The 109303-nt window shown below is 35.6% G+C and overlaps 12 protein-coding genes, 1 long non-coding RNA gene and 1 pseudogene across 15 annotated transcripts in view; 8 read left to right on the top strand and 6 right to left on the bottom strand.

The window, feature by feature from the left end:
* Positions 1 to 5967: 5967 nt before the first annotated feature.
* Positions 5968 to 7392, top strand: LOC147568910 (uncharacterized). Its single transcript, XM_086661266.1, has one exon. It carries the CDS (start codon positions 5968 to 5970, stop codon positions 7390 to 7392), a length of 1425 nt encoding a protein of 474 aa, XP_086517392.1.
* Positions 7393 to 10767: 3375 nt separating this feature from the next.
* Positions 10768 to 16869, top strand: LOC147568909 (uncharacterized). The gene is made up of 11 exons (XM_086655340.1): positions 10768 to 11182; positions 11283 to 11377; positions 12868 to 12925; positions 13479 to 13673; positions 13950 to 14026; positions 14280 to 14362; positions 14579 to 14630; positions 15097 to 15165; positions 15646 to 15732; positions 15813 to 15874; positions 16406 to 16869. Exons 1-11 carry the CDS (start codon positions 11065 to 11067, stop codon positions 16542 to 16544), a joined length of 1035 nt encoding a protein of 344 aa, XP_086511466.1. The 5' UTR covers positions 10768 to 11064; the 3' UTR covers positions 16545 to 16869.
* An 809-nt stretch (positions 16870 to 17678) lies between these two features.
* On the top strand, positions 17679 to 22601 carry LOC147568908 (uncharacterized). Its single transcript, XM_086655338.1, has 4 exons — positions 17679 to 18960; positions 20700 to 20955; positions 21136 to 21313; positions 22058 to 22601. Exons 1-4 carry the CDS (start codon positions 17760 to 17762, stop codon positions 22442 to 22444), a joined length of 2022 nt encoding a protein of 673 aa, XP_086511464.1. The 5' UTR covers positions 17679 to 17759; the 3' UTR covers positions 22445 to 22601.
* Positions 22602 to 23454: 853 nt separating this feature from the next.
* Positions 23455 to 28415, bottom strand: LOC147568907 (phosphoribosylformylglycinamidine synthase). The gene is made up of 7 exons (XM_086655339.1): positions 27342 to 28415; positions 26459 to 26514; positions 25630 to 25739; positions 25367 to 25526; positions 24997 to 25089; positions 24225 to 24356; positions 23455 to 23646 (listed from the first exon to the last, which is right to left on the bottom strand). The coding sequence occupies exons 1-7, from the start codon at positions 28213 to 28215 to the stop codon at positions 23617 to 23619; spliced, it is 1455 nt and encodes a 484-aa protein (XP_086511465.1). The 5' UTR covers positions 28216 to 28415; the 3' UTR covers positions 23455 to 23616.
* Positions 28416 to 32309: 3894 nt separating this feature from the next.
* On the top strand, positions 32310 to 34762 carry LOC147568906 (uncharacterized). The gene has a single exon (XM_086655337.1). It carries the CDS (start codon positions 32672 to 32674, stop codon positions 34574 to 34576), a length of 1905 nt encoding a protein of 634 aa, XP_086511463.1. The 5' UTR covers positions 32310 to 32671; the 3' UTR covers positions 34577 to 34762.
* A 1093-nt stretch (positions 34763 to 35855) lies between these two features.
* Positions 35856 to 38513, top strand: LOC147568905 (uncharacterized). Its single transcript, XM_086661254.1, has 4 exons — positions 35856 to 37010; positions 37178 to 37312; positions 37538 to 38347; positions 38508 to 38513. The coding sequence occupies exons 1-4, from the start codon at positions 35856 to 35858 to the stop codon at positions 38511 to 38513; spliced, it is 2106 nt and encodes a 701-aa protein (XP_086517380.1).
* An 8759-nt stretch (positions 38514 to 47272) lies between these two features.
* On the bottom strand, positions 47273 to 52259 carry LOC147568904 (uncharacterized). The gene is made up of 6 exons (XR_015231139.1): positions 52131 to 52259; positions 49223 to 49259; positions 48774 to 48844; positions 48538 to 48650; positions 47900 to 47970; positions 47273 to 47422 (listed from the first exon to the last, which is right to left on the bottom strand). It is a non-coding gene; the product is annotated as an uncharacterized LOC147568904 (long non-coding RNA).
* A 4145-nt stretch (positions 52260 to 56404) lies between these two features.
* LOC147568903 (RAN GTPase-activating protein 2-like) lies at positions 56405 to 60190 on the bottom strand. 2 transcript variants are annotated; one of them, XM_086655335.1, is made up of 3 exons: positions 59853 to 60039; positions 57109 to 58760; positions 56405 to 56773 (listed from the first exon to the last, which is right to left on the bottom strand). In XM_086655335.1, the coding sequence occupies exon 2, from the start codon at positions 58752 to 58754 to the stop codon at positions 57129 to 57131; it is 1626 nt and encodes a 541-aa protein (XP_086511461.1). In that variant the 5' UTR covers positions 58755 to 58760; positions 59853 to 60039; the 3' UTR covers positions 56405 to 56773; positions 57109 to 57128. The 2 variants fall into 2 exon arrangements, with proteins under 2 accessions (XP_086511461.1, XP_086511460.1); XM_086655334.1 differs by lacking the exon at positions 56405 to 56773 and adding an exon at positions 56866 to 57017 and having other exon boundaries at positions 59853 to 60190.
* A 7738-nt stretch (positions 60191 to 67928) lies between these two features.
* LOC147568902 (putative E3 ubiquitin-protein ligase ARI8) lies at positions 67929 to 76066 on the bottom strand. The gene is made up of 15 exons (XM_086655333.1): positions 75370 to 76066; positions 73093 to 73217; positions 72404 to 72509; positions 72221 to 72311; positions 71866 to 72038; positions 71092 to 71196; positions 70880 to 70968; positions 70681 to 70788; positions 70387 to 70477; positions 70181 to 70270; positions 69395 to 69442; positions 69169 to 69240; positions 68983 to 69082; positions 68743 to 68863; positions 67929 to 68624 (listed from the first exon to the last, which is right to left on the bottom strand). Exons 1-15 carry the CDS (start codon positions 75529 to 75531, stop codon positions 68351 to 68353), a joined length of 1755 nt encoding a protein of 584 aa, XP_086511459.1. The 5' UTR covers positions 75532 to 76066; the 3' UTR covers positions 67929 to 68350.
* Positions 76067 to 77214: 1148 nt separating this feature from the next.
* On the top strand, positions 77215 to 77910 carry LOC147568901 (uncharacterized). Its single transcript, XM_086661241.1, has one exon. It carries the CDS (start codon positions 77215 to 77217, stop codon positions 77908 to 77910), a length of 696 nt encoding a protein of 231 aa, XP_086517367.1.
* Positions 77911 to 82256: 4346 nt separating this feature from the next.
* Positions 82257 to 86005, bottom strand: LOC147568900 (protein FAR1-RELATED SEQUENCE 5-like; annotated as a pseudogene). Its single transcript, XR_015238488.1, has 3 exons — positions 85934 to 86005; positions 84886 to 84941; positions 82257 to 84513 (listed from the first exon to the last, which is right to left on the bottom strand). The product of XR_015238488.1 is annotated as a protein FAR1-RELATED SEQUENCE 5-like (transcript).
* Positions 86006 to 100832: 14827 nt separating this feature from the next.
* On the top strand, positions 100833 to 102155 carry LOC147568899 (uncharacterized). Its single transcript, XM_086655332.1, has 2 exons — positions 100833 to 101460; positions 101671 to 102155. Exons 1-2 carry the CDS (start codon positions 100980 to 100982, stop codon positions 101748 to 101750), a joined length of 561 nt encoding a protein of 186 aa, XP_086511458.1. The 5' UTR covers positions 100833 to 100979; the 3' UTR covers positions 101751 to 102155.
* A 3347-nt stretch (positions 102156 to 105502) lies between these two features.
* On the top strand, positions 105503 to 108582 carry LOC147568898 (protein NRT1/ PTR FAMILY 4.5-like). The gene is made up of 5 exons (XM_086655330.1): positions 105503 to 105943; positions 106178 to 106395; positions 106916 to 107350; positions 107437 to 107558; positions 107643 to 108582. Exons 1-5 carry the CDS (start codon positions 105850 to 105852, stop codon positions 108460 to 108462), a joined length of 1689 nt encoding a protein of 562 aa, XP_086511456.1. The 5' UTR covers positions 105503 to 105849; the 3' UTR covers positions 108463 to 108582.
* A 156-nt stretch (positions 108583 to 108738) lies between these two features.
* BIO2 (Radical SAM superfamily protein) overlaps positions 108739 to 109303 on the bottom strand; it is a 6240-nt gene continuing 5675 nt past the window's right edge. The window contains exon 6 of the mRNA XM_086655331.1: positions 108739 to 109273. Coding sequence (XP_086511457.1) covers positions 108983 to 109273 — 291 coding nt within the window. The 3' untranslated portion in view covers positions 108739 to 108982. The remainder of the gene's footprint in view (positions 109274 to 109303) is intronic.

The raw sequence follows: 109303 nt of genomic DNA, 5'->3' as shown, positions 1-109303 counted from the left end.
GGAGGGAAAGGGCGCCGTCGAAGATCGGACTTTGTATGGTTCCGGTCGATGGATTGAATCTCAAGTTTGCCAAAGGTGGGGGAGTTTGGATTCATCCTTGTTGTGGTAGACAGATTTTCAAACATTAACCACCATCTTCGTTCCATCTTCACCATCTTCCTCTCCTCTCATTTTCATCTTCTTCCACACCATTTCGATCTACTCTCGAGATCTACTCTCGAACTCTCTATCTTACGTTCTCTTTCTCCTTTCCCTCTTGTTTCTCCTTCTCCTTTCCCATTTTTACCACATTGCTCATAAAAGAAGATAAAAAAAGAATATAAAGAAAATAAAATCACAGTCCAAAGGAAATACCTGAGGGTATAATAGTCCTACATTTGATGATCCTAATAGTCAATATGAGGCAACTGTTAGTTTGGGTTTGTCTTATGGATAAAAACCTGGGCCCAATACCTAGGGAAATATTCAAGCACTCTGTGAGGGAAGGTCTATAAGCGCCACTAAAATTGCTAAAAAAAATTCTATAGGCATCATAATTTCTTGAAACATATATCTTGAGGGCATGTCGAAATGGGTATGTTTAATAAAAATAAAGTGCCTTGACCTCACTTTTAGAAACCTTGTAACCAAACCTTCTCGTCTTGGTCCACTCACTTGAACCAAGCTTGTGCTCAATCCATCCACCCCATGCAGACGAAGCTAAGGGCATGTGGGTGGCTGAGAGAAGAAGGAAATAATTGGGTTGGGTTGTAAAACCTGTTTTCGCAACCATTGAACTTAGGGGTTTGTATTCCAAAAGAAAAATTAAGGGTTTGAAACACTACAATACAAAGAGAAAAAAAGGGAGAGAAGACAAAGAGAGAGAAATGGAGGTTTGCTCGCCGTGGTTGGAAGTTGTCGTAGTGAAAATGAAAATAAAAAAGAGGGGGTAAAACATAAATATGACACTTTTTTAATCTTAAAATTAGAGAGGGTATCTTTGAAAAGTTTCACCAAGTAGTTTAATATTGTTGCTACTTGCTTTTAGATTAAAAGTCCACCATCAGTTTATATTATTATTAGTACAAGAAAGTTTAAAATTGAACGTTGAATATGGAAGTTTTTTTCTTTTTTCAAATGATTAGCTTTTGAGCCAAAATTAATTGGAAAAAGATTTTATTTGTCTCTCCAGCTAATAGCACCCACTTAGACAAAAGTTCAAGATTAATTAGGATATTAGCTTAAAAGCAAATAAGTTTTATATTGTGGAATTACAATTTCGTAGGGCTTTTTTTTTTTACAAGCAAAATTAGTTTTAATGTATCTAATCTTTAACTAATAACCCCCTAATTCTGATGATTCTACCTTCGATAAACTAATATATCTTAGTTCAAATCCCTTACCTGACCTATGGAAAATTTTTTATGGGATTGCTTATGTTTGTATCTTTATTATTGGGGGAAAAAATATGCTTATCTCATGCTTCGGTGTCATATATAAGATATGATAAATAAAACCATTTTTATTCTTAATTTCGATCAAACCATCAGACATTTGTGTTCATTAAGTAACTGAGATAAATCTCATCACTTTGTTTTGGATTCTAAATCCACTTCTTTCACTAGAGATAAGGAGTCTATGTCATTCTTCTAGTAACTGCAAAAGATTATCGTAATGATTTTTTCTTTTTGAAAATTAGAATAGAACACTATTGAAAAATTATTCTAACATCGATATGAAATGTCATAAACCATACAATAATATTCAATTTTTGAGTGTTTATATATAAAGTTGTTATTAACTTTTTGATGATAAAGAAGTATATATTCATATACTATAACCTAAATTTTTCAATGTAATTTCGTTTTCCACCATTTTTTTAGGCATAATAATGTGCCTAATGGATGGGGCATTTGTTAAGTCATTGCTTGTATTTGTACTCAATATATATTGAAAAAAAATTCATCTAATGTCCGGACTAATTGTAGACTGATTCAAGATATGACAACATAAAGATTATTTTACGCAATAATTCAAAATTTTGTACGGTAAGGTTCTTTTAAAAAGTACTCACTTTGAATTGTATTTGTGTGAAAGTTCATGTTAGTTGATAGAATAGAAGATATAAACTAAAATAAATAACACAATAGTTTACGTGGTTCAGTCGGAGGATCACGACCTACATCCACGGAGAAAGCCAATTATCTCCACAATCGTGAGATTTATTGATTACAGACTCGAAGACTCAATGCAACTCAATGAATAAAATACATAGAGGTCACTTCTATTTATAGAGTGACTTGGGTATCTTAGTTTCCTAAGACTTTATCTAGAAAATACAAATAATATCTTCATATATCTTGGACGGTTGATATTGATATCTTCGGATCTCGATTCATCTCAATCCTCATACTCTAATAATTTGAATAATAAATATTGCTATTAATCATATTTAAATTTTGGATCTTTATCATTTTTGACATTTTTCTGAAAATGTTTTGAGTAATAAATTTGAACAAAAAGTGGAAAGGTTTCTCCATGTCTCTAACATAATACCTAGCCACAATTTAACCATAATTTAGGAAAGCTCATTGTGGGACTATTCATTTTCTTGCCACATAATTATATTCTAGCATTTGTTTAAAGTTTATCTACAATCTACTTGAAATTTTATGTATTACATCTAGGATTTATTGGAATTAATTAATTGGCTACTTACCTGCTCTTGGTTCAGGGTCTAAATACCATGCTAGGTGAGAATTTTGATTGCTATTTTGTCTTTCCCATGGAGATAGGTGGATAAAGTTCGATTGCCCTATTAATTTCCTTAGCCTCTGCTAGTAATTTCTATTAGCTTCTTTTCTTTAATTTTTAGTTATTACTGTTATCTCTTTTATTATCTTGGGAGTTAGATTATCTGCTGCAGCTGGTGAGCTCTTAGGTTGTGCTCCTACTTAGTTTCTTATTAGTGTGTTAATTTTATTTTGCTTTTCGATGAACTTGTTATCTTAGTTTGTTGTTTTCCTGTTGGTGATGTTTTGTTAAGATAATTATCTTTTGTTGATTAGAAGGCTGCTATTAGGTAGTCTTTAAGACTGTTAATTACTTCTTAATTACATCGTTATATTTTGTTGTTCTTCCTGCTTAATAGAATATATTTAATTATATTAGTGGTTTTTTTCTAATTAAGAGTGAGATCTTAGGTTAATTTTGTGTGTTAGTGCCCTCCTTTCGATTGCTTGAGAGTGAACAAGATTCGGCCCATAGGCCATTTAGATTCTCTCTCGTTAGCGTGGGGAGGGTGCTGTTAGGGTCAATTTGGGTTTTGTCTCCTTCAGGAGAGGGTTAGACACTCGGCCGATCTCCTTTTTATCCCTTTGTAATAGGCTGCCCAACTTCCTTCTGGCTATGGACACCCCTAACACCTGCCCTTCGATCCTGAGTTGGAACGTAAGGGGAATAGGTAATTTCATTACTAAGAAGCATCTCTTTAGACTTATTAATAAGCACAATCCTGATATTATCTTTCTAGCAGAAACTAAAAATAAAGCTCACATCATTAACAAGAACATTAAAATTCATAAGCATTATAATAGTCATTTTGTCGACCCTCAGGGTAAATCGGGAGGGCTAGTAATGTATTGGAAGCACCACTTAAACACTAATATTCTTTACTCGGATAATAATATTATACACGCTAAAATCTTAGATCATCACAATAACAGACACACTTTAATTACGGGCTTCTATGGCTGCCCCTATAGTAAAAATAAACTGAAACCTTGGAAAACGTTGAAAAACTTGAATATAGATAATGACATCCCCTGGTCTGTCATCGGAGATCTTAATTCTATTCTAGACATGAACGACAAGTTTGGGGGATCCTATGTATCCACTTCCCACATGTCCAGTCTTCTCTCTATCATCAATAACCTTGAGCTCATGGACATGGGTTTTAAAGGTTGTCCCTATACGTGGAGTAATAAACAATATGGGGATCATCTTATTCAAGAGAGATTAGACAGAGCGCTTGTCAACATTCATTGGTTGACAAAATTTAAGAACTCTAGCTTATCTCACCTTGAAATGGTTGGGTCTGATCATCTCCCTATCCTTCTTGAGGATAACAATGAAATGATTCAGAAGCCTAAACCGTTCAAATTCCTTCGAACTTGGATGTCCCATCCGGAATGTCATGATTTCATTGCCGGTAAATGGAACACCAATAACAATATTCAACATGAACTTAAAAACTTAAGTAAGCATCTCACTAAATGGAATAAAAATGTTTTTGGGAACATAGAGAGAAATATTAACGATATTACTAATAGGCTACATGTTAGTAGCAATAGAGCGGAAATAGCTAGGCTAAATGATCAACTTAATAATTTGTATCTTTATCAAAAGAGTCTGTGGAAAGAGAAATCTAGAAATGACTTTCTTTCAGTAGGAGACAAGAACACTAAATACTTTCACTCGCAAGCTATTCAACGGAACCGGAACAACAAGATCAGGGCTATTAAGGATAATAATGGTGATTGGCACGAAGATCCTATTAGCATTCAGTCGGTCTTCACTGATCACCTCCTTAGTATTAACACCTCTGAAAATACTATTACGTCACCCAACATCCTTAATCTTTTTAACCAATCCATTACACCCCAACAGAATGAGCTTTTAACAGCTTTTCTTGATGAGGAGGAAATAAATAATGCCATCAAGAATCTTAAGAAAGAGGCGGCCCCAGGTCCAGATGGCTACCCCCCTTTTTTCTTCCAGACTAACTGGGACACTGTTAGGTCATATATTAATCAGCTGGTTCATAATTTTTTCCTCTCGTCCACTTTACCCCCCGAATCGAATCATACTCACATTTGGCTTATCCCGAAAACTTCGACCCCCCAGACTCCAGCGGATTATAGACCTATTAGCCTCCTTAATACTACCTATAAAATTATTACGAAGATCTTAGCGGATAGATTTAAAGTCACCCTTAATGATATCATTAATCCCCTCCAAACAGCTTATGTCCCGGGTAAGCAGATTTCAGACAACATAGTCATAGGTCAGGAGATAATTCACTCCATGAAGAAAATGAAGGGAGCGACAGGTTACTTTGATTTAAAGCTAGATATGTCCAAAGCCTTTGATAGGATATAATGGAATTTCCTTATAGACATCATGAGAAAGCTAGGTTATGCCGAGCATTGGATAAATATGATTCATAGTTGCATCTCTACTGCTTCCATGTCAGTGCTCATTAATGGTCGCCCTGGACCTATTTTCTACCCTTCCAGGGGCATCAGGCAGGGTGATCCCCTCTCCCCTTTCCTCTTCACTCTCGCCATGGAGGGTCTTAGTAGACTGATCATAGCAGACGTCGGAGCAGATACCTTTATGGGTTTTCCGGCTAACAATTCTAGCTTTATGATTTCGCATCTCCTCTTTGCGGATGACTGTATTATTTTCGGTCGTAACTCTATAGATAATATTCATATCCTCAAACAAATTCTTAAAACTTTTAGCGAGTCTTCTGGCCAAATGATCAATTATAAGAAATCCAATATTTTCTACTCAAAAAATTCTCATCCGAAATTTAAGCGTCTTATCATGCGCTCGCTGAAAGTTAAAAATGCTTCTGCGTCGGATAAATACTTAGGGGCGCAGTTGTTCATTGGCGCAAATAAGACTAGAGCGTTCAATGACATTCTTATTCAGATCAAAACCAAATTAGAGAAGTGGAATCACTCATTCCTTTCTCAAGCTGGACGCACGATTGTTATCTCAACAATCGTGGCGGTCGTACCCCGATACCAAATGCAATGCTTTGCCATTCCTAAAGGCATATGTAAAAGCATTTCGACTTTGCAAAAGTCGTTCTGGTGGGGTAAGTCCAAAGGAATTTGTACGAAATCATGGTCCTCCATTTGTAAGCCAAAAGCTCTGGGAGGTTTGGGTATACATATTCCGGAACTCGACAATAAAGCTATGCTTAGTAAGCTCGCTTGGAGGATGAAAGCGGAGCCCGATGCTTTTTGGGTAAGATTCCTTAAAGCCAAATATTTCCCTAATAATGAGAACCCAGGTCCAGTTAAGCCACATCACTCTTGGATGTGGAAGAATATCAGGAAGCAATTACTTCAGATTGAAAATTATATTGCTTGGGAGGTTCACAATGGAGAGAAAATCAATATTTGGACTGATAGATGGATTCCAGACATCCATACTCCTCCTACTCAGAGTTTTGACCCTTCGGTGTCTAAGGTCGCCCAATTGATTAGTAATAATGAGTGGAATGAAGAAGCTCTAAACAACTACTTTGATACTAACACTAAAAACCTTATTAAATCCATCCCCATTGATGTGTCGGGGATGGACCAAAGAATTTGGACGCTTACAAAATCAGGAAAATTTACAGTTAAATCCATGTATAAATACCTTTGCACTAGTATGAATTCCCCCCATCCACTAAACCCTAATTGGAAATTTATCTGGTCTCTCCCAACTATTCCCAGAATCAAAAACTTCATTTGGAAAATCTGTACGAAATCTCTTCTAGTGAGAGATAGAATCGGTGAATATATTAATAATATTTTGATCTATCCAAACTGCATTGAAATTGAAACTATCGAGCATGCCCTTCTCCACTGTACTCTTGCTAGGAATATCTGGTTCTACTTCAATATTATATCTGAGAATATTATGAATGTTGCAGAATGGATTTTCTCATGGGAGAACACCCCCTCTTTCAAAGAACCGTCGTATCAAAATCTGCTTGCCACTATTCTGTGGATAATCTGGAAAATTAGATGTGATCACTGTTTTCAATATGAAATTAATTCTCTTCCTATTATTATCAATATGATTTTAGCTTTTCCGAAAAATACTTATACCACTCCTAGCATCAAAAACCAATTGCAAGGAAAATGGAACCCGCCTGAACCAAATTGGCTGAAAATTAATGTTGATGCTTCATTTACCAATGTGAATGAAATTACAGGTTATAGTCTTATTATCCATGACTCTGATTCTAAATTTTTAGAAGCTCATACGAACGTTACGAGAAGTAGAAATAGTGAAGAAGGAGAGGCTTTGGCTATCCTAGCCGACCTGGAATGGGCGGTAGAACATGATTATAATTACATTATTATTGAAAGTGATAATATCAATATCATTCAGAATATTCAGAACCCGAAGCATGAAGTTCAATGGCAGTCCAGAATTCATTTGCGGAAAATTAAAGAGATTAAACGTCATATCCATAAGGTGAAATTCAGTTACACTTGCCGTAGATTCAACACCCCAGCGGATAAACTTGCTAAATGGGCCAGAAAGAAGAAAAAATCGAAGACTTGGAGCAGAATTCCTTACTTTATGTTTTCCTTGTATTGTAATGACACTTTATTAGCTTAATAAAGTTGTATCTCTTAACAAAAAAAAAAAAAAAAGACAAAATAAAATTAGATGTTGTTACATTAGTATGCTATTCTTTTTTGATAAAATTCAAAGGAACAAGATAAGATTTAACTTCAAGGAGAAGAAAGCATGACGAGTATAACTATGTCTTAATTATTTTTATGCCGAGGAATCTGTTCTGAGATAGTTCGCACTCCTAAATCTTACTAGGGGCAAAAAAAAAAAAAAACTTTTTTTTTTTTTTTTGATGAAGAAAAAAGAAACTTGTATAGAGAAGAATTGACTTGAAAAGATTATTCCAATAAATGATTGAGCTCATATTAGACTAACTACCTGTAGGCTGACCCACCATATGCCGATCCTAAATTATTTATACAATCTTTATTCTTTAGACTTATTACTCTGACTTCGACCTTGAGTGATGAGGGTATCGTTAAAAAGTAATCACTTATCATTTACTTTGTGGTTTTAATATATAGTATTGTTTTTGGAATAATGATACACAATTGGTTTATTTATAGCTATAATTAGTAAAAGTTAAAGTTAATAAGCTCAAAATGGAGTTGTCATTTTTAGATGATAAAGCTATGGAACCAAATCTCTTGAAGGTCCTTCTTGTCTCTACAGCTAATAGCCCAACCAAAAGGTTCATTTTTTATTAAAAAGGGGATTTACTCTATAGTGGACTGAGCAAAGGGGATTAACAAACAGGTTTTAGTTCTTTTCTTTCTGCTACGGACTAAATCGAGTAGCTAATTAGCCAATATTTGCTACAGAATTGCAGAAATCGTAGCAAAGGTCGTTCCAGTCGTCATCAATAGCTGCAAACGTCGTGTGGAGTCCTCATCCGTCTGTTTTCTCAACTACTATACTTTCAGAAATTACAAAGCAAGTATTTGTTGTCGGCTCATCATTGTAGCAAACGGTAGGCATTTGCTACACTAGCTGTGTAGATAGTGAGCAAAATCCGCATCGAAAAGAAAATCTATAGCTTAAACGGAAGGTAGGGGCGCATCGCCCATACTGGTCTGCCGTTGTAGTAAAATATGTATTGATTGCTACTGCCTTCATTCGTAATTAGGGCCCGCTAACTTTGTAGTGAATTAAATTGACCAAGAAAAAGTCCTTTCATAAAATAAGGAATGTTTTAGTTTGAATGGTATATATATAAATGATAAAAGTTTAAAAATCTATGTAAATTGTAATTATATTGTCAATCACAATCATATGTGCACATGAAATTTTTAAAATTTGAAATTACAATTATTAAATGAAAAAGAATGATAACATGATGCATCTCTTTAATAATTATCATACCTTATGTAAATTACTAGATAAATCTTGTATTATTGTATAGATTACTATTGTATAGATAAATCTTATATTGTCGCCAAGAAACATAATGAAAACCATCTTGTATTATTGTATAGATTACTATTTTTTTATTCAAATATTATATAGGAGCACTAGGTATAGCCTATATTTTTACCATGACAAAATTACAATTTTAATATGTAATGAAATTTAGTTACCAAAATAAAATCAATATGTTCAACAGCAAAAAAAAATTCAATTAAAATTAAATTTCAAACATGTATTTAATTTTGATTAATAATGGACATAATTACGGTAATCTATGTTCTTGCAGCTTAAGACGGTAGGCCCTTACAAATCTTGACAATGATAAAAAAAATAAAAAGACAAATGTTGAGTTGTTCTTTTTTAACTTTTTTTTTTGTTGAAACAATTGTTCTTTTTTAACTAGTGGGAGAGTACCTAGATCGTATTAAATTTATCCTAACATCTTAACTCGTAACTTTTCATTTTTAATGAGAGTGGAAACGGGGACTTCGGGATATTCAATCACTACACCAAGTAATATTGGAGAAACTGTCTCTTAGTTGTTGGCTACTTGGCTTAAGAAAGAAAGTCAAGGTTCTCAATCTTTTGTGTTATTGGGAGTTGTTTGTTAGTAGGGTCCGACTAAAGATGCCTATCAAAATTGCTATTCGCGCCCCTTGCAGACCTGGAAAAGGCAACTGAAGCACCCTTTCCCCCTTTCTACCCTGATATCGTTGTCGTATCAATGTCATCACACATTCATGGAAAAAATTTTGATTCCAAATCTGTCATCATCGATCTGCAATGAAGAGTTAGAGAGACAAAGAGCTTTGTTTTAAAAAGAGAAATATAGTAAAACCATCATGGGAGATCGAGAAGGTTCCGTAACATATGCTTCGAGGATTAGGAGGCCAGAGAATGCTCATCTTGTTGTATTGGGAAATCAGGGCGTGCCAACCACTTTCCTTCTCCCCTCGAAATCTTTTCTTTTAATTCTAATACCACCATTAAAATACCCTCGAACTAGTTGGCCAAAACAAACTCTCAAACTAGCTCGAGTCTGAGGCTTTACTTTGATTCTCAAACTAGTCCGTCCAAAAAGGGCGCCTATATATGTCAGAGTAGGGGTGGGAATTTTGCCCATGATCCCGCACCCGTCCACGGGCACCCGAGTCCAACGAGGACCATGGACGCCCGTGCCCGTCTCGGGCATAACCCGCCCAGCCCGCCAAGTTTTGGTGCACGGGCATGGGTTAAAACCTCTACCCGCACACCCGCCCATGCCCGCACCCACTTAACGTCGCCCAATGATAAAAAACCAAATTACATCAACTTTTTGGGTTGATGAAGCCTAACATTTCATGTTGCTAGGTCTAGTTAAGATGGTAAACAATATATTTAAGGGCAACCATACGAACCAATACATTGTTTTGCAATGACCCAAGAGAATTCCTAGTAGGTTACTGAAGTAGTGTTTGGTTTTGAAGGAGCAAGGAGAGGGATAAGTTTATATTATATCTCATAAAAATTCTTCATTAGTTATTAATGTGAGATTAAATTTCTAAAAAGAACGACAGAAATAATGTCTAATTTTAATCCCAAATTGCCTCTTTAGAATTAGGAAAGGTGTTTGGAGACTTTACAAAAGGAGAAGAAAAAGTGAAAATTTTCAAGTAATGAGCTTACCCACTACCCGCCCGCCCATACCCGAACTTCTTAATGGGTTTGGGCGGGTAATGAGCAAGGCGAATTTCAAAATTGCCCGCCCGATTAACCCGCTTATCTTAATAGCCATTGAAATTTCGTGCCCGACCCGTCCGGCCCGATGCTTCAAGTGCCCATGGACGCCCATACCCGTCCAATTCCCACCCTATGTCAGAGGTCAAACGAGATTGAGCAGAGTCAGCCCCTTTTCTGGCACATTTAGCCCCCTCTCTTGTTAGTATTCCCCTGGAAAGAAATATTTCAAACACCTTAGAGCCGTCCGTTTTAAGTTGATTAAGATATATTTGTTGGTGGGTCCAACTCACTGTTGCGCGAGACTATGAGTAGTTGTTTTGCCGTTTTGGCGTCCCTTTCCTCCCAACTCCGAAAGTCTCTGTTTGTTTGTTATCCTCTCTCTCTCTCTCTCTCTCTCTCCCTCTCTAAATTGAGTTTCAAGCTAGTAGTATAAAATACAACAATGACCACCATTATTATGATTATCTCACACGAGTAGAGTAGAGTAGCTTCTTTTCTCCGCTCTCTTTTTCTTTTCCTAGGGTTTCCTTTCCCGGAGACTCCGCCGATATTAACTTATCGAAAGAGAAAAAGAAGAAGAGATAAAGAATGGTGAGTTTTAAGCAATTTTGGACCAAAAAGACTCTGATTAGTCTTCTTTTAGGTCAGTTTGTATCTCTTTTAATCACTTCCACTGGTTTTTCATCATCAGAGCTTGCCAGAAGAGGTAAAATTTGATATTCAAAATTTTACTTATCTTTACTCATCTTTTATATTTGGATAGAGAATTTGATGAACATAATCTCTTTATTTTTCATTTTATATAGGTGTCAATGCACCAACGTCGCAATCTTTCTCTAATTACGTTCTTTTGGCGATTATCTATGGAAGCATTGTGATCTATCGTCGGAAAAAACTTAAGGTTATATCGTTACTAGTATTAATTTTTCTCTTAGAACTTATTTTTTCTTACTTTCATTGGATTCACTGTGCGAAAATTAGTGGTTCATCACTTATTGTAGGTGATTATTTAGGGCATATAGTTCTAAGTTGTACAATAAAAAGGGAAGTCAATAAGTTAAGAAAAATTTGGATTTAGGATTTCAACAAAAAAGAAAATTTGGATTTTTATGTTTATTTTACTATTGTTTGACTGATTGATTTATTGTTTATATATTGATAACCAAAAGAATGGAGGATTTTGATATCAATAAAACTACTTAATGACTAGTGCTAATTTTTGTTTTAAGTTTTCCCCCTTTTGCCTCAAACTTTGTGCAAAATTTCAATTTTTTTAGAACTTAAGTCTAAAAGTGTGGTACTTATGGATGCATGTTTTTCTGGGAGGATTGATTACAAACCCCATGTTGAATATGGGGATCTGGGGTAGAGGATTAATATATTTGAAGAGAGAGAGAAGAGATTGTTGTTGGATACATAATAATAAAAAGGAAATTACAGCGCAGTCGAACAAGTGTTTTGGATTCTTATATTTTGAGATTCTTGGAAGTTTAATTGTTTATGCCTTTGTTTTTTGGGGTTTTATATCCTCAAAAGGTATGATTAGTTGGTCTCTTATTTTTCTGAGTAAAACAACCCAGACGTACTTTCATCCGAACAGGGTGGACTTGGTGACAATTATTGAAGTATACACAGGTCAAAAAATTTCTCAGAGATTTACATAAATGAAAAGTTATATTCTTGAGAAATCTCTCTAAAAAAGATGAACCATTATAATTTGATTTTCATTTCGGCGTGAGGCCCTTCTCTTTCAGGAGAACAAGCCCTGCATACCGTGCTTGCAATCTAAGATAATTATGGAAGTAATAATGACTATCTACATTAATTAGAAGGCAAATAACGAATAAAGGTAGGACTCTTTGGGTGTAATGTCAGTTTGGCCATGACACGTGACTTCGGCTCGAGTGTTGATTCATGTTGGTTACTCTTCAAAGAGTAACATAGAGAATGATACTGGATCATTATTCACTTATTGACTGGCTATAATGAATTTAGGATGATATGACTTATTTATGAAGGAAAATGAAATGATTGAAATTACTTAACTTTGTCGGCGTTTAAACAAATAAGTAAATAACCATGAAATTATTGGGTAATTGAAACAAAAAGATTGTGCTTGTTTGGGAAGTCCCAATGTCAAAGCCACGTCTTTAGGTAAGTAATTTCAATCATTGAATGAACAGAAAATGAGGTAAATAGCCAACATATAATGTGAAGATGACTTCATCCTTCATTGACTCATTCACATGAAACATTTTTTTTTGTAGTTTCAGTTTATAGAGTATCTCCTTTCTTCTGGTAAATATACCCATCATGGAAACTAATCGAGCACCTAGAGATCGCCCGATATAATTTAAGATACTGAATATCCTTTCTCTGGGTTTCATGCAGGCGAAATGGTATTACTATTTACTGCTTGCTTTAGTCGATGTGGAGGCCAATTTTCTCGGTATGGAGTTGTAAAGAACTTATGTTGTGTTACCACCATTTTTATTTTTTACATTGCCTTTTGTTGATTTGGTAGGCCTACTTGATATATTGAGTTGGTCGACTTAGATGCTCATCATACTGATCGTTTGGATATCTTTAGAGCGTCATCATTGTCCAGTTATCTTGAAGCAAGCTCGTTTTCTTCTAGAAATTTGTCATCTAAATTAATGTCATTTTTTTTAACAAGTTCGGTTTTCTTGTTCTGGTAATGATTGTATGTATATTGTATTAAAAAAATATGTAAATTATCGGCATACACAATACATAATATCAGTATACAGTGCAAGAAGAAACAAGTTGGCGCAATTTCTTGATCTTGGTCCTTAGTTTCATTCTGCCCAGGAATATCATGGTGGAAATTGGCATGTCTTTAAGGTTACGGAATCATAAACCTGAGATGTGTTTCTTTTTTCTCTATCAGTTATCTCGATTTTTCGTATTTAACTTAGTATTCATCATCGTTGAGAAATGTACTTCGCAGAAACTAATTTAGTCATCCTTTTTTCTTTCAGTGGTGAAAGCCTATCAGTACACATCCCTGACAAGTGTAATGCTGCTCGATTGCTGGGCAATCCCATGCGTCATACTCCTTACTTGGTTATTCTTGAAGACGAAATACAGAATCCAGAAGTTTCTTGGTGCATTTATATGTATAGCAGGGATTGTTTTGGTTATTTTCTCAGATGTTCATGCAAGTGATCGAGCAGGTAGTGTTCTATGCTTGATTGTTGCCCTTATCTTGATACCCCGTTCTTTGTCTCTTTTCGCTGTTTGTTTTACCGAGCGCCTATGATTTGTCTTATTTCTCACTTATCATGCTGTGTAAATTCTTGCTGTATTTAGCAATAATCATGGTTCTAAGTAGCAAAATGTATCAGTTTAATTTAGATAAGAAGAGTTTGCTTGTTGCATTTAATCTTGCAGACACTAGTACATATTGCTCTCCGACTTAATCCTACTTTTAATGATATAATGCCTTGTAGGAGGAAGCAGCCCTGTTAAAGGAGATTTACTTGTTATAGCCGGGGCCACCCTTTATGCAGTTACCAATACTAGTGAGGTACTAGTTTTTATCAAATTTCAAATTTCACATGATTTATATTGGTTCGGTAAAAAATTCATTTGGATTACCTACGAATTAGAACATCACTATTAGAATGGAAGGTGGAAAATGTCAACATTACTGAATGAGACTTTTCTTTTTTCCTTGATGAGTTACTATTGCTACCAGCAATCAGTGTTGACATGACTCACTCCACTTGAAGGATTCCTAAATCTTTTTTTTTTTTATCTAATCTGGTGTCTTTATTCAGGAGTATTTGGTGAAAAATGCTGACATGGTTGAGATCATGGCAATGTTGGGCCTGTTTGGAGCTGTTGTTAGTGGCATTCAAATGTATCCTTTAAACTAGTGATATTGTCTTTCAGTTTGCAATAGAACCTTTCATTTACAGGAATAAAGTAGCTAACTTCTTATAAGATCGGTGGAGTTCATTGCTTTTGTGCTTTTGATTTTGTCAACGACTAAAACTGCAGAAGCACATATATGTGGCTACTCTTTTTTGCATTATGTAATCTATTTCAAAGATGCAATCTTTAATTACTTCCCCAGATCCATACTTGAGCGTCAGGAGCTCCGGGCTATTAACTGGTCAGCTGGTGCGGTAAGTTACTTACATTTCGTTTTTCTTCTCTAGTTACTCCATAGAAAGTACGTCTTGTACCAGGTGGTAGGGAGAGATATCCTTTGTTTAAGAGCCTTGTGGTGTTAAACACGTGGAAAATCAATTTGAACTCAACTACTAAGCAGAGAAAAGAGCCAACGAAATAACAATACCTTGAAGCTACGTCAAGTATAGAAGTAATGCCTTCGGTGACAAAATATAATCTAGGCGATCAACCGCCTTTCAAAACTTCTCTTGTGGTACCGTTCATGCATGTATTGTGTGTAAGGGAAAACCATACTTTTTGTGTACAGAGAAGGTTAATATATGATTACAGTAATAAAGATGCATGGGGTGATACATCTGTACTCTATCTCTCTGTAGTCTCATGAAGAGTATAATTTACAAATAAGATGAGAAGTTTTTAGTCTTGGTCTCTAATTCTGATTGTTTTATTGTTCTCCAGTTGCTTCCCTTTATTGGATTTGCAGCAGCGATGTTTCTGTTTTACTCTACAGTCCCATATGTGCTTAAGGTATGTGTCTAACGTCATTTTAAGTCATGATGGTTACTGGCAAGTAATTATGATTTATGCCTACTCTTAATCCTGTAGAAACAAATAGAATTGAAGTTACCATAAAATAACCTTTAACCAAGGCGTTCGTTCATCGGAATTACGTCCTGTTATTTCTTCTCAATACCACTTTCATCTAATCAGTGGCTAACAGTATTAATGGTATGGTAGTCGCTAGATAGGTGAAATGTAATGTAGTGCTTTCTAAATTAACTTAACTTTACGAAGTAGATTTTACTAGAAACTTCAAGAAAAATCCCTAATGGATCTGTCTTGCAACTTGAGGTATAAAACATTGAACTACAGGAAAATATGAGCTATATTGGAAAAAAAATTGGCTTAACTGAAACAAAATTTTGAATGGAATCGCACGATAGATTGAGAGTTTGTGAACCTGTTTCCTGGTACAGATAAATTGAACTCCCTTATCCTTATTTGCAGATAAGTGGGGCAACCATGTTAAATCTCTCTCTGTTAACATCAGACATGTGGGCTGTCTTGATTCGTATATTTGCATATCATCAGAAGGTTTGGAAGCTTACTTCATTGCTAAATTATCTCAATTTGTCATTGCTTGGTGTTTTTCTTCTAAAATATAGTTCCTTCAGGTTGATTGGATGTATTTCATAGCATTTGCTGCCGTTGCTGTTGGGCTAGTCATTTATTCTCGGTATACATTTCTTATTCCATGATCTCCTCCTTTACTTTCATATGATTGAATCTAGGTTACTGCTCTATTCCGCTTTTACAGAAACCCTGACTTTTCCGTTCCTTGTCATTCCTTTATCTTTTTTTCTTTTGGCAAGAGACTTGCTAATAAACATTAACGAGTATTTGAGTCATGAACGGAACTTTTTTATCCTTCACTTCCCATTTGACTATCGAATTAATCTTAACTAAAGAATGCTAATTAGTTTATGACTCCGCTCGTAATAAAATTAGAACAGCTCTGAGCAGTTGCAGTGATCTTGGTTTTTTTTTTTTTGGTGTCTGAATGATCAATACTGATTATTGGAAAGGCCATACAGATATTGGTTCGGTCTTGTTTCAGTTAGCTCTTCTTCTCGATTCCAGTTGGAACATCAAGATTTTTCTTAACTGGCATGCATATCTCTTGTTTTTGTTGTTAATGAATGGGAGTATTAGTATAGATGATCTACTTTTTTCGAACATATGAATAAGTTTTTTGGTTTGTGTTTAGGGCTTCACATGTAGAAGAAAGTAAGACTCAGGTTGCTGCTGATGCCACACCTGGGGAAAACGAAGCAAGGGACGAGGAAGCTGGTCAGAGAGATGAAAATTTAGAATCAGTTGTTCCTTCCTCTAAAACTACTGTTTAAATCAACGGTACATCCTCTGCTTCTAGGATTGAAATCCTGACACCAAAAATATTGGAAGCTCAGAAGTATCTTGATGGTAAATTAAAATGGTTATTGGGTAGAGATAGTAGGAGTTAGGTTTTTCCAAATTCCAATTACGAAGAATCAATGCAAAAAAAAAAAGTTCCCCTTAGGATTGTGAGTAGGTATTAGTTTTCTGAAAAAGTTCAAGTGTTGGGGTCATGGATAAATTGTAAATACTTTGTGTGGTCTTTGTGCCATGCCTTGTTTGACACTTGAGCTAGTCATTTTCTTTAATTATATATCATAGAATTTTATTTTATTATATTACCGCCTCTCCATCTGCCTCCGGCCTCCCCCAAAGTCCATCCACCTCCTATTCTTTATGTTGTTTCTTTTGTAATAGATTTCTCTGATATTAAAGAAGAGAAGAACGAGATCTCGCTCTAGTAAGAGGACCTTCATGGAGGAGGTTTGGACGTATGAAATAGACAAATGAGCATGGGTACTCTTGTCACAACCACATTCTTCTGTGTGACCAACTCCAAGGCTAACCCTTTATTCTAGTAGCTGGTATACTTAGAGTGGTTGGTCTAAAACAAATATTGACTTTTAAAGCTTGATCAAATTTCTCGCGCCTATACATTCATTAAAAAAAAGACATAAAGAAGAAATTTTCTGGTGGAACATCTCACAATTCCTCGAAAGATAGTTCACAAGTTGACTAAAGGACTAGTAATCAAACACATTCACACATGTAAAAATTGTTATTGAAATAGAGCTATTTGAGCAAAATGGAGTACTATTTAGTTAAAGTGGAAAATTTTGTTAAGCTACATAAGTAAGAAATATTAATTTCAACAAAAAAAAGTAAGAAATATTAGATTTTATAAGCTTAAGTTCAATATAATGAGAAGGGTAATTTCGGGATAAAAACATAACCAAACAGACTTTGGACGAATACTTAAGGTTCTGATAAACAAGGGGCCAAAAGGGAAATACCGCTTCTGGTTCTGGGTCCCCACGTACACAAGAAATCTCGTTCCTAATGGTTTCAGCCTTTATAAGCGCCTCTCTTTCTCTCTCAAAACCCCTTCTCTCACTCTAAAAAACCCTTTTTTTCTAGAGCTTTTTTCTACTAGTATTTCTCTCAGCTACTGATACAAATTCTTCAACAAAGATTTACGATCTTGATTAACTGTTAGATGCGCAATCATGTCTAAAATTACCGATTCGGAGTCTCAAAGCCAAATCGAACAAACAATTTCAGGGTTGATAATTGTTTCTTCTTCAACCGAAGAAGATGAAATGAAGTTAGACATCAAAGAGAGCATCGTGGATTCCGTTTCTTCTGGAATCCAGAATGATGTCAATATCAGTCCAGAAACCCTAATTGAATCCAAACAAGGCGAGGTGATTACCCTAATTGATGATCTTATTGTTCAAGAAAAGGAAAGTATGGTTGGTACCTCGACAAGTTTCATCTATCAGATAGGGAGTCCGAGTATCGTTTTTTCTACTGAAGAAGACGATTTGAAGCAAGAAACTTCCTTAACTAGTATGGAAGAAGATCAAGAGATGTTGAGTCAAGTACTGGAATCGGACCCCAAAGCACAAAATGAGGTAAAACTTCTTTCTGAAGTTAATTCAGTCCAGTCTTCGATTTCCCATGACAGTTTTATTGTGGCAGAAATGCAAGAAATTGTTGAAAAATTTCCCAAACCTATTTCTCAATCTCAAAGTCTTGTTGAGGTGAGTAATGTATCAATAAGTTCTGAAAGTTGGAATTGTTTGGGGAATGAGGGTGGAATCTTGGAAGATATTACAGAGATAAGAGAGAAGCAAGGAAATGATGAAAAGATGGGGATTTCAGAAGATAAAGAATTGCAAGAAAAATACCATGACGGGACGACAAGTTCTTCAAAGAACAATGAAAATGCTTCAAGTTTTCCATCTTCAGTATCGAAAACTGGGTATGGCTGTGAAAGGAAAGAAACGGGTAAGAAGAGAGCTGGGGAGTGCTCTGAAAACATTAAACAAGAAATGGTTGGAAAGAAGGATAAATGCTCTAAAAGGAATGGTAAAGGAAGTAGGAAAAAGTTCACTGATATGAAAGGGAAGCAAAATTTGTTGAGCATTTTTGCTGAAGCTCGAAATCTTTGTCAAAAGAAAGACGGTGAATGTAAGAGAAGTTATTCGAGGAATGAGTTGGAAGCTCTGAGGTTTGTCAATGGTGATGACCAGCGTCAAATATGGAAAGAGATTTATACCGGGTTGGGACCTATTGTGGCCAAAGAGCTAAATAACATTGCCGAGTCTAGGAAGCAGAACCGTAATGGAGCTAATGGGAAGAAATGCAAGAACACTGTCCTACTCCAACATGCTGAAAAACAGAAAGCAGATTCCCCAATTCTCGGTATATCTCGTTTCTTAATTTACTGATTTTGCTTTTCAAAATCTCTAATATCTTGAGAAGACATAGACTAATGATTCATGCATATGAATGTTCCTATTTATAGCCATTTGAATTGCATTGTTTAATCTGTTTTCTCCAGTATCATATCATATCATATCCATCGGACTGGTCTTGCTAGATGAATGAATTTGTTGTATGTAATGTGAATATCACATTTTGAATTTGATTTTCCATTAATATCCACTAATATATGATGTAGTTTTGAAGCTAAAGAGTATCAGTATATTGCGGAGTAAGTAGCATCCTTCTATGATAGGATAATGTTATCATATAACTTAAGAACTTAAGTCTTTGTCCTGATAGACCAACATTGCTAATATAATTTCTATTTGGTGTCCCTAACGTTACTGTTAGTAAAGCAAGTGTCCCTAATATGGTTCTACTTGGAGAGAATAACTTGAGTCTATGTCCTGGTAGACACATTGCTAGGGCAATTTATATAGATCTATTTGCTTAGAGGACAATAAAATCTATACGATTGTACTATAAGAACCCCATCTCCCTGAACTCTGATCGATAGTAATGGACCCGTTTGAGGAATGTGTTGGTTTGTGGTGCTTAGACCGCTTACAAAAAGTCGGGAATATGTCTCGCTATCTACGAAAGGTACTGGAAGATCAAAGTGTGAACTTCCAGTAGCTATGTTTTTTTCCTGTTGATTGATCTAATAAGCAATATCAAAGATCCCATGTAACTCAAACCACTATGGAGATAATCATATACCTTGGTGTGGAAGTAAACCAACAGGATGGATTATGCATCAAGTATTTCCCTGTGTAAAAAATCTTACCGACAATTTTGGCATGTCTTTCGGTGTCCGTCACTAGTACAGTAGTACAAAGTTTAGACATTGTACAATTGATTTCATCAACTTAAATATATATTTTCTAATTTCTACCTCCCCTTTTATATAGCTAAAAATCCCTCTTTCGTATTTCCCGTGCTCAGGGGTTGAATGGATGTTCGCTGTAATGACTTAGTGGTGTAGAATTTGCAATTAATGGATTTAATAGGTTACTGTTCATCTGTTGGTGCAACTTCAAAGATTAAGTTATCTGCTTGTTGTGTTAAAATGGAGTAAAAGGATATTTGGAAATAAGAAACACCAAAAGACGTGGAAATATTATAATGTCTAACACACTAACGTCCGTATTTTCTGTTACAGTTTTTGTTTCTATTCATCTGCTTAGGATTAGCCCAGTTGTGTCAATTTGATGGGGATTTTTTCTACTCTTCACAGGTTACGTTGCTGCAAAAGGAAAAGGGACCTAGTTGCAAACTATTGAAGTGAAGAATATCTGGAAAAACTGCAGAATACCATATGTGCATTATGCCTCCATAAACCACTAGAATCATGAATAGGCAGATATAACTTCGTAGAGATCTTGTACATGATATCCTTGTAAAATATACAAATCATAAAGTAGTACATGATACATTGCAATTGTAAAGAAAAACAACAAACTGATGAATGAATACACACTTCCAATGACTTGTACCTGAATGAGTTAAACTTGGTTCTTGATTTGCTGAATTATTTTCATGATTATGCTTTTAATTGGATTGAAAAATTATTGTGGTTTCTGGATTATTTCTCTTATGCATTGCTGGGATCAGCTCATTCTCATACTGGGTGTTCAACCTTGGTAAAAATACTGATCTTCTGTCACAAATTTCAGGTGATAGTTCTTCACAGAATGTGGAAGGAAACTTAGAAGAGAACATTATGGGTGAAGCACCTAACTTCAAAGAGGTGAATCCTCAAGATGTTATTTGTGATGACCTCAAAATTGTAGAAGAGGATGAATTTGAAGACGACGAAAGTTATGAAGATGAGTACGATAGCATTAAGAAACCTGCGTTTTGTGTTGACGGGGACCCTGATTTTGATTCTGGCCCTCCACAAGATGGACTAGAATACCTTAGGCGGGTCAGGTATATGTCCTCCTATTCTTGTATGACACGTTATATTATATTTTTGCTTGCTGTGCCTTTTAACTATTTGGCTTATTAAAAACCTTAAACATAAAACATAATGAAGAAGAAACTGTAGAATTGTGGAAAAGAATGAAGACTGATCTTAGAATATAAATTGCTGCCCCCCTTTTTTTATAGGTGGGAAGCTGCACAAATCCCAAATGTGAAAGTGGTTCAGGTTGATAGGAGTAAACTTAACAAAGAACAGACAGTCTATATGCCGGAGATACCTGAAATTGCTAGATGTCCAGAACATCTACAACCATCGAAAGAGTGGGAAGATCAATTCCTTGCCGATTTCTCCAAGCTTAGATTGGTGAGATATCTGCTCGCCCTGTTCCACTTTATGAATTTTCTTTCTTTACAGCATTACTCTTTGAATGTGTGCCACGCTAAAAATACGAAAATGGGGTGTCCATGTTACATAACTTGACACTGAAGTTCCACTAGAAAGGGGTACTTGTATAGACATAGTCGCTTAATTACTTGGAAAAATCGTGTTAGATTCATCTAACATATATTTAGATATTTCGTGTATAATTTATATGACAACAAAATGGTCCAAAAGTAATCTTTTTTAAAAAACACAATTGGCCTAATTACTAAGACAAAAAATATACGTTCACCACCTCTTGGTGCAGTGGTTGGACACTCGCTCTGAAAACCCGGAGGTCACAGGGTTCGATTCTTATTGGAGGTGTAAATGCATGATTTATGGAAAATGTGTGAGTAAGGGTGTAAATAATGGCATATGGGGTAGTTTGTATGGCTCTAGGGTGTTTGAGTGTCTACAGAACAGTTCAATGACAGTTATGAGCATATTCCGTTCTTATGATGTATCAAAGCCAAATGATGTATGATTGTTTGTTGTACTCATGTGATCTTGTTATTTCAAAAATAAAAGACAATTAATATATATATATATATATATATATATACACACGGCAATGAGATCTTGCAATTATTGGGTCTGAAACAAAGTCTTTGATTCCTCCACCTCCTAAAATACAGAGGTCCTCTTAGACATCATCTCAAGTTTTTTATTTTAATAAACTTTCAGGCTCTGTCACATCTCGAGGGTTCAAAAAGCTTCCCATACGTAACTGTTGCCGAGGTAGATGAAACGTTACGGTCTTCTCGAGATCCAACACTGTCTATCATTCTAGGAATGGACTCTGTATCTCGTGTTTCGATGCTCAAGCGATGCATAAAATCATTGGACACAAAAAGCAGCTTGTCTAGGAACAGTTGTTCATGGATATTCGCTCTATGTGCAGCTGTTGATATTCCACTTCATGCCGACACAACTGCATTTGTAAGAAGTTTGCTTCGGAAATGTGCGAGCTGGAGAGCAGAAATATCGGAATCTGATTTAGACAACGAGGAGGTTGTGATGTTGAACATGCTTGTAACAATATCTGGTAGGTATTTTGGGCAGTTGGATTAGTTCAAACTTCTACTTATTCTAGGTCAAATAAGTTAAAGTCCAGTATGTAAAAACCTGACTGAGTTGGTACTGTTTTTCACAAATTTTGAAGTATATTTAACTTTGTACTTTTTTTTTTTTTGTTGAAGAACTTGTACTTGATAATGAAGGTTGAAAGTTAGTGTTTTTTCTTTCACAATTTAACCCAAGTTTAGGTCAAGAACCCTTGGTCGGAGTGGTAAGAGGTATATTCTTCCCACCTTAGAGGTCAAAGGGTTCGAGGCACGCTGCTGAACAATTGAAAAAGAAAACCCTCAAATGGACTTCCTTCTCTGGTGATTCTAGAAAATTTTGTGTAAGCAAATATATTTGCCACTATATTTTTATTGCATGGCTGTCGGACTAATATCTTTTTTATTCAAGTAAGGATACTTCAAGGACTAAATCCGAAACTTTTTTATTCAAGTAAGGATACTTCAAGGACTAAACTCCGAAACCTTGAATCCACAATCCGTTGTTGACATCCCATGCCCCATTGCTACATTTTACCTTATTTATACAATAGTATCTTTTCAAACAAGCTAATAAATGATGGATTCGGTTAGATTCGTAAATTATTCTTCTCTAATCTACGAACACAAGTGCACACTGCTTCACGTGCGAGGTTCTTTGAGCCTAACAAGCATACATGGCGTTTAAGCCTATCGCGTACCGGTCTAGTTCTGATACCATGTTAAGTTTGTGCTCGTCCGTAAGTGGAGAGGACCTAGACATTTTACATTTGGTTACTACATTATCCCTTCCCCATGTAAGACTATTCTCGCAGTCCACTGTGAATCATACCTGCAACTTATGGGTTTTTGGAATAGATGCATAACTAACTGATCAAAGAGTTGTAGGCCACTCTTCTTATTTCTGAACCTTAATATTGTAATCGTTACTTTTTAAATTTTACGTTTCGCAACCCTTCACAAGAGCATACAAAAGTACACCATTAATACAGAGCTTCACTTGCCCTCTGAGAAAGAGAAAAACGAACAAGAAAATTCACTAGAATAGTTAATATCCAACATCGTATACATAGATAAATAAATACGTATCGCTGGACAGGTGATTAGTTCTTCTGACATTTTGTGTTAAAAGATGAATCAATTTCTACAATTCGTCTAAATAAATACCTAATCACTTCTCTGCTAGGATCCCGTGAATTTATCGGAGTTGATCTGCACACAAAAGAAATAGAAGAAACACTTTAGTAGGTAAAAGTGAAGGTAGTAGAAACAAATGTTTGAGAAATGGTAGTGCAACTTTCTAGCGCCTAGGGCCATTACTGCTATTACCAAAAACGACTGTTATAATAAATTTTAGGTTAAAATGAAGTAACTCAAACAGATGGATAAAATTTGGTTGTAAGAACAGTCTCGTAAAAACAGTTGTCATGAAGTATAAAACAGTGACACAGCAAAAGATGGTGCTTTAGGTAACTGTTGCAGCGGGAGTTACCGAGAAAACGACTACTACTTCCTGTTCCTGTACAATCTCGTTTTCTAAACACTGGGAAAAAAGCATAAAGAATATGGTGTATGTCAGATGATTCTCCTAAACAGGCATCAGTATGTGTACTTTATGTCATATGGTTCTACATGTATATCGAATTAGAAACAATCTTCTCGAGAATTTATATCAAATTTAACTGATAGTAAAATTTTGGGCTGTATCGTCATGTAGATTCAATGGTAACACAGAGTTGTGGTTTCGAGATGCAGTTTATGATAAAAATCACATACAATTAGCAACTTACCAAGCCAAGAGCTTCTGCTGCACTTCTCCTGCACTCGGCGCCACATCTACTGGTAAGAAGATCGTATAGAAACTCTCTTTGCTCTCTTCTTAAATGTTTCTCAAGACCCCGAGCCACCATTTCCATCTCAGCCTGTAGTCAAATATCCTTTATCAGTAGTATATAAGATTTCAATCAATAACTTTACTAACAAATAGACCCATAGGGTACCTGCGTCATTGAAGTTTCAATAGGATTAACACAAAATAATCGAATTTTGAGCTCCAACCAAGGTCACATCATAAATTTAATGGTAAGGAAAATAAACTAGATCAATTCCCTTGTCAACCAACATCCTCTACTTTCGAAATTTCGAGATTAACGACATAATTCTGCCTCAAATTAATAATGATAATCAATGGTTGGACCGTCGAAGGAGGCCAACTACTAGGGAGTTGATGTATCACTTTTGAATGGCGTATAGAGACTCGGAGAAGTAGTAAAGACGACCCCCAAATGAGGAAAGAGAAAAAAGGAAGGTATCCCTCTCAATTAAGAGTTTGTCCTTCCATAACAATAAAGGTCAGCTAAGGTACTTCACAAGAATGAGTCCAATCCAAAGGTCAATTGCAGACCCCTATATCCGCTGTTGATCTAACTTTGTATTTGATTGTACCCCCTTTTCGTATAGTTAAGTGTTTGAGCGGTAAGAACCAAACAAATATCATGAAAAAAAAGACATCCAATTGATCTCTGAAGTATTAACATGCATAAACCAAAGCCAGATACATACAGAGGACTCTTCAGGAGGGAATTTGTCGTGAATAATGCAGATCTTTGCTAGTTCGTCCACTGCTTCAACTCGTTTCCCTTGCATTTCAAGTGCCTGCAAGACACAATGGCATACCATGTAAAGCATTTCAAACTGAGAAATAAATGAAATGCAACTTCTAAATGCATCAAGAACCAATTGACCTAATTTATTAAATGGAACTAAAATCAGGCGAAAACAGATATTTCCTGTTATTATTAATTAGGACCGGAGTATAGGTTTATTGCCGATAGTTTTAACAATCATAAGTTGAAAATAGAAGTATATTAGTTTCCAAAATCCAAATAAGCCAGGTTTAGGATGTACCATGAGTACGAGAACAAAACCATACCCATGCCTGCAGAAATCCAGAACGTGTTCGTGCTGCAACAGCTGCAGAAACAATCCTTGCAGCGCGAATGTTGTCAAGCCCAATGCTGAGAGCAATTCCGGAAACAAAATTTCTTGGATCCTCACCGCCTATGTGTAAATCTTCTGAGTCGTCGTCTAATCTGCGCCAACTCTAAATGGTTATAATTTCAGATAATACATAAAGCACGGTGAAGTCATAACGGTCATCCTGTGGAATGCAATATCATAAGATAGAAAAATAACCTGCTGCAAAAATTTAGAACAAAGTCGACTGATGCACGATAAAAAGAGTCACGTGCATTGGCCGTATCAATTAGAACCCTTGCACCAGATCTTTTACATATTTGACGAAACTGCTCTCAGATACATAAGCAAAGAAAAAACATAATCCATCACTTAGAAATTAGTTGGAAATTAAATGCAAATCAACATGAAGTACAAGTGCTCATCAGTTGTTCTGATACGAAACTGCAACTAAGAAGTACTTGAAAATCAATCAGCAGAAAAAGAAGAGAGGAAGACTTTGGTATCACTGAAGCTAGCAGTCTGGCATTAAAAAGAAGTGTAAAATTTACAAAAAGAAATAATAGAGGACAGGGAATAATGTCATGCAGCGCATTCATTTTAAACATCTAACCTCGCAAACTGAGGAATATTTCACGATTCACTACCTGTTTATCGTTCTATTATCATCAAACCAATATCAGATCAAGAAAAAGATCAAGGGAACCTAACCTAACTCTTTGTGTTTTGCAACAAAAAGTAAAAGTGACAAATCCTGCCCAACCCCAATAAAACACATGTGCCAGAGCAGCCAGACAAGGCATTCTGGGATACCCATTTTACCATGATTCTCAGTTTGGAAGTTCGAATTGGCTTGAATACTGCTATGTACTACCCTCCCAAATTATGGCAAGAATAATTGAACCGTCTAGAAACATACGAAGAGGAAGCACTCATGGAAAGATTAAATAGGTTAACAAACACTAACTTGAATGATATCATCTTCAGTGATGATATCATCTTCAGTGATGATATCATCTTCAAAAAAAATAGGTCAACAAACACTAACTTGAATGATATCATCTTCAGTGATGTCCCTTCCGCTCATTCTATTATCCGAGATTGCTGGAAGTGAAGTTTATGAGTAATGATTTGAGGGAGAAAACCATGATTATAGGATTCAAATTGTTTCATAGACTAGAGGGATGCAATTTACCTACAAAAAGCAAGAAGGAAGAAACTGTTATTTTCACATAATATTGAAGCCAGACAGTGTGAATGAATATTCTGTCGACCATTAGTGCTGAAAAAGAATACCTATATGTTTCAAAATTGAGTAATCTATAACATTATGCAAGAGGCAGAATTTCAGGGTAAGTTGGTCAGGACTTTGAACTTCAGCAATAATCACTATAACGAAAGTTATATAGTTTTAAATCGGAACGAAGCCCACATTATTCAAGGTATTTCAAATGTTTCGTCCAATCTTCACATTTAAATATGTAATTCACGATCACGTACTTGAGAGATATCCTATGCTATGAAAGTAGATCATACAAAGCTGTTTTAGATTCGCTTACGGTATTTGGGCTGGTACAGCACGGCTCGAGGATAGTGTATAGCTACTTTTTTTTAGCTTACGAATCTATAGGACCCAAATTAAACAAATACTAAGGTAGAATACCGTACCATACCCATATGAGTGTCCAAGTTACACAAATATAACTACATCTAGTTTCTACTTATGCACATTGCTCGATTCTCATACACAGTTCCGTTACCAGCAAGAGTTCATGTTGTTTGCAATTATCGTTCTAATACACAGATAAACCCGAGAATTCAGAATCTCGGACAAGATCAGCTGAAAAACTGGATAGGGCAATACATGTACAGTATTCAAGATTCAATGGGTAATTAAGTTATTAAGTAAAGAAAGAGAGGAAGAAACAAACCTCTCATTACTCTATCAGCTTCCTTCTGGGACTCCATATTCATTACTGAATTTAAAGCCATTGATGAAGGAATAGAATTAGAAACAATCCACCACTTTGGCAGCTTCTTCTCTTCAGACAATCCTTGCTTTCGAGGCATCTGAAATCTCGACTCCTCGATTTTCGTACTCACCATCATATCTCTTGGTAGTGTCAATGGATTAATTGGAACCCTAAAATTCAAATCTTTTTTCTTCCCTTCCCTTTCCCTAAATCTCCTCTTCCCCACAACAACCTCTTTCCCTGCTAAACTCCTATCTCTCCTTCGTACAAAAACTCCTCCATAACCACCACGAAACCCTAAAAACGCAAAATTTAACAAAACCCTAACAGCAATAACAACAACCAAACTCCAAAGAATGAAATTTCCAATGAATTGAATTGATGAACGTCGACAAGAAACAATAACCCTTCGATCATCATCAACAGTAACAAGAGTTCTCAAATCCTCTAAAGCTTCACTACCCTTTGAAACAAATTTATTAAATTTCTCTTCAGATTCATCATAAAACCTTCTTAGAGATGATCTAGCTCTGTATGTAACTTCCTCAATGTCAATAACAAACTGAATTCTCTGATCAGAAATGGGTTTAGTAGGTCTTCTTCTTGTATTTTGGCGTCTACCAAAAAGTGAAGAAGATATCTGAGAAGAAGAAAAGGAGTAATTTTTAGTTGAATTTCTAGGTTTTCTAATAGTGAAGTGTTGCCATTGATGAAGAGGAGATGGTGGTAAGAGGGATTTTGACGTTTGGGGTCTTAAAATTTGAGAGAAATGTTGAGGTTTGGGAGAAGGGAGAGAAGTTGAAGAAAAGGGAAGTACATTGAAGGTGTTCATTTACCGGCAACAGTTTTAGAGAGAGAGAGAGAGAGACGAGGAGAGCTCAGTGCTCTCTCTTTTTAGTCAATCAATTAAGAAGGTAACTGGATTCGCGACGGAAGATTAAAAAAAACGAGGCAAAAAGGAAGCGCCGCTGCCGGGGATCGAACCCGGGTCACCCGGGTGACAGGCGGGAATACTTACCACTATACTACAACGACTTGTTGCTAATAATAGGAATTGTTTGTTATTATATTAACCTATAGTTATTGTAATATTACAATAGTAGAAGTTAAACAGGACCAGTGCTGACTTTTTGGTGGTCCGAAGTGAGATTTAAAGGCTCTTATACTATACGCAAATCATAATTATATGAGAAAAAAATTATAAGTACTTACATACTTTCATTATATTTATATTCAAAAAAGATATTGATAATTACATTCACTGAAATTTCATTATTCTTACATTTTTATATGCAAAATCACTAATAATTGTCGAGTAGTCGAGATTTTCAGTCATTTGTTTCTCAATTGACAAGCTAGATAACCCATTTAATCTTTCTTGTGACATAGTAGGTCGAATATAAGAGTTGATCAACTTCAACTTTGAGAAACTTCTTTCGGCAGATGCAACGGTGACGGGTATGGTTAACAAAATTCTGTATGCAATCCATGCATTAAGGTAGAAGCCTTCCATTTCTTTCAAAAAATTTAAAACTTTCGTTGGTTTTTTTACCTCTATTGGTACAAGACGCTTCAACACTTTCAACTCTGAGAACAAGTCAAGGCCATCTATAGCATATGACTCTTTAAACTTTAGAAAAGTTTCAAGTGAAGCACATGAATCTCTGAAATCAGCATCATCTATAGAGTTTAACTTATTCAAATCAAACTAAAATCCAAACATTTTTTTGTAATTCTGATATTGTTCGAATATTCTTTTAAATGAAGATATGACATGATCCAATATGTATATGAAGTAATTTATTCTAAATGATTCTTCAGCCGATAGTGATGCATCTTCTTTTACATTTTCGTCGAATTATTTTTCTTACGAATTATACGCTTTTCTCGAAATACTAATGATTTAGAAATCTAAGAGACGAAAACTAAGAGATACCGCAAAACCTAGATATTAGAGAAATTTAATAATACTAATGGTGAAGAAATCTATGATAATAATAAAATCAATAATAGACTAATAATTTAATAGATTAGTTAGATGATTAGAGAAATAGTCAACAACCTTATTATATAATATTATAATGGTAAAAATCAATAATGGGCTAGTTGATTAGTTAGAGAGAGAGAGAGAGAATAAAAATTACCTTAATGGCCTTGATGATTTAATACAAAACTCTAAATTGGTGGTGGAATTGTGTTAGGGTGGTTGTCTTGTTAAATTTGAACAATGATATTGAAATGCCAAAGTTATGACTTGTGGATTGTGGTGGGGTGGAGTCACTTGACTGTTGAAAACTTGGACGGTGGTGGGTTTGTTAATTTGGGGGTTGTGTTAATCTGGGAAGAAATTGAAAGATAGTGAAAAGAGCTTGGGGATGGGTAGCATAAGGATTAGGGTTTAAATTTTACAAAATGTGGGTTGGAGTTTGTTTTAAAATGTTGGCTTCAGTTGTGGGTCAAAATGTGGCCCATTACTTGTTTTAGAAATTTTTGGGGCCTCCCAAATTCTTTCTAATAGGTTGGGAGATCTTAGGGGGCTTTTAGAAAATTTCAATAAAATGCGAACCCTATTATTTGTGGCCCAAAGCAAGGGTTTGCCTGCTTTGGACCCAGAACCGGCCCTGAAGTTTAAGATATAAAAGCAAAAGAGGTGTAGAGAGCTATGTTTTTTCTTGTTTAAGATATAAAAGCAATGATTATTTGTTATCAACTTTGACAAATAATCATACTCCTCGTAAGTAAATTATGTTTTTATTGTTTAACTCGAGTAAATAAAATTCACCAACCTACGTTTTTTTTCTTTAGATTTATGATAAATACATTTGTTTTTATATTTCTAGGGCGCAATCCTAAGAAATATTTGATTTTGATTCCATTAACTATACTATTTGCACTTCGATTAACGTGTTGCAGTAGTTTACATTGGTGATTATATGTATTTCTTTTTTAGGTTTTTGATCGATAACAATGCAAAACTAACATAAATTCAGAAAGGGGGGATGCGTTTTAAATCCAAAATCACAGGGTCAATGGGTTTAGAGTCCAAAGATAATGTTAAATAGAAAATAAATCCACTAGGGTTAATTTACATGTCTAACCTCTTTTTTTTTTTCTATTACTACCTAACCAATCCCAAGTTAAAGTAAATTACCTAGATTAGAACATTCACATGTATTTTCAGTTTCATGAAAATAATTCCTCAATACGAAGTTTTCATCCCTATAAAAAGTTGTCTTGTCCTTTTAAATGAATGTTTCCATAATCTTTATACCCAAAGAAAATCTATCATACCTCTCTCTTCTTCAGTTCACCGAGAGAAAACCTAAAAATCATCCACGCTTTTTAGTCTTCACCTAGAGAAAACCTAAAAGAACATGAAGCTCATTGATTCAATTTCTTCTTTTACCATATTCTCGTTTTTTTCAACGACAGATTGTTGCACCGTGAATGATTTTGTTCTTCTTATTCTTAAAGTTAGCTAGGATATCAATCTTTATCTTTAAAAAAATCTTTCAGATCTTGTCCCACTATTTCTCTCTCTACAATCTTGTTTTCTTTAGAAAATTTACATGAAAAGTAAGTACATATCAGTTTACATTATGTTTTTTATGAAAATAAGATTGCAGTGATTGAGAATTCAACATCTTTTATTACGAAAAAAAGTGATAAAAAAATGTTACATTTAAAGATGTTGTTAGAATTAAATAAATGTTTTAAGAAGATTCAAAATTTAATCAACATACATATAATTTTCATAATAATTTTCAAGACAAAATAGTTTGTAGAGATATAAATGTTGTAAAAACATATAGAGGAAGGAAATCTCGTTTTTAGGACAAAAATATCCGATTTGGTATGTTGGGTTCGACAAGTCAACTATAAATTTTGGAAATAAATAATGAGAATAAATTTTGACCGTAAACTTTCTCTTTTAAAATTTATGGGAAGAATATATTTATTAACTCAACCACAATAAACCTTTGGTTTACTATAGGTTAAAATCTATTTATAAAAGGACAAATAATGGGAGAAAATAAATGGCTTGAAGCATGAGACCCTCCAAAAATTGAATTTTTAGACTTATTATTCATTTTCTGTTTATTTTGGTTTTATTTTATTGATTGATTTAAGAGTGGATATACAACTAATTACCCCCCTTATTTTTGGACCTTACACTCAAAATTCCATTCACAATTGATTAAGTCATTAGATTTGATTTACTACACCATTGCACAACCAATTGCACATAAAAAGATCACGACTACTGCACTAAGAAAATGAATTATATTTCAATACATTGTTGGACAATATATTACATTGCCAAAAAAGTAATTCGAACGTTTATTATTCTTAGCCTTCCTCTTCCACCTTTCATCGAATACGTCACTGAAATATGACGTGGTGGATGTGAATGTTGGATTCGATAACATGAGTTTTTCTTTTATGTAAATTCAACTAAAATGAAAATGTTGTAATGGTTCTATTATATAGGTATTAGATACGAGGTTTTGCATATTCGGTGGTGTTATAGGTGTAATAAATATACATACAACTTTCTGGCATGATAAAATTGACTACAAAGTGTCCAAAAGTTAAACCCACAAAGAATGGAGATGGTGGTGGTGTGAAGAAGATGGTGTGGTGGTTATGGTGGAAGGAGAGGAAAAAGAGAGATAATTTCTAGTGAAGCTTGCTGAATATTATCGTTCATTCATTTGTGTCAATCTTCATTTCGACGAAGAGAAATAAAACATAAGATATTGAAACAATAATTTGAAAGAAAGAATACAAAAAATCATATGTTAAAAGTTTTTTTTTTTTGTCGAAGGCATATGTTAAAAGTTAGACTATCAAAAATATACTTCTATTAACCATTTGGAAATGGTAAACAAATATTGGGGCAAATTGGAATAAATCCTCAAAATATTTGCTTCATCTTTTGGGGCACCGCAAAACTCTTACCCCTCGGCCAAACAAACAATTGTTCAAACCTAGACGAAGAGAAATATTCAGCTATTACACTGTCTTCTCCAATCAAAACCCTAAACGTCTCGTAGTGAAATTCGCGGAATTTTCAAAACAAGGATTTGAATACTGAAGTTCTTACGTTCAAGGTAAACCAATTGTCTATAAATAACTCTTGTTTACTTCGATCAAATTAATCAATCAGATCTAAACTACTTTCCGAGCTTCAGAAAAAAACCCACAATTGAAAACTTATTCAAATAGGTTTTCGATTTGAATGAATATCTGAATTCTGTAATGATTTTGCGATTGAGATTCCAATCATGGGTACTCTAGTTATTTCGTTCCTGCAAAATCTATGGCCTTTCTCTCGTAAACTAGATGATATAAAACTATCTGATCGATTGGTTAGTAAACTTTCTATTCCTGATCAAACCAAACGATTTGTTTTTGTTGTTCAAGACCCTCAATCTGAATCTACTATTTATATTCTAGCAACTCAGAATTTATCACTTCAATCTGCTATTGATGCCGAGCTACTGATTAAGGAAGTTCGACCTGATGCAGTTATCGCTCAGATCGGTTCTTCGGTACTTGATGATATTCAAGAAGAGGAACGGAGCAGTTCTAGGGGTAATGCTGAAGATCAGGTTAATATTTTGCCTATATCTTCTTTTGGGGTGATTAAAGATAGTTTTATCAATAAATTTGGTAAAGAGAAGTATGAGTATTTGGCTGGGAATGAGGTTTTAAAGGGGATTTTCGGGATAGGATTCCAAGGCCATTTCTTGGCTGCAAGAAATGCGGCTAGAGAAGTCGGTTCGTCCATTTTGTTGCTCAGTGACAACGAGCAATTTGATCGTAATCCGTCGTTATTCTTTAAGCTGATTACAGGTTTCATGAATAAAGAGAAGAATGAGAGTTTGGGTTTAGGTTCGAGTAGTTTGGTTCCAGCAAGAATGAGTTCTCTTCCTATGCCGAGCTTGAAACGGTTATGCTTAACAAATGATCACCATTTACATATGGTTAAATCCATTGTTTCTCAATCAGTCTTGAAACTTAATTCTGGTTCTGTTGCTTCTGATTCAGAGGCAGGGGTGGCAGTGTTGAAACCGGATTGTGATTATCATGCGCCATCTTATGCCCATGTCGTTTATCCATTACTTTCTGATTTACATGATATATTTTCGTCTATTCCGTCAATAGGGAAGGCTATGGCTCATGCACAAAATATGCTTTATAAGGTAGATAAAGGAGAAACTGTAGAAACCCAACTTCTGTCTGAAGTTCGTGCCTTTCGAGTTGCTTTAGAGGGGATGAGAGTTGGACTGAATAATGCTGGGCGATGCACTTCAAACAACAGGGATCATATCTCTTCAAAATCTGAGTTCTCAGAGCTTTCTACTGATGAGAAGTCTCATGCACTCTTTGCAAAAGCACTCCGCAACCAAACCAACAAGTTCAAATCCATAGTAGCAATAGTTGATGCTAGTAGCTTAGCTGGTCTGAGGAAACACTGGGACACCCCAGTACCTGAAGAGATAGAGGATTTAACCGAAAAGTTCTTCATAGCGAACGAAGATAATTTGGCAGCTGAAAGTGGGGACAAACAAGGTATGTTATCAGCGAACAAACAAGTAGTTGCAGTTGGTGCAGGAGCAACTGCAGTTTTGGGAGTTTCATCTCTCTCTAAACTTGGACCTGCATCAACATTTATGAAGTTGGCCGCATACAAAGTCCCTGCTTCACTTAAACTCACCTTAATCCAAAGTCAGAAGGCCGTGGGGATGGTCCTCGGCAAAACACTTGGCCCTGCAAAATTGTTTGTCCCCGGATTAGGAAGCTCTGGAGCGAAATCTACTTCCATCATGAAAGCTGCGGCTTCGGCAGAGAAAATTCGGGCTGTGGCTCATAGTGTAATAGCTTCTGCTGAGCGAACCAGCTTTTCGACAATGCGAACAGCCTTTTATGAAATAATGAGGAACAGACGAGTCCGGCCCGTTGGTTTCATGCCGTGGGCCACATTTGGGTGTAGTGTGGCGACGTGCGCAACCTTGGTAGCCTATGGAGATGGAATTGAGTACGCTGTGGAGTCTGCACCCTTTGCTACCAGGATCGCATCTTTAGGCCGTGGTATCCAGAGTTTGCGGCAGGCATCTCAGGTGGCTGCTGATAAACCAAATATGAAGGAAGCAATGGAGTCTCTGATGTACAGTTCAAAAAAGTAGTAGTGAAATAGAGCAACACATTGAAACTTAACTAATGTATACAGAATCATGATCATTGATGATTCTCTTCAATTATGAATACTTGGTTCAGTAATTCTTTTGTACATTCGATAATGAAAGACTGGTCTTGTCTTGATTGAAAAATTTATATATACGAAAACAGATTCATGGTTGAGTATCAACAAACAACGAACATATCAGATGAGAAATAGAAGAGTTTCCTATAATACCAACTCCATAAAAATATAAATCACGTCCTTTATCTTAACAAGTGGACTTAAAAGTAGTGCCTTCTCTTCGGCGAAACCTTGAGAAAGTTATTGTTCGTTTAAATTGAAGAGCAGGAAGAGAGATGACATATGTGTGCATCAACATTCTGAAAACATCCGGAGGTCCTGGAAATGATAGAGGTATATATGCACATAACCTATACGTTTTCATGCACATTATCCTGGTTAACTGATAGCTTATTTCACAAGCTTTTTAACAACTTATGTGTTTCCATCTTCAACAGCGGGAACTGTTTTGCTGGTCTCACACCATCAAAAGTTTCAATAGGTTTCATTTGTGAGCCCATCACCCAACTATTTTGAACAAGCTGGCGATATAAGGTTTCTCTCGAGAGGCATTTTTTGACTGACAGAACTTCCAGCTCCAATTCATGGGTAAGAATTGTTGTTTTGTATGTTCATGTTATTTTCTATGATCTATGGTTCATTTTTTTTTCATTTTGAATTATAGTGATCTGTTGAACCAAGTCTGATGATATTGTTATTTGTTTGTTCTTTTCATATTTTGTTAATTCTAGATAGATTTAGTTGAATCTTTATAAATTATGATGAGTTGTTTATCCAATGATTTGGCTGAATCATCTCATGGAACTTCTAACACTATACGGATAACTGATTCTCTAATCAATTCGGATAGTGTGTATTTTACTCATAATTCATAAAGCAATTTGAGCATTGAATTAGCACAACCAAATCGGTCTGCTTGAATAGGCATCAATTTACCACCCAGGGTTGATGTCATATAATAAGCCTTTTTTTCCTCCCGAGCGGAGCGATTTAGTGATACTAGCGGCGCCACCGTGATTTCACTTTCAAATTCGGTTACAGGTGACGGTTTTGTAGGGATTTGGCAGTTAATCCTGAAAAGACATCTCTTTTCGGTTAACTTTATCCCTATTTCTTAGATCTTTTGCTCTTTAGGAGCCTTAATCAACGAGATTTAGTCTCTCTTGTGATATTTTTATCTTTTGTTCTCTCTCCTTTCTGCTATGGACTCTCACGACATCAACTTCCTCCAACAATTTGCGGCTCTAACCACAGAGGAGATCCCTCCTATCACGGTGGAAGGAGAAGATCTCAATCCTGATAATGATGATTTCATGAAAAGAGGTGTGGTTTGGTTTCAGAGTTTGAAACAGGTAGACATAGGTTTGGCTATGCTAAGACTCTCGCGTGTCTTCCACGGACCGAACAAATTCACACTAACAGAAGTCAAACCAAATGTCTTTATGGTTCGTTTTGCCACAGCATCAGAATTGGACATCACGGTGGAGTCATCTCCATGGGTTATTCAAGAAGAATTGGTGATATTGCAACCATGTCAACCGGACTTGGCTCCTGAAGATCATTTGTTTGAAACGGTCTGGTTGTGGACTCAGTTTCATGGTCTCCCGAGTGGTCGGTTAAATGAGGCTACGGTGAATCGATTGGCTAGTTCGTTGGGCAATTTTATTCCTGCTTCTCTAGAGGATGCTTCACAATGGAGTATTTTCGGACGAATCAAAATTGAATATCATCTTCACAAACCTATGAGGGACAGAGTTTATCTGAAACTGGGGGCCAATAAAATTATATCAGTTGAACTTCGTGTCGAGAAATTGCCTCGATTTTGTTTCTATTGTGGACATATAGGACACACATTAAAATTCTGTCCTATTTTGATGTCTTTTAACGACATACTCAAGCAGAGTATCACTCCTCCTGTCCGTGCCCACATTCACAAACTAATGACACCTAAATTCAAGGACTCGTTCAAAGTCCCTTTGAATGCTAGAGGCCAGAATAGGGAATTAGGTTCCTTTGATTCAAATTTTAGTTCTAACCAATTGAAATTTAAAATTCCTAATTATGTGGAGACTAATGATTTGGATCCTAATATTACTGTTTTACAGAATACAGAACCCACAGATCCTCCTACTTCATCTCAGACAAAAAGAAGTAAAATTATTACTGCTTCGGGAATCACTAAATCGAATCCACTATTTTCATCTTCTTCCAGACTAATCAATGAAGCAAGTGGTTCGGGACAGCGAGAAGATAGTGAGTACGGGGATCATTCCATGTTGACGGACAGAAACTCTTCTTCTTCTTTGCGAATTAAAAGAAGTGCTCGGCTCATATCGACATCTCACTCAACTGAAGGGGTAACGGCGACCCAAACGCCGAAATCAACATGAGTATATTCGCGTGGAATTGTCGGGGATGTGGGAACGCCCCGACAAGAGAAACTCTCTACCAGTTCCTTTCCTCTACTAGACCAGATGTGGTCTTCTTGTCTGAAACTAGAATTCCTCTTTGTAATTTTTTTCAGTCGTTTGTTAAGTTTGGTCTTGTTAATAATTATATTGTCCCCTCTCAAGGTAGGAGTGGTGGTCTCCTTTTGCTGTGGTCGAATAATATTACCTTGAATATTAACTATGCCTCTAAAAATCTTATCCATTCAACTGTGAGTAGTAGTACCCATACGGATCCATGGGATCTATTTAGTATCTACGGACCTCCTCGGGTCCAAGATCGTCAATGCTTTTGGACGGATCTGTTACATAGGATTCGGTCCATTACCAGGCCTATCTGTTGCTTAGGTGACCTTAATGCCCTTGGCCAAGCGTCTGATAAGTGGGGCGGTTCTAACCATATACCTTTTCTGTCTAATTTTCAGAAATTTATTCAGGATGCTTCGTTAATGGATTTGGGATTCAATGGTCCAGCATTCACTTGGACCAACAACAAATCAATTCATCATCTCACGAGAGAACGTTTGGATAGGGTTCTTTGTACTACTTCCTGGTTACAAGAATACCCGGAGGCAGGGGTATTCCATCTCCCTAGATACAATAGTGATCACGCTCCTATCTTACTCAAATTTTTGGTTCGTGGTCCCGTGTTCAACAACATTCCCAAATATGAATTCAGTTGGTCTAAACATAATGATTATCAGGGCCAATTCACTCAACATTGGGATAACAGTACAGGAAGTTTTCATGACAGAGTTATTGCTGTGAAAGACAACCTACACATGTGGGGCAAGCAGACCTTTGGGATTCTTAGGAATAGATTAAAAATTTTGCGAAAGCGTCTTGAAAATATTCAAACCCTTCAACCTACAGAATCATTGATACTTGTGGAGAGCAATATTCAAGAACAGATAATCCACTTGGAAGAATTCCAACGGCTTAGGGCAGAACAACGCGCAAAGTCTAAATGGTCCCACAATGGGGACAGGAATACCAAAGCATTCCACGCAGCTATGACTCGTCGGAGACAGAAGAACAGGATCCATCGTCTACAACTTCAGTCGGGTCAGAACTCTATCAAGGAGGATGAAATTGCAAACGATTTGTCGTCTTTCTTCCAACAATTATTTACTTCAGAGACGGTTGCTTCTCCCCCATTGAACCTATTGGCTGACTACAACGTTCTTTCAACCGAAGCAATAGCGGACATCTCTCAAATCCCCACTTACGAGGAAATAAAGTCTGTGGTGATGGAAATGGGCCCCCTAAAGAGTCCAGGCCCGGACGGTCTCTCTTGTGTCTTTTATCAACACCATTGGGAATCGATTGGTCTCGATCTTACATCTTATATCCAAGAGGTGTTTGTCTCAGGTTCTTTTCACACTTCTCTTAACTCTACAATTCTAGTTTTAATTCCTAAGGGTAGGAACCCATCTTTGGCCTCGGACTTTAGGCCAATAGCTCTTTGCAATACTATTTATAAGTTTATTACAAAAATTTTGGCCAATAGACTTCGTCCCTATCTTGAAAATTGTATTGCTTGGACTCAAAATGCATTCGTGCCTAATCGCCAAATTTTGGATAACATTCTGATTACTCAAGAACTTCTACATTCTATGAGTAAGTCTAAGGCTAAGAATGGGGCGTTTGCTTTAAAAATGGACATGGCCAAGGCCTATGACCGTGTCGATTGGGGCTTTCTTGAAGCCATTTTGAGGTCTATAGGCCTAGAGGGCAGGATCTTAAATCTCATCATGCATTGTGTTTCGACCCCCTCATTCAAGGTCTTAGTTAATGGTAATTTGCATGGTGATTTCTCTTCGTCGAGAGGTTTGAGACAAGGGTGTCCATTGTCACCCTATCTCTTTATCCTCTCCTCTCAATCTCTCTCACTTCTTATTTCTTATTATGCTTCTCGAGGTTCTTATACAGGTTACAAAATCAACTCCGTCAGCCCTACTATCACTCATCTTCTTTTTGCTGACGACCTGATTCTCTTTGGATCTGCTACTTATTCTAACCTACAAAATATTATTACAATCATGGAAGAGTACTCTGCCTTTTCAGGTCAGAAAGTTAACTATGAAAAGTCTTCACTTTTCTTCAGCTCCGGTGTAGCAGAGTCCATCAAGAATGATTTTGTCCATACTTTAAATGCCCCTCTAATGTCGGATAAAGCAAAATACCTCGGTGCCCTGATTTTAAAACCTGGAAACAGAATTAACAGTCATCAGTGGCTAATTGACAAGTTCTCTACAGCCATGACAGGATGGAAAGACAAATTGATTACTCAAGCAGGGAAGACAGTCCTCATTAAATCAATACTAAGTTCATATTGTACATATCCTATGAGTTTTCAAAAAATGCCTAAACAGGTTATCAATTCTCTTGAACGCCAGGAACGTGATTTTTGGTGGGGTAAAGATCATGAGTCAAGAAGAATGCACTTTATAAAGTGGGAAATTCTTAAAAGTCCCAAACAACATGGTGGACTTGGTATTCGAAGTCTTGAACAGGTGAATGAGTCATTACTCGCAAAGGTGTTATGGAGGTTGATCAATAATCCAAATGAGGTATGGGTCCAACTACTTAAGGGTAAGTATTTTAAAAACTCAGATTTTTGGACTTGTCCTACTCCAAAGTCCTCATCCACCATTTGGAAATCAATTCAGTCCACTAAAGCCACTATCCAAGCCAACATCATTTGGTCAATTGGGAATGGAAACTCAATTCAAATTACCAATGACCCTTGGATTCCAGATATACCAGGTCACAAACCTAATTTGATACTCAACCTTCCTGATCATATCTCTAAAGTATCACATTTATTTAACAATGATTCTAGAACCTGGAATCAGAATCTCCTAAACCAACACTTTGACTTGAACACAGTGAATGCCATTATGAAGATAGAACTGAACCAATATGAGAACCCAAGTGATAAGCTCATCTGGAAACCATCTAAACATGGTCGATTTACCACCAAATCCTATTATAAGGTTATTAGTCCTCTTCCTGACCTAACAGCCACTATTGTAGCTTTTCCATGGAAGAAGCTATGGAACCAAAAATTAATCGAACCTAAGGTTACATTATTCATTTGGAAACTTCTACACAATGGTCTTGCTACTTTATCTAATATAGGGATAAGAAGAAATGATGTACCTCAGGAATGTCGCCTATGTGATGGTCTTCAAATCGAGACTATTGAACACTTATTCGGCTACTGTCCAAAACTTCTACAACTCCTTCAACATACAAGAGTCCCTTTCCTGCAAAATATGGGAGTAGATCCAATCACTAACCTGAATAAACTATTAACTGATAAGGTTTACACACAAAAAGATTGGTGGATGTATACATATCTTTTGTGGGGATGGTGGAATGCTAGGAATCAGTTTATCTTTAATGGTAAACCTATTGATGTAGACCGGATCTGGTGGAATCTTCAAAATAATCTCAGGTTTGTCTTCCCTCTTCCTTCTACTATCTCTACTAACTCTGATTTGCAGCCTCCTCTCTGGTTTCCTCCACCTAGTGGAGTCATCAAGATCAATGTCGACGGGTCTTACCAGGATTCGAGAGAAGCGGCAGCAGCTATAGCAAGAAACCACGAAGGTTTCACCATTGATTCATTAGCAGCAGAGTATCATCCTATTTCGCCCCTCCATAGTGAACTGATGGGTATTAATCTAGGGTTGGACTTAGGAGAGAAGCTGTGTCTAGAAAGCTTTATACTTGAAACCGATTCTAGGGTTTCTATTAATCTGGTGATGGACGGTCCGGATGACATCCCTTGGCGGCTACAAAACACAATCCTAAACGTCCGTGGAAGGCTTAGATTGAAACACGTGGAGCTCGTCCACTGTCCTCGTCAATGCAATTGGGAAGCGCATAACCTTGCTCACGACAACTCAAACCTATGAAGTTGGATTTTGAAGTTGCCCCTTGAAGTTAATTTCAATTACTATTTGGTCCACATTTTTCTGTTTATTATTTTCGGACTAAAATTGTAATCATACTTTGGTTTGTAATGAATATTCTCAAAAAAAAAAAAAAATAAGCCACACCGTTACTTTTTGGATGATCAGTTAACAAAGTGAAATTTTCTTTTGATTTACTTATTTGGAATAGGAAAATAGTAGACTTCCCGGCCACTCTCCCGGGTGAATCCCCCGCCGGGTGAGGTGGCCGGGATGTCTATCACGGCTGTTTGGAATTAATTACATGGTAATGAATTAGAAAAGTTGGTTTCATGGTTTTGAATCTAACATTAAATGATTAAAAACATGAAAATTGAAACAATATCTGTATGGTTGTAAATTATTTGTATATACTATATAGAATGAAACTTTATATTTGTACAAGATTTTTCACCTGATTTTGTTTAGACTAGTAGTTTTTATCATAATATTGTTTGTATTAATAATCATTAACTGTTCTTCAACGATAACGGAAATTTCAAGTTTAGTGAGGATAGAGTCTGTAAAAAGTTACCCGTAGAATACCAATCAAACTGAGAAACTAACAAGGAAACCTTCGTTTATAACCCTTGGCCTTGGCCGGAGTGATTACCAAGTTGTTTTTAGCCTCTAGGTTATGTGTTTGAAACACGAACCAACTTGTGTAAATGATCATAATCATCCATTTCTTACTTAAGTAATTATGTTAATTTGATTTGTTACTCACAATTTCTATAAAAAAATCCAGAATGACATATGGATTTTGTTATGCAGAATTACATGTATTGTTCAAAAAAATTCCAAGGAGCCGGGATGTGCATCATCTAAGGGCAACTCAATTTGGGTTTATGCGCCTACAAATTTTCTAGGAGATGTTAAGTCCTTGTTCTCTGGTGATGCCGTGCTTGATTCTTCTTTGCAAAGGCCAGTCTATTTTTGCAACGGTTTCAAGGCTTTAGGGCATAAAGAAAAGTCTCCCCGAGAAGTCTTAAAATTGTTTTTTTAGTTTTTGTCTCCTAATCTTCATCTCATTATCTCCCTCTCTCTTGCTCATCTTCTCGGATTCTCTCTCTATCTCTCTCAATTGATTCTCGCTTTCTCACAGTTGCTCGTTATCTCACTCTCTCTCACTCTCTCGGTATCTCCCTCGTTCTCTTTCTCACGGTATAATTATTTCACTCTCTAGTTCTCTCTCATTGAAGGAAATGGCACCGATAGAGTAACAAGTTTTCTCTCTTTCTCTTTTTTCTGTGATTTTTGTCATGTCTAATAGTTAAATTTAGTTTTCTCCAACATTTTACCTCTACTTTTTTTACTCTAAAGATTAGAGTAACAATTTTTAGAAGTCATGGTGTTTTTTCACATTATTTGTTAACATGCAAAGATCACAACACTGAGAGATAATTTATCAAGTGAACACACACACACACATATATATATATATATATATATATATATATATATATATACAAGTTGTCACGAAAAAATCATTGTGCAACTAATTGCAATTCATATTTTTTTTCATAAATCATAGAGTAAGCATGCTTGGAGAGAGAATTGAAACCGAGTCTTGTCACATTGTTCTCGAATCGCTGCAATCAACTAAAATTCATCATCTCGCCATCGACAGTGCTCCTTGGGTGCTACATGATGAATTTGTGTTGATACAAAGATGTTGTAATCATCTAGCCCCCAAAGATCATATTTTCGATACAACATGGTTCTGGACACAATTCCCCGGGATCCCACTCGGACATCTTAACAGTACTACTGTCAATAGGTTGGCAGGATCGCTCGGAACTAATGACCCAGTAACGAAAGAGGAAGCAAGCAAATGGAGCGTATTTGGAAGAATTGAAATTGAATACACTTTGGCTAAATCGTTGCCCCACAGAGTGAATCTCAGATTATCTAATACTAAATTGATAACGGTTGAAGTACGAATGGAAAAGCTTCCGTGATTTTGCAATTCGTGTGGTTTAATCCGTCACTCAATTAAATTTTGTCCCATCATTTTAGCTTTTGGATATCTTTTTAAACTCAATATTACTGACGCGCAAAAGGGTTTGGTATTTAAGGCCATGGAACCCAAGTATAAAGACACGTTTAAAGTCCCTTTTTCACTAAGAGGCCAATCCAGAGAAATATGGTCATTTACTGCAGATAATCAGACTATGTTGGGTCGAAACTACCCGACCGAAAATATCTATTTAAATCCAGAATTTGTGCCTTTGAATAACTCTACAGCGACTAACTTCGGTGAAATGCTTTCTACTTTATCTCCGGCTAAAAGATCCAAGATCTCCACCCCTTTTAGATCGGCAAATCAGGTTTCGGCCTATAATGCAACCCAGGAAGGAATGGATGATAGAATTCATAATCAATCGCAGGTAGCGAACACTATATTGATGACCTCGGCAAGTAATGATGATCACTCCATAAAACACTACAAACGATCCAACCGCCAGGACCATCATCTTATTTTCCTGATAGGGCAACGCCAACCCAAATGTCGATGGAATTATGAATCTCTTCGCCTGGCATAGTCGGGGATTAGGGAACACCCCGACAAAGGAAACATTATCTCAGTTCCTTTCCTCTATTAAACCTGCTTTAGTTTTTCTTTCCGAAACTCGGTTAACCTCTTTACTTAATTTTAATTTTTTTCAATAAGTTTGGTCTCAATAATTCCCATATTGTTCCGTCTCAAGGACGAAGTGAGGGTTTGTTTTTGTGTTGGTCTGATAATATTAATTTGCATGTTCAATATGTTCAATATAGTTCTGCTAATCTTATTCATACTACTATTTCCTCTAGCCCCAACAATTGTGACCTATTGTGTATTTATGGACCCACAAGACTTCAGGACGGGCACCTTTCTAGAATAATATGTTAAAGTTCAAATGCATTAAGTTCTGTTCATTAATAACTCTGGTTTGCTGTATTGGGGATCTAAATGCATTAAGTTATGTTCATGATAAATAGGGTGGAACTAATCACATTCCTTTCCAATCACAGTTCAAATGTTTCATTCGAGACGCTGGTTTACTTGATATCGATTTCAACGACCCTACATACACCTGGACGAATTGTAAAGCACATCATCATCTAACTAAAGAACGGTTGGATCGAGTTTTATGTTCCACTTCTTGGTTGTCGAAATTTTCGGAGGCGGGTTTATTCCAACTTCCAAGATACAACAGCTATCATGCGCCAATACTATTGAAACTACGTGTTCAAGGGCCTACCTTAACATCTACTAAGAAATTCGAAGTTTTCTGGAAAAAAACATTGGCATTATTCAGACTATTTCGAATTCACTTGGAACAGTGTCGATAGTCCAGCGACAAAATTCAGACGGTGAAAGACTCGGTATTCGTTTGGAGTAAAACTACATTTTTGGTGTTAAAAAACAGAGTAATATTTTTGCGCAAAAGATTATTGAATTTAGAGGCTCTGGAGTCAACGAATGTCCTCCTACATATTGAGAGTGACATTCAGGAAGATATAATACACTTGGAGGAAATCCAACCTTCGCAGGCGGAACAACGAGCGAAATCTAATTGGGCTCACAACGGTTATAGAAACACTAGGGATTTTCATTCGGCAATGACTCAAAGACGACAGAAGAACAAGATTCAACATCTAACGACTACTGCGGGAGAACACACTACATATCAGAATACTATTGCTAATGATTTCATTCAATTTTTTCAGAATTTCTTTACGGCTGAAAATGGTTACTTACCTCCAGCCGGAATTATGAATGCATTTCAGGTGCTTTCGGAAGAAGCTTTACGCGACATCTCGGGGATTCTAACATTTGAAGAAATTAAAGACGTTGTTATGAAGATGGGCTCAATGAAGCCCAGGACTGGATGGTCTTCCATGTTATTTTTTCCAACATAACTGGGACATTGTTGGGCACCCACTAGCAGAATTTGTTCAAGATATTTTTCGAACAGATTGCATACCTCTGTCTCTGAATTTTACAACTTTAGCTTTAATGCCTAAATGTCGGAATTCGAGTTTCGCATCAGACTATCATCTGATTTCTCTATGCAATACTATATACAAATTCATCACGAAAATTTTAGCAAATTGTATCCGTTCGTATTTAGAAAATTGCATTATGTGGACCCAAAACACAGTTGTCTCGGAAAGACAGATCATTGGTAATATTGTTATCACCCAGGAGTTACTTCACTCAATGAAATCATCTTGATCGAAAAAAAAGAGCATTTTGCCTAAAAATGGATATGGCAAAGGCCTATAAAGAGGACTAACCCTCAATCTACTCATGTCATACATAACTACTCCTACTTTCAAAATTAATATTAATGGTCAGCTTAAGGGTGATTTTCAGGCCACTAGAGGCCTGAGGCAAGGGTGTCCATTGTCACCCTACTTTTTCATCCTATCCTCCCAAGTCCTCTCGCTCTTTATATCTCTTTATGAATTTCAGTACAGATTTACAGGTTACAAAATTAACGTCGTCAGTCCTAGTATAACACATTTACTATTTGCTGACAATCTCATTCTATTTGGTAATATGACTGACCAAAATCTGACCACAATTAAGGAAATAATGACTGTCTACTCTGAATTTTCAGGACAATCTGTCAATTATTCAAAATCTTCTTTATTTTTCAGCTCTGGTGTTCCTTTGCCAACGCAAGATCTCTTCACATCGGATTTACAGGCTCCAAAAATGACGGATGAGGCAAAATACCTAGGGTCAATGTTACTCAAACTAGGCAAAAAAATCAAAAGTTACAAATGGTTATTAGATAAATATCAATCGACACTATCAGGATGGGTACAAAAACTAACAACACAAGCAGGGAAAACGGTATTGATCAAATCAGTATTAAACTCCTACTGTACATATCCTTCAGCTTCCAGTTAAACCCACAAGGCATCATTCAACAATTAGAACAACATCAAAGGAATTTTTGGTGGGATCGCACTAATGATCAGAAGAAAATGCATTTTATTAAATGGGACATTATATGTATTCCTAAGTATTCAGATGGTTTGGGTATTCGATCTCTCAAGGAAGTTAATGAGGCCTTAATTGGTAAAATGACTTGCCGTCTTCTAACAAACCTTAATGCTATGTGGGTTAAATTACTTAAGGAAAAATATATCAAGTCTGATGATTTTTTGTCTACTCCAAAGCCAAATTCTTCTTCTCCCCTATGGCAGACAATACTACACACCCGAGAAACAATGAGAACTAATTCTATATGGTGGTGGGTGATGGTTCTTAGATCAAAATAAACTTTGACCAATGGATTCCTAACACAGATAACCATAAACCAATCCTGATCAATTCATTACCAGCTAATATATTCTAGGTCTCGAATTTAATGCTCCCTCATCCCAAAAGATGGAATCAAAAGCTACTAAGGCTTTATTTTCACCAAACTACAGTCGAAGTTATTCTGAGCATTCACATCACTATGGAATTCGATAAGGACTTAGTAATATGGCAACCTACTGTGAATGGTAAGTTTACCCCTAAATCATATTACAAACAACTCCCAAATCTTACAGAAACGACCAATAGCTTTCCATGGAAATTATTTTGGAAGCAATCATCCATGAATCAAAATTTACAAATATTCATGTGGAAATTGGTTCACAATGGTTTGGCCACCAAAAGTAATATAACTTGGGACACGATATGCGAGGACATGTATTTATCTCTTTCGAATTGGCATTGGAAATTGACAACAAAAATAGGCAAAGAAGAGACATGTTCTATTAAATCTCCGACTAAAATAGAAAGCTTCATTAATTACACTCAATACAACAACCGTAACAACTCATTTCTTAATATTTTCTCATAAGAAATTTAAAGTTTAAAATGCAACTTCAGTAATAATTATAAATTTAATTTAAGTAAAAAAAAGTCAATATCCATTAATGTCTTCTTATTGCGGATGACAATGAACCTTCTGGACACCATCATGTGTATCTTCATCCTCTTCATATGCCTATGGAGCTTGAGCTTGGTTCCTCTTCATTTCTTCATGAGCACTGTGATCATTCTGTGAAGACCTAAACACTATATCCCCTATAGACACCTTTAATGAATGCATAACATTTTCTCTCCTCAACTGCTGACTTATTCCTTTGTTGCTGCCACTGCCTAATATGCAACCAAAGAATTGTTGGTAATGTATGTTAGTAATTAACGCTTACCTTCATTCCAAGAAAATCAAAGAGATCGGAGAACTCAAGTCCCTTGCCACCAAAAGAATTTCCACCACCAAAGAATGATGTGAAAGGTGAAAGGGGTCACGACCACCACGTCCAACCATTCCTTCCTTAAGCCCGTGCTAATTTCTTGAACTGCAATCATAAGCTTAATTATCTCTGTAAATGACTTAAAGTACCCGAATAAAGTTCATTAGTGTAAAAAGTGACAAAGTAAAGGTTCAACATCATTCAACATAGGTAAGCCTATAAACCCTCATGTATAGATGTTATTATTGCAGGAATCCCAAATCAAGCAATCTAACATCAAGATGCCCCCAATAAGAACACAAAATTGAAATTGACCCATGGAATACGGTCATTAAGAAATGAAAAGTAATTACCATCTAATCAATTAAAACAAATAACCCAAACAGTAAAGAAGATGAAATATTGTTCAAATCGAGCAACATTAAGTACAAACACCTACTGAACCTTTACTTTGTCACTTTTTACACTAATATATAAAAGTTCACCCACAAAATATAAAACCCAACGAAAACAAAAAATGCTGAAAAAAAATCAAAATTAAGATAACATATCCTCAAATCAAAAGTAATAGTTATTACTTACCATGAGATGATAAAAAACAAAGAAAGGTACCACGGAGACGGAAAGGAGAAACACCCGTTCCATTGATTCAACTATTTCAAACACAACCGATAAAATATATAGTCAGTTTAATTGGGTCTAAGTTTACAGTGTTGAATAAGCTAATCAAAGCCAAACTTGGTTGCAAGAGAGCTAGAGAGAGACTGAAGCTCACCCAGTTGCAAAGAACAAAAACTTAAAAGTTCAGCCACAAACCTACTTTAGAAGAAACAATAAGTACTAAAGATAAATCCTCTAAAAGGTCGGGATGCCGACACCAAATGAACCTGATAAACTTGACTTTCATTCAACACCGATTTATAAAATCTTTAAACGCACAAAAAAAAATCTATAAGATAATACTTATTACTTACCATGAGATGATAAAATCTTTCAACGGATCAGAACATTAACGACCTATTGGGGTTAGTCAGTTCATGATGTAAAAGTTATGTTGCAAAAGTATAGATAACTAATCAATAAAATTGTTACCGTATTAGTGTAAATCTATAAGATAGGCAAAATATGTATTGCTCTAAAGTAGAAGAATCAGATTGAAACTATATCAAAACCCTAAATCACCACTAAGAACAAAAGACAAAAGTTAAAAATAATAATACCTTCCGACTGGTTTCGAGAAGTGAAAGGCGTCGTTAAAACAGCTCGTCACCAAGCTGAGGATTCGATTTAATTGTTAAGGGAGAAACCTCCAGAAGTTGTATCAATTGCGGATCTAAGGATGATATATCCCAACGAACCAAATTAAACAATGAACCGAATTAAACAATACCAAACTCTAGAATCCTAGATCTCAACTACAATTTTTCTTCAAGCACGAAACTTAAATTGATCATACCTTCCGGCTAGTTTAGGTGTGCGTGAGAAATTGAGAGAGACTGTGTATGGGAAATAAAGAGAGAGGGATACCTGCGATGAGATGAGAGAGCACGGAGGAGATTTAACCGATGAAATTTTAAAGCAACCATACTGGAAAAAACTCATAGATGTAATACTAATATTCATCAAAACCTGCACTTTTTTATTTATTTTGGATTTACTTTTCTCTTATTAAAACACATAGTAATTCCTAGTTAAAAGAACTTTCCCTTGAATATATTTGAATCTACTTGGTTTTTGGGTGGTAAGAATGAAACACCCAAAATTGGGTCTACCGGTCAGGAGCTTGGATATAGATAAGACCGGGAAGCCAATTCAACTCTCTATTTTTCACTTCAAATACAACATACAATTCTGCAACTTATTAAATTCGAAACTGCATCAATTAATTTTCGATAAAGAGCTTACCTCGAGTAAGAAATAGGCCAGAGGATGGAGTATAATACTGCACAAAATTTAAATAGATAAATGGAAATAAGTAAGCAAAGATAATACACTGAAATGAAATGCAAGTTGAATATAAACACCATATTGTCTATGAGACAAACCATCAAGCATGTTGAGTGCATAAAATAAATTCTCATTTCTTCACAGTAGTATATTAATCAATTTCAGTCCTCATTTTTCCAAATTGGGATAAAATCTCAAATCTCCTCTCTCTAATCACCATCAAACTAAATATAAAATATCACCATCAAACTAAATCACCCACCAAACTAATTAGGTAAAACTTTGAAAACTTGGGGGTTTAGGATTTTATTTTGGAGGTTAGGGATTTCAATTTTTTAGACAAATTGAGCTAGTAGAGAGAACCTATGTTGATTTTAAACTTTGTATGTACTGTTTGTTGAAAACCAATAACAATAATCATAGAGAAGAAGGAAGAGGAGAAACATTGTGGAGGCTATGATTCTCATTCTTATTAAACTAGGGTTACAACTTAACAAATATATACTAATGATAAAAGACCAAAAGGCCCTTAAAGGGCAAATTACTAAACAACCCCTAACTATTACATATATTATTCTAACACCCTCCCTCAAACTCACGATGCGATTTTGAAAAGTATCGAGAGTTTGCTAACTAAGCAACGAAAGCGTGGAACCGAGTGTGACTTGGTGAACAAGTCACTGCTAAACCAAATACTGCTAAACCAAAATCCGATATCCGATACTGCCAACCAAAGTCCAATATTGCCCACCAAAATCCAATATCCGATACTGCCAATCAAAATCCAAAAACTCGATGTTGCCAACCAAAATCCAATATCCAATACTGCAAACCAAAATCCAATACTGCAAAACTGCTAAACCAAAATCCGATACTACGAACCAAAATTCATTACTGCAAATTACTGCCAAACTGCAAACGGAGAAGATGCAATCGTTGGACAGAAGAAGATGCAAATGCAATATTGTCCAAAGGAGGAAGAAGATTCAAATGCAATATTGCCCAAATAGGAGAAGAAGATTCAAATGCAATATTGCCAACATTCAAATGCAATATTGCCAAAGGAGGAGGAGAAGATTCAATTGCAATATTGCCCAAAGAGGATAAGAAGATGCAAATGCAATATTGCCCAAAGGAAGAAGATGCAAATGCAATATTGCCCAAAGGAAGAGGAAGAAGATGCAAATGCAATATTGTCAAACATTCAAATGCAATATTGCCGACAATCCAAATGCAATACTGCCAACATTCAAATGCAGTATTGCCCAAAATTAAAATGCCATACTACTTAGATCGAAAATGCAAATGTTGCTGCCCAATATTCAAATAAAAAATCACAAACGCCAACAAATTCAATAACAAATCCAAAACCACTTTCAAATATTTCAATACCACCACCTCCTCCAAATTCCAAAACCACCTTATTGAAAAACCACTCAAATCATATCCCAACCAAAACTACCATTCAATACTACCATTCAATTCAAAATTGCCATTTAATTCAAACTTGTCATTCAATACCATTCCACCTTCTTTTATATTCAAAAATCTCGTCAAGAATAACGAAACTAACCAAACTAAACCACTGTTTTTAACCCCCAAAAATCAAAACAAAACCAAACAGACTAGCTAAAGAAATACGAAGAAGTGCAAAGTAACAATACCAGATCTGCAACGAGAAAATAATTTCCTTCAGCAGCCAACAGTCTCTCGAAGAAAATAATTTTCTTACGGAAGTCAAATGGTCCCTTGAAGAAAATAAATTTCTCACCTACCAAAAACTCCAACCAAAGAAGTCCTTTAAATAACCAGTCAAAACCCATCTTCTCACCAAACCAACCCTTGTTTCTTTTCCCAGCCAAATACTGCCTCATCTTAAAACCAAATTCAAATACCACTTTCTTTTAAAACCAACAACAAATCCCTACAAAACCACCACTCTTGATTCCCTCTAAAATCTTCCCTCTAAAAATCGTATATCCCAAACTACCAAGCCAAAACAGCCATTGAAGATCTTTTCCGAGCAAAAACTACCAACCAATTTGATTAAACCAACAGTCTCCAAACCTCCAAAATAAACAGTAAAACCACCAAGAAAAACAAACTAAAAACCACTCCATAAACCAGCCTACCAAAAACCAAAGAAAACAACCCTTCCGATCCAAACCACAAATCCGTCAAAACCGCCTTAATCAATTAAATCTGCCTGAATCAACTAACTCCGCTTGAATCCAACCAAAACAAAACAATACCACTCTTTTTCTCCAAAAAAAATAACCCCCTAAATCTTCCACCTACTTTTGAATCCAAGTTTCTAATAACCTAGCTACCAGTTTTCATCATCCAGAAAACCCGCCTATTAAAACCCTCCAAATCTTCTTTAAAAAAAAACCACCAATCCAAACAAAAACGACCCACTAAAGTATTGAAAATCTCCCAAAACCACCACTAAATAAAGCTCCAAACCACCTTTTCCCTAGTACTCAAGATCTAAGGCTCTGATACCATGTTGAAAACCAATAACAATAATCACAGAGAAGAAGGAAGAGGAGAAACATTGTGGAGGCTATGATTCTCATTCATTTAAATTAGGTTTACAACTTAACAAAGTATATACTAATCATAAAAGACCAAAAGGCCCTTAAAGGGCAAATTACTAAATAACCCCTAACTATTACATATATTATTCTAACACTGTTGTTCTTTGGAACAATTCAAACAGAAATTCTTGTGTTGATTTGAACCTATTTATTTAACCTAGATTTGGGGGTGTTAGATGAATAACAGAAATTCCAGTATTTTGTTCTTCACAAACACTCTGTGTGTGTGAGCGAGATAGACGGAGAGAGAGAGAGAGAGAGAATACCTGCGGTGAGATGAAAGAGCCTGAGACGAAGTTGAAAGGAGATGAAAGAGAAACAGGTTTGCATAAAAAAATGGAAGATAGAGGATGACTTCAAAGAGAGAGAGGGCGTGAGAAAGAAGCTTGGGCGGGAAGATGAGGGCTGTTTGTGAAGGGTATCTTTGAAAGATGCTCTATGCTATCATCTCTATGGTTGGATGAAATGTCATTAGATCTAGGCTGTCTAATTTTGAAATATTTTGAAAAACAAAACCTCAACCACTTGATATAACTTGTATAGATAAATCTCAACCATTGAGAGGAGGGAAAAAGATACCCTCCTCCCTTATTATGTAGATATAGATATAGATGTGTGAAAATCTTTATCCAAAAACCATACAATATTATTTTAGTCCCAAACTCATCAAATTATGGCAACTTCTTTCACCACATAGATCATTATTGAAACAACTACCAAATTTCGTAACTCCACTTAGAATTACTTATGGATTTATCAAGAGAAAGGTTTGATGTGTGGGAGGTCCCAAAGATCAAAGCATAAAAACAAACTTCAAGAGAAAGGTTTGATGTGTGGGAGGTCCCTAAGATCAAAGCATAAAAACAAACGTTAGTATATACAAATATTCATGTGGAAATTCACGTTCATATTTTTGGAGAAATGTCCCAAGTTTAAAGCTCTCATCGGGTTATCTAGGAATCATGATTTACAGCAGTTATCAATAGACCCATCGAAAATCTTTCTAAAATACTTAAAGAAGGAGCTAACCTCAACTACAACATGGCTTGTTTACACGTACCTTCTCTGGAAGTGGTGGAAATAAAAAAAAAAAAAAAAAACTCCTTCATCTTCAACAACTCCCCCATCGATATTCATCGTTGTTGGATCAATACCACGGTAACCCTAAAAACACTACCTGCTTTCTCTACTAACATACCATCGTCTCCTTCTCTTGTGTTTCAGGTTCTAGATTGGAATCCGTCACCACCGAATAAGCTTAAGATAAACGTGGATGGTTCTTTTAGAGAAAACGGGGAATCGACGGCGACGGTCGTAAGAAATTCTAATGGAGATGTCACCTTCTCAACCACAACAACCTTTCACACCTCAATCTCCTCTCCACAGTGATATTCGTGGTTTGGGTTTCTAATAGAGACTGATTATGGGAGTACTTACAAGATGAAACATCCGACGGTCCCATGGAGACTCATTACGCATCTCGAAGATCTTAAAGGATACGCTTCCACCTTTCAAGTGACATACGTCCTTGTAAACGGGAGTCCAACCACCTAGCACATAATCTCGTCTCTCAGGCTTTAGCCCCTTCGTGATAGAGTATTTGTCTTTTGACCCATGATGCTCACTTTACATTTGGTTTTGTATTTTGCTTTCAGTAATTTTTCTGTTAGTTATGGACCATTTGTAAACTTTTGTTATAATGTTATATTTTGCACTAAAAAAAAAAACCTTAATAACACAATAAGTCCAAAAAATACAAATTTTGAAATGCATCAAACAAATCATTTTTGTATACTTCACCTTTTGGGAATTACCAAATAAATTGTTTTTGCATGACATCGTTATCTTATTGCATTAAACAAAACTTAAATAATCCAATAAATTTTACTGTTGAACTTCACGTAATTTGACATGTATCGCATACAAAACAAACATATTCCTACAAATATCTACGTATTCACTAAATAATCAACATATTAGTGATACATTTGTGTATCTGTACGAGAAAAAAGAAATGTTAAAAAAAAAAAAAATTTACCTATTTTATATCAAGTTTGGGCCTTAAACCCATTACTTTTTTTTTATCGTAGACTAACAGTCCATGTGCCCTTTTCCGAAAGAGTTAATTCCTATTTGGCCCCCTACTTTGTGACCAGTTTCCTTTATGGCCTCCTGTTTTCCATAAATTTATATATGACCCCATTTTTTAATGTAAATGTCATAACTGCCCTACCTATAAAATATTTTTCAAAATAAAAAAGATGAATTCCACCTCACTTCCACCTCACCTCTTTTTCCACCTCACATCTCTCTCCACCTCACCTCTCTCTCTCTCACCTCTCTCTCTCCAACTCACCTCTCTCTTCTCCGATGAAGGTCGCCGGCCGACGAATCTTAAAAAAAAAACCTCTCATCTCCCTCTCTCTAAACACTCCGGCGAAGGGGTTTCCCCTTCCCCGGAGCAAGGTCTGTTCACGAGCAGATCTGGTCTATTCGTGAACAGACCTTCGAGGTCAGTCCGTTAACAGACCTGCGAGGTCTGTTCACGAACATACCTTGCTCCGATGAAGGGGAAACCTCTTCGCCGGGGTGTTTAGAGAGATAGAGATGAGAGGTTTTTTTTTTGTTTGAAGGTCGCCGGCCGGAAAATTTTGGTTTACAAGATAATTTATGTGTGTATTCCATCTTTTGATGTAACTATGATGTATGATTTGCTATCATTAGATAATAAATTAATCTTAAAATAAAAATAAAAATAAATAAAACTCACTACATCTTAGATGGAAGATTGAAAATGATTTTGCATTAATTTAGTTTGTAATGATGTAAAATATAAGATTTTTTTTATATATGATTATGTTCAGAAATTAATTTTAGTGTTTCAAGTTGAGGTCGGGCATGGAGATTTTTAGGAATTCATTTGAGAGATGGTATGGGAAGAAAATTCAGAGGAGGGAGAGTGGAGAGTCCAAACTATGTCGAGAGAGAGTGTTGGGCCGTGAAGATGGATAAGGAGTAGGGGTGAGAGCTGAACTAATTTTTTTCATGTTTGAAAGATGGATAAGGAGAAGAGTGGAGAGTTCAATATATGCTTTGAATATGAGATAATCTTTTACATTTGAAATATACTCTGAGCCTTTATTTTGATATTTTCAATTGCCAACTTGTTCCAACTTTATAGGTAATCTGTGGAGTTTCAATAATAGTACCTAAATTCTAACACAAAACTATAATTAGCTTTATTATCAGGATCCATCCATACAAGTCAAATGTTTATTTTGAGAATAAAGCTATATAAAACAACAAAAGTATACGAATAAGTCCAAATCTTCAAAACACACTAACACAAAGAACAAAATAAGTCATGTATATATATCAAATTAACAATAGTAAACACATACGGAAATGCTAGTAGGCCTAAAATCAAAACCAACAAAAAAGCAAAAGAAAAGAAAAAAAAATTAATGAGAGCCTAAAACAATTCGTCTTATTGCCTCTTTTTGGTAACCTAATGGAATAGGTAAAAAAAAAAAAAATTGTGTGCTTCCTTATCCCAAAAACAAATTGCATGCTTATTAATCGGGGTTGGATTTAATCATATATGTGAAATTACCAACACCAACAGAGTTGATAGAAACTAGAGAGAAGTCTATTTATTAATCTCTTAGTAAAAACAAGATTGAAACTAATTAGTACAATCAATTGAACTTATATAGCTTCTTGTTGTCCATTTTCTCTATAGGCAACTCTAGTGCTATTGAAACATTTACTTGCATAGCTACAATGGAGTAACACCAGTGTTTGAGACCCATGCCAATTTCTTGAAAGGACCGTAAAATTGTAGTAATTTAACTTTGAAAAGATGAAAGCAATTATCTTGATGAATCCAAACTTAATATATGAGTTGTTATATAACCCCCTTACAATAAAATCAATTTTATTAAAATTTCTAATAAATAAAATTCAGTTTGCTCCAACATTTCACCCCTAGTTTTTTCACTCATTATTGAAACAACAATTTTTAGAGGTAAGTATATTTTCACATGATCTGTTAACAAGCAAAGGTTGGAACGGTTATCAAGTGAAATATATGCAAGTTCTCATGATAAAATCACTGTAAAACTAATTGCAATTCATATTTTTTTTCATAAGTCATAGACTGAGCATGTTTGGAGAGAAAATAAAAACATACAGTTGTCATATCGTCCTCCAATCACAATAATTATCTAAATTTAAATTTCACACATAATTGGCGATGAAACTAAGAGTACAAATAAAATAAATATATAAATGAATGAGCCCCACAGTAGAGCCTTAAAGATATTTATAAGCCTACTTTTTAGAGAAGGTAAAATAATTTCATTCACATATCATAATCACAACCACAGTGGAAACCAAGGAGGTTAACCAACCAAAAGGCTAAACAAGAGAAAGATAAAAGCAATTATATAAGTACGTTCGTGACATCTCAATTCCTAATATGAAAGCTGATGAGAGGGGTAAAGCCCTAAAGGGACTCCCAAATTTTAGAAGTGGAAGCGCAGGTAAGGAAACGAAACATAATCAACTTGATCGTTAAACGAAACATAATCAACTTGAACACATAATCAACTTGATCGTTAAACGAAACATAATCAACTTGAACTCCGGACGGTAAGTTTAATAATGTTCTTTTCACCCAAATGCTAATAGAAAAAATATCGCCATCCCCATGTTCTTTTTTACAGATTAAAAAATAAGTGGATGTTCAGTTAATTTTTCCTATTTTATTGTTATCATAGACTAAAATGGCGTTTTCACCTAGACAGTATTATGGAAAACCTATAGCAAGAAATAACCCACCATTAACCCTTGCAGCTTTTATAATTTCACCACCACTAGTATGTTGCTTCCAAAGCTTGGATGAGACCTAGATTTCATTGAGGAATAATATACCTAAAACTTCATGGATAAAAAACTGAACCAACTTGACAGAAATCAAACCCAAATAAATCAAAGGCATTGACAAACAGTACCTAGTACATTTCATTAAGACTAAAAGAGTACACCAAGGTTCTTCCTAACAGCTAATAGCATTAAACCTAAATAATAAGGAGCCGAGTAATATCTGGTCTGGCGAACTGGTAGGACGCAAAAATGGGTCGCTCCAGTTTCTGCCATGAACAATAAACACAAAACAATGTTCATTTAATTGTTCCCTACTATGGTTAGGCTGAGAGAGAATACAAAAGAAGATAAACATACCTGAATTATGTTAGCTTTTCCTAGTTATCTTCGCTAACTTCAAGTTTCTTCAACTTCGAACCTAATTCATCTTCGTTCTCGTCACCTTCTTCGTTAAACTCCTCATTATCATCTTCTCCTTCCGGGTCGTTCTCATCCAATGGCCCAAGCAAATCAAGTGATTTCTTGAATATCTCCTTCACCTCGTCGATTCCTTCATCAGATATGTAATTTCCATTAATATTAAGAAGTTTAAAATCTGGCTTGTGAACTACAATCTGTGCTAAAACTCTTGCCCCAGCCCTTCTGACGGCATTTGTGCTGAAATCAACTTCCTGCAATTGGTTGTGACCTTCTTCTAGTGCTTTGGCTATCAGAATAGCACCTTCGTCCTTGAGTTCATTTTCAGACAAGTTAAGTTTGGTAAGGGACTGTTTGGTTGCTACACATGAAGCTAAGGCAGGAGCGGCTAAAGCACTTATATCATTTCCAGCCATGTCGAGAACTACAAGTGATGGTGCATGTTCTTTGAGAGCATTGGCAAGAGCAGTTGCTCCTTCATCTTCTAGATTAAGGTAACTCAGGTAGATTTCTGTAAGACCAGGATGAGACGAAAGGGTTTTAGAGAGAGATATACCAGCTTCCACGCCAAACATGTTGTCCCTCAAATCAAGTTTTTTCAAATTCGTACAAGTTGCTAATGCCTCGGTTAAGGCAATGCCCCCTTCAGAGTCTACCCTTGTTGAAGAACACCTGAAATCTTCCAACAGGGGAGAACCCTTGACAACCTTGGCAATATAAATGGCACCCTCATCACCTGTCATATTATTATGGAAATGAAGGATCTTGAGCTTTTTTGTGGAAGGAATTAATTCACATATAGCTTGGGCAGCTTCCTCAGATATACCATCATTCATCAAATAGAGCTCTTCTAAGCTACTCTGGGACTTTAATAGTGACCCAAATGCACGGATACCTTTCTCACCCAAGGCATTGTTGGAGAGATTCAAAGTCTTCAGAACACATCCTTCTAGAGCCGCAGAGAATATGTTCATAACCTCGAGAGCCTCTTCCTCTGGCCTTCCAGCGACAAAATCAGAAAGATCTACTTCCGTCAGCTGATCTTTCAGAGATACCAAGATGGGCTCTGCAACACGAGCTGCATCAACTCCAAAACTTCTGTTGCTGAAGCATATCTTGGTATACGCGTTTCCAGACTTCGCTAATGGGCTGAATACTTCCTCTGCCTCATCAGCATCAATGAAGGCTCGACGGCCTCCAGATATATCAAAAAATGTTTCACGATTTGCAGGAATATTCTCAGATTTAGGGGTTTCACCATCTTCTTTCGATCGGGACCCTCTCTTGAGAACTTCCAGCATGAGCTTACTCGACTGCTTAGCATATAGTTGAACTGCTGAACTCCCGTCACCATCAGGCTCCCTCTCATGGTGCTCATTTGCAGCAGCAAAAGCTGCATCTTCTATTTCTTTAGCATTTTCCTCTGCTTCCTCACTACTTAAGAGACCATATTTGCGAGAGAAAATGGATGGGGTAGACAAGTTCTTGGTCATTCGATCAACAAGCATCACCCTTGTACTTTGGCTAGGTGGCCATAATTTAATTGAAAACGAACGTTGCTGAAAATTCTGGGTTTCTGTCTCCATGCTCACCTGTATAAATGCATGAGCAGACAACATAATTTATTGATCGCAAAACACTTAAAAAACAACAATAGGCAGAACACGAAATTTGATAACGGAAAGAAACATTAGGATAAAATTACGTATTCATCTCCTATTACTCTTATCAGTAGAAAAAAAAGAGATTTCTATTAACTAAAAGCTGGTTCTTATGATGCATCCACAAACAACAAAACGAGCTCCGAGACGCAACAACAAATGCCAACTAGAATGGGTCCTATAAAATTCAAAGCCAAACATCAACGGCAGGAGATATTATAAATTTATAATAATCATCAATACTCTATGTCTATACCACCTTAAGTAGTGAGTAGAAAGAAAAACATATATTCTCTCAATCAAGAAAACAAGAAATACTCAATTTCAGTATTTCACGTTTGTTTAAAATCGGAAAATAACCGAACTCTTAACATCCATAGATACTAGTTACTTACTTGAACTGAACGTATGATTAAATATGCAATATTTCTGCGGGTCATTTCTTAATTTGGATTCACATGCATATCAGCAAAGATTTATGTGCGCATATGATCTATGTCATTTGATAAGATTTACGTGTAATTGTATTCTTACTACAAATCAGCAAAGGGTTTAAAATTACTCATAGAGATTTAAGACCAAAGTGCAATGGATAGAACAGTGATGTTTTTATGTAATGGCGGCTTTGTGGGTCTTTTCCTACTCTTGATCTGTTTGTGTTCTATGATTGATTACCACGAATCAACAAAAGGTCTAGAAGGGTAGATCCAAAGTTCATACAGAGAAATGAGAGGGTACTTTAATGGCGAAAATAAAGAGAATGAGAAAAAAGATGACATTGTAGTTAAATGGGGGGAAAAAGCATGCGTTGAAGAAGACGAACTACACGGTAGTGCTAGAAAACCCTAGGCAATGAAATGACAGAACGGTTCCAGGCAAAACAACCGGAATAGAAATATCAAACAACAAAATCGTAAAGAGACGCTATACAAGTAAGAACAATAAATAAAAAGGTCAATCATCTACAAAAACATGATCACAAACCCTAGGAAAAACCATGAAGAAACAAAGAAAATGTCTTACCTAAGGCTGTCGATTTCAGCAAGTTAAGGAAATTGTGGAACCGCTGGGGGTTGAAGAAGCCAAATGTGGTCTTTTTTTTTTACTGATTAGGGTTTTAAGAAGAGAAAGATGTTTTTGTTGAGGGTTTCGAAAATATTGTCCGCGGGCAATCTTTAGGTTGAGTCAGTAACACCTTTTTTTTTCTTTTCTTTTTTTGTGAGAAATCCAGTGAGAAGATGTGATAAGTTCGATATCGCTTAAGTTAAACTTATAATGAAGGATGTCTACAGTCCGAGTATTTTTAATAATCCGAGTTCATTAAACATGGATTCAACCTCTCGAGCAAATCAAACTTAAGACTTTTGGATTTGAATTTTTGGACTTATAGCCCAAAAAACGGGTCCTAATAGCAGATATAGTCCTCTCTAATCTTATTAAGGGTTTGAACACAAAAAAATAATATATATGGATATCTAGTCCATTTGGTCTCATCTAGAGGGAAAACACAAATCCCTAGATTACATATTAATTTATAAGACCTATACTAACCTTCTTCATATATAAAATCTGATTTACATTCTAATATCCAAAATATCTTTTCATCATTTTTATCTTCACATTCTCTCTCCAATCACGTTTAAATTCAAAGTAGATTCCATCTTCAATATATTCCATAACTGAAATCTAAAACTTTCTCTCTCTCTAAAAACGAAAGCTCCAATAAACATCCATTAAACTCATCAGGAGCAGTACAAACTTCCATTGTTTCATCTTCATTACAGCAGCAATAAAAACCGCCATTGTTTCATTTTCATTAGACTGCTGAAATCATCTTCTTCATCGTTAATGAGGTAAACACTTTCTGTTTCAGACGATTTTATATTCTGTTTCAGTTTATTATAACAGATTCTCTCTCTAAAGTTGATCATATATGATTTTGAATATAAGTTTCAAAGATTTTTGGTACTAATTCATAGAAACAATCGAATGTTTGATGTTTATTTTCTTTCTCTCTCTTAAAGTTTCATTTATGTCTTTGATCTTGATGTTTAATCCTTCAACTCGAGTTTGTCATTATTGCAATCAATCATCATATCAGATATCTTTAGATTTGTAGTTTAAGCTTAATGATATTCTCATTTTTTTTTCTTCAGATCTGGTTTTCAATCCGTACGGATTTATGAAACATTTGTTCTTTCGTACGGTTACTCATAACAGAATTTACAGTACATGTACTTTATCGTAAATTACCATAATTTATAGTAAATTACGCAAACATCTTTTGTACGATGTTTTTCAAATTGAGAACATGTTATGTGTATTTTATAACAAATTATATATGCTTTATCAGGAATACAAGAATTATTATATTAATGCCCATAAATTATGGATAATTTATAGAACATTACCCATGCTTTAACACCAATACAGTACTCATTTCATTAGTAGAAATACTTCGCTTTACTATCAAATCTCGTGTAATTTGCAATAAATTATATATAATTTACATATATCTTCATCCGCTTACCATTATGTATATAATTTACGTATAAGTGCACATAAATTGTGTATTATTTATTTACCATTACGTATACTTTCACCCAAAACAGTAGCATTGTTAGCATTGTTAAGTTTACCAAACTACTCAAAACCTTCAAATATTGTCAAAATTTGACAAACATTATACATAATTTACGGAATTGTACATGTAGTTTATAATACAATATATGATTTTTTTTTCTTTAATGTATGTGTATTTATGTGTGTAGATTTGATATACCAGGAATTTCAAAGAGAATCATCAAATCAAAGTAAGTCAACGAAACTAATAGAGAGTACATGGATGGGCACTATTTTTGAACCAGAGAAGATTTTGTACGTTTTTTTTGTAACAGAATGTAAACGATGTGTAATGTAAAAGAAATTATGTGTAATGTAAATGAAATTATGTGTAATTTATTAAACAAGACCTACATACATTTGATAAATTATGTTGTATACTTGACAAATGATGGTTTCCTCGTCATAAATAATACATAATTTACGCATTTGTTTCATAATTTGTATTCGACGTGTATTTATGTATGAGTAAAAACGAAAATAAATGCTGCTTTAATGTTCCCAGAAAAATATACTATTTCCAAATCTGAAAGTTAAGTGAGAGAAAGTGATATACATGTTTTTTATATTGACCCCCAAATCACGCTAAATTGATCCCACAAAATATGCTATTTCCAAATCTGAAAGATAAGTAAGAGAAAATTGATTTGAATCGAAAAAAAATTTAAATAGTAATATAGAGAAAATTGATTTGATTTCTAAATCTGTAAAGAAGAGAGAGAAAATTGATTTGGAAATATCCGTGGTGATGACGTTTCGTTTTGGTTAGCATTTTTGTTTCTAATTGATTCGGATAATAGGAAAGAGAAAATTTGATTTCCAAATCTGTTTAGAGGAGAGAGAAATTATGATTTGTTTCTATCCATTTTTTTCTAATAAATCTCCATATTTTTTGCTAATAAATCTCCATAATTTTTGTTAATAAATCTCTACGCGAAATTTGAGCGTGGGACATTGACGGTAATGTGTTTAGAAAGTGAGGGTTTTTATGTCCATAATGTAAAAGGACTAAATATCCATATTTTGGGAAGATTGGATCATAAATCTTTTTTGAACATTATTTTGGTTATATACCCATCGACCCTTTAGATTTTTGGAGTTTAAGTCAACACTTTGAGCCACTTGGACAACTAAGTGTCGATTAGTAACACCTTGTTGGAGACGTTGAGTTAAATGCGTAGATAGACTATATATGTATCAATGTATGCGTTTGAGGGTGATATGATTTATGAGTTGGCACATGTATAACATTTTGTCAGAGCATGCGTCTTTATCTTTAGTTTAAGGAGATGTCTTTATTCCAAATTTGTTGTTCATAAACACCTGGTCGATCAAGATTGATTTATGAGATTGTCTTTAATTTTAATTTAAAAATTAATTATGATTTTAGAACAAAAAAGAAAAATTTTCAAGATGTAAAGATTCGAGTGTCGCTTGACAAACAAAAGGCAAGACCTAAAGTAAAAAAATAGTTACTTATACATAATAAAGCCAAAAAGTTAATTTGCCAACTATCGTTTACTTTTTTATTTTATTTCTTCCATGGAGACAACTCATTTTAAGCCAAAAAGTTAATTTACCTAAAGTAAAAGAATAGTTACTCATTTCTTTATTATGTTATACAAAATTGTCGAATATTTTGATCTTATACGCATATTGAAGTAATAAAAATATATTAAAATAATAACCGATATTATATTTAGTTGTTTGAAAGGAGAAAAGAAGAAAGAGAGAAAAATAGTTATAGAGTTTATAGTGAGTGGGTAGTTATTGACTCTTTAAAAAAGAAGGGTCGTGATTTACAATTGAAAATTGGATGGCTGAGATTTATAAACCAAAGTTATGACATGGCACCAAAACCAATGTCATTTGTTATATATACTAGGTATCTCCCGCGTCCTGCGGGCGTGATCAATCCCGTCGGACTTACGCCAGTCGTGGTAAAAAACTTTCATAGTACAAGTACGGTGGGTTGGGTTCAACATTCGCCGAATGCACGTACTACATTGTCTACGTAAATCGTCGTCTGATGTCACACGGACCGAGCGTAAATCTAGACGTGCTAGCACTTTTTTTGCCTATTTTAATATTATGTGGTGCTAGCACGTCTACGTTTCCGCCCGGTCCGTGTGACATCAGACGACGATTTACGTAGACAACGTAGTACGTGCATCCGGCGAATGCTTGAACCCACCGTACTTGTACTATGAAAGTTTTTTACCACGACTGGCGTAAGCCCGACGGGATTGATCGCGCCCGTAGGGCGCGGGAGATACCTAGTTTAAAATAATAACCGAGATTGTATTGAGTTGTTTGAAGGGAAAAAAGAGGAAAGAGAGAAAAATAGTTAGAGAGTTTTTAGGGAGTGGATAGTTATTTTGAGTGTTAAATATCTATCTTTTCAAAGACTCTTTAAAATCCTCACCATCCGACCTAGAATCATAAATTCCAGGGAGGATCAACGGCATTATTCTAGGGATTAAGGAACAGGTGGCAAAATTAGAAAGGAGTGAATTTCAGTGGGTCCCGCGGGAGGCAAACACTGCAGCCCATAACATGGCAATTTCTGCTTTACACCCTTCTTAGTTTGTCAATTTCACTTTCATCCCTGGAATTTATGATTCTTGGATTTTGTCTTTTAACTTCATTGTTATCTCAGTAGCCTTATGGCTATAAATGAAGTTTCAATTCCAAAAAAAAAAAAAAAAAAAAAAAAAAAAGACTCTTTAAAATGAAAAGCCATGATTTACAAAAGAAAATTGAACAACTGAGATTTAAAAACCAAAGTTATGACATAACACAAAACCTATATCAATTGATATATAGATTGTTGTGACAAAAGTGATGGTGGTGGTGGTAGTGGTGGTGGGCATAGTAATCGAAGTGGTAGTGGACTTTTGGAGAAATGATGACAGAGGTGACGGTGGTTGAGATGTGGTAATGGTGGTGACGTAGATACAATGGTGGTAGTTGAGGTACGGTGGTGGAGGTGGAAATAAGACGATGGTGGTGGTGGTGGTGGTGGTGATGAAGCATAGTGGTGGAAATATGAAGATGGTGGTGGCAATGGAGGTATGATGGTGGTGGTGAAAATATGGAGGTCTCATGGTGGTGGTCGTGGTGGTGGTTGAGATGTGGTGTTGGTGGATGCTTGGTGATGGTTGAGGTTGGGTGATGGCTGTCCTGGCGTAGTGGAGGCAATGGTAATGGAGGTTTGGTGATAGTGATGGTGATGGTGAAAGTTTTATTGTGGTGGAGGATAGGTAGACAAGAAAAAATATTAGTTAAACTAATATTGGTGTGTATGTTCAAATTAAGTAACTTCATTTTGAAGTCAAAATCAAAAAGAAAAAATTGAACTACTAGAGAATGTCAAATTTTAACTTCAAGTAAATTCATTTTCGTGTTTCCAAACTGACCTTTTGACTTTTCTGTTTAAATAAGTAAAAAAGTTACTTATTTTTCTGTTGTCAAATGACACTTTAGTCAATCATTATTGACTTAGGGAGTATATTTATCTTTTAACTCAAAAACTTACTTATTGAAAATTGCCCCTGATCTTCGTCTTCTCTCTCTCTCCACCTCTAAAACTTCCGACCACCACCAGCATTTCCCACCACCATTATTTCCGACAACTTCAGAGACACACACTCACACACACACACTCTTTCTCTCACTATCTTTCTTTCGTTGTTTCTCACAGTTTCTTCTCTATCTCGCTCACTTTCTCTCTAGACCTGTCTATCTCTCATTGTAGATCTCTTATGGCTCAAGATATCTTTTGGAGTAAATATGAAGCTGAGGGAGCAAAATACAATTAAGTAAATTTTTAGGTCGATATTTTGGGGATACAATAAAACTTTTGGAGTACAAAATTTCAGTGTGTCAAAATCATATGTTCCTCAAGCACACCCTTCTTCCACGTCACTTGCAGAGGGTCGTCGAACGACTCTCTGCTGGCAACCCTTGTCGAAGTCCTTTTCTCCTCTTCTCATCTTCGTATCTTTTTTCTCTTTTCCATCCTTCTATCTTTTAGTTCTGACGAAGGGGTACGACATAACCCTTCATTTGGAAAATTATAGAAGGGAAGGCTCCTTCTTTTGGTTTTCTAGACAAAAGTTGCCTTCTTTCAACAAAAAAAAACACAAGAAAATAGACAAAAGTTGCCTGGCTTGATTGCTTGAAACTGTGACTCTAGATCCAGAACAAGCAACATCAAATGCAGGTTCCGATAGAGGGGGCATCCCATTCGCCAGAACATAGAGGAGATAAGAAATAAATGAGGAAACAAAAGGAAGGAGAAAGAGAGATAGTAAGAGAGGAAAGAAAACGGTGTTGACGATCAAAATTAGAGGTGTCAGTGGCGCCAGTGTTCATAGTGACACTAGAGTTGGAGTGGAAGATGAGGGAAGAAACTGAAAAATATTATGGATCGAGTGGGTGTACGAAAGAAACAAGAGATTGCAAAATAAATTCCCACCTGTAAATTGTGGCCAGAAATTTTTTTTTCCAGCCAACTTTGGACTAAAAATAAAAATGATACGACCAGAACACTTCCAAAAAAAAAGGGAGATTTGCTGTTTGGACCCCCTTTCCTATAATTGACTTGCTGTTTGGACTCCCTTTTTCCAGAGTTGCACTTTGGACTCCCTTTTGACGGAATCATCCAGGAATATTCCGTCTCTAAAGTTATACTTACAAAAATTCCTACTTTACCCTTGAGTAACCAATATTGCATTTTGGACCCCAAGCTTCATCTTCCCCATTCTTAAAGTAGAATTCACATATGCTGAGAAAGTTCCATCAGATAGGGTTCATGAACTTACCGGAGCTTCAGATTTCGCAACAAAATGACTATGTTTAGCATAACAAATCAATATGTTTCTTTTAATTTTATAAGAAACACAAGATGAAATCACACTGCCCATAACAGTAAATTGAGGAAGCTGTACAAAGAAACTAAATAACAAGCTCAAGATAAGAGACATTTGATAAGATTTGTCCGCATGATTTGTCGGATCTTCTCGATATCGATTTACTAATCCATGACCAATTTCTGGCTTCATGTTTCTCTATTAATCTTTGTAGTGAATTATCTTCTTCTAGACATGGTCCTTTAATTCTATCTTGATCTTTTCTAGATAGAGATGAAAGTAAAGCCATTTTAGAGGGAGAAAGTAACCTAAACAGTAACTCTGGAAGTGAAGATGGAATTAAAAAATTAAAAAATTATCTTCTTCTAGACTCATGGTCCTTTAATTCTATCTTTATCTTTTCAATATTCTTTTCCTCTGAAACGACCACTACCTTCTTTTCATCTTCTACCAACTTCTACTTCATCTTCCCCACAAAATCCAGATTCACTTTAAGAGCAATTGATTCTTCATCACAATACCCAAAACCCACAAATGGAGATACTTCTTCTACAGTTCTAACCCCACCACAGAACACCACCAACAAAACAGCTGTTGGGTTTGGTCCATCTTCATCATCATCTTCAGTTAAAACAAAAGATAAAAAGAAGAAACAGAAAGGTAGAGAAAGGGCAGCAGTAATTCGTAAATCACCTCTACAGAAACTTAGTCTGAGTGCAAATAAAAAAGAAACCCAAACACAAGAACAAGGTAGTGTTGAAAGTGCTTTCCTTCTCACCTGGTTTGGACTTGGGTCTGTCATTATTATTGAAGGTCTTGCTCTCTCTGCATCAGGTATTTTTTTATAATGAAACCCCTTTTCTTCTATTTTGCTAAGTTATGATTATTTGAGTGAGAAATCATCAATGGGGTTCAGAATGTTAATCTGAATTTCTTTGAAAAATTGGAGTTTTTATATTATAAGTAGACAGAGTAGTTTAGGGTATTAAAGGCAAATGAAGGAAGAGAAAACTTGATCATAACCATAGGGATTAATAGATTCAAATTGCCTTCACCTTGTTGAAGTATATGGAGTTTGGTGATGACACCGTGATGATGCAGAAGAAGGGTAAAATTGTCCAAAATATTCTAGAAATGTTATATTTAACTTTTTTTTTTCAAAAAAGGGAGTCCAAAGTGCAACTCTAGAAAAAGGGAGTCCAAACAGCAAGTCAATTATATGAAAGGGGGTCCAAACAGCAAATCTCCCAAAAAAAAAAAGTTAGAAGCTTTTACGACCAAATACTATTTTGGATGACCACACGCGCCTTCTTGGTTTTCAAAAGAGTAGGAGGGTTTGAATGCTAGAATAAGTGCTCCTTATTCTTATCTTGGCTATATACTGATTGTAGGTGACATTACCCAGTCACAGTCCCAGATGAATTTTTGTATCATATACCTCTTTTCTGGAATAAATGCTCTCTACTTGGATTTTTGCATCCTACCTCTCTTCCTATAATATTTTCACTTCTTCATTAACTCATTTATTTTCTGTGGGGATTCCTTTTGCCCTTCTCACTTTGTGCCCAAAACAAAAAGGCTTCTTCAGATAAAGAGGATGGAGTAAAGACAACCAGATAAACGATTCTAATAAACGAAACAGTCGCATACATAACTAATTAAATCCTAAAACAAAACCAGTTCAATACTCAAAATCAAGACACGTACGAAGAAAGAAAACATATAATAGACAGATTATTATGTACAGAATAATTATAAGCATATAATAATTACTACTGAAAAGTGTTTCATCTCTTCTTTTCTAAGCACAACAAATTCTGCAGAGTTTCCACTCCGCCACTTTTTTCCTTATTTCCATTTTATATTCTTCAGTCTGCTGTCTATCAGATGACTAACACAAAACAAGAAACCCTGGTCCGACTAGCACAAGATTGTCAAAAGAAAGAAGCAACATGTTTTTGGGCAGATTCCAAGTATTTGATTTTAATGAAGAAGTCTTTGTAGGAAATGGGTGTCCAGTAGTACCTATCGCCGGCGATTGCACATTTGACAAGTGTTGGAGGTCCCGATATTGGCGTAAGTGCAGTGTTCACATGACCAGTGAGGGTCGTCCTGTGTTCCACTCGAACCAGTGGTACCTTGGGTAGTTGTCGATTTCTTTCCCCTTCCGCCTCTTCCTTTGCTTCTTCCTCCCAAACTCTTTGAGCTTGCTGTTCTGCTACAGGTACCTTGTGAGTCTACATCTGAGAGACCGTTTTCCAGTGCACGGACCAGGTTCTCAAAGTAGTTTCTGGTCACACTGTCGTTATCCAAATATATAAAACTAGATAGTTAGTCATCTATTTCGACAAAAAAAGATAATTAGTCATCTAACCACAAATCTAACCAAGGTGAGAACTTAGCATATAAAATACTACCTGGTCAATCCAGCAAGCTTCGTACGGAAATCATTGAAGTCTTCGGATTCGGCGATAAGGTACGCTTGTAATTCCTTCTCTGCACATTGATGAAGTCTTTCCAACCCAGACTCTGCCTCACCTGCACCGTCAAATAGAAATGTAACAAGAGTTCCTTTTGAAAAAGAAAATCCTAATCTGGTTGAGAATGGAACACGAAAGCAGATGCATAAATATATGAGTGTATATATATAACCATACCTTGCACGTACTCGAAGAACTGTCTCTTCGCGTGTTCATGCTCAGGTAAATAATATCCATAAGCATAGGTCCACTTCAGCACACGCCTGCACTCAATGATCTATGCACGAGAAACCAAGAACAATAAGAGGAGAATAGGAGTTAGGTTTGAGGTCTGTTCAAAGAGTCGAGGATCAGGAGATGTACCTGTAGCCAAGCCTCTGTGATGAACTTGAGCTGCCCCTCAGGCTGGGATTGTTTCTCACTAAGCTTCTCAATCTACAGAAAAACAAAAAATTATCTCCAGCCCTCGGAAAAATTCCCCTTTCTACCCTCCTAACTGCTACCTCGTGTGATTAACTAAGAAAACTTGTCACGTTGATCTGAACTGAATATTGGGATAAGCACAATACAGTATTGAGATTTTACTTACATTCACAGTTTGCATTTGCACCAGGTCAGCAAGTGCTTTTTGCCTCGACTGCATATTAAGAAACAGCGATTTCAGATTCCAACAATATATAACGACAATGTATGTGCATGCATCTCTGTAAAAGAACCCTAATTTATACATGCATATTTTGTTAGCAAACCGAAAAAGGATGGTCTGCTAACAATTAGAACCAATTTGTTTACTGTTAAAATCTCCTCATGTTTTCTTAAAAAAGTCTAAGATGCTTTTTCTAAAAAAGTTAATAAAGTTTAAGATTGTATCAGAATTATGAAACGAACGAGATGAAATAACATCTAGAGAGGAGAAGGAACCCAAAGGTCACTGATGGTTAAATATTAAATCTACTGAACATATTCAGAATCTCGAAAATATATCGTTGTCAGTATTTCCTGCTACAATTGATTGTTGCAGAAAAAACAATCCTTCTTTCACTACGTCAACCAGAACAGACACTGCAAATAAGAATTTTAAGTGAACTTAAATGAAGTCCAAAGAACCTCAATGTATGAGATAGAGAGAAATCCGGAGGAAACCAAAACCAGATTAGGATTGAATAATATACTTCAGAAAATAAATACTGAACAAGCACAAAGATAAGTATCTAGATTCTAGAATAAACAGCTCATTCATAATCCTGCTAACTAGGCAGTAGGCACAGAAGAAATTATCAAATTCCCTTGCACTCTCCGATTCCAGGTTTTCCTCGATCATAAAATTGATAAGTCAGCTGAGCAAAAATATAAAGAGGGAAATTGCACATCATACCGATTGGTTAGTTGCCCATCTTTCGTAATAATGAGTGTATCTCTCCAAAGAATTCTTAGCCATTTCTCGTCTTTTCTCTGTCTCATCATACTGTTAGCAACACGCAAATCTCAGTAAGACAATCACAAATCTGAAAACATATTAATATCAGGCCAAGATACAACTTTTAAACAATAGAAGAGAAACTATGAATAGAAACCAATTACCACTCCCTCTTGCTTTGCAGTCTCATATTTGTTACAGGCATAGAAACCACCGGTCCTTTCCCCATGATCTGACCATGCACCAAGACACAGCCTGAAAGCATGCAAATGACATGTTATGTACAAGGATGTACCAGATGATCCAGGAAAAAGAAATCTCAATTTCACTTAAATAAATATTAAGTATCATTTTTTTTGGCGTTCCTTGCCATATAACTTCTGACTACAAAAATGAGTTCCTTCAATGGATTAATGCAAGAATATACATGTTTTATATGCAGGAGGATAAAGGTTTACCAGCAAAACTCAAACTTGCACGGAGGTGTACATGTAATATGCATACAGCCCTGGTTTTTCTCAATTGGTCGCTTGCACTTCGGGCAAGGCTTAGAATTAGCTAATATCCTGGATAACATTTCAATGTAAATCAGTATTTTCTCCAAAATTAGTTTACATTGTAATAGCAGAACATCAGAAACAGCTTAATACAAATTACCAATTCATGTTTTCAGACTCGGCACTATTCTTCAAAATCCACTTGGCTACAGTGCTACAGTCAACTGGACGGTGTGCTTCTTCGGTACACTTTCAATAAAATTTGTAAGAGTTAGAGTGCTTGTGTGCGGTATGCCAATTAGTATAGATGCTGAAGGAAGAAAGATAGAAAATATACATATATATTTACCAACTGCTAAAAGAGAAACTTACGTTCCAGCAAAAGCTATGTCTGCAGTTACAAGACACATCATAGCATGAACTACCAACAACAAAGTCTACTGCATATTCACATCCTGGGGCAGGGCACCACTTTGTCTATAAAAAAGGAACACAGATCGTCAGCAAGATAGATTCATTTCCTCTTTGTTTTCAAACAGAAAGATAAGAACCAAGTTTTCAAATATACTAAAATAGAATTATTTAAACTACCACATATGAACATCAAACTGATGAAATAAAAGTAGTATACATTTTATTTTTATTGTCTTAGTCCAAAAGATTTTACTATTGAACCAATCATCGTTACATTGAGCACAATTACATGAGAGATGTTAACATAGAATAGTTTTTACATCGAGCACAATTACATCTTTACTATTGAACCAATCATCGTTACATTGAGCACAAGATAGATTCATTTCCTCCTTGTTTCTTAAGTTAATTATGGTTTTCAAAAATTGTGGCAGTCTAAAGATTTTCCTATTGAACTGATCATTGTTACATTCCGCTATTAACATTTCACAGAAATGTGGTGTAAATGATGGACATTTTAAGACATATTAGTTAGAAAATCACCAAACAATAAAAGAAGCATGAGCTTCATAATTTTGATATAGATGTGAATTTATACTGTTCTTTGCTGTTGCTTTTTATGACCTTTGAGTTGAAAGAAATAGGTAAACGAGTTTTATACAAAATGAGAAACGATTGAAGCAGAATTTTCTTTCAGAAAATAAAAACAGATATTTCGGATCCTGAATTTACCTTTTTGTTATCTTCAACATAAGATCTTAGAAGGTATCGAGAATACTTCTGCTTATCTTCATTAGAAGCTAATAAACTGATCATGTCTTGACCAACAGCAGCACCACATGATGGATCAGGACATCGCAACATCAGACATCCAGGTCCCTCATTAATCGAATTGCTAATATAACCTGCCACAATTATTGAAAACCATAACTAACTTAAGAAACAAGCAAGGAGATGGCTGTGATTTGCAGATAGTACAACAATCAAAACGTTCTAAATAGGATAACACCGTTGAAATAAGATCTCAACATCAAGATATAATCATTTGTACAAAAGAGTACAAACTAATAACTGCACTTAGTCAAACCTGTCCAACACGAGCTACAGAAGAGGTGGCCACAAGCAGCAGCTTTCATCCTATCACGAAGATAAGCCTCAAAACAGATCCCACATGTCAGCTGCCACGAGAAACCCAAGTTTGTAAACAATCGGGGGAATCAAGTGATTTTTAAGCAAATACAGTTTTCAGGTTAAAGCTGAAGTTACTTACTTCGGCTATGTTTGGAATTTGAATAACCGGTTTTTCCAACAAGCCAACAGCCTTGCGGACTTTTTCCTCATCAGCGAACCAGGCATCGTGCACTTTACCAACACTCCTGCACAGATTGAAAACAGAGAAACTTCTTCAGAAATCAGATCAAGGAAGTACCAAGTAAACCAACTCTCTTCTGATACAAGGAAGTGACAAGGAAAAGCTAAATAACATATAAGCTATACAATGTGGGCAATAAATCAAGGCTAATGAAACACGGTCGAAAAACAGGATGCTCATTTTTTATTTTCGAGAGATCCACAGGAGAAACTCTAATTTCCATCCCACTTAACCTACAAGATGTAGTTACTAAGCCCTCTTCGTGATGTTAATAATGGTACCCTAGTAGCACAGCATGATATAACTCAATAAGAAATAACTTAAATCCGTACAGACCCTATTAATCAAATTCCACAATTTATCCCCCATCTTGCAAAATTATTAAGAGATAGAGATAGACAGAGAAACTATAATAACACGTTTAGCATATCATAAATCTCAGGCTTGCTTATTATACTTCCTAAACACAGATAGGTAGGACACCGAAGTGGTTTGCTAGTTACAAATAACCTAAAAGAAACAATAAGATGTGGAACGCGCAATCTCCACCAAATCGACTAAGTAACACATAAGATACAACAGCTTACCAATTGTAGTGACGCAGAAGGATGCTAGCTGAAATTTCTGAAATGGAGAGAACAGTGGATATATTTGTAATATCTTCTTCCTGACGCTGACGTATATCCTCCTCATTCAAAATAGTGTAGTTTTGCTGAGATGACAAATTCCAAACATATGTCCAAATTATAACAACATGGATAACAATAGCAGAAAGCAGATTTTACAACTTAAGACTTTGAGAGCGTCTAGAATCTAGATTTAGAAGTCAGATTATAGTACATCAACACAAATGGCAATCATGTTTCGATGATTTTTACGTAAACTGTGAACTGTGTATGTACTTTCTGACTTAAATGATTGCATGACACATCCATGATATTGAATAACTAATGTTTACGTACTCTAAAAAGGAGTGACAAAAAGGTAGCTAGAACAAGAAAATGTAATGCTATAACTCTGGGACCAGTTCCACGTAATCACTCAGAAATTCATGATTTATGTAACCGAATTAATATGATGGAACCATAATCAGATAAAGGAAATTGTATTTCCCATATGTGTATCATAAGCTACAGATATGAAAAACCACTAAGGCACTAACCAATATTCTAGTCACATGTACTGTTCTTTTCAAAGTCCCACTGCCAAATGAGTCACAATGGTCAAAATAACAACAGACGCTATTATCATTGGAATCATTTGACAAACAAGATAACGTTCAAAACGAACTAATACTTCATCAGTACAAGTCCTTTTTGCAGTTGCCCAGTGACCATAACTTACAAATGAAATCAGATTCCAAGGACATCTTCAGCCATTAAAGAACACATACATTGCGATTTAAAAAACAGATATTATGAAATGTTGTTTATAGCTCTGTAAGATTTGTAGATCTCATTTAGCAACATTTTTTCATATACCCCAACTAACAAATTATAGGAACAGCAATGTGTGATCATTATTTTAAGAAACAAAAAATATACGTGGAAATGTATCCTCTTTGTTGAAACTACTTGAAGTCTTGAATAGATATCTCAAGAAGACAAGAGGAACTTAAAGGGTGTCTGTTTTTTGCACAATAAAAGTGTTGGGCTCTTAAACAATGCAAAATATCAATTTTAGGGTGTATGTTCTTCCACTAAACAAGTGTCGCATACTTACAAATTTCTAGAAAAGTAACTGCCAACAAATAAAGCTCCAATATGAAGCTTAATATTTTGACAGTTTGACTTACAAACTAGCTGTACATTAAGTCGTACGTATGACCTATTTAATCATCTCATCATGAATTTTAATCACTGCTGCCACCAATAAAAGCTTTTGCATCCTATTTCGCTTTCTCCTTTTGGTCAATATACATGGTTTGTCTCGAATACCTCACAAGTTCATGATGGATTCAAATTCATACTTAATTAGGTTTAGATGAGGCAAAGACTTCAATGGTGGACTTGAAAGGGCAGTGTTTTACTACAATCTGGAATCATAAATGTCACTAGTCAATCTAGATTTTATAGAATTCTGTATTGATGGGTTGATGAGGATTGAGGAATTAAATATATTTCTCTTCTAGACTGATGGAAGTCTTTCTACCAAACTTGTTTAAATAAAATTTGACATGATTACGTTAAGTTTCGCTACACTGATTCGCGATATTTCCACGCTTCACATCATTATCACAAGGTAAAGCACGACATAAACTAGTTAATAATGCAAATATGAATGCTGGTGTCGGTTTTTGATGTTATGTTTTACTCCTTAAGCTTTATGACATACAATTTTTGTTTATCACTGTTATTTATTCCACCACAAGGCGAAGTAAAACCCATTGGGTACGATAGACAACTCTTCCACTTCTGCAGCACTTATCTAAATTAGTATATAATAATTGAGCACCCACTTTCTACAACTTCAACAAGCTTAGCCGTTCTATTAAAACCTAAAACTGCATCACAACCAAAGCATTGTTTTTCTCTACTTCAAGACAAACATCTTATACAATGAACCCTAGGATCACCAATCTCAAAAAGGAAAAATATCCATCTTTCAAAAAATATCTCAGTAGCCATCATAGGACAAACACAATCTCTTCTTAAACCCTAAGACTGTAACAAACTAGGGCTAAAATAGAAAAAGCAATGACATCAAACACAATCACCATATAAGAACAACAAGAAAGAAAAATCTAAAATATCAAATATTGAAATCAACATAATCAAACAAAAAAACCCCCAAATCAAATCGATAGCAAATCCACAAAACGTCAATAAAAAAAACAATTTTTAATCAGAACTAAAAAAATTCACCTGCTGGCGGTGGGATGTAGTATCATCTGAATCACTAGAATCATTAAACCCATAATCTCCATCTTCATCACCATCATCACTAGCCATACCAGTATCACCACTATAAAAGTCATCAAGAGAATCTACATCATTCGCATCATGCATATCATCTTCCGAATCCATATTCCCCAACGAAAATCACAAACCAGAACAAAACCCCTTAAATATCCCCGAAGATTAAAAAAACCCTCCTTTCCCTACTAATTAGGGTTAGAAGGAAAAGGCCCAAATTTGGTATCAAAATCACAGAGATCTACCAAATCAAAACCTATTAATGATCTTCCCGAAAGATCAAATCAAAGAATTGTACAAGAAATTAGGTTTCCTTCAATTGGAAGATAAGAAAAAAAGGGGAGAGAAAGAATGAAAAATATAGGGCTTAATTTCGTCCCTTTTGATTTTAATATTTTCTCTCTCTCTCTCTCTCTCTCTCTCTCTCTCTCTCTAAAACAAAACAGAGATTTATACTAACTACTATATTAATAAAGAAAGTTAGGAGAATTTGAGTAGAATAGGGCTTCTTTATGACTAAAAAGACATATTTACCCTTTCTTTTTCGTGCTAAAAACCTTCACTTTTTTACTCTATTGAATGAGAATACTTTGGGTATTTCGTCAAATTAATGGAGCCTCGATCATTGCTTTTAGGGAAGAAATTAGAGAGAAAAATTAGATTGTTGCTATTTTTACAAGATACCCTGGAGAAATCTGAACCGTTAGATTTTAAGGTTAGGATTGTGATAGAATATTTCAGTGGGGCCACAGTATGCATTAGTGCAATACTGTAATTTGGTCACCTATATCAAGGTCGGTGGACATCACCTTCTTTAAATAGATAGTAGACTAGTAGAGCATGAAGTTGGTCTGAGTCCAATTTTGAATCAATTGGAGTTGCAGTTTAGTTGGTGATGCATTCTCTCTATTAAAAAAAAATAATTAAGTTAGATTTCTCTTATATTAGTCTTTCTACAAATAAAACTATAAATAGAAGTTGTATAATGGTCTTTTAGGGTTAGTCACCGTACGTTCAGAGTTCGTTATTTAATGTAAGATATTCTCATGCAATGATGTAATAATCGTTCAATAGAAGTATTTGTTGGTTAGTCCAAAGTTGTATACTTCACTAAGTTAGACACGTGAGTGAACAAACGAAGGCCATTGTAAAAGCTTAGCTCATGGAAATCAATGTCACGAATGGGAGGGAAGTACATTTATACTAATATCAAATTGGCTAGCTCGAATCAAAATAACACAAACTTTACTAATATCAAATTAGCTGGCTCGAATCGAAATAACACAAACTCGTGACATATATCAGATTTAATGCACTTGACACTTTCTTACTTACTCGGATAACTAAATCTCGCCTGTGTTCAACATAACTGACCATGCCCTGCCGGCACCCATTATACCTAGTCTCCTCATGTAGACCCTGGTTCAAGCATGGGAAAGAAGACTCCTTTCTACAATTCAGCAAACTAAATTTAAGTACAAGCTTCATTTGGAATAAACAAATATCAATGTAATTTTAGAGAACACGCAACAAAATGCACGAATTACTAACACAATTTATTAAAAGCATTAAGGTCAGTCACGCAGCAATTTCGGTTTCCTTTTCACTCTTCATCGAGCATGTTCTCAAGGTACGGAGAGGGGGGGTTCTTCAAATTTGCCATAGTCAACATTCTTGAAGAGTTGATGGTGCTTCATCAATTCATATGGCTAACAGTGTCATACCCCCCTGCTGCTTCGAGCGGAATTGGATCCCTCTAACCCTCCTATTTTTCGTATGGAAGATGTGTGGATAATGGACAAAGACTTCAAGGATAAAATTTCTGAGTGGTGGAAGGAGTGCCCTCCTGGTAGCTCAGCTGGCCATACACTCTGGAAAAAGCTTCAATTCCTGAAGGAAAAGCTTAAAACTTGGTCTAGAGAGAAATTCAGAAGATTCACTAACAGTTTCAATAAGCTTCAGAATGAGATAAAAGATCTGGATATGAAGGAGGAAAGTCAGGGCCTGTCTCAGATTGAGTTTAATTATAAGATCCTCCTAAAAGCTGAGTTAGGTAAACTAATGAGCCTAGAGGAGATTAGCATGAGGCAAAAGTCGAGAACTCAATGGTTGAAGGCAGGGGACAGGAACACATCCTATTTCTACAAAATCATTAATTGTAGAAAGCGCCATAATCGGATCAGTGTCATCATAAAGGAGGAGGTGGTCATCTCAAAAGAGGAGGGGATAAGCAAAGAGGCTATCTCCTACTTTAGCAATTTGTATGAAGAACCTCGACAGTGGCGTCCAGGTCTGGACAACATGCATCTTCCTTCCTTGTTTGGTATAGAGGCTGAGCTCCTAGAAGCGGATATATCGGAGGAGGAAGTGTTGAAAGCTCTTACAGACCTGGCTAGGGACAAGGAGCCTGGTCCGGATGGTTTCCCTATCTCTTTTTTTTGTCAGTGTTTGGGATACCATCAGGGATTCCATGATGGAGATGATTGCTGAATTCTCTGAGGGAGCAGCGTCCCGCTGGAGGTTGAACCACACATTCATAGTCCTCATCCCCAAGACTCCAAACAACTCCAGATTCCAAGATTACTGGCCTATCACCTTGGTGGGGGCGCATACAAGATAGTCTCTAAAGTTCTGGCTATGCGCTTGTCTAGAGTGGTGGGTAGCTTGATTTCCCCTTTCCAAGGGTCCTTTGTGAGTGGTAGGCAGATACTGGACGGGGTCCTGATAGCCAACAAACTGATAGACTCTAGAAGGAAAGAGGGTGCTAATGGATTAGTGGTGAAAGCTGAGTTAGAGAAGGCCTATGATAGAATCAGCTGGGATTTCCTTTATAAGGCCATGAAACGTATGAGCTTTGGGTATAAATGACGCAGCTTGGTTTACTCATGTATCTCCACTGCCACCTTCTATGTGCTGATCAATGGGAGGTCCTCTGAGGTGTTTCAGAGCTCTAGAGGAATAAGACAAGAGGACCCTCTATCACCTTTGTTGTTCCTGCTAGTAGCAGAAGTCCTAAGCCAGTGCCTCCAAGAGGCAGGGAGGAGGGGTTGGATTACTGGTTTTAAAGTTGCTGATGATGGTGATTTGATTAACCACCTCCAATTTGCGGATGATACATTAGTCTTTGTTGAGGAGGATGCAACACAGTCGTGAAAATTGAGAGACATTCTGATCTGGTATGAGATAGCCTCGGGGCTCAAGGTGAATCTGCAGAAGTCCTTTATCTATAGTGCCACTAAGGTAGGCGACAAGAACATGCATCACGAGATGATTAAGGAGTTTGGATGCCAAGTGGGTTTTCTCCCTACTTACCTACCTTGGCCTAACTCTGGGAGAGAAGTACAAATCCAAGAAATTGTGGGATCCAATGATGGAACGTGTTAACAAGAGGCTATCTACTTGGAAGGGGCACCTGCTCTCCAAAGATGGCAAAATCACACTCATGAAGTCAGTATGACAGGCTCTCCCTACTTATTATCTTTCCCTCTTCTCTATCCAAAGGTATCCTCAAGGCTATAGATAGCAAAATGTGCTCATTCTTATGGAATACTAACTTGGACCATAAAAGTATGCATTGGATGCATTGGATGAATTAGAAGCAGATTCGTACAAGTAGGCATAAGGGAAGCTTGGGTGTAAAGAACCTGAAGTATATGAACCAAGCTCTCCTTATGAAGTGGTTGTGGAGGACGGATCAAGAGAACGATCATCTCTGGCAGAAGGTGATATATAACAAATATGGTCAGAGCAGTGACTTGTGGGCTAAGAAATGTAACAAAGCCACTTTTGGGTGTGGTGTGTGGAAGGGTAGCATAGCTAATTTGAATGAATATCGCACTATCACCAAATGGATACTTTGTGACGGATCATGGATTCAATTTTGGTCACTGTGTGGATTGGGTTGGAGGCTTTAAAAGTCGGCTTCCCTGATGTATATAGGCTGGCTACGAGGCCTAATGTTACTGTGGCCGAGGCTTTCAACAGTGACCTTAATGTTTGGGACATCACAATCAGGAGGAACTTAAATGATTGGGAGCTACAACAGTATATTCAACTGCTGCAACTCCTTCAAGATTCAAGTATCACGGATGTTCGGATACTCGAGCTTGGATTGTTGAGGAGAAGGGGCCCCTTTCAGTTTCAAATTGCTACAAAAGGTTGGACAAGGATGGTATATTGCTTGAGCCATGCGTATCCAAGACAGCTTGGATCAAAGCGCTACCCCCGAGGGTAGGCTTCTTTGTGTGGGTTGTTTTAGTTCGTAAAATCCCCATAGTGGACGCCTTAAAAAAAAAGGCTTTCAGATCCCTAATAGATGCATCTTGTGTAGAGAGAATGAAGAATCGCTCGACCATCTTTTCCTACACTGTAGGGTGGCTTCCAGCATTTGGGGATTTTTGCTAAGTCCCTATCCACCCTTTGGTGTTTCCCTTATTCCGTTAACCACATGGTAACCCAGTGGGACGACCTGTGCAAGAGGAAGAACAGGAGAGAAGTGTGGCAACTGGTTCCAGCCGCAACCATTGGAGTATATGGCATGACAGAAACACCAAAATCTTCAAGAAAGAGAACCTTAATACGACCATCGATGTTGAAGATGTCAAGGGAACCATTTACTCTTGGATTAAGAGAACTAATAAATTTAAGAATGTATCCTTCCTAGAGGTAGTTGTTAATTGGGAGGATTGGATGTCGTGAGACGTTGTACCAAGTCACACACCCCGTTTTGTACATAGTTTTTTACTTCTAATACATTCATTCTAAGTTTCAAAAAAAAACTGTCAACGTCACCATCTTCTACATAGAGATCACAAATCAATCACTTACGCCAGAAAAGAAAGGAGTATTAATGGATAACTCAGTTTGATCGGACCAGCAAATTACCCTTTAACCTAATCAAGCAAAATGAACATGATATCAATAAGTCCTGAGAAATAGTGATAATTGTTAATAAAATAGTTTTATTTCAAAATAAAAATAAACTTCATATTTTATTCAAACACAACTAACAAGAATATGGGGCATCCAATATTGTATATCCATCTACCAAATATTTTGACAAATTTACTAGTCCATTTGATAAGTTACCGCGTTTCAGAACAGATTCACCAGCCTAAGATAATGCCCGTGCAGCTAAAAGAGACTTCGCAAGAAATAATGGAATGTTTGCAGACAATTCATTCGCTTTTCTGCTCTGGAATGTTCCTTCACAGGTCCTAATAACAAAACAAACATAGATCCTTACTGCTCTGGAATGTCAATTCATTCTCTTTTCTGCTTTCATTTTCAGCTCATGTCAGTGATGTCAAACTATTATACTAAAAATGTCTAAGAAATAATCACATTACAAACAAAAATTAACAAAGTCACGTATGCAAAGAATAAAAATAATGATCAAATTAGGATAAGGTTCTAAGCTATATCACATAATATCAATAAAACGATATCACCATCTCATCAGTGTATGAATTGAAGAAGAACTCTAATGTCAAAATTTTCGCAAATAAATTTACCTTTTCATGCGGTACTTCGAGTTCTTGAAATTCTAACATATCTCTTTCTCTTCACTTCTTCTTCAACAACTGAGAACCAGAAGATGGAGAGGACAGACTGGTAGGAAACTAAATGAATTGAAATTGAAGGAAATGGTCGTTAAAAGAAAATTGTGATTGAGGAATTTTAATGACCCACTATTTGCCTGAGATTTACTGCTTTTGGGGTATATTTTTTACATTATGGGTAATTGACCTTCATACATCGAAAGCATGGATAAAGCACTAGCAACTGCTTGAATTACGAAGATCTGATCAAGAACCACAAAAGAGGGAGTCTAACCGAGACTCAATCTTCTACCTGGGTAATAACCTCTGTCACTGCAACTTTTGAACTACAAAATCTGTTGCTTGATAACAAATGAAGTGCCCAGTTTTGCCAATGTTTAAAAACTCTGGGATAGAGCTTATGGTAGAAGCAGGTAGTGTTTTTCCATCGAAATTGAATACTTTTCAGAAAAGTTCAATAAATCTTTGTAACCTGTAAAGACAACAAGATAGGCGTTAAAACGTTTGGTTATTTCATTCAAATAATAAAATAGTTATTTAACAAAAAAATACCTCTCATCAAAAAAAAAAACAAAAAAAACAAGAAAAAAAAATACATTACAATGGTAATAACGGGTGTGTGCTAAATAAGAAAGGAGTTCCCAGATAACGAAAAAACTGTGAAGGTTTTCCACCAACCATAACTGCAAATAGTAGTTATTTTTGTTTTTCCAAAGAGATCTTTCAAAACACATGTCTAGACTTCTGAGGATGTTGTATACCTAAGAGATCTTTCCCTTAACAAGTCCAAAGTCCGACGAATCTTTCTTTTTTCCAAACAACCTCATACCTTGGAAAATGCTTTTTTTGCCGAAAGTCCTTCCAAATTGCAGTATCAAGTGGATGGCTTGCTCAAATAGAACCCCACGTTGAAAACTTCAGATTTTTCCTCACTATTCCTTTCACCAGCTATGCTCAACTTCCTATCTTCACCATCTGTTAGCCTAAGTGGCTAAGTGCCTAAAAAAGTCCACCTAAAACTAACCAAAATAATTTATAGCAGTCCAGGTGAAGCTGATTGTTTTATTAGGTATATCGAAGATAACTTTTAGCAGTACAGTTTCTGCCTGAAGAGATATAGTACAATAAAGATGTGTGGTAAATTGACTCATTAAGTCCGAAAGAAATTCAAATACCTTTTCAATAGGTCATCAATTCAGTTTAACAAGATAAACGACGTAGATTTAATATCATATTTGTGTTAAAGAGTTCAAATTATTAAAACTGACCTGAGTATAGAAAACAGAGTATGGATCATGTTTCGGCGTCTGACTAGTTGATAGAGAAGCTTGGGACTATGTATGGCAACGGAGTATCTTTTGGCTACTTTAACTGATACATGAAACTTTTGGATTTCAGCCCATCAACAAGATTGATGTTGAGTTTCTTCATTTATTAGTACCCAAATGATCTGCAACATTTTCTTCACTCACATTTTCATCTTCATGAGAACTGGGTCGGTTGAACTCCATCTCTAAGAATATGTCTATCTCTTCTAATGCTTGAATCAGTATTTTTTTAGTAAATACACGAGAATTTTCAGTAATTGAACCCTTCACTGCTAGAGTTTGGGCCATGCAGGCCAACTCATTATGTCGCAAAGTTATTGATGAACAAGGAGCAAGAACAGATTGTCCATCATCATTAATTAGAGCTCCACATCGTGCATTTTTTGTCCACCTATTCAAATAATACTGCGATGGGATATCGAGCAACCTTCTGGTATGTAATACTTTTAGAGCATGCGCACATAAAATACCCATGAACTCGAATTTTTTGCAGCTGCATTTTACTTCATTATCTTCGGTATCAAATGTAGTAATACATGGTTTAACATTTTCAAAGGATGACACCTTGTATGTATAGTTTGTCCCGTCCTCACCAACAACTTCGGCAAACAAATCCAACGTAGCTACATACTCATCCTGGAATAACATGAAATTTTTTCTTGTGTATCTCTCAACTGCTCGGGCTTCCGCTGGCCACATTGTGCGTAAGACTGGTTTACTTTGCCTAGAAATAGAATCTTGATGTTTTTCTTTTTCACGTCGGATGGCCAATACTTTATCATATAGGATTATAAACTCTTGTAATGGGATAGTTCTCTTGAAATACTTCTTTAGGAATTTGCCCATACTTTCACTTCCTCGAGCAAGTGTGGTACCTGCACAAAAGTACTCTTGACCATATATGTGAACCCATTTCTCCCACATTTGGTATAATCCTTGCAGCCATTTATTTCCTGATAAACTGTACTTTTCAATCAGTGAACACCAACGGTACTGAAACTCTTCTTCTGTTTCATTCTCGAAAATGCAGCTTCTGAACTCTGTTGAAAAAGACTTGAAGTTTTCAACCACACAATGGAGATGCTTCACCATATCTTGGTAGATATGCCATAAGCCTAAACGATGATGTGAATTTGGCCAAATCTGTCTAACTGCAACAGAAATAACAACATCTGAGTCCGTAAATATTGTCTTTGGTTCCTTTCCGTACATAGCATCCAAAAACGTCTGAAACAACCAAATGAAAGACTCTATGGTTTCATCTAATATTAATCCACAACCAAAGATGATATATTGCCCATGGTTGTTCACTCCAATAAATGGTGCATAAGGTTTGTTATAGTCATTTGTTTTATATGTAGTATCAAAGCATACGACATCGTTGAAGAAACTGTAGTCTACCCTTGACTTAGAATCGCTCCAAAAACAACTACACATTTGGTTATCAGCATTCATTCTTATTGCATAAAAGAAATGTGGATCATCTTTCTGCATTTTCTTGAAGTAATCTAAGAGAAACTGACCATCTCCTTTTCCCAAAATCTCATTATGTATCCTTCTCTGTAGGTAACTGTTGCAATCCACCTGCATAAAGTTGAGATCTTGAGACCTTCCTTCTTCTAAAGGTGTACATGAATAAATACTTGGAGTTCCGATCCTTGACAAATGCACATTATCAGTTAATACACTTTGGGAGTCTTGTAACTTCCGTTGTGACCTCAAATTATGCACTTCTGCTGGAGGTGCAAGCTCATGGTTATGCTTCTTGATAAACTCTACCACAGAATATATTCCACCATCTTGTAATTTAATAACAAGGCGTGCCTTACAATCAGTTCGTGTCTGTGGTCGCGCTTTCATAGGAGGTCCCCTAGGATGTGTACTACGTAATCCCTCCTTGGAACAACAAAAAACTCTTCTAGAAATTGTCTTATTTGCACGATGTGTTGACGAATTTTTTTCGTACACTAAAGCCCACAGACCTAGCATACCGATTGTAAAACTCATATGCTTGATTATCGGATTGAAAAATCATGCCAAGTTTTGGAGTTTCAAACACAAAATCCGTGGAAACTCCAAAGTCTATTGCTATTGAAAGGTCTCCTGTAGTTCCAATAGTATCATTGCCGTCCTCAATTTGTGAGACAATTTGCTGGACACCTTCATTAAGCTCAAGTGGATACTCTCTTCTGTGGAAATCCATCCTAAAAAGGAAGTAGCTTATTCAATATCCAGCTATATATATGAGAAAGAAAATAATACTTTAAATCCAACCATCAAAACCTTGTCAAATAGATAGAATTGCAGCCAGCAACAACCAAATAGAAATAGGCATCAATTCTTGGAAAGAATGAAGCTTAAAGTAACTAAGCGGGCACTGAACTTGCAACTAGTATCTTGTCTAAGGCTCCACGTTAATATAAAATCAAAACAGAATTTGCAGAACTAATGAGAAATCCACATCCCCCTTCCATCCCCCTCCCCGGAAAAAAACAAGGTTTATCTTACAGTTTGGGGTTTGATTGTGGGAAAGAATGGAGCTGATGTACCATTTCAGTCCAAATAAGCATCATTACCTGGAACTCAGAGAGACGATCCCAAGAAGTCCTCAGATCACTTCAACATGCAAAGCCTAGGCAGTAAAGAAAAAAAAATGTATCAATACCAGTCTTGACTGTCAAGAGCTCGTTTTAATCTGAATCCCACAATAAGCACATTTGACAAAAAGAGGAAAGAAACCATATCAACAAAGCAAAAGGACTTCTACAAACAAAAACTAAATATGAAACTCAACAGTGATCAGTAACCGCATCATGCAAAGACATGACAGCAAAAACAAGAGTAAGTAAACATGGTTGAATACGATAAATATGAAAGTAAACAAATGGTTTATAAAACCAGTCTATTCCGGTGAATGAAGAAATAGTGTAAAGTTCAATTTTTCGTAGACAAAATAAAAAAGAACAGTTCTTGAATGCTTTTTTCCAAGAAAAAGTTCCAATGGCTCTCCGCTATGGTTGCGTCGACAAGATAATATATCTTCAAGAGAATTCACCAAATAAGAACCACACAGACTGGACAAATTGTTCAAAACTCCAGGATCCGACAGTTTTTCTTAGGCTTAAGTTCCCTACCTAGTAAGGTTTTGACAAGTCGAGTTTGCAGAGGTTTGCACAAGCTTTGAGCGAGTAAAGGCTAGAACAAATTTCGACATATTTTGCACGATTTTGCATAAGTTAACATAAGAAGCTCAAGCCAAATAAACTATTGGCATGTGATTTTTATCAAGCCCAACACGAAACCTATAAACTATAAACCTATAAACATAAGTTAACATAATCTTCGGGTTAATGTTCTATTTCAAAAAATTATACAAATTAAACACAAACATTTAAACTATTAGCTAAGAAAAAGGAAAGTTTCCCTTTTAGCTCAGGGTTTGCTTAATATGTACACACATGAAACAAACAACTATACCTAAATATAAAATTTCTTCACTTTCAGTCACATAGAATTTTCAGTCAAATAAATGAAATGAAGAACCGGAACCCTAAACCCACAAGAGAGATACTAAATTAAACACAATATAGTGATCAAATTACAGAATACAACATAAATCCCTACATAATCACAACGAACATGGAGAAAAGAGGTGGCTGGACGAAACCTGGACTGACTGTGTCGGGTATTGTTGGATGGAGAGCTCCTATGGAAGGAAGAGAAAGCGAGGGCTTTTCCAATGAAATACTGAATGAAGGAAAACTAAAAAAACTGAAATATGTCAATTTTTAATTTAAGAGCATCACCAATTTAAAAGCCCAAAAAAAAATCAAAAGGGAGGCGCCTATAGCGGTAAGAATATACTAATCAAAATCACAAAAAAATAATAATAATGATTGAACGAAAAACATCGTAACCTTAAATACACCCGACGAAAAATATCAAACTCCTAATTTTTATGTCCATTAATAATATCACGTCCACCATTCTTTGGTGCAGCGGTTGGACACCCCTTTTAAAGCCCATGAGGTCGTGGGATCGAGTCTCGATGGAAGCAATTTACTATCAAGATTTATTTTATGTAATTTAGGCAATATATAAAGTAAATAATATAATAAATTTGTCGGGCTTTAGGTCTCTTCCATTATTGTTTAAATTAGGCGGTTATCATTTTCGTCACATCTTCATGATGTATTAATGCCTTGTAACGACTCAGAGTGATTATTTAGTTGATTTGTTTCGATGATGGAGTTTAAGTTGTTCATGTCTGGATTTGAATGCCAGAGACAATCATAGACTTCCAGATGTCTATGAAAGTCCCAATCGAAAAGTTTTTTTTTTCGGATATCGTTCTGGTGATCAGAATCTTCGATCATATGGTGAACTTTCCTTTATATTTTCGACTGAATTCAAGTGGACACACCTTCAAAAAACGAGGAAGACACTTTGATGCCTAAGTTGGTAGGTATTTTTGTAGTTTAAGGAAATAGTTTAAAAATCTGAATGAAGAAGATGGTCTGTCCATTTTTTAAAAAACTTGATATGTTTATATAGGTTTGGCTGACTGCGAGAAAACACGGTGAGACGGTGGGGTAGTTCGATATAGGTCTTGATAATATCCACGTGCCTATGGGAGTTTGAAGGATAATATTTGATGAATGTGTATCTTAAAACCGTTAGTTGATAAAATAGTTGCAATTTTGGTAGGTTAGACAGTTGGATCAAAAAATTGCCTATATATAGGAAGAGCAATTTTTAGCGAAGGCAGTGCATTAGATAGGGAGAGCATTTTTTTTAGAATAGGGAGAGATAAACACTATTTTCTAAAATATTCCAACTTTGGTTCCTCCCCTCAAACTATTTTCGACCAAAAGACAAAGGAGAGAGAAAAATCATATTCGACTAAAAACCTGTTCGTCGACCAAAGAGAGAGAAGAGATATAAACACCCTTAAAACCTGTTTAACCAAAAGAGAGAAAAAAATCCTAAATCTGTTTGTTTCGATCGAAGAGGGAGATAGAGATGGAAACCTAAACCATATATGACTAACACAACACTCATCTCCATAGAGGGGTGATGTGGCGTTAAAATGCCACATTTAGATCACTTAACTTAGATGAGTTAGTTCGTTTAGGGTTTTATTTCTAATAATTTATGTATTTTTCTTGTTAGGAAGCTTATTTGGAGTTTGGCATTACATTCGGAATAAAACGAAGCAATTCGTCACATTTTCGTCTCCTGTGGAAGAGATCGGAAGGAGAGGGAACCAGGGGTATTTTGGTCATTTTTTGAAATTCAGAAGTTAGATGGAAAGTGGAGTCTATTCTGAACCCAACGGCGAAGACGGAAGTCTGATCGGAGTTCGGACGGAGAAGTTGTGAAACAAAGAAGCCGGGGAAGTTATTTGGAGACTAATGATGAAGGCAACCCCTGAGTTTTACATAAAGCCAAACAAGCCCAAGTTCAAGAAGCAACTCAAAGAAGAGAAAACCAATTAGAGGAATTTTATGGGCGCCATTTCAAGTGAAGACTATTATGAATCAAATATTTTAGAAGCACCACCTATGTGGGCCTAATTTGAGAGGATTAAAACAAGTCTGATTGGAAAAATGGGGGTTCTTCTTCAATTAGTTTTCTAGGGTTTAGGAGGAAAGCTAGAGAGAGAAGGGACGGAGGCTGCCGGCCAAGAGAAGGCTGCCGGCCAAGTTCTCTTGGCCGGCACGGTTCGGGTTCGTCTGAGTTTTCACCGGTGAAGGGACCAGCTCCGGTGCAGCTCCAACAGCAGCAGCTCGGGTTTTCCACTTGGACAGCAGCTCGGGTTTTCCTCAATCCACCATTAAAGCAGCTCCAACAGCAGCAGCTCGCGGGAGGCAAAGGATCAGTGCGGGTTATCTCCTATTAGCACGGGGAACAGCTCGGAACAAAGGACGAGTCTAACTCCAGCCTAAAGACCATTCCTTGGCCGAACTTCATTATTTTGTTCATCATTGTGGCCGGAATCTTCTAGGCTAGTTCCGACCATTAATTTGGTCGGAAAGGTTAGGGATTTTGATCCATACGTCATTGGCTTGATGTCCTTGTGTTTGATTAAGTTTTTGGACTGAAAATCATAGAGAGAGATAGCTTGAGTGAGCTTTCATGGTGGTTTAGTTTGAAAGGAAGAAGAAGACAGTTGCTAAAGGGAACTCTGGTTCTGCTGAAGGGACACCTTTGTGACACTGTTAAAGGGAAATCAGAATATCGCTAGGGGGAGATCAACAGCACTTAATGAACTATTTATCCCGACTATCTTAGTCTCGCGCCTCATCGGAATAGGGAGATTTTCAACCTTAACTTTGTCTTACTTTATTTTCTTCTCGTTTATTATGTGCTCCACCATGTCTAGCTAGCTTTTGTAGTCGGATACTCGTGATACATGTTTTGATGTGACAAGAGTTTTTATTGCTTTTAATGATAAAATCTTCCGGATTTTTAGACCGTTCATGGACTGGAATCTGAGTTAAACTAAGAGTTCGTTGACCCATCCAAGTAAATGGGTGAAGTTAACTAACTTTTCATGCTTATAGATCATTAGTACTAGTCACTATCGACTTTGTGGATCGAAGTATCCTCCTCATTCGATTCTTGCTCGACCACTCTTCCCGAATCTGTCTCATCTCTCCTTATATAGTTTAGTTTACTTTTCGTTGTTTCTTATAAATCAATCCAAAAACCAAATTATCACCTTTAATTTTAGTCTAAGATAGTGAGTGACACCTAGACCGGTGGCTAGACTCTCTCGATATCCGAATTACCTCTCTATCCTTGAGGATCGATCCCGGTCTTACCGGATTATTACTTGACGCCCGTATACTTGCGGGTGGAGACCTTTTAGGGTAACCTTTTAGGCCCATCAAGGGGTTTGTAATTCTTGTTATTGTTTGATTTCTCCATAGATTTTTAAGGTTTTAACGCTGATTAAAGTAACTTTTGAAGATTACAAAGAAGGAAAGGAGAGAGTTCCTCCTCATGTTCTAAACTGATTAATTTGTTTTGGTTATAATTTCAATTGGAACCTTTGTAAATCTCTGTAATTTTCGGTTCCAAGATCACAATTCCAGAACAGTTGAAAATTTAAACAAATTTCGTCCAGATGGATGAAAAAACATAACAATTTCAGCCGGCTCGGCCGAAATTTGTGGTTTTTTTCATCGGATTCAACCGAAATTTTTGTCTTTTTCAACCGGTCCGACAGAAATTTGTTGTCTTTTTCAGTCGACCCAACCGAAAATCCTTTACGAAACAAAAACTACCTAAAACCCTAAAACGATTTTTCTTAATTTGAGACATATTATCTTCATTATACATGTCTTTGTTTAAGTCGATATCTTCTTTTAGTCGATATTTTCTTTTAGTCGATGTCCTCTTTTAAGTCGATGTTTCGTTTAAGTCGAGTTTTCGTTATGTCTTTGGATAGAATATTAGATTTATTATTAATTTTTATCAAAGTCCTTATATTTTAGCATTATTTATTAAATTATCCTTATAACGCCCTCCTTAAACTAATTTGGTAAAGGAAGAGAAAATACATAAATTGGCCATTATAACGCACTACCTTTACCAAACATTGTTCTTCTTATATCAAAAGCCTATATATGCCATGTGTCACGATGTACTAGTGGTTGAAGTTGATCCTATTAGAGGGTGGTGTCTTAGCGTTGTTCTTTTACATTTGCATCAATAATGTGCAGGAAACTCTATTGGAGTTTGAACGATTACTGAAGGAACATAATGAAAATTTAACACTGTAATTTATCACGCAGATTGGTATAGGCCGGACATGATGTTGTTTTTTTCTCGAACAACTTATGCATCGGCATAACATAACTAATGTCTAGTACAAAACATAAATACTCTAATCAACCGCACAAGGCGAATAGTCTGGTCGGGGAGTCCCAAAATAGACACGACCACGCCCCGACAATTCACAGACGAGACAGAAATCCGACAGAATCTCCTCTGTAAATCGAACCGGTCGCACCTGTAAAACCTGTTATGCAAATCATACATTCGCATACACAAAGAAATAAACTATCGAGCGGAAGCTAAACAAACTCAACTCAGTTTCGGGTCGAAACCCGAACCACAAACATACAAACGCCTCATAAAACCCCGATACAATCTATAAACAACTCTAAGTGTTACGTATATACATAATAGAGTTCAGTTCTGCAATAACTACATAACTTAGAAATAACGAAAATCCAATAAACGAAAACAAAAAAAAAACGGCGTAACACTGCTAGCCTCGTCAGACAAGATCACCGGATGGAATACAACTCCGCCTCGAGGCTACGACAAAGCACCTACACACTAACAACTGGTAGAGATTCAGGCCACGCATAGACTCATTTTTGTTTATCGAACTCATTCATTATTGAGATACGTGTGTAAACACGTGGTATAAGAGACGGATCAAGATGAAGAGATCCGACGATCAAGACTATTCTGAGATAGTTGAAGATATGTGAAGATCCACAATATTTACTTTCATATGTTTGGAATATCTCTGTAATATATCTAATATTATTATTAGATAAGTTTTATATTATTTCCTAGTTTAGCTAGGAGAAACTAGGAAACCCTGAACCCTAATCTATATAATAAAACAGAAGGGAAAACGATGACTGGGACAAACATCCTTTTTTAATAAAGCATATTGTCTAGAAGCCCTTCTCAAAATTTATAATATAGTCCTTCGTAGAAATAAAGTTACCTATTTAAAAAATCTATTACATAAAACAGAAGGAAAAACGATGACTGAGACAAACATCCTTTTTTAATTATGTATATTGTCTAGAAGCCCTTCTCAAAATTTAAAATATAGTCCTTCGTAGAAATAAAGTTCCCTATTTAAAAAACAATAATCATTTCCTTCTTAAAAATAAAATAACTAATTTAAGAAAAAGAGAAAGAAAATAAATTTCAAGGGTTAAAAAAAGAAATTAAAATCTCTCTCTCTCAATAAAATAATAACTAATTTAAGAGAAAAGAAACAAAAAAAATAATAACTAATAAAAAAATCTTTCTCTCAATAAAATATAAAATAAATTTCGTAGCATTTGATTGATACAAGTGTCTGTGCCCTAGGGCACAGGATACTAACTTAAGGGAAAACGATGACTGAGACACATCATTTTTTAATTATACATATTGTTTAGAAGCCCTTCTCAAAATTTAAAATATTGTCCTTCGTAGAAATAAAGTTACCTATTTAAAAAACAATAATCCTTTCATTCTTAGAAATAAAATAACTAATTTAAGAAAAAAAGGAACAAAATAAATTTCAAGGGTTAAAAAAAGAAATTAAAATCTCTCTCTTTCAATAAAATAATAACTAATTTAAGAGAAAAGAAACTAATAACACAAAAAACTAATACTAATAAAATAACTAATATTAAATAAAAAATAATAACTAATAAAAAAGAAATTAAAATCTCTCTCTCTTAATAAAATAATAACTAATTTAAGAGAAAAGAAACAAAAAATAATACAAAAATAATAATAACTAATAAAAATCTCTCTCAATAAAATATAACACTAAATTTCGTAACATTTGATTGATACAAGTGTTCGTGCCCTAGGGCACGGGATATACTCTAGTTTCTCTATAAATAGGAGAGGGTTGTAGGGAATCAAAATCATCGAGTTATTGAGTTATGTAACCGATCAACCCCACATACAATTGTATGTGATGATTATTAATAAAGAAATCATTTTTCCGTGGATGTAAGTCTTGTGTATCCGACCGAACCACGTTAAACATTGTGCCTTTCATTTATGTTTATATATCTGATTCTTATATAATCGTGACTTTATCAAATCTCCGATTATCATATAATTGTGATTCTAACATGGTATCATGAGCTGGTTATCAATCCTGTTTCATCGAAAAAATTTCGAGGTTAATCAACCTTGATTCAAGCTTCCGCAAAAAATTTCGACATCTTTATTGTTCGTTGAGATGTAATAATCGTTCAATTACATTGACGATTTTTTTTCAATTCCCAAGTTATTCTTGTGACTATCAAATTCCAACATCATTTTTATTGGTTGTGATCACCTATTGTTTCATCACTTTCTTGAAATTATGATAAAAAGTTATTGAAATGAACTTAGGAAAGAAAAAAGAATGGTGTTATTGGATTTCAAACTTGGTGCATTAATGGTGGTGATGATCTTATTCAATGGAGGCAATGTGCAACATCTTATTTATTGGTCAAGATATTTAAAAACCAATCAAAGCTTCATCTAAATTCAGCAAACATCAAATCTTTGTGGCGATGCTTTACTCATTTATTTCCCGTCTACCAAGCATGACCAGTCCAAGCTATTTCTCTTCATGAAGTTGAAAAACACCTTTTCGATCCCGTATTTCGTCTAACATAGCTGATTCAAGTAAAAAGCAATTTTTTGGATGTGATTATTTCACTCTTTTCATCAAATAGGACACTTCAAAAGTTTCGTGTTCCGACTTGCGGGAGGGTATTGAGATACGTGTGTAAACACGTGATATAAGAGACGGATCAAGATGAAAAGTTCCGACGATCAAGACTATTCCGAGATATTTGAAGATATGTAAAGATCCACAATATTTACTTTCATATGTTTGGAATATCTCTGTAATATATCTAACATTATTATTAGATAAGTTTTATATTATTTCCTAGTTTAGTTAGGAGAAACTAGGAAAACCCCGAACCCTAATTTCTCTATAAATAGGAGAGGGTTGTAGAGAATCAAAATCATCGAGTTATTGAGTTATGTAACCGATCAACCCCACATACAATTGTATGTGGTGATTATTAATAAAGGAATCATTTCTCCGTGGATGTAGGTCTTGAGTATCCGACCGAACCACGTTAAACATTGTGTCTTTCGTTTATATGTTTATATATCTGATTCTTATATAATCGTGACTTTATCATATCTCCGATTATCATATAATCGTGAATTTAACATTTCATACATGAAAATCATAGTGTCGTAGGTGGTGAGCTGTACATCTATCCTCTCTAAATAGAAATTGTGACTCTTTTTCTCTCAACTTCCTACTCCTCACCGAGCCCTTCGGTCTTTTCGCAGGTAGTATAAGTAGATATGCGGCATTTTAGACACAAATATAGGTTTGGTGATGGATTTAAGCCAACCACTTATAGTTGATGTAAATATGCACAAATAAAATCGATCAGGTCAGGTGTTCTTCCATTATAAAGAAAACATTGTTGTGATTGGAGACACCTAAATAATTGGGTTGTTTGTATTGTGGAGAGAGAAAGGAGAGGAGAGATCTAACCAAATTGAGGATGCATCTTCTCTCTGTCTCTCTTGAAAAACAAAAGATAAAAAGGGTCTAGACTTTTCCTAGCCTCAATAATTGAACATCTTAGACAACTACTCACGTGGTTAGGTGACCCGTGATTGTCTTCTTTACTTCTTCTGGGTCCCACTCCTCCTCCTCCTCATGCACCTCATACATCCATGACGACCATGCATATGATGCAGATGCATCATCACCTCCCCATTTGATCATCGTCACCACCATATATATTTTTCGAAAATTCTTGTTCAGAGGTGGTATCATTTTGTTAGACTCGATCTCGTTATTTCTTCAATTGGTAAGCCGATTGAATGGTGGATTTAAAAAAAAAAAAAAAAAAGACTAATAAAGACAATCTAAAAAAACATGTGGAAACTACATTTTGTGACTTGTATCCGTAAGTTATTCGCATCTAAAAGGGTTTCTTCTTGCCCCACTTCCGTTTTTGAAAGATAAGTTGTCGTTTGATTCACTTCACGTTAGACATGTGCAATCTTAAATTATGTGAATGGTCTTTCCTCTCCCAAGTTTATATAGGTCTCCATGAGGTTAGTTGATTTGGGTGTGAGTAGGGAAGCTCCGATATTCATCAAATCAGCTCTCCATGGGATTTGTTTTATTTTCATACTTTTTTTTATTATTATGTGTATTTTCTATTTCATAAACAATTTTACATTCCATTTCAATTTAACACTTAAAATGTTATCTTTAATTTGTCGAAAGTCATTCATTTTCATAGTTTTCGTGTATATTTTTGTATCACGACAAAATTATTCTCCCATTCATATATAAAAACTAATTAATTAGACAATCTACTAGCTATTAGTCAAAGTATTTTGATTGGTGGAATTCCCCATTAGGAAACTCCCTTTCATTGGAACACCTCACATAAACAATATTGATAATTAGTTTTGATATCCTTCTGGATATGTCTTAGTGAATATATTAGTGTTTGTCTGGCTTGGCTGGCAGCCTGGAACCAGAAAAGTGGGAGCAAAATACGATTCTTCTAATTAAATAGATTTTGGTGGGAAGGAAAAAAATAAAAGTATTCTTATTTATAATGTAGTTAAGGATATTATATTTTGGGTTATCAGTTTAGTTAGGCATTGTTTGGGGATCACAAAAGGAATATACTAAGGAATATGAGACCAAACATCCTTAAATTAAGTAACAAGCAAATCGGGTGCTTCTAAAGGCACCTGATCAAACAACTGTTAGCATCCATCTCTGTTAGCACCAGGCCCAACCGCTCTATTCTCTGTTGGCACCAATCAAGTATGTAGGCACCGGTCAACCCTAACCCCTCCATCCATCTCTCTTTCCTAAATTTATATTCTCTCTCTCTCTCTCCTCTGATATCAACCCGAATGAGACCATTTAGACTTGAAGAGAAGTTAGGGTATCAATATTACCTTCACCACAGGGAGACTTCCTAGTGGTAATGAGCAAAGTTTTCGTTGGCATTCTAACAGGTCCCTTAACTTTCAACCTTTTGTTTTTTGCTCCACTCACAAGATCAGCACAAACTGTTACCACTCAAACAAACAAACAAACATTATTAAGCATTCGATCAAATACAACAGAAGAATCAAATCTAACTGTGAGTGTTCAGATTAATACTACCTTTCTCGAGATTCTTAACATTCTTAGATGAAAGAGTAATTCTTATACGATGAAGTTGTTCTTGTGGTTCTTCAAAACCAGACTTCGTTGGTTTCAGCATAGCAACGGCAGCCATTGTTGGATTGGAGAATGACAAACTTTGCTCATTACCACTAAAATAACCTAAAAGATTTATTTCTGTCTTTTCTTTACATTATTATTATTATTATGAAAGATATCTAACCCAAGAAAACCTCAAAAAATTATAGAAATTAATCTCCCAATGGAGATGATAGAATCCATAACTATCAGATTCCATATGGGGAAGATTGTTTTGCTCATTTAGAAGTACAGTTTAGGTTTTTAGATCTTACTGAAAGAGTTGAAGGTGTGTTGGGACAAACATACAGACCTGAGTTTGAGAGTCCAGTGAAGAGAGGAGTTGCAATGCCAATAATGGGTGGTGAAGATAAATACATGACTTCATCTCTGCTATCTACTGACTGCAACTACTGTATTTTCTCATCTTCAATGGCAGCAAAACCTTTGGTTTTGAACCCAAGTAACACATTGGACTGCACCAGCAAGATGAGCAATGGTCGTGGAGTCGTCTGCCGCCGTTAGAACACGTTTATAATGAAACAATATATAGAGATGATAAATCTCATAATTATAGAGATTAAGAATAAGGTCCTATAGTTATAATTATGCAGGAGGTGAGTGAGAAAGTGATGGAATAAAAATGGTGGATGAGTTTTAAACAGTTTCCCACACATGTATGGATGAGTTGGTCTAGCTAGGTTAGGAATATCGACTTTTCTGTTTCATTTTGGTTTTGGTTTTCTATTTCGGTTATCAACTTGTGTAATGGTTAAAAATAATTCAAATCAACAAGTGGATTTTCCAATCCGTTTGTATTCATTTTGGTTTTGGTTTTCTATTCAGCCATTGTTGGACTGGACCAGTCCGTTTGTATTCATTACGTCACGGATTAGCCAATCCGTTTCTCTTCACATGATCACGGATTGGCTAATCCGTGACTTAATGAATACAAACGGACTGGTCCAGTCCGTCTATTATAGGATGATGATGATTAGAAGCAAAGCTACTGAGGTGGAGCTGCCTGAGGCGATGGGTGGTGGGATCGAGTTGATCCTCCTCCTCTTTCTCCTTCCTATAATAAGGATAATGATAATAGTTAGACTGTTCTTCTTCTTTTTCTTCCCTCATCTGCATCTTCTCTCTCTAGGTTTTGAAATGAAATTGGGGGAGAGATGGTTAGGAGTATTGGTACTCTGTTTTAATGCCAGGACAACATTCCGATGAGTTTGGGATGGTGCACTATACCTAGGTTTTTTTTTTGATAAATCATAATGTCAATCACATCATGGAAATGAGAAAATTAATCCAATACATTACATGGCTAAGTGTGTTTTGGAAGAAGATAGAAGAAGCAGGCGAAGGTGAACATCACCCACATTAAAAACCGGTGCTTATAGAGAATTTGGGTCAATGACCATTGACCGGAGTCAATAAAATTTCCGGATGCTAACAGCCTTTTGGCCAGGTGCCTTTAGAAGCACCCAAGCAAATCTATTACTTATTTGCCATATTATAATGCATGATTTAGATGCCCAAGAGTCATGAGTGTACATTGAGTGTAAACAAGTATAGGTTGTATGGTTATTTTGTACCATAGTAACATTCTATTGAACCAACACATAATAATCTAAAGTTTCTTTCCTGTTTTACTTGTTTATTATAGCTCTCAACAACAATAAGTTATTGACTAGTAGTTTAAACAAAATCAAGTTTGTTATCTTAGTACTTGTAAAATTATCTTTGTTCATGATTAGGAAAATGTGAGTGTTCCACAATGTATTACTTTGTTAACTCTTTAATGTTTTAATCTTTGTTCTGATATATAAATGACTAACATCTCATTTATAAAAAAAAAAGTCACGGAATGACTGTGGTGGGTCTAATTAAGGTGTAACAGAAGAAAACTTTATTTCTCCTCCACAAATTATGGAATCCTTTTCACTTTACTTTATAGAAAGTTGAAGTTGGATTCGATAATACTTGCTTTTATGGTTTTAAAGAAACCTATAATGAGTAACGATCGATGTTGTTTCTATCTTGTTTACTTTAAAAAGAAAATAATGATTTTTGTTTGACAATTTTTTTAGGACTAAAAAGTTAATTACAAACTACAAGTCTACAACTTGAGGTGTTCATTAAATGATTTTGTTTCTTTAGTAGGGGTTTGTTAAGACCATCACACCAAACTTCCAAACATAACATAAAGTCTTGTTTTTTACATCATACCAAATTTAACAACCAAATGTACTATCCACAAAAGAGCTTTAACAAACCCAAAAGTTTTCTATAGATGGTAGCTGAATTTGTTCTTCAAAAAAAAAAAGTCATCCTAGCTATATGATATATTGCTTTTTGTTTTTAACAAAGTCAAGGAAACATTGATTAACTTTTCTCTGTTTTAATTAATTGTATTAAAACTCAAATAACAACTTTTCATGCTTTGGATTAAGTTTAACATGTACGAAAAAAACATATGCCCTAAGTCCCTAACAAAATGCCCAGTATGGCATTAACCTTGGAGGAGCCAGAAGCTCAATATATAGAATGCATAAGAAGATTTTCAATAGAATTTGATACCATTTTCAATTTAATTTTTCAAATGTTTTTCAAGTTTGAAGAATATTTCGACTTTTCTAAAGTCTAACCAGTACATAATTCACAAAATTTTGTAGAACTCACTTTTAGAGAACCTGAAACTTCCCCAAGAACTAAATCCTTTAAGTTTGTCATATTGCTCTTTCTAAACGATCGGTTATTCTAATTTAGATATAATGCATAGTCATTGGCCCGTTTGAATGTTTGTCCGATCCCAGAACCAATAGGCTTAACCACCTGTGCTTTTCAATACTAATGTTGTGATGGATATAAAATATTTTGTTACACCTAGCGTTTTGTTTAGTATTATCACCACTATGTACAACATGTGGTCATATATCAACAATTTAACTTAAAAGACGTAGATAATATACGTACCAAAGGATTGGTACATTAAAAATTTATTAACCACAAAAAGATCATATTTTTGGCTCACTTTCCATTCCAAATACTATTCATACAATAAGTGTTTATTTCTCTTACAATATTACTTATTCAGTAGTTAATGCCACATATTTTTATCTTAATTTCCATCGACTACTATTACACATTATATCTTAATTTCCATCGACTACTATTTAATAATTCACAAAACCTCTGACTATTATACGGTGGAGTAAGAAAATTTCAAAAATCATGTTAGAGTTGGTTATATATGCGGAAATCTCACAAGAGAATAATCCTAGGTGGACAATATCATTTAATCCACATGAAATATTATAAGGACGAGACAAACCATGTGGATGGGTCCATATGGATATTTATCCTTTCAAATCCACATCATTTCTGAGTCAGCAACACGATGGATTCGGAGCTATGGGTCCGGATTGGGGACCTTAATAAAACAATTTGTGATGTACTCAGTAGGTGGCTTAAAATTTCTTGCTAGTGGATCAAATACTATTTGGGATTGTCTTATTAATTAAAAGAAATTGTGACCCAAAGATTAATATTTATGGTCACACCCATCCTTGTCTAAATAAGGGCCACCAGCCACCAGGTAGAGCTAATCCACTCAAAGTGGTGTGATAGTCAATTGCAAGTATAAGGAAATATAGAATAGACATCACTAACATAGGATGAGTTCGAAGTTGCTAACATTAGAGTAACCTAGTGGGCAAGTGGCAAGTTTATTGAACTTAAGTTAGCAGTATATTTGGAAAAACAAATATCGTAGGAAGTTCGGATTCATCTGTTTTCAGTATTGCAATTCTTTGTGTTTGTACGTTTGTCGTGAGTGATACCAATTAGAATTACGATTGTGCATTTACTAGTCAACCAAAATTACAACAAATATGTTAAGGTAAAATTCAATCATATAAAAAGATCGAGTAACACATTATTAGAGGAACAAACCAATCAAATTTATGAAGGGAAATTAATTAATTTGCTCATTAAATGATTCAAGTTAGAATGATTAGGTCTTATGCACCTTCCATCTCTCTGTTTTCTTTCTTGAAAAGACGGCTCAAGATATACGTTCTTGAGCAAATGTCTCATAATCTGTTCTTATGACAAATTAATGAGAAAATGTATTTCTGTGAGAGTACTGGCCAATAACCTGTGTTGCGTTTTAAATGTTATTCGACTTTCCTCTTCCATCCTAATACAAAACCTATGTAATGTAAATGTGGTGTTTCTTCTAGTCGTTGATTGGTCCCTTTTCCACAGTGTACAAAATGAATTTGTGCTACAAATAAACCTTCACACAACCTTTAGGCTAAAATAAAGTAAAACAATTCCACTATTACCGGGCCAATATATGACGCGTTCGCGCCCGATAGTCCAACCGTGGAATTATAGATGAGATTATGGGGGGCGATGTGTCAGAAATGTGGGTCCCACATAACATGTAGTAAGTAGCTTTCAGAAGACACGTAGAGAGTAATGACTGGATCAGACAAAATCCCCACTTCATTGGTCTCTTTGTGTTGAAGAAAACCTAACTCATTGGTTTTGGTTTGACAAAGTTTCACTTGTCCAATCAATTACTATATATTATTGAAACATACCTTTACTATATGACACAAATGCCCCTGACCTTGACTTTGTTGTGAACTAGCCCCTCCAGGTTTTATTTTGTGGGTTTGCATGTGCTCATATGGTGTGTTATGACATCTAGTGGGGGCACATGGCTACATAGATAGCCCTTTTGTCACAAATGCATGTTAAAATTAAGAGTTGGCATTTGAATTATCTCACGTAATAAATATGTCTCTCTTTTTTTTTTTTTTTTGTTGAATAATATGTCTCTCTATAGTGTAGTATTAGATAGATAGTTATTCATGATCGTTTTTATAGTCTTTTGGATCTCCGTTATATCATAATTTATAAGTTTGTTACGTTCGCATTAAGAGTTCTGGGTCAAAGTTTCACGAGTTACTAAACACTCCCTTTTAACTTGGTACAAAAATTGAGTATGACATAAACTACATGGACATTGGGTAAATATCGATTGTTGCTAGTGAGAATTAAGGGGGCATTTTGAATTCAGATCACCCCACACCAACAAAAATTAAGTGACGGAGATTTCCCTATCTCAATATAAATTTTGCAATGTATTATGGTTAAACTGTTTTTTTCTTTCTTTCCAAGGCCTCTAGTAGTGAAGGAGGAAGGAGAAGAAAGAAACCGAAGAGAGCAAAAAATGTGATTCGATAAAAAGGTATTAATTAGAGAGATAAATATTAAGGGTAAGTATTGGAAAGAAGAACTAAAGTAAACTTCGTAAATTGTGGTCAACACAAACTATTAACCTTCTATTGGATAGTGAAGGGGCCAAAATGTTCATTTAATTATTTGGGGGAGGGGGGCCAAAATGAAGTTAGTCCTTTTATATACAGGTTCCTTTCCATGTCTCATGCCCTCATCCATCATCCAATATACATACATACATACATGTTGAGAAAGGTCTTTCAAGAGTGTTTTAAAAAGCAGAGTATCCAATAGAGAGAACACACACAACAAAGAGATCAGAAGAGAGACAAAGTTTTAGAGAGAGAGAAAGAAATGGAGAACTTTAAACCAGAAGAAACTCAAAACCCTAGCTTGATCAGTGAGAAAACCTTAGAAGAAACCTTAAAAATTTCAGATGAAAGTAACCCACAAACAGAATTCAAGTCAAATGATCTATGGTCTTTAAAGAAGAAAAATAAGAAAAATCAGGTTTTTCTTGAAGGTTATATTGAAAGAGGTGAAGATGAAGATCAAGAACAAAGAGGAGGAGGATCAAAAGGGGTATCAAGAACAGTTAGTTTAACAGATGAAGATCTAGATGAATTAAAAGGATGTGTAGATCTAGGTTTTGGATTTAATTATGAAGAAATTCCAGAGCTTTGTAATACATTACCAGCTCTTGAACTTTGTTATTCAATGAGTCAGAGATTCTTAGATGATCATCAGAAGTCTCCTGAAGGTTCTGTTTCTGGGTCTTCAACAATTTCTTCAGAAACTAATTCTCCTATTGCCAATTGGAAGATTTCTAGCCCTGGTAAGTTGTTAATCTGTGCCCTAATTTTTAGATTGAATTTGTGGGTATCCTAGTGTTTTATATACAAAAAAAAAAACTTGCCAGGAAACTTTCTGATCTAAAATTTCAAGAACCCATTATCTTTCAAATCATTAGATCATTACATTATAGTCCAATTTTATCTTCTATTAGAACACTTTTTTGACCTTTTTACTGCATTTTTTTTTTCAGGGGATGATCCACAAGATGTAAAAGCAAGACTCAAATTTTGGGCACAGACAGTAGCATGTACTGTTAAGTTATGCAGCTGATAATGATATGTCGGCAATCGACAATGGAGGAGAAATGGGTAGATGGATAATTCTTTCGATTGGTATGTCGAATTTCACTCTGCATATTTTCGTAGAATTTGTTCTCCACAAATGGTTTTCGGCATCCAACTGCGAATATAGCCCGTGCAAGCTCATACTTTAAAGGAATAACTAGCCGGCCAATAAGACGATGATGGTGGGTTGCAAGCTTATTTGCAAGAACACAAGAAGGAGAAGGTTTCTCTAGACTTGAGAATTAACAAAGTTCCCATCTTGAGTCTATCTTAAATTTACTTGAGGCTTCCATTTTATGTATATATGTGTTATTTTTTGTTGAACTATGTATATATTGTAAAATTGCATTGGAGTTCAAATTATCAATAAATTTTTTGTTCTTATTCTTCATCAAGAACTAGCATAAACCAGGTCTACTTACTTATATTTCACTTGTATTAGTGTATTACTTGCATTCATTTTATGTATTTTAGTCAATAATATCTAATTTTGGTGTTCATGATTTTGTCCGGATCTTGTGCATTTGGTTATGAGTTGTTTTATATCGGTATTCGGTAGTCGTGATTCGTGAAGCACATGTAAGTCACGTATATATGACTAATCTGACACCATATTAAGTTTGTGAAAAGTTGTATTGATTTGGCGTCTAGGCCAATCTCTTCGTCAACTCTAACTTCTATCACAATAAAAGTTTGAAACTACAATTTGAGCGAGGAGGTATCAATAACACTATACGACGTCTCTATGAAACTAAAGGATGACATGAACTTCGTATATATATTTTTTGTTCAGCTTAGGAGAAAGAGTGTTACCAAAGATTGAAGTGCATTAAAAACACGTCTACTATGTGAATATGTGATGGAAGTCCGTCTCTCTTTTCCATATTGAATTTGTATTTGTTGTTATGGTTCCCAAAATGTTAATTGCTAAGAGCATCTCCAATGGGACACTTAACAAACACTCTAAAAATCCTAAGTGTCAAGGGTCAAAAGAGATTCTCTTTCCCAAATGTCAATATAGAGACACTCCAATTTTTGTTGGTCTCCAATGGAGATCTCTAAAGTCTCTATGCTTAATACACATGTCCCCCCTCAATCCAATAGATAAAAAGTAGTTGAAAAATAAGGTTTTCTATTGGTTGGAATGATAAAGTAACACTTAGAGAGTCTCAAGTAGACACTCTTATTTTAGAGATTCTCTCTCTAGACACTCTATAATAAATGTGTCCATCTCATATTAGAGTGTCTAACAAAGTGTTCCATTGGAGATGGTTTTTTAACAAAAACTCCAAAAAGTCATATGTGGCACTCTAAGTGTTAAAGATTGAGTGTCCCATTGGAGATGCTCTAAGTAACTCTTTACTAACTTAAGCAACCTCTTTCAAAAAAGTCTCTTCTGTTTCTAGATCTCATTTACATTTTGATGGAATACTAAAAATTGGGTGTATAAAATTTCAGTTGATCATCTGGCTTTTCATTTGTTTTTAGAATCTCTTACAAGTTTGTTAGAAGATTTTGGGTGTTGAGATATTGCTGACAAATTTATTTCTTTGTCTGACAAGTGACAAGTAAAGTTGGGACAGGTTCTCTCCATGTGAGCTCTGTGCATAGAAAGTATTTTAACCTTTTTAAAGACATTGGGGCAATCTTTTTTTTTTTTTTTTGATGAAATGGGGGCAATGTAACCCCTGAATCCATTTTATTACAAAATGAAAAATTTGGTAGGATGGTGGATGGATACTCCATAAGAAAAATTATGTCAAGAAATGCCTAAAGAGGTTTCAAAGTTTAGTTTTTCAGAGAGACCCTAAGGATAGTTATTTCATTTACGTAACAATTGATACATCGTGACAATATAGTATTTGTATATATTAAGATTATACACATTATCATAATATTAACATTTGGACTTATAACAACATAAGGATCTAGATGTTGTTTTTATTTTTAATATATCATAAATTATATGAGATAGTTCTAGATAAATGACAAAAATGTTACAGAATTAGACATATCCCAGACCTAAATAAGAATTAATCGTCTATTGAAAATGAAAAAATCCATAAGAGTTGGCCCGAAAATAAAGACTATTGATTTCGTGTAGGTCTATTCCTAATGAATAGAACCGTGACTTCTTTATTTATCAGAAGGGTATTCGACCAACCAACCAAGTTATCATTGGATATGAATAAGACTTAGCCACTAAAGTTTGTTGTTATCTTCAAAATAAGTGAAATACAAAATAAGTTGTCTTTCCACCTAATAGGAACTAAAAGTAGTTTTGTAAAAAGAACCTTTGGATCCCTTAATACCTTATACTTGCTAGGAGCTTAAGATCCACAAGTTCCCACTTTCCACTAGTTTGTTGTGGCAGAGATTTAACCTTAGCTAGTAGAATGGCTAAGGATAAAGTTATCTCTCCTTTTCACTCTCAAACTTTTACTTTTAATTCAATTTCTCTTTTAATACATGTGGAACAAAATTCAAATTCAAATCATTGTGTATTATAAATTTATGAGACATTATAATCTATATATTTTTTTTTATATGATTTTACCCTTTCTTAGTGGAAAAACTTTATTGATTTAATTGTGAGAATCCTATGTCTGCACCTTTATTTTTAAAGGAAAGGGGATGGGAAATATTAAATCATAGGATGTTCTTTTTATACGAACTTTTCTACTTTTAGGTTTAAATGAATTTAAGTTAAAAAGTAGTATTATTTCTACCATTGGCACGGGCATTCTGTTCCAACAAAACCCCAAACTTGAATAAACCTATTGTCATCTTATTCAGATTTATATTTGGTAATACCATTGAAAGCTAGCAAGGCTTGTGTGAAGTAAAATTTGGTTAGATATCTTCCGAACCTACTTTGAAATTTGCATAAAGTATGCTTTAAGTAAACGTATTTTCAAATTATTTGGCAAGTATTTATAACCGCGATGTTTGGCAATTATGTCTCAAAAAATTACTATTCTTTCATATATAGTAAGACTAAATCAACCTGAGATTTGCAATAGTACTCTTCTTGAAATTGTAGAGCAAGAAGTGAAACTCCGATTCGACTTTAAGGACCAGACAAAAACCACTTCGTTAAATTGTTCGTTACTAGGTTTCACTATTTATTAATTGAAATGGAATAACTTTGTAATTATTATCCAATGGAGAGTTTATTATAAAATTTGTTCTCATTGGTGTGGACAAGGTGGAGGAAACTACCTCTATTTTGTCTTTAAAATTCTGCAAATTGAAATTAGAAATTTGTAAAAGTCTCTTTCATACAAAATTTATTATATCACGTATATATGTATATTTATACATTTTATTATTAGTTTTTTTTTAAAAGAAATCATTTTATTATTAGTTAATTTAGAAAGTTGGCTAAGAATAAAATAAAATAAAATAAAATAAAGTTGACTTCAAGGTCATCCATATTATCTTGGAGACTTGGATTAATTAGTGATAAAGATTGTCCAAAACTACCTTTTAATGATGATTAAAGGGAGAGGTTGAGAGGTGAAATCTCATTTGATTATTTTTCACAAAACCACATTCCACCACGAAAGGAATGATCTAAACGCGCCTCTAAAAGCGCCCGTCCTTATGCTCGTTATCCTTTCTTATCTTGGCACTTTGAATTTCCGTGGGTCAAGAACTAAAGCAGATTCAACCCACGGAATTGGACAGTCCGAGGATCTCGGGCTAGTCTGAGTCTGTGTTGTACAAACCCAAGACAGACTAGACCCAACATGAACATGGTCAGACTCCCCAAGTCTGTGGAAGCTCAAAGGGGGAAGCAGAGTAATTTTTGAGGGCTAGCTAACCTCATCTACTCTAATTGTCTGGACTCTTACAAAGTCCTTGTCTCACATCGGAGAGGTCAAATTGAGGCACCATAGTGGTGCATTATCAATAGAAAATTTTATAAAGTGATTAATGATTGAAGAATAATTGAACGTATAATTAGATATTTTTTCCGACAAAAAAAAAAAACTAAATTTGTAGTCAACGAATGATTGAATCAGAGGATACTACATAATGTGTATAAATACAAAATTTAGGAAAATTAAAAAGAGTAGCAAATGGCTGAAGATCAAGGAATATTTGTGGATTGGAAAGGGAAACCCATCAACAAAGCTAGACATGGTAGAGGTAGAGCTACAAGATTCATCTACTGTAAGTCATTAAAACCCTAGCTTATTTCATACTCAATTTTCTTTATATTTTTTATTACTGAATTAAGTTTGTTCATGTCTGATAACATTTAATCATATTAGCCTATAAGATGTTTTCTTGTTGTTGCAAAATAAGATGTTTATCTTCTCCCTTACAGAAATTAAATTTTGTGCAAGTGATCTTACGTTTTTTTGACGCTTGTTACATGTTTAAACGACGATGTTTTCGTTGCAGTTTTGGTGGTAATGATGAACATCTCATTTACGCCGACGGTGCTAAACATGGTTACTTACCTACAAAAAACTATGCATATGGGCATTGCTGAATCGTCAAATACTGTCACAAACTTGATTGGTGTAGCTTCTGCCTTCTCTTTGATAGGAGGATTCCTCTCAGACACATATATCACTCGATTCATGTCCATAATCGTCTTTGGTCCATTCTCGGTCTTGGTTAGTTCCTCTCTTCCCTTGAATCTACAACGGTTTTCAAATCCGTCTCTAAAACGATTACGTATGCCACGTTTCTGATAAGCTTGTCTTTGACTAGCTTAGGAGAGAGAAAATTTCTTATGTGGACAAAGATAGTTAACTATTTTAGTTTGGGACAATTTAATTTGAAGAACTTAAAATTACTAAACTAGCTAAAGTACTAAAATTGACTTTCTCGAACTGTCGCTATTATTTCGGTCTAACCAAACATTAGAAATAGTACACGCTTCGATAGAAATCTTTTCCTACAATAAGATGTTACTCCGCAAATCTCCTTTCATGCCAAACAAACACAACCCTAATTTACACCTTCACATTGGTCTTAAGTGAATGTAAACATACATGTAAAATGAAATTGGGCAAGATTTTGGGTTTGGCTTTAAATAAGCTCAAAGTTAGTTTTTAGCATAATTTAAGTATTATTGACTTAATGCTAGTGATTAAGTGATTAGAGAAGCACTTAACTTTTTAGTTATATCAGGGGTTTGGAATGTTAGCATTGCAAGCACATCTTCCATCCTTACAGCCACAACAATGTGATACTACTAGCACCAACTGCAAGCAAGTTCATGGCTACAAAGCTGTTTTCCTCTTCATAGCTTTGTATATTACAGCTTTCGGAGACGGTGGTTTACGAGCAAACGTTCCATCCTTAGGGGGAGATCAATTCGATGATGAAGACTCAATTGAATTACCTCAAAAATCTAGCTTTTTCAACTGGTTTACCTTCTACCTTTCAGTTGGGATTCTTATAGGTGTAAGCTTCATAGCTTGGATTCAAAACAATCGAGGATGGGGCATTGGTTTCGCCGTACCTGCTGGCCTTGTTTTTGTAGGAGTATTAACAGTTGCTCTTGGTTTCCCATTTTATCGGAATCAAGTGCCTATGGGGAGCCCTTTGACACGAATGTTGCAGGTAAACGATTTTCTTATAAACCATCCACAAAAAGTCGTACAGCACTGAGGGCTCGTTCTAGTTAATCCATGAGCTAATGATTTCAGGTTTTCGTGGTTGCTTATCGAAATCGAAAGCTTCAACCAGAAAATAATGAAGAAGCATTCTGTCTAGAAAACAAGGAGGACAATAGGGTTGGTGAAGTACTTGAACATACAAAAGATTTCAAGTAAGTCCAGAAACATCAAAGTTATTCATATTCAGAATCTCTATGAGTTGATAGTTCCTAATTTCTGCTAAATCTTGTTTGCAGATGCCTGGATAGAGCATCTATTTCCTCCAAAAATAGTGGGAATTGGTCATTTTGCAGCATCAGCCAAGTCGAAGAAACGAAAATCGTTCTGAGAATGGTCCCAGTTTTTGTAAGTGTCATGATCGGTTATATCGCTGGGCCTGAACTCATGACATTAACTATTACTCAGGGAACCACTATGAACACCAAGCTCGGAAAAATTAACATATCTGCAACCACACTCTTCGTTATTCCTGTAACCCTACAAATGGTGTTGCTAGTTCTTTATGATAAATTCTTCGTTCCACTAGCTCGAAAGTTCACGGGCTGTCCGACTGGGATAACCCATCTGCAACGAATAGGTATTGGTTTTGTAGCAACAACACTAGCAACAGGTATCGGAGCTGTGATTGAGAAGAAGAGGAAAATTGTTGCAGCAGATCACGGGCTACTTGACTCGACTGACCATGTGCCAATGTCTGTGCTCTGGCTCTCGCTGCAATTCATCGCCTTAGGTATCAACGACGCAACAACTTTCCCTGGGTTACTAGAGTTTTTCATTACTGAAGTTTCGAGAGGGATGAAATCGCTGGGTACTGCTTTCTTTTGGTGTAACCTTGGATTAGCTTCCTTGTTGGGATCAGTTCTTGTGAATGTTGTAAACAAAGTTACCAGACATGGTGGTGCTGTTGGATGGCTGGATGGGAACAATATAAACCGAAACTATCTTGATCGTTTCTACTGGCTGCTTACTGTACTTGAATTTGTGGCGTTCGTAAATTACCTGTTTTGGGCAAGAAGGTATAGGTATAGACAACAACAACTTGCTACATCGCCCTAAACGTTCCTAAATGAACAGTAGAATGTATAATATTTGCTGAGAAATAACATTGAACCATTTCTTATATTTGTTCTTAAACAAATAGAATCTTAAAGGGTATTTTACGATCTCGCATAAAAATGTACCATGTCTAGATGCACAACAAATTTCTATGTTCAGATATTCAAAGTTCGTGCACTTGGGTTTTCGTGCTTGCATGACGAAAATATGATGGCCTAGAAAGGGCATGGCTGTTTTCAGATTATGATAAGTCAGAATAAATGCACAAGCTTCATATGTTGCAAATATATTAAGATTTCAATTTGGCAAACCCAATTTATGGGGAGTCACTAGACACCTGATCACCTATTACATGAAGAACTATTCGGGTGGAAATTCATAATTTGTTGAGCAACTATTTAGCTGTTGCAAGAGATAGTAAATATCATAAAGCTAGTGCTTTCTAATTTCATACAAGACTTCATGCAAACGAAACTTACAAGTTCGGTTCATTTTTGAGTGGTTGAACTCTAAACATGAACTAGGCCGTTGCTTCTTCACATTTTTCAGCTTCGATTGATGTTTCGTCAAAGCTTGGAGCTTTGGGTGTAAGACCAAGGACCTTAAACATAAGTTGATCAGCGTCAAAATCATTGTTGGGTGTTGTCAATAACTTCTCTCCGGTAAAGATGGAATTGGCACCAGCTAGGAAGCAGAGAGCCTGCTCTGACATAGAAAAACGGACACGCCCTGCTGATAGCCTGACCATTGCTTTTGGCATCACAATACGAGCAGTAGCTATCATTCGAATCATTTCCCATATTTCAACTGGCTGAAAGAAAGAGGATTCAATTAGATTTTA

This window comes from Eschscholzia californica, unplaced genomic scaffold (assembly GCF_041429995.1).
Source record: "Eschscholzia californica isolate CP2 unplaced genomic scaffold, dmEscCali1.0.p SCAF_1, whole genome shotgun sequence".
NCBI classification, from domain to species: Eukaryota; Viridiplantae; Streptophyta; class Magnoliopsida; order Ranunculales; family Papaveraceae; genus Eschscholzia; species Eschscholzia californica.
The sequence above is the reverse complement of the archived record's forward strand: the minus strand, read 5'-3'. Positions and strand labels throughout refer to the sequence as shown.

Bases quoted from the DNA above. Each gene is read 5' to 3' on its own strand.
- LOC147568910 (XM_086661266.1), top strand. From the start codon at position 5,968: ATGCTTAGTAAGCTCGCTTGGAGGATGAAAGCGGAGCCCGATGCTTTT.
- LOC147568909 (XM_086655340.1), top strand. From the start codon at position 11,065: ATGGTGAGTTTTAAGCAATTTTGGACCAAAAAGACTCTGATTAGTCTT. The intron at 12,926-13,478 runs GTATGGAGTTGT...TTTTTCTTTCAG, and splicing joins TGTGGAGGCCAATTTTCTCG to TGGTGAAAGCCTATCAGTAC. The intron at 13,674-13,949 runs GTAGTGTTCTAT...AATGCCTTGTAG, and splicing joins TCATGCAAGTGATCGAGCAG to GAGGAAGCAGCCCTGTTAAA.
- LOC147568908 (XM_086655338.1), top strand. From the start codon at position 17,760: ATGTCTAAAATTACCGATTCGGAGTCTCAAAGCCAAATCGAACAAACA. The intron at 18,961-20,699 runs GTATATCTCGTT...CACAAATTTCAG, and splicing joins AGCAGATTCCCCAATTCTCG to GTGATAGTTCTTCACAGAAT. The intron at 20,956-21,135 runs GTATATGTCCTC...CTTTTTTTATAG, and splicing joins GAATACCTTAGGCGGGTCAG to GTGGGAAGCTGCACAAATCC.
- LOC147568907 (XM_086655339.1), bottom strand. From the start codon at position 28,215: ATGAACACCTTCAATGTACTTCCCTTTTCTTCAACTTCTCTCCCTTCT. The intron at 26,515-27,341 runs GTTTGTTTCTTC...CTTCACTTCCAG, and splicing joins AGCTGATAGAGTAATGAGAG to CAATCTCGGATAATAGAATG. The intron at 25,090-25,366 runs GTATGGTTTTGT...TGTGTCTTGCAG, and splicing joins CTGGATTTCTGCAGGCATGG to GCACTTGAAATGCAAGGGAA.
- LOC147568906 (XM_086655337.1), top strand. From the start codon at position 32,672: ATGGGTACTCTAGTTATTTCGTTCCTGCAAAATCTATGGCCTTTCTCT.
- LOC147568905 (XM_086661254.1), top strand. From the start codon at position 35,856: ATGGACTCTCACGACATCAACTTCCTCCAACAATTTGCGGCTCTAACC. The intron at 37,011-37,177 runs GTAACGGCGACC...AATTTTTTTCAG, and splicing joins CATCTCACTCAACTGAAGGG to TCGTTTGTTAAGTTTGGTCT. The intron at 37,313-37,537 runs GTGAGTAGTAGT...AAATTTATTCAG, and splicing joins AAAATCTTATCCATTCAACT to GATGCTTCGTTAATGGATTT.
- LOC147568903 (XM_086655334.1), bottom strand. From the start codon at position 58,754: ATGGAGACAGAAACCCAGAATTTTCAGCAACGTTCGTTTTCAATTAAA.
- LOC147568902 (XM_086655333.1), bottom strand. From the start codon at position 75,531: ATGGATTCGGAAGATGATATGCATGATGCGAATGATGTAGATTCTCTT. The intron at 69,443-70,180 runs GTATGATGTGCA...CTTAATATGCAG, and splicing joins GATGGGCAACTAACCAATCG to TCGAGGCAAAAAGCACTTGC. The intron at 69,241-69,394 runs GTAAGTAAAATC...GTTTTTCTGTAG, and splicing joins TGCAAATGCAAACTGTGAAT to ATTGAGAAGCTTAGTGAGAA.
- LOC147568901 (XM_086661241.1), top strand. From the start codon at position 77,215: ATGGACAAAGACTTCAAGGATAAAATTTCTGAGTGGTGGAAGGAGTGC.
- LOC147568899 (XM_086655332.1), top strand. From the start codon at position 100,980: ATGGAGAACTTTAAACCAGAAGAAACTCAAAACCCTAGCTTGATCAGT. The intron at 101,461-101,670 runs GTAAGTTGTTAA...TTTTTTTTTCAG, and splicing joins TTGGAAGATTTCTAGCCCTG to GGGATGATCCACAAGATGTA.
- LOC147568898 (XM_086655330.1), top strand. From the start codon at position 105,850: ATGGCTGAAGATCAAGGAATATTTGTGGATTGGAAAGGGAAACCCATC. The intron at 107,351-107,436 runs GTAAACGATTTT...TAATGATTTCAG, and splicing joins CTTTGACACGAATGTTGCAG to GTTTTCGTGGTTGCTTATCG. The intron at 107,559-107,642 runs GTAAGTCCAGAA...TCTTGTTTGCAG, and splicing joins GAACATACAAAAGATTTCAA to ATGCCTGGATAGAGCATCTA.